This window comes from Martes martes (genome assembly GCF_963455335.1).
Source record: "Martes martes genome assembly, chromosome: 18".
Lineage (NCBI taxonomy): Eukaryota > Metazoa > Chordata > Mammalia > Carnivora > Mustelidae > Martes > Martes martes.
Genome location: NC_137906.1, coordinates 27,303,832 through 27,448,010, shown reverse-complemented (window position 1 = coordinate 27,448,010; position 144,179 = coordinate 27,303,832). Strand labels below are relative to the sequence as shown.

The following is a 144,179-nucleotide window of genomic DNA, read 5'->3' as shown; positions in this document are numbered from 1 at the left end:
TTTTGTTGTTATGACAGCCCATGATATACTAAACATTCCGGATACTAAACACTAATCAGATACATGACTTGCATTATCTTTCCCCATTCTGTAAGTTGTCCTTCACTTTCTTGATAGTGATAAAGATTTTCAACTGTGATATGTATCCATTGTATCTATTTTACTGTTGTTGTTGCCTGTGCTTTTGGGGTCATATCTAAGAATCCACTGCCAAACTCAAGGTCATGAAAACTTACCGTATTTTCTTCTAGTTTATTTAGTTTTAGCTCTTAGGTTTAGGACTTTGACTCATTCTCAATATTAATTTTTGTATGTGATGTTGAGTTCAAGGTCCAACTTTCTTTTGCACATGAATAACCACTTATCTTGGCACAACTTGTTGGAGACTATTCTTTCTCCATTAAATAGTCTTATCACCCTTGTCAAAAATTAATTGACCATAGATGTATGGTATTTGTGTTTCTAGACTCTCATTCTATTGATCTATGTTTGCCTTTACCCTGGGACTCCCATTTATGCATGTTATATTCTGGTTGGTGTACCACAGGTCTCAGGCTCTGACCATTCTTCTTCATTCTTGTCTCCTTCTGCAATGTGGGCTGAATAATCTCAACTGACATGTCTTTAAGTTCAAGGGTTCCTTCTCTTGCCTGCACAAAATCTACTACTAAGCCCCTCTAGCAAATAAATGTTTCATTTCAGTTATAATACTCTTCAGCTCCAAAATTTCTATTTGGTGTCTTTTCTAAATTCCTATCTCTTTACTGATACTCTCTACATGCTGACACATTGTTCTCCTGGTTTCCTTTAGCTCTTTGAGCATATTTAAAACCATGAGTTTAAGGTCCTTGTCTAGACCTTAGCTAGATACCTGGGCTGCCTCATGGACAGTTTCTTTATTTTTCTTTTTCCTCTGTGTAGAGCCGTAATTTCTTGTTTCTTCGAACAGCTTGTGATTTTTGTTGTTGTTGAATACTGGCTATTTTGAATACGTGGCACCTCTGGAAGTCAGATTTTCCTTCCTCTCCAGGTTTACTGCTGCCTGTTACAAGTTACTGGTGCTTGCCTGCGTGCTTACAGACTTCTCAACTATTTGTGTGAGGTCTGTGCTCTTTGCCACCGAAGTCTGTGTTCCTTCAGCTTATTGGATAGCTGGTATCTTGGCAGTTACCTTAAATATCTGGAGCCAAAAACAACAACAAAAAAAACATTTATTTTTTATTTTTTTTAAGGAAAGAAAAAATACTCTCCTATATCTTTGCAAAATGGAACTGTGTCACAGCTAACTCGTTGAACACTTAGCATGGCTGCTTAGAATTCTGCCTTAGCTTCACTTCCTTCTCACACAGAGCCCGAAGGCCAGCAAGAGTTGAAAGCTTAGGGTCTTCTCAGGCCTTTGCTGAGTTTATGTCTCACTCTCTTGTTTGCATGTGGCTCTTCTCAATTCCCAGGCATACATGGAAGCTTTGAAAAGCTGTATTCCCAAACATAGCTCTGTCCCAACCTCTTCTTTCCCAGGCTTCTTGTCTATTACTTGTCCCAAGTGTTGTCCCAGGCTGCTGAAGCCAATACCTGTGCCTTTAAATGTTTTCAGCAAATGCCCTCGCCAATGGGAATGCCCTGACTGAAGAAAGAGGAAGCCTTTCCACCTATCCTTGAAGGAGGAACCAGACAGGCAGACAGACACCCACAATCACATTCCTTGAAAGTTAAGTCCTATCTTGCTTCTTCCAGCACCAGCAAGCAGCACCAGACATTTGGGTGCCCACCCTCATGGCACTGAAAATGCCACAGCACTCTCTCACCATAAAGCTGCAGCGTCTCTCTTCACCACGTTTCCCATTTCAAGTTTTCCACTAGATTCCAGAGTTCTTCAAAAGCTGATTCTGACAATATTAGTCAGTTCATTAGTTGAACTGGGAGAGGGACAGATTTCTCTATTCTACCATTCTCGGTTGCCCAGCACTTTTGGAGCACTGTGTGTGTGGAGAAAATCCCTACACTGTGAGCCTAAAGATCCCCAGGGTGGAGGCCAGGGACTTGTTTTCCCCAGTCTCCCTCCAGCCAGTGATGCACTTAGATCCTATCAGGACTGGCCCTGCAACTCAGAATACATCAAAAAATAAATGTATTAAGGAACACAGGGTGCTCTTGTCACTCAGGATCATATGCTCAGCGCAGGCTCAGCATGACCTATAATCCTAAACATCTCATTTCATAACTAACACTGTTCGGGCCCCAAGGAATGTTCTCACCTCTTGCCCTAAAATCTCTCAACAAAAGGCAATTGTATCTGAAGGTCACAAAGGGGGTTGCAGCCTCTGCCAACGTTGTAGACAAACACTGTTTCAGAGTATAAGAAGGAAGTGTTGAAAACACTTAAGAGAAATGACAAATTAACTTAATTAACTTCAAGTGGCATGCATGCAACAGATTATAGCGCAACAGCAATGCTGAGCATCTAGTTTTCAGCTTCTCCTCATGTATTATAAGCTTATTGTAGCTGAGGAACATTCTACAATCTAAACAATTTATACCACTAATTTGTATGTAGGAGAACCAGACACAAGACGTGTGAAGTGACACCATTTCTTTATATTAACAACTAAACTGACAATGAATACTAGAAATGCAAAGTTATGTAATATAAATATTATATGATTAATAAAGTTTTCAAAATATTTAAAATTTTCAGCTTTAAGCAATTCTGATTTAAAACTTTTGATATTGTACTTTGTTTTGTCCTATAATTTTATTTTTTTTTTAAGATTTTATTTATTTATTTGACAGACAGAGATCACAAGTAGACAGAGAAGCAGGCAGAGAGGGGAGGAAGCAGGCTCCCCGCTGAGCAGAGAGCCTAATGCGGGGCTCGATCCCAGGACCCTGGGATCATGACCTGAGCCGAAGGCAGAGGCTTTAACCCACTGAGCCACCCAGGCGCCCCTGTCCTATAATTTTAATACTTTCGAATATTTTAGAAAACTTTAGTTTTCTAAACATTAAAATTTTTACATTAACTCTCACTTACATTTTCTATAAAAATATACTCAAAATTCTTTATATTCTGAAGTTGTAAATTCTGAAAACTACATTTTCTTTTATGTCCTTTAGGTTGTTACTGCCAACAGAACATAAATGACACAAAACTTTTATAACAACGTATGTAATGATTTTATGAAAGTGAAGGCAAGAGAAATAAATTTTAAGGAATAAATATATAATAGTTTATAACTCATGAATGTCTTCCTTTTATTTCTCTTGCAACCATTGCTGGCCCATCAACTTACTCAGATAAATGCAACCATTAAATTGTTTTCTTGATATTCTGCCAACTTCATCACATAAAAAGATTTTGTTTCGGGTTTTGTTCTTATGAAGCTGTCAAGGTAGGAGAATAGAACATATTTTACTAAAAAGCTTGTTAGCTTGAATTTTACCTTTTAAATATATTAATATATGGCACATAGGCCTATTTTTGAACTTGTGCCCTGGCACTGTCTGCCTGCAGTTGGGGTGTGAACTTCTGATCCACAGAACATGGCTTCTCAACCTGGGGTGACTGCTCCTGGCAGGGGTATGTTACCATGCCTGGAGACAGTTCTGGTTGTGGAGAGGCCATGAATGTTACTAAACATTCTACAAGGCACAATGATAGGTCCCCCTCCACTCCTACCCCAACGAAGAACTATCCAACCCAAAATGTCCATAGTACCAAGGTTATTCTAGTAAGGGTGACAGAGAAACCTCAGGCTTCTGGAAATGGTAGGGGCAAAGAACTCAGGAGCATGTGAGGCATATGGGATCACAGAGGGAGCAGTGGTGTCTAGACAAAGCTGCAGCAGTGCTGCCACCAACGGGCCAGAGGTGGGAAAGAAATGCCATGCTTAACCGCAAAGCCTCCAACCAATTCTCTGGCCCTTCCAGAGATTACATCCTTCAATAAACTAGCTTGAGGGGCTTCTGTTCCTTGCAACAGAGAACACTGACTGCTAAAGCAGGTAGGGCCACTATCCCAGCCCCCCACTTGAGAGTTGACAAGATTGAGCCCCGTAACATCCCAGAGCACAGTAGTCAAAGTTGGAACTACAGCTCTGTTTGTTTACAAATGAATGCCTAGAATTCAGCTCAAACCAGTAACTTTCAGCTCAACCAAGTACTTCTTTTTAAGTAAAAGAGGAGAATGTTATTTCTTGCTCACAAAATACAACATAGGAAGAGGTACAACACCATCTCAGGAAGAGCCCAGCCTCCAACACATGAAGACCTGATCTAGCTTATCTGTGCTGCTCTAGACAATACTCTTTGTTATCGCCCAAGTAACTTTTTCCAAATGGCAGAAATTATGACAACCAGGAGCACTAAATACTATCTTACAATTTCTACCATTCCAGAGAGAAAAACTTCACATCTTCCAAGTTCAAAATGTCCTAAGGCATCTGCGACCTGGTTTGAGGTAGGTACCCCATCAGGGACTGAGTATCTGTCAAAGGGCTGGGGGTTGGGGATATTTAAGACCCCTGTGGACACTTTGGAAAGTGGATAGAGGTGGTTAATGGGAATAAACCACATTCAGAACGAGTGCTACAGTCCCCTCATACCCAGCCAAAGAATCCCTTTAATTATTCTGTATCCCATCCCATTCCTTTTTGTAATTCAGCAAACCCTTACCAAACCTAAATCTCAGAGGTGGCTTGTTATCAGGAGGTGAGTAACAAACCCAAGTCATCGGGTCATTTTTTGCTCTTCCTACCTCCTACTGCTGGATGGCTGGATCTCTGCATTGCCACTCTGAGGCCTACAATAATGGAGCAGCTACTCCTTGGTACAGAAGAAACAGACACAGAAGTCTCCCACTAGCCACTAAAGGCTCCAGCTTGGAAGTAACAGACATCACTTCTGCTCACAGCAAATGCATTGGCCAGAACTGGCCACATGCAAACTGCACGTGCACAGCAGGGAAGAACCTGAGTGTTTTGCAAACAGCTCCAATTCACTCCAGCATTTTACATGCACTGTATGTCATCTTTACAACCATCACAGGAAGTATTACTATTATCCCCATATTAAAGATGAAGAAACACACACACACAGGAAGGCCAACCGGCCAACATCACATAGCTAGCGACTAAGGCCAGCATTTGATTTCCAAGTCCATTCTCCTAAGCATCCATTTTTTTTACTGCCTCCCCTGGCTTGTGTTCTGTGTGGCGTTTAGCAATTTCATTGCTCATTAGATAACGCAAACCTAAGAAGGGGGGACCTGGATGCCAGGACAATGACCTTGTAAAGGGCCACATCCCACTCTATTCCTGATTCTGTGCCAGGACAATGACCTTGTAAAGGGCCACATCCCACTCTATTCCTGATTCTGTGCACTCAGCATAGTACAGCACAGGCTCTAGAAAGGGCTCCACTTAAAAAACCACATGCTCAAAAAAAGGAAAAAAAAAAAAAAGGCATAGTCTCCACAGCTGTGAGGGTCAGAGAGGACTTTAAAACACGCCTACATCCCCCTTGACAGACTACATGCTGGCCATACAGAGATGGTCATGCACAGGTTCCCTCTGTGTAGAGGTCAGTCTATTATAGGTTAACAAGCTCCAGTGAGGGCAGAGACTAGATGTTTGTACACCCTTGTACCCCAAATGCCTAAGTACAGTAAACATCTCATAAATACTATGTTAAAGACCACAAGGCATGACAGAACTTAAGGGCCAGGAAACAGCCTGACTTTGCCACTTTGCAGCATCTTGAACCAATGGCTTCACAACTCTTGTGCTTCACTTTTCTCACTTAACTACAGCCAGTTAATAGTAACCATGATGTGGAATGTGGAATCATAAAGGTTAAGTGAGATGGTTTATGTAAAGCTTAGTTCCACACCTGGCATATAGTAAACATTCAATAAGCACTAAAAACTATTACCCTTAAGCCATTCATATTTTTAGGAGAAAAGATCAAGTTTAACAGCACATGTTCTTGTGGAGGAAGATTTATGGCGGAAGTGACTTTTTAAGTTGGCTTTTAGGAACATCTCCAGGGAACAGGCATTGGCCTGGGAACCTTAAACAAAGACTGAAGTGTGGCACATAGGGGTTCAATTTAGAATTAGGATTGGTGGGTGTTTGGAAAAACAGCGGATTAGACTGAAAGCCAAGTGAGAATCAGATTTGGGATCTCCCAAAGCTTGCTTTCTTTGGGGTCAGGAGTGGAAACCAAACTCCCTAGGCTTCAGTGAAAAGTTAATTTCTCAAATGTTGACCAGACCAAGAAAGACCCTCTCCCTTGCCCAGAGAACTCAGTGCTCTTCTATCTAGCATGTTAACCCACACTGCCCAGAGGTTAAGGGAAAACAACCTTTAAATAAGAACATAGGATTTAATGACCATGAACACAGATGTCCTAGGTCATCTTTGGTAGTGGTTCTTGAGACTTAATTTTTTAGTTTCTCATCAAAGGCTCTAGGTTCTATGGAATCCCTCCAGAAAAATGCATGGTTATCAGTTTTCATGTTTTCAGAAAGTTCATCTCTCTCTGACATCTGTCTATAGATTTTAGGTTAAGAACACAGGGTCTGGATAGGTTCTGAGGCCCCTTTTAACACCGCCTCAAAGTGCATCTGGTAGGCCCAGATGATCAAGATGCTATCACTCCTCACCACCCTAACCCCCCTAACCTCACCCTGCCTGGGGCAGTGGCAGGCTGGGAGGGAATGCTGGATTCACTCACACCACACCAGAGGCAAGTCTTCCTGCCAAGAGAAACCTTAACTGTCTCCAGACCCTCAAACCTTGGGGTCTAGCCCGGGCCAACCAGCCCATAGGTCATGTTTACTGTATCTATTTACTGGGTCTCAGAAATATCGGCTAAAGCTATCTGCTTCCCCATAAACACAAGGGACCTGTGCTGTTAAATCCATCAACTGGCCACCCAATTTTCCCTACCTCAGCACCTACTTTTTTCTACCCCTGACCACTTCAAAGGATACTGGATCCCCACTAAATAGTGGGGACCATTTTCTTGCCCATTTTAGCTCCTAATTATCAGTGCCCAGGAAGATGAGGATTCAATCAAAATGTACTTACTGAACCATCCACTGTGCCAAGCCAGTTACGGGAGAGATACAACAGTAAACAAAACGTGACCTGTCTTCCAAGAGCTCAGAATCTTAATTAAGAAAACTATCAATACTCAGCTCTTTGAAAATTCTTCTGGATTCACTTCACTTGTGTCATGATAAATTCAACTGCATATATGACTGTCAAGTGCTAATTAACTGTACTTTACATAATCTCATCTTTCCCCTAACTATTAAGTAGGTTTTCTATTATTCCCATTATGCAGACGAGGAAATCAAAGCTACTTAGCAGAAAAGCAAACTTAATTTCTGGTCTGCTAAACCCCTAAAGCCCACGTTAATTATGCATGGTCATCCAAATAATAGAGCGCCAAACCCAGACTCCTGTCTACTGGCTTTCTTCTAACATTTTACCAAGTGAGGCCTACTAATCAGGGCCATGTCTTACACCTCTAAGGCCAGTCTTGGCATTCCTAGCCTAGTCTGTGGCATTTCCATATCTTAGAGTAACCCGTTTCAGAAAGTTACATTACTGAATGCCTGCCATGCCCCAATCCTGGGCTATTTCAAATGTGCTCTCATTGAGCATCACCATGGAGTAATTTCTCTCTTTTTACCTAACACGGGGAGTCCCACAGAAGTTGTCTCATGCCAGAGAGGACCTTACAACCAGGGTAGTGCTACTTTAACATCCCTACTTAGACTGAGATACCAGAGTGTTAAAAACTGTCTGACCTACCAGAAAGTAAGTCTTCTAGATGAGTAATCAAAACAATCAAATCAGTGAAAAGTGTCCTTTTCTGAAAAGGGAAAAAAATACGTATCAAACCTATATATCCGACAGCTTTTAGTACCTCACATCCTGTTCGACGTTAGACTTCCTGGAATCAGGGCTACAATCTGGCAGTCTTTTTTTAACTTTGCCTCACTCGACTAAAAGACAGAGTAGTTGCTGTCTTTTTTATAAGGCTGTGAGCTGCCCCATTCATCCTACTCCCCTGCCTGGCAAATTTAGCTGACCAGGTGCACAATGACATATCTAGGCTCTCATCCAAGCTTCCCTTCTCCTTGGCCAGACTCAGACCTTCCAAGAATCAATTCTAACCTGTCCAACATGAACACCAGCTACATGCAGCTATGAAGTGGCTAGTCCCAATTAAAACGTGCTTTAAGTGTAAATAAATGTCTAGTATACATAGTTTCAGAGACTTATTACAAAGAGTAAAATTCCATTATCTTATTAGCAACTACATGTTGAAAGTCTATCATTTTGAACATTGTTATTAAAAAAAACCAATCCAACTGTTTAATAGTTTTATATAGCCACTCTAAGGTTAGAGCATACATGGGGCTCTTGTTCCATTACTGGACAGCAAGGCTTACAGAAGGGCAGTGGAGCCCACAGAAGCTCACCGAAACTGCCCTCCCCTCTTCAGTGGTTGAGTTCATTACAAGCATCCCTCAGGTGAAGTGGCCCAGCAAACTAATTCTTCTCAATTCCATGAATATATTTGTGACAGGTTTACAGTGAAAACTAGTTTTTAAAAGAGGTTTCATTTTTCTAACTGACATCTTACACATATTACTAAAATGTTACTAATACGCCATCCAAATTTACTGAGATGCATCTTAGTGATCTGTGGGCTCTAATTGTTTCCTGCCTGCTTCCTTATGAACACTTACACAGTTCTATAGCCAGGTCATATTTTTTGGGCAGTTAACAACAGTGCATGAAAAGTGTACTGTCAGGCTAAAAACAGGAAAGGCACCACTCCTTCCAGAGTTAATCTAAGACTCCAGAAGGGAAAGCATCACCACCTGGACCCCAAGCCAGATTCAGCCGTCCAGGGCTAGATACAATCTCCTCTGGCGAGCCATGAGCATGATGGTGTGAGTTAGCACAAGTCAATACTTCCTCCTCCTTCACTTCAGGGAAACAGCATTCCTCAATTAACACAAAGGCTGCATACTGCTCCAGACGCTCTTGCTAACTCTGCTGTAAAGTTCAAAACGACCGAGTGAAGCACCAGAGTCCATTGAGGCATTTTATTTGCACGTATGTATTACATCCCTAGAAAAAGAATCCCAGGATTTTCCCTCCTGTGTGTTTTCGTCTTGCTTCTTCATGGTCCATGATGCCAGCTGAAGTTGTCAGTACAATGAAACTATGGAGAGTTAAAAAAGAAAATGCTGGTGAGTTTTTCCTAAAAATAGTTCAACACAGAGCGGCTTTCTCGTACAGAAAAAGACCAACATTCCTAAGTGCTTAAGACGCTTTCCCATAATAGGACGCAGAGACTAATGCTGCCTACTCAGGCTGGCAGTGCAGGCATGGCTCCTGGAAGCCAAAGACCCAAATCCGAAGACCTCAGCTACACAACACACTCACAGCCCTGCCCTGGGCTAACACTGAGAAACAACAGTTAAGCTTAACAGAAAATAAAGACAACTCCTTTAACCTCAAAATGTCACTTTCTGTTTGCAGGTAAGGAGACAGAGTTTAAAGCAATAAAGTGTTGATATAAACTTGACTCAATTGTTTCTGCCACTTATATGATCACAGGCAAGCTACCTGTAAAGAGACAGTCAGATGGACAATGGAAATGACATTTGGCCTGGCTACCTCATAGGGATCAAGGTAAGACACCTAAGGTGGTATGCCAACTCTGAGGCATTAAAATCAGTATCGTAAGTACAATCAAAAATGACTCACTCATAACACTATACCTGTAACAACGTAACTATGAAGTGGGAGTAAATTCAACCACATCACCAACCATATGATTGGGGTGGGGGGGTTAACTTCTTAACCACAAACAGATAAACACTTACTGTGTTGTGTCAGATACTAACGTTCTTTACCAGAATTAAACCACATAATATAAGAATTATTACCATTTCTACAGATAAAAATGATATGTAAATATCAATATGTAAATGATATGAAGAAACCAAGGCCATGAGATACCCAAGGCCTCACAGCTTTAAGGTAGAAAACCAAGGATGTGAACTCCAACTCTTACCAAGAATGAAGAAATTGAGTTTCTCCAGAGGCCTAGGGTTCAGAAGTGATTCCAACCATACAACGGGATCACAATGAACATATAGCATCAACTATAAGCACTGAGCCAAAAGAGCAGACATTAAAGAGGACATAAATCTGCTGTCTCTCAGTTAGCCTGGACTCTCACAGGTCTCTCAGAACCTGAAGCCTAGTACATGAACACCTAAGAACTAATCCTTGAATTAAGATGGTTGGAGATGGAGACAATTACTACTGTAACAGTAAAAACCCAACAAACAAAAACTCAGCTCAAGTCAAACTACACAGATAGCAATCTTTAGCATTAATTTCTTTTAAATGAGGAAAACTGACTCACCCAAACTGGCGGGACGGGAGCAGGTTATTCTGCCATTTTTCTAGATCTTTCAGTTGTACATCAAATCTGGGGCTGATCACTCCACACTGTAAAAGCATAACAGAAAACACTGTTCACGTCTTAGCAGTAACAGAAAACCTTAGTACACAAACAGCATTTACATCTGAATAGTATACAAACCAGCCAAATCAACATTTCATGGGTAACTATTCTGTGCCACCTTGATATAAATGTCATTTGAAAAATATACTGAGGGGCGCCTGAGTGGCTCAGTGAGTTGGGCCTCTGCCTTCAGCTCAGGTCATAGTCTCATGGTCCTGAGATCAAGCCCCACATCGGGCTCTTCACTCAGTGGAGAGTCTGCGTCCCCTCCTCCCCCGCCTACCTCTCTGCCTACTTGTGACCTATCAAATAAATAAATAAAATCTTAAAAAAAAAAAGAAAAGAAAGAAAGAAAAATATACTGAAATAGGATTATGCCTGCCTAGGGAAAGGAAAGTACTTAGAAAGTCACACATGATGTGATGAGCACTGCGTGTTATATTGAACTACTGAATCACTGAACCAATGATGTACTCTACCTTGGCTACTTGAATTCAAATAATTTTTTTAAATATGCAAAAAGAAAAAAAAAAAGTCAACAGTAGGCGCGCCTGGGTTGGCTAAGCTGGCTAAGCGTCTGCCTTCGCCTCAGGTCCTGATCCCACGGTGATAGGATCAAGCCCCCTTGTCAGCTGAGAGCCAGATTCTCCCTCTCTGCCTGCTGATCCCCCTACTTGTGCTGTCAAATAAATAAAATCTTCAAATTTAAAAATATAAATAAATGAAAAGTCAAAAGAGGAGGGAGAACACAGGGCAATGCATGGAAAGGTCAGGTTCACAGTGTGTATCTCTATGAGCTAGGGAGCTGTCCCAAGACAAACGGCCAGATTTTAAGGAGGTAAGATACCAAGCCTTCGACAAAACTGTAGTCAAACTTTTTTTTACACAGTAAGCCTGAAATGAATGTGGAGTGTCTCAAATCCTTCACTCATAAGCCAAAAATGCAAAGTACTCAAAGTATTAGAATTTTTAAAAAGCAAATTCTACAGACACTAAACTAAAATCTAAGAATTGGCTGGTATTCCTCATCAGCAAACTACCACGATACAGTTACAACCCCAGGCCAAATTTTCCAAACTAATCTGGCAAAAATGGGTGAAAGGCAGAAGGAGCAGATTCTTAGTTATCCTACCTGTTTGCTACTGGGACAAAGCAACAAGTATCTTCCAATGTGAGAACTCTCCATAATAGCCGAAGTACTCACTCTAATCACTGAATTATACGAAAAGCCTAAAACACAATAAATGTTCAAACATCTACCAACAGGCTATCTGTACTTACTCTAGTCTCATTCAAAGTCTCTGACTAGATCAACTGGGTTTACAAAGTCAAAGCCAAGGGAATCAAAAGACTCCTTCATTAGAGATAAACATGACACCCCGCCACAGCCCTACACTCTACAAATCACTAATATACTTCAAAAGTATCAATGCATAAAGGTTCCTGCTACTTATATACCAGAAATGGACCTTGTGAAAACACTCAGGATTAGTACCACTGAAGTGTAAACTCCAGAGAAGAAAGCAGGTATGAGACACTTGTGTGCCCACATTCACATAAGTCCCAAAATGCCTAACAGGAGACTATGAAGTTAGAACTTACTCAAATCTTTAAAACAGTTAAGACGTCCACAGGCAGATCTGAACCCAAAGCAACTGAAAATGGCCCAAATCCCCTAAGTCAGGAGGCCCACTCAGGCTCTCCTTTTCATAACATGATCTTAACAGCTATGGTGTCACTTAATTGTCAAAGGCAATCCCACAATACAGATGTAGAAATAGGGAAATGCAGTCCTTTCTCCAAGCAAGCTAAATGGTACTTTCTGAGGCCTCCACTCCACCACACCCGGGCTTTTATTTATTCCAGCAAAATCCCTCACTCAGCTAATAGAATTAAACCTTTCCCAAACCAGAATTCTTATCTAACTTCTAACACTACCTTACTTCTCAGCACCACTAAATTTCCACAGTATGGGGTATATCCATCTCCTGCATGAAGGTAACTGAGGAAACAGTGTCCTACAAAGGAGGGAAACTCAACTTTAGAGAAACTGAAAACTGAAATTTGTTCTGGCCAACCAAAGTCAAACGGCTAGGGGTGCCTGGGTGGCTCAGTTCGCTGAGCATCTGCCTTTGACTCAGGTCACCTGAGATGGAGCCCAGAGTTGGGCTCTCTGCTCAGCAGAGAGCCTGCTTCTCCCTCTGCCCTCTGCCTCTACCCAACCCCCTCACTCTCTCTCCTCTCAAATAAATAAAATCTGCGTGTGGGGGGTGAGAGGGGGAGACAGCTAAGGAGCAGGGTCTGGATTTCAACTACCTCTTAGCCAGATTATTTCAAATTACTTTACCACAGAACAAGGATGCCCATAAAGGATTTCCACTTGAGAAATACTCTGCTCAACTTTTTCTCATGTTTTACATATAGTTGAATGGGTGCACATGACTTACCCAACTTAAGTTTTTTGGGTTTTGTGGGTGTTTTTTTTTTAAACATCAAGTCAAACTTCCACAGGACAGATTTAAGATGTTCTATCAACTACATACTGGAACCAGCTCCCCCACTGGTTACCAACTAGTTGGGAGACCTTGAGGATAACTCCTATCTCAGCATCTCAACTCCTAAAATTGGGAAAAAACACATCCTTTTCGGGGCACCTGGGTGGCTCAGTGGGTTAAAGCCTCTGCCTTCAGCTCAGGTCATGATCTCAGGGTCCTGGGATCGAGCCCCACATCGGGCTCTCTGCTCAGCGGGGAGCCTGCTTCCCCCTCTCTCTGCCTACTTGTGATCTCTGTCAAATAAATAAGTAAAATCTTAAAAAACAAAAAAAAACCCACATCCTTTTCTACTTCAAGAACACACTGTGAGGGTCAGAGTGACAAACAAGGGTGAATTCAAATTCTATTTTGGGGTTGGAGTCTAACAGGTAACAACTAGAACAAGACAAAACACAGTCTCATAATTTACCTGAAAACTCTTCTAATCCCTCAGAAAAACTTCACACCCAGTAGTTTTCATCTAACATTAGGTATCAATCCGCACATCAACAAAGTTCACTATACAGGGAAGCAACTTTGTAAAACAAATTGGTGGACCAGAGAATAACCTTACCAATCAATCTGGCCCCTGCCACTAACCACGACTCATTTCTGGGCCTGTTTTCCCCTCATGTGTGTTGGACCACAGGATGTCAGGCTCCATGTAAATCTGAAAGCTAGAAACCTGAACACAAAAAGCAGGGGAGCAATTCAGGGACCCTAACTTGTTAGAGACATCTAGCCCCAAAATACATGCAGTAAGTTTAGGCACGAAGTCAATAGATCAAACAGTTCCACTAGGTTATGCTGACAAGTCAAACTGAAAGGGAGTACAAAACTCCCATACAGACAGCAATACAGCCCACAACAGCAAAAATGTAAGTATTAATATTGTTAGAGAACCACATTCAGTTCAAAAAACACAACATAAAATCACCAAGAGAAGGAACGAAGTTATTTACAGATAGGATTAAAGGCCCCCCGCTGCCCTGCCACATCACAAGTTCAAGCCAGTGGGTGAGCAGCAGACCATCCAGTATTCAAACAAAATCCTTTCACCCCACCCTACAGCAACTCCCCTCAGATAGCCCATACTCCACAAACATTAGAATGTCAACTAACAATCTGGAGCAAATACAATCCTGGACAACAAATCAATTAAAATGTGATATAAAATTAGTGATTTTAATCAACTCCCTTTTTTTTTTTTACCCAGATAGAGCAAGCACACCACTAATTTGGTTTTGCAAGGGAAATTACAACATGTTTAACACCATGAACGATAATTCTTAAGAAGACTCTTCTATGTGGAAAATAAACAATTCTTACCTTGTTCAACCTGCCTGTGAGGTTCACAACAATCTTCCCCGCTCTGTGATCATCAATGATTTCAAATTCGCCAATGTAACCTACAGAACATAAATGGCTGTATTAAAGGGCAGATAGAAATTTCAGAGACCTAAGTATTTATGCTGTAGTATTCCCACTTTGCCTACTAGACGCTTTCACATCATCTCAGTGACTGTTTCTCTAATCGGTTTAGGCAAAAACAGTTGCTCCAAACCAAAATTTGTATAGCCTAGTATTTTAAACTTGGGGGCCAACACCCAAAAAGCACCCCCTCTGCAATTCTAACAGGGGGATTATTTTCCCCTTGCTACCCCCAAAAGCTGCTTTGTGCCCAAGACATAGAACAATTCTCCTTTCCATCCCAAAGCCCTTCGAAGAGATCAGGACATGTTCAATGGCATGTTGCAGCCACAGTATACACAAAAGGCGGCCAGGTTAGCTCTCAAACTACTAGCAGAGCAACAGTCACAAACTTCCTCCTCCCTTCAACAGTCCTAACTTCCCTGGTGCTTCCTGAATAGCTTCTGTCCAAGCTATCCCGCCTACAGCCAAATTCACCTGCCTTAGTACCCCAGTCTGACTGCCATCGCTGCCCCCCCCAATCTTCCCAGTCCTCTCCTGCATACTTCATTTCTACAAAACTGATTCCTTTAATATCCTCCCATGAAAACACAAGACACAGCAACACACTTACCATGCTTCATCATCACAGTGAGAAACCGGACGATGACTTTGGAGCACGGCCTAATAAGAACCTGGCGTTTGCCTCTCTTTTCAGCATTGTTGATGCTCTTGAGAGCATCTGCCAGGACATTCATGCGCACCATTGTGGCTGTTCAGGGAAAGAAGAAAGTGTTTTACCGGCATTCTCAACCTCAAAAGGCACCCAATCATCCCAGTGCGAACACCTCCTTTCCTTTCTGCCTCTATCATGAAGTTTTCCTATCTCTAAGCAGGCATGTCCCTGAGCGCAATGGCAGCTGCCAAAACAATATAAGCTACTACCGTCGGTCGGTTATTCAAAACGGGGGCCTGAGAATCACCGGGCACGTTTTCCCAACTTCTCAAATCCGGCAGCACCTGTACTATTAACGTTGTCCCTCTAAGTTAAGCAACGCAATGTCAGCCTTGTCCAAAGGACACCACTGTCACTAACACAACTAATAAAACGCCCGTTCTTGAGCCAACGACAATCGTGCCCCGACGGCAACTGTACCACAGTGGCAAGGAGAACTTTTTACGTGCACAGGACTCGACTCCACCCTAATGGACACCAAATCCAAGACACTCTAGTAACGCTGGGAGAAAAAGGATGGAGACCAAAGCATGCTTCAAGCTCCAACTCTAAGAATCCAACCTGCTTCCTCAAGCCCAATCAAGTATCAAAGGAAACCCTGGAGCCCACAAGACCCAGGTTAGTTCCCAGCAAGCTGCCATCCCAGGCAGAATGCAGTCTTCCCTGCTAAGTGGCCTCGGCATCCTAAGCAAGTTTACAGAACGGCGGCAGTAATGGGAAGCTGCACAGACCATCGGGGTCCCCACTCCCGAGGCAAGGTGCTGCCTCAACCACTGAGAGGAGGTCCTGCAGCCTCCAATTTGGGGCTACCGCCTCTCCGAACGGTCGACAGCGCTCTGGTTCCCGCCAGTGCTGCGGCCTGCGCTTCACAGGCCGGCCTCCCCAAAATGCAGAGCGTGGGGCGGACGGGCATGACTCTCCCCTACGTCTGCTCAAACCCCCGCAAGGGCAGAATCCTCGGCCCAAAAGGACCCTGGCAACATCAGAGAGCACCGCAATGGAGGCTCAGACCGCAGGATGGCCCAGATAGCCAACGGATAATGTTGAGCCCCTCAGAGACAGACACTCACCGGCAAAGAAAGATGGCGGAAAGAGGACGGGAGGGGCGAGCGCACGGAGTTATGGGAAGCGGGTGGCCTATCGCGAGACTTTCAAGGGCCAAAAAAATATTTCGCCTGGTGGAAGAAGGCGGATGAAGGGGCGGAGCCTCTTAAGGGGTGAGAGGTAGAGAGTCGATAGAATCAACCGCTCCAGGAGAGACCAAGGGAAAAAGAGAGGTTAACTTCCTTCTGGTACTAAATCTGTAAAAATGAAACTGAAAAGAGCCTAGATATTTGCTAATTTCGGTTGTAATAAGCGTTTACCATTTAGAATAAATTTTTATATTTGGGTTTTTATAGTTGCGGGTCTCAAAGGACCCGCACAAATCGATAACTGCCTTTGCAGGGGGCGTTTTAGGAACTGAGACTTGCTTTTCTCCCCCACACAATTTTGGTTTGTTTTTTCAAATCTGTGTATAGATTATTTCTTCAAAGTCAAAAATATATTTTTAATTCTGTACTTCCTTTATGACTCTCTCTCTTTTTTTTTTTTTTTTTTAAGATTATTTATTTGAGAGAGAGCGGGGGCAGGAGCGCCGGTGAGGGCGGAGGGAGAAGCACGTTCCCCACCAAGCAGGGAGCCCTGGGGCTGGATGCCAGGACTCAGGGATCATGACCTGAGTTGAAGGCAGACACCCAATCGACTGAGCCACCCAGCTGCCCAGACTCTCCGTAACTCTTATAACTGCGGTTCCAAAAGGATTCTTTCTCCTTCCGGGATACAGTTTGGAAGAAGCTGCAAATGTTTCAAAATAAACACTCAGGATTCTGAGCCAGTAGTTTTTAACTACAATAATGCACCCAGATAAGAACTAATTTTGGTAACTCTCTTATCTTCTCTGAACCTTCCCTACATGTAAATGGAGGGAGGGGGGTTAATAATAATAATGATAATACTTACTCTTAAAAGTTATTGGGGGGGGCGCCTGGGTGGCTCAGTTTGTTCAGCGTGGGACTCTTGATCTCAGTTTAGGTCATGAACTCAGCATGGTGAGTTCAAGGCCGGCATTGGGCTCCACACTGGGCATGGAACCTACTTTTTTAAAAAAGTGATTGCCAAGATCAGATGAGATAATGGGGCAAAGGGCTTGCACAGTGTCTGACATGTAGAAAACACTCAATGTATTTTGATACTGGAAACAACAAGGAGTTTTAGCTATTACTTGAAGCCAGGTTCTGATACCCTGGACGGGAGTAAATTCTAGCTCAGCCCTCTGTGGAGCTGAGTGACCTGAGGCTAGTTACCTAATATCCGAAATACTTGCAATAGTCTCCTTACCTTGCTGCTTTCACCCTTGACCACCCGTTTTTCCCACATGGTAGCCAGAATGACCTTTTGAAACCTAAGTCAGATCACACACTCTCCAAGGGCTCCCATTACCCTCATCCAAATCCAAATTCCATACGAAAGCTAAGGTCCTCCGCGATATGCACACCTGTCTCTTAGCACCGGCACACCAGACCATTCCCCACCATTCTCCCCTAGCTCGCTTTTCTTTGAACACTCTAAGAATACTCCACCTCAGGGCCTTTGCGCTTGCTTTTCCTTCTAACTTGAACATTTCTCCAGTTTGCCAGGAAACTTGCTTCCTGACTTCCCTCAGCTCTTTTACTCAGTTACACACTCACTCATAGAGCCTTCTCCCCATTCTCCCTAACTCCATTGTCCTGCTTAAGTTTTCTCCATAGCACTTACAACCTGAAATATTGGAAGTATATTTACCTGTCTCCATTAGGTTCCAAGCAAGGACAGATTTGGTCAGTATTGTTCATGGCTGTACTCACAGCTTCTAGAAAAATTATCTGGTATACAGTAGGCCCTTCATATGGATTTGATGAATAAATGAGTGAGCAAATCAGTCTCCCCATCTGTAAAATGAGAATGATGCTCACAATCACTTGAAGTTGCTGTGAGGATAGATGAAGTAATTCATATAAGAGGTTAACACATTATAATAATGTCATATGGTGACAGTAACTACACTTGCAGTGGTGAATACTGTGTAATGTACAGAATTGCTGATTCGCTATGTTGTATACCTCAAACTAATATAACATTGTAAAACTGTACTTCAATAAGAAAAAAAATTAATAAAGAAATTAACACAAAACCTGGCAGAGTGAGGGCTCAATCAACATTAGTTATTGGTGTAGTCTCTCACCCCACCACACCCCTACCACTTCTCAGATCCTAAGTGAACCTTGAGGGGTGCCTCGCTGGCTCAGCTGGTAGAACATGTGACTCTTGACCTGGGGGGTTGGGAGTTCAAGTCCCAAGCTGGGTGTAGAGATTGCCTAAATGAACTTTAGGAAAGTAAAACTCTCTGTACATCTCCAGGGTATAGAATTCTCTGGTTATAATTTACATTACAGGGGCGCCTGTGTGGCTCAGATGGTTAAGTGTCTGCCTTCAGCTTGAGTCATGATCTCCAGGTCCTGGGATCAAGCCCCATGTCAGGCTCCCAGCTCAGCACAGCGTGTGCTTCTCCCTCTGCCTCTGCCCCTGCTTGTGCTCTTTCTGTCTCTCTCTCTCTCTGTCAAATGAATAAATAAAATCTTTTTAAAAATTTACATTACAAAAGGACCGTTGGCTTATTTATATATTTATTTTTAAAGATTTTATTTATTTGACAGAGAGAGAGACAGTGAGAGACACAAGCAGTGAGAGTCGGGGAGGGAGAAGCAGGCTTCCCGCTGAGCAGGGAGCCCAACGCAAGGCTCCATCCCAGGACTCTGGGATCATGATCTGAGCTGAAGGCAGACGCCTAGAGCCACCTAGGCGCCCCCCCCTTTTTTTAAGAGAAGGGGAAGGAGGAGGGGCAGAGGGAAAGAATCTTTTTTATTTTTTATTTAAATACAATTAATTAACATACAGTATATTATTTGTTTCAGAGGTAGAGTTCAGTGATTCATCAGTTGCATGACACCCAGTGCTCATTACATCACATGCCCTCCTTAATCCCATCAGCCAGTTACATCAAGGAGAAGAGACAATCTTTTTTTTTTTTTTTAAGATTTTATTTATTTATTTGACAGAGACACAGCGAGAGAGGGAACACAAGCAGGGAGAGTGGGAGAGGGAGAAGCAGGCTTCCCGTGGAGCGGAGAGCCCAATGCGGGGCTCGATCCCAGGATCCTGGGATCATGACCTGAGCCGAAGGCAGACACTTAACGACTGAGCCACCCAGGCGCCCCTAGAAGAATCTTAAGCAGGCTCCATGCCCAGCCTGAAGCCTGACTTGGGGCTGGATCTCAAAACCATGAGATCATGACCTGAGCCAAAATCAAGAGTTGGATGCTTAAGCAACTGAGCCACCCAGGTGCCCTGTTTCTTTTTTCCTATTTGCTTTTTTTTTTTTTAAAGATTTTATTTATTTATTTGCCAGAGAGAGAGAAAGAGAGAGCACAAGCAGGGGGAGCAGCAGGCAGAGGGAGAAGCAGGCTCCCGGCTAAGCAAGGAACCTGATGTGGGGCTCAATCCCAGAACTCCGGGATCATGACCTGAGCAGAAGGCAGATGCTTCACTGACTGAGCCATGCAGGTGCCCCTCCTATTTACTTTTTAAATGAAAATTATTTTGATTAACTGATTTTCTGCATACTTGTCTTGTTTACTAAAAATATGAAGTTCACCTTAACTTAGGGCATTAGCAACAGTGGGGAGTTAACCCACTTTCCTTCAAGAGCCTTCCTGTACATAAATAGAAAAATAGCACCATCCCCTTTTTCAACATCTGAGTGTCTTCCATGTGCCCTGTGTTGCACTAGACCATGAGGGGACAAAGACATGTTTCTGACCTTAAGAGGTTCAAATCCCAACAGGGAAAACAGACCTCTAAGTAAGAATAAAATACCAGGCAAGCTTGCTATATGGGATGCCATTATGAAGTGCTGTGGGGATGCAGCATTGGCCTGGGAAGTTGCTAAAGATTTCACAGAAGTGCCATTTGATCTGTGTCCAGAATGGTACTAACACTACCAATTCATGCCTGCTATATGCTTCCACGAGATGTACTCATAGGATCCTCAAAACAAATGTATAATGCCCCTGTGAGATCTTTACTTTTACCCCCATTTCACAAATGAGAAAACTCAGTCTGAAACTAACTTAATACAATCTCAATTTAAAAAGTCAGGGGCAACTGGGTGGCTCAGTCAGTTGAGCGTCTGCCTTTGGCTCAGTCCATGATCCCGGGGTCCTGGGATCAAGCCCTGCATCAAGCTCTCTGCTTGGTAGGGAGCCTGCTTCTCCCTCTTCCTCTGCCTGCTGTTCTGCCTGCATGCGTTCTCACTCTCTGTCAAATGTATAAATAAAATCTTAAAAAAAAAAAAAAAGATCACCTGGGTGGCTCAGTCGGTCGGGCATCTGACTCTTGATTTCAGCTTGGACCACAGTCACAGTCAAAGTAAAGATCAAACCCCACATCAGGCTCTGTGCTCAGCAGGGAGTCTGCTGGAGAGTCTCTCTCTTCTTTTGCCCCTTCCCCCACTCTCGCTTTCACTCACTCTCTCAAATGAATAATCCTCAAAAAAAAAAAAAAAAAGAAAGAAAGAAAAAGAAGGGCAAAGCAAAAAAGTGGTTTCTTGTTTAAACTACTGGATAAATTACTTAATGGGGTTTGAATCTAGGACTGCCTGATCCCAAAATATTAAGAAGGGTGTGTAGGCAGTAGATATTCTAGGCTTATAACAGCTTCAAGAGCTAGGAGGGAATGGAATCATGTAAAGAGGAATCAAAATCTTAGCTGGGCTGAAGTTGGAGAACAAGGCGAAGGAATGGCAGTGGACCAGAGGGCAGTTGTAAATTGCCTCACAATTTTGTGATTTATGCTGCAAACTGGAACTTGCTTGCTCAGAGATCTTCATACAGGACTAATTGTGATCTGAGTGGTTAAAATGTTAAATGTGGAAGATAAACTGCTGGTAAAAACCAATTGCTAAAAACTAAAAAATCCCCCTTTTTCCCCCCTGTAGACAGGGCACTTGAGTGCTTTTTTTTTTTTTTTTTCCTAAGTAGGATCCATGCCTAACCCAACCTTGAGGTCAAGTCATGTGCTCTACCAACTGAGCCAGCCAGGCGACCCCAATTCTCTTCATCCAACTAACCCCAGGTGGCCTCCTCTCAGTATCCTGTGAACTCTTGGATGATGGGACCTCCACTGGTGGTGCCAAGGCAAATGTTAAAAAGGGACTTTTTTTTTTTTACTGTGGCCAGAGCTGGCACAGGAGTAGCCAAGCTGGCCTGGGAAGTCAGGCAAATGAGACTGGCCTGAGAATGAATCATAGCTGCATGGTAGAGGACCAGCACTTCAAATTTCAGGTGACCATGAGGAGAGCTACAGTGACTGGGTTAAAATGTCCCTTTCCTGGATATCACCAAAACCCCAGGAGGCTATAAGGAAGCCAGATTTGGGGGGAAGAGGCAAGGGTCAGAGGGCTTATAACCTGAATCTGTTCCCAAGACCCATGAAGTATAAACAATGAGGCCCATGGATAAAACATCCATTTTTAAAGTAAACTCTATGCCCAATGTGAGGGCTCCAACTCACAACCCAGGATCAAGAATGGCATGCTCTATCGACTACATCAGGTGGGTGCCCCCTAATTTAAAATTTTTTATAATTAAAGTCCAAAGTGCAGACAGAAGTGAACCACCAGTAAGCGAGCACTAAACTCTTGAGCTGGGCCTCGATGGAGAGATAATTTTTTTTTAAAAAAAGATTTTATTTATTTATTTGACAGACAGAGATCACAAGTAGATAGAGAGGCAGGCAGGGGTGTGTGTGTGGGGGGGAAGCAGGCTCCCTGCTGAGCAGAGAGCCTGATTGGGGGGGGGGGGGCTCAATCCCAGAACCCTGGGATCTGGACCTGAGCCGGAGGCAGAGGCTTTACCCCACTGAGCCACTCAGGTGCCCCTGGAGAGATAATCATGCCGAGCAGTCTCTAGCCTCCACTGCTCCCTGCCTGTTCTTCCTGTGTGACCCCCTCACACTCATCTTCAGCCATCACTTTTCATTGTATCTCCTTTTCCGTCTAGCATGGTGCCTGAATGTTTGCTGGAGGAATTAATTTTTACCTTTTCTTTCATTTTGTTCTTAAAGAGAATCGTGTAGGCATGTAATGATCACCCAGCGTAGATCATTAACCAGATGCACAAATCCAATCATGTAAACAATGTAAACACCTTAATGGCTAAGATATAAAAAAGTAAGACACACAAGGAGGGATTCCAGCTTTTTTTATTTTTCCCCTTTTACACAAAACAAAGTAGAAGAAATAATACAAGATTAAAACTGCAAAAGTAGTTAATTGGTAGATCACATATACACAAAAAAATCCAGAGAGCAAGATAGGCTTATCTACAGTGAGGAAACACATGTAAAAATTAAGGTAGTTTGTAGTTTTCATATGAAACATTAAAAAAAAAACAAATCAAACATATGCTACAATGGGTGCTACCGTTTACAGTCAGATTGAAGGGGAGGAAACACTTATTTAGGGACAGATACACCACAAGGTCCAGCATCAGTGCAATAAATTCACAAAACTATATTACAGCTAGTTAATCAGAGTTTAAGAACTGTTCCCAAATGTCACATTTTCGGCCCTCAGAGGTTCATTCCTACAGATTTCAGCTATTCTAAATCTCTAGCTACCAAGAGGGAGAATGATTCCAAGACACATTCCAAGCAGTTACAAACTCTCTGTAGACCAGAGGCCACCTATCGTCGCCAAAAGTCCGCTTTCCCCAGCAGCCCTTGCGTACTTCAGAGAGAGAGAGAGATCAAGGAAGAGAGAGAGATACCAGTGCACCACCTCCTATGCCAAATCTCTGGGGACCAAAGCAGCCAGCAATTACCTTCAAATGAGAATCTTGAGGCTTACCTTTAAAGGCTTAGTCTGGTCTCGAAAAATTAGTAGCCTAAGATTATTTTCTACTGAAATAAGTCTTGACTAAGTACAGGAAGACTTCTGTCCTTTATTGGCTGGTGTTGGAGTGAAGGTCACAGACCTGAGTCTTAACCTATTACATACTTTAGTTTCAGTCAGCTGAAAATCTGAAATTAAAAATATGCTAAAAATCCTAAACACAAGTTTCTGGAAGCCTGCTGTTAAAAAGCTTCTAAGGATCTACTAACTTGAAGTCTAAGAGCAAGGAGACTCGAGCTCGAAGCCTGTCCTGTTCCCCATTTGGGAGGAAAGATCAATGTTTCTTACAAATTACTAAGTTTTGCACAAGGCAGAAACCAACATATACTAGAGCATGGAACTGGTTTCATTTTATTCCAGAGGATTCTTCTTCTACAGTTTAGAAACAGCATGAGGAATGAATCTTAACTGGTCTCTTAATTGGAAGTGGTAAACTTGGTCTCTGTATTCATGAAGCCAGACAGTGGAAGCAGACTGTGCAAGCAGACAGTAGAACCAGCTTCCTGTAGCCACACACCACTAGCTTGTATCTAGCTAAAGCAAAGATCAACTGGAACAATTATGCATAGTCACAGTTAACTGTACTAAAAGGTGAAGTTCACCACTATATTATTTTAAAGGAAGTTGCCTAAAGGTAAGAATTCAATTAACCTGGGTGAGAAAAATCAAAACAAGTACTCACGAATGAGTTGTCCATATAAGGCCAACTGATGAGAAAGCATCTGCTACACTTCACATGAAGACATAAAGCCTTACTTGGCAAGTCTGAACTTCTACGAAGTAAGGGCAGAACGAGGGAGAGCAAAGAGCTACTTCTGTAACATTTTAGTATCCAGACAGCGTAATAGAAACTGTTCCCAAGGACAATGTATATGCCATTCATTACACTGAATAAAGCAGATGCATTATTCATTTTTCTTTTCTTTTTGTTTGAGAAGCTTATTTATCTCCCTTTTGGCCATTCCAATGTACTTCAAAATGATTCCATGCTGATTTAATCCAGGAAGCAACAGTAAGAAAGTCACTTAAAAATAAACAGAATGAGGGAGATAGCAATTAATTTCCTATAGATTATTAAATTTTATAGAAGGTAGTTTCTCAGACTATTAGGCACTCTAATGGGAGGAACCAATATAAAATCCATTACTTTCACTGTATTTATCCCCGGGAACTTCTGCTATCACACCCCCAACCTCAGATAACACACACTGCTTGCTTTTACCTCTGGCATGTCACTTTCTACCTTGGTTATTATGTTCTGTCTTAACTTACTGTATGACCACAAACTCCCAGAAAACAAGGACATGGGTTTTAGTCATCTCTCTATCCTCCCAATTCCTCCAACTGTGCCTTACTCTTGATAAACACATATTTGTTGACTAAGTTCCAATCAGACTTCAGTGGCCAGAATATGCCTACAGTTCTTCCTCGAAGACTTACCTATCAGATAGGTGAGCAGCAGGTTGTGGACTTGCTGTCCCACCCAAGCAACCGCAGCAAGAGAAATGATCATGGTCATGAAGTACTAATAATGAAAACAACAAAAATGTATCAAATCCTAGAAAAAGACTAGGAAGCTTAACTGTAAGATGTTGTTTCAAAGGTTGGAAAATAATCCAGTATTATTACCATTTTTCTTTAGACTTGTTATTTATATATTATATAAAATCCACAGAAAACTCCATTAGATCTACTTTATAGAATTTACATACATTCCCTCCTAGAATTACTCTAATTCTCTGTATAAATTAATTTACAATAAATTATATTACTTTTACAATTAATACTTCACACTGTAACCTTATGTGAAACTAAGAGGTAAGAGAACAAATTCTTTTTAAGTATTTGTCCTTTATTTCAATAAGTAAAAAGAAACAAAAATGTTGCTCTACTAGAGTACAAAATTAAATGCAAAACTTCCAATAATTCAGTCTAATTCATAAAACATTTACGAATGTACTGAAAGGAGTTAAACCAATGGATAATGATATACATCAAACTACTGAATATAAATATCAAACCATTAAAAAGCCCATCATTAGACTATAATGAAGTAAAAGTAGACCCAATATTAAAATTTTGCTTTACTGAAATCATCAAACCAAAAGAAGTACCATTTTAGGCTTTTCTTCCTTCAGTGTAAAGAGACGTTTCCACCAGCCCACAGTTCTACGTCGAGTCTTTACCAGATTGCTACAAATTTCATGGAATCTTTGCTGTTGCTCAGTGGTCCTACAAAAAAATTTTCCCCTTCACTATAAGCAAGTCTTTATAGTCAACAGAAATATATCATCCTCTCAAATTTAAAAAGCTATCTCCTAAAGTAAGTGTAAACAAAAAAAACCAATTCACATTATCTTATAATCGTGAAAAAGTTTCCGTATCATTAAGACAGCTTGGCAAGCTCAGGAATAAGTTTTTACATAAAGACGTGTATGTACAAAGCAATGATAATCCGTACTTCTAAAACCACATTTGATCAATTATAGTAACAAAAGACTCAAGGCTACTATGGGCCATGCAGAAATCGGTATTAATTTCTCTATGCCTATATTATTTTTCAAATCCAAATGAATTCTGGGTTGTAGCCCATCAGGGTCTCACTATTTTGAGGAAGACGTGAAGATTCTAACACACAGCTGTATTTGAGTGCTCTCCGCTAAGATAATAAGTCCTGCATTCCAAACATGATACCCTCAGCTGGGCTTCATACACTTGATGCCAAGGCAGCAACAAACAGCTCAAATCCAAATTCTTTGTAAATTTAGTCCCAGTGAGGGAAAATACAAACAAAACAGCAGTAGAAATATAAAAAGATCCTCCAGGAAAGCCCTTTTTCTTATTTTCTGGATTCTGATTTAAAAAAAAAAAAATCACCCTTATACTGTCTTTGCTATACAGATACGTTGGATGCTGTCAGGAAGTACAACTTACACTGTGTGTGTGTGTGGGGGGGGGATTAGTTTCCTTTTGCTCTTCTAGCTCTCATCCCTGTAAAACTGCAGTGATAGATATAGCAGAAGGGTTCCTGATGAGCCCTGGAACTTCTTGTAAACAACCAGGCCTTACAAGCTGGCCATGGTCAAGGCTGAATTGTGGCTATGCAACAGTGTTCTTCCTCATTAAGATCAAAAAATAAAACTGCTCTCTGAGCTACACACTGATTACCATGAAACTACCACTGTTTGTTTCTGAAAACTTCTCTCTAGCAGTTATGAATTAGCAGATCAGAATGTCATCTGACTAATAAAGTCAAGGTCAGGGGTTGATTTCCTTTAAGTTGCTACATTACATGGTTACAAAATTGCCCGAAAAACAGCAATGCAACTCACTACTACATGTGAAAAACAAATCAAAGAGCATTTCCTAACTAATCCATTCTGCTAGAGGGAAAACATTTTTTAAAAAACATGCTTAATCATCCCATAACCTAAGAAAATTTGCCTAAAATGTCCAAATTTGTTCTTAAAAATCTGTAAGGCATGTATTTAACAGAATTATTTTATAATTTGCTATTATCAGGGGAACAAACAAAAAAAGCCCAAGGGTACATGTAGACTACTCATCAAATTAAAATAAACAACCAAGGGAGAAAAGCAACTAGGACAAAAAAAAAAAAAAAATCTACTCCAATATCTAGTTTTATTCATTATTTTGATCAAAAGTGAGAAATGCAACATTCCAGAGGAAAGTTAAAAAAATACTTTTATGCATCTGTTCTGAAGCACTTGCTATGCATTTAGCTAGCTACAACTACAATGCATCAACATCAACCTTAACCACAAGATCCATCTTTTTTTTTTATTTTTTTTTAAGATTTTATTTATTTATTCATGAGAGACACAGAGAGAGAGAGAGAGAGGCAGAGAGGGAGAAGCAGGCTCCCCACTGAGCAGGAAGCCCAATACGGGCCTCAATCCCAGGACCCCAGGATCATGACCCGAGCTGAAGGCAGATGCTTAACCATCTGAGCCACCCAGGCACCCAACACAAGATCCATCTTAAGAGTCAAAATATTTCACAGCACTCAGCACAGTCCCTAACACAAAAGTAGACCATCAATAAATAGTTGCTAAATAAACGGACAAAAATTTACATTACTGCTTTCATATTCATTCAAAAACAGCCTGCAAAATATACTATCTTAAATATCAAAGAAAATAAATGTAAAATGTAAACACGCTGTTTCTCTGGAAAGCTCATTATGAGTTCTGCAATATTTGATAAAACATTACCTCAAAAAACCTCACTTCAATAGAAATGTCTAGAAAGGAGGAAAAGGTGAAATGAATGTAGGGTGCATGGGTGCCTCAGTTAGGTACACGTCTGCCTTAAAGCTCAGGTCATGATCCCAGGATCCTACTCAGCAGGGAGTCTGCTTCTCCCTCTGCCCTCCCCCCACCCCACACTCCTGCTTGCACTCGCAAAAATAAATAAGATCTTCAGAATAAATAAATGCTGAACTATAAAAGAACTGTGAAGATATAAGTACTGGAAATTCATGATTTATAACTGAAACAGCAAAAAAATTCTTCATATAAAAGCAACAATCCTAACCCTAGGTATCCAATTGTTAGACAATTCTCTGCTTAATTGCAGCATACCAATCACAGCCACCAGGCTCAGTAACTTTACAGAAAGTAGCCAAATTATTATATGACCTACCATTTATTGGAGCCAAAAATTCTAGGAGCTAGAATGGGAACAAGGTAGTCAGCCAAGCACAAAAACATAACAAAACAGGAAACACCGGACAGAACAGATGGATCTAGATAGTAGATAGTCCTGTTAAAAAAAAAAAAAAAAAAATTAATGAAGTTGAGAAAAACGCAGTCATTTTTATCCTAGCTGAAGATGTTTATTCACTTAGTCTTTTGAGTCTCAAAGATGTTATCTGCCCTTTTTATTCTCAGTTTCTCACAAGTGGTTTTCTGGGAAGCTTCAGAATGTGATGACATCATAGCTGCAATGGTTAGTGTAAACATCAAGAGACAAAAGCTCCTTGGGGTCCTCAATACTTTTTAGGGGTGTAAAGGGTTCTAAGACCAAAAAGTATGAGCGCCACTGATTTTTTTCAACTGCTCCAGGTTTACCTAAGTACTACAGATTCTGAAAACTAGGAGAACTGCTCTAAGAAAAGGCATTCTTTACAGATTACACATTACAAAAGATTTAAGGCACTTTCAAAAGTGGAGGCTGTGTATTACCTGAGCCCTTATTAATACCAAGCACAATCCACGGTAATTTAACAGCTCACTTACAGAAACACCAAAGAAACCACACCCATGATGGCAGGTGGAAACCAGGCTCTTTCCCATCTGAGGACTTTATCAGCCATCAGCATCACTTCTCCCCATCCCTGCAGCTGCTCTTCCAGACTTGCAGTCTCTGCAGCCTATATAAGACCAACATGTAAAGCGATCATTTTACTACTCCCAACATTTCTGTGCTTCCCAGAGTTAAATTTTTTTAAGACACCAAGGATGTAAAACAGCTCTCAACCCAGTCACTATCTTAGTTTCTAAATATTGTGCAATTTTGGTACCAAAGACAGAAATCAATTAAGGGAGAGTGGGGGGGGGACACCCTAGCATTTAACAGTCACCTTCCAAGTCCAAGCACCGGGCTACTCTTCATACATAATGTAACAATCTTTATAGAGCCCCTCAAAGTGGGAATAATGAAATCTATTTAACAAAGAAAGTGACCTCAGAATGGGTAATTAGCTTCCTCAAAGTCATCACTACTAAGTAGCAGCACCCAAAATATAAAATTAGATCACTTTAAGTTTGCTCATTTTTCAGGTGGTTAGAATTGATCTGTTGTTCTGTCATTTCATTGATTCATACCCCTACTTCTGCATCCATTAGAAAAGCCTCTCCCCGAACAGCATTCAATTTTTAAAATAGCTTTGTGTAATGGAATCATTTAGATGCTGGCATCGTTTGCACAATTAAGTAAAACTACTTTCTCCAAATTACATGAGGCATCTTAAGCTCAATGTATCCCCTCAATACAATGAATGCTTCTTACACTTATCAAGACATTGGTTAGACTTCAGATTTCTCTGCAAATCTGACAATCTGCTGAAAGGAGACTTCTGGAATGAGCCAATGTGGCAAAAAGCCCCTGAACTGACTTTGGTACCAGGAAAAGAACTGAAAGAAACCCACCTGCCCTTATAAATGTTATCACTGGGAAATATACAAAAGACAGAGGACAGTGCAGCCTCATCTCAATAAAGATGCTATTTATCTGTGCCGCACTGATCACTTGGGTGACTTCAACATTTCTGACTTTATATATTGTGCTTGATATAGTTAAACATGAGATTACTATGGGCCAGAAACTCTAAGTATTTTATATGCTTATCCTTTAATTAATCTTCCCAATAAGCTAAAAGGATTGTATTGTTAATGAACTAACAGAGAGATGTTAACAGATCTGAACCCAGGAAATCCAAAGCCAAAGGCCTCGTTCTCCTTAAAGTTACACTGCTCTCCTGGAAAGAGCAGTTGAACTCCAGGCCAGGATCTGTCATTTCAAAAAACTGTGTGAATTTGGGCAATTTCTTTGTGCTTCAATCAATCCTCTTAACTGGAACCTGTCTGGGGCTAACCATGCTAACCACAGAGAAGTCTGTGTGTGTGTGTGTTTAAAGGAACAGGTCACGCATTTTGAAAAACTCGCACAATCAAAACTGCCCTGCAAAGTCACTTAAGTCGCTAGCATCTGGACTCTTGGAATATCAAGCGTCAAAGATTAAATTCTTTGATTCCTCTATTTACTGTGCCAACGGACAAAAGGATTTCTCTCGATTTTGCCTGGATCCTGTAGTGAGGTTAAATCTGTCCGCCTGTGATACGTCACTGCAGTTCCTTAAGACCCCTGCTTATTCTAAAGTCATCCTGTGACACACACACACACACACCCCCTCCCTTACAAACGCCAGACAAACACAAGGTCCCCCCACTGGCCCTCCTGCAAGACCCTAGTCCCAGTTTCTGCGGCGAGCTCAGAGCCTCCCTGCGGTGTAAGCCGTGCCAGCTCTAACAAATTCTCGGCAGCAGCCCTTTGACCCTCCACGCTGCCCAAGCACTGGGGAAAAAGAACGAAGGGACAGCCTGGTTGAAATCAAAGAGGGGAAACCCGGATACGACCGGGGGCCTGGGGCTCGAAAGCGCTCGATAGGCCGGCCCCTCGCGGCCCTCTGCCCCAGGCTTCACCCCAGGCTTATCGCAGGCCCCCTCCTCCACTTCCTCTTCATCCCCTCTTCGCGGTGCCAGATCACGCGCCCTCCTCACCCCGTCTTGTAACTTCCCCAGGGGATGTTAGGGGTCGACACGTCTCGCGACCGCCGCGCCGCACCTACCCAAGAGGCCCAAGGGGCAGGCGTCGCCGCCTGCGACTGGGAACCGGGAGAGAGGGCCGGGCCCACCACGGGTGAGGGGAACGAGGCCGCAAGCGCCGCCAGGCCAAGCCCACCCAAGCCCGGAGGCCCTGCTTGGTTCCCTCACGACTCACCAGCAGATTGGTGCTGCGATTATCTCCCTCCGCCATCGTCCCTGAGGTGTTTCCTTAGTGGGCGCAAGCCGCCCCCCAAAACAAACCTCCCACCGGCACCCACACAGCCACCCCGGCGCGAGGGTACGCCCCGCAGGCCGCTAATATAGGCCAGCCGCCTTTCCCGACAGTCTCCGCGAAGCCCGCTCCTCATTGGGTGGATTGAACTCAAGTTTCGACCAACCGCTGCCCAGCGCATGACTTGAAATCCAGGTCAAAGGAGACCGAGGCCGCGCAGGGCGAGGAGGCGGGGACAAGGGACGACCAACCAGAGCCCAAAAGCTATGTGACGCCCCGCCCAGGTCTTTCGGAAGCGGTTGAACGGCCCCTGCCGTGCCTGTCTGTCCCTCAGCGCGGCTTGGTCCGTCCGCGGTGTCATCAGGGGAGGCCACCATGGTAGCTCTCAGACCCTCTTCTGCTGGAGTTCAAAGTAACTAAGGTGACTGGAAGAAACAGGACACGCATTATCAGGCGGAGAGCAGAGATGGGCGCGTGACGCTGACCTCCCTGCGATCAAAGGGCCCGGTGCCCGTCGCTCTCGCTGCGCCCCCCTGCGGCCGTTTCGCCTGATCCCTGCTCTGGCCGCCGTGGCCCGGCTCCTGGGCAGTTAAGCCCAAGTTTGAGACGCTGGACACTCGTGCCCACCCCATGAGGTTTTGAGGACGAGTTGAAAGAGCTGTTTCTGTAAATTGTCGGCAGTTTGCCCCAACTAACCATTGAGAGTAAGGCCTTAGCTAGATTGGGGGCGGGGGGACGGGAGAATCTGGGCATAGTTCTCCAGCTTGGGGAAAGTTTGCTTATTTATGTGGGTCTTCAGGGAAATCCTTTTCTGGGACAGGGCGTTTCTGTTACTTATGAAACGACGAGCTCCTCCATAAAGGGTCTGGTTTTGACAAACACTGGAAGTCTTGCTAAGGAAAGATGTAAACCCACTCTTAAGCAGTGGAATTCGTCAGCAATTTGGAACTAGAAGAACTACTAGATAATATTAAGATGAATTACACGTCTTTTCTCTGCAAAATTTCAAAATGCGTTAAGTGCTTTGATTTTCATTAACACGAACAAAACCATGCCAAATGTTGACCTGGTCAGAGATGTTTCAGGAAAACGTACCATGGCTTTTACCTTTCAGCCTTTTTTCTTTTTTATAATCACCTGCATTGTGCCACAAATTTACATTTATTTTAAAAGAATTCCTTAAATAACTACCCAGATTAACAGTTCAGGGTAAGGCATAAGAAATGTGAGAGGACACAGCTGCCCCTAAGAAAGCCACTGGGGATAGGAGCAGTGTGAATTTCATGGAAGGGTGTGAAATTCACCATGGATCTTTGGGGGGCAGGCGTCTGGATGGGGGTAGAAACACGTTAAGAGGGGAAAGAAAGCCTTTGCAAAGGAAGGGGACTCTTCAATAATGTGCCATTTTGGGGGAAAATAAGTTTCTGTAGGTAAGATGCAGCCAGTTGATAGATCCCATTTGGGGAGATTTTAAAGCTATTAAGTTTGAGGAGCAGGCCCTCTTGTCCCTCTTCAAAAGAAAATTCAAAGTTCCCAGTCAGCAGCCACATAGTGAATATATTAAGCACTGGGTACAAAAATCTTGGTATAGACCCAGGAGTATCTCCTTCCAAAGAAGCCAAAGAATTTTTACGATTTAAAAATGACATCTCTACTTTGGGAAAACAGTCTCTGCTACAAAATGCTTCTGGTTCACCCAAGTTCCCTATATACTAAGACCTCAACACCAGCTTGTGAAATTGAGGTAGGTGAAAAAAATTGAAAAAACTCAAGCAGCAGTCTCCCCACTCCCCAATATTTTTGTTACTCAAGGAAGGTGCTCCCAGATCTATTTGCAATTTCACAGTCCAGGAGCACCTGTACAAGGTCTTTCTGTCAACTTCCAATTGGTTTAATTATTTAAAAAACACCTACCCTTAGTGCTTTCTTTTGAGCTTTTTCAACTACAAAAACAGGATGTGATCTTTTGAAAGGTGCCCCATGACGACACAGTAACACAAATCCTCTTATAATCTAGCAACAACAAAGTGCAATCTGATTTCCAGATATTTAAAACAAGCCTGACATTTTAATTCTATTTTCCTTCAGAGCTTTCACACCCAAGGGGAATACACACGCCAGTAATGTCCTGTGGTTTGTTTTTAAATACTAATGAAGTTATTAAGCTTAACAAATTACACACAATACTAGAACTTACCCACAGAAGTAAAATTTTCACTGCTGCTCAAAAATACTATAGTACTACGAAGATTTACAAAAAAGAAAAAAAATTACTTTGAGGGGTGCCTGGCTGGCTCAAGTTGGCCAAGCATTTGATTCTTGATCTCAGGGTTGTGGTTTAAGTCCCATATTGGGTGTAAAGATAAAAATAAATTCTTAAAAAAGAAAAATGAGTTGAGAACTAAGCTTTACAAAAATTTTTGGAAGTATTAATACTTTAAAAACAAACAAACAAAAAAAAAACTCTACCCATATTCCAAAAGCAAGTTTTCTGGAACCAATACTACTTTGACCAATAAATTCAGAGCTTAAATGCTATGTCTTTTAAGACTTTATTTTCTGAAAAATGTATTTCATACAATCTTTGCTGTGTTAATGCAAATATGCACAAAGTAGGCATGTATTTTTGTTTTCCAAAAGATGCATTATGAACATTTTCAGGAAGCTGGTGTGATTTATTCAACTTTTAATCTTAAATACAATCACAAAATTATATCCATCGGGAGGCATTACAACCTTTTGTACAGAGATGCCACTTTATTTATACAATGTTACTAGGACAAGGAAGATTCAGTTCAACTCAATTTGCTCTTATAATGGTAAATTAACAAGTGAAGTATGATACTGCCACTGACATTACAGGTGGAAATATAAGAGAAATTTAAACCAGAAAAAAAACTGACACAAAAACTTTAGATAGGAGCTGAAACTTGGACTGCCAGGAAAAGAACAAAATCAGCCTGTTTTGAAAGAAAAACATTCTACAAGCCTGCATTTCGGAACATGCAATTCCTTGAGTTTGCCATCTTCAAAAAAATCAAACTAATTGTATGACAGTTTTACATTAGCACAACAAACAAGCTTTTCCCTAGTAAGCCCAAATTCCCATAGAAAACAAGGGACTTCAAGGGGTTCCCGTTGTACAACTAACCCCTGAACCTTTAAAGTTTCTCAGAGTCCACTGCCCTTTTGTAAAAAAGGGATGGTGACAGTGTTACCCAGGCCTAAAAAGCAGGAAAAGTGCAACAAATCCTTAGAGGTTCATAATACAGTAGATTTCCCCTTCTGCAATGTTTGGAAAAATTTGTAATGCTAGTTTCCTCCACTGAAGGAATGTTCCTAATATAACCCATATATTGAAAACAAAATCTACCTTCTTTAAGTGACCCTTACATTACTAGAAGTCTGCCTCCTTGATTTAAGGAGGCAGACTTCTAGCTCTAAATTACTGACATTTTACAAGCCCAAGACAGAGAATGGAAAGTCACTGGTTTTCACATCTAATTTTGTCTAAAACAAAGGTACGTGTGCTAAGAGTAAAGCAGTCACTGATTTTTGATGTGTATGAATAGGACTAACAGGCTAATTGTAGGTGCTTCCTTTAATATGAAAAGAATTGAGAGAAAAGAAGAACCAGCTCCTTTGATTTTAGTACTGCCAAAACAGGTAAGCCCCCAGAGTAATTACAAATATGTGGAGAATAATAGGCCAGGAAGACTTCTCAATTTAAAGTACTGCCTATAATACCCCAGATTTAAAAGGACCTAAGATTGCACATCAACTCTAATATTTGGCTGTACTTGCATTGCCCTGCTCGGCATTTTTTAATGGCTCTTTCCTTAAATTTCACACATCAGAACAACCACAAACAAAAACAATGCAGATAATACCAAATATAGACAATATTAAGAAAACTACATACTAAGCTTAGGTAATAGTGGCAAGTGTTAAGGGCAGAAGTGATGGAAGTTTTTCTTTGTGACACAAACCCTCACCCTGAACGTGGGGTTTGGGCTCTAAAAAAACAATGTAGGGAAGTAGATCAAGAGCTTGATTATCAATTCACACACAGAAATCTCACATAGCTCAAAACTCACAAGTGCCAGACACAAAAGAATGTTCATAATCATCTAGCAAACTATGTTAACAACTCATGACCAGAAAGAATGAGATCCTGCAAGACACACCAAAGAAAAACTAAGAAATACACACAGCTCCATACACCAACTAAGCCTCCACAGCTTTGTAGAGATACCAAATAAAATTCAAGCAATTTTAGAAAATCAAAGACAACAAAACACTTAAACTTCAATTTCCAAGGGTACTCTGAATTGAAGAGGTTGTAGGTTATTCTATACCCGCTGAATCTTAGAGAGAGAGAGAGAGAGAGAGAGAGACACAAAAAGAGAAGAGCAGATCCCTGGTTTTCCACAGGTGTTTCATATCATCAAAAATGTATGACTAACGAAAGCACTCCAAACTTTATTTTACAAGATAATACCCCAAATACAGCCCTGTCTTCTCAATCTGCTCTATCATGAGGGCTGAATTTCACCAGTGATTACATCTGTGGAGTTTGCTTTTAACTGTTCAAAAAGCCAAGGCTGCTCAGCAGAATGATTTCCCAGAGGAAGCCAGACCGCACGGACTGGGGTCTTACTGTCTAGAGTGCAGTAAAGAGCAAGCTTTCAAGTCCTCAGTTACATCTGCCCCACAACCAATGTACATGCCACACTGTTCTCTGAGGGACCATTTTGAAATAAAAGTGATGGATCATTTACCAGAGGCACAGGTTTTTGATATAAAGCTGTTTTTTTTTTTTTTTTTTGCTCGGATAAGGTGCCAGATACCTCTGAGGCCTGAAATTCACAGGCAATAAAATTCACCTATTTCATTTCTCTTCTTTACCAAAGAAAAAGCAATTTCTGAATACTACCTGTAGGGACAAACTAGTGTGAACTTGTTTTATCGCTGTGATAAAAGTTTCTTCCTCCGACAATAAAGAATGTTGCTGAAAAAGACTTTACTTTTGAGAGAGCAGAGGTAATCAAGTGGTAAGTGCAGTAGCTCCCACACAGCCTCTAGGAAATAAAGCAGCGTGCATAACACAATATGGCATTATTATTCCAGATAGGTTGTTTTGATTGTGAAAATAAGGTTCAAATGAATGAAGAAAATAAAATTTGATGCACTAGGTTCCTTAACCTTGCTATTAGACACCCGGGTATTTGAAAATACCACCTTTCTTGCAATACTTGCCTAAGTATTAGAGAAGCACTGAGCTGCATTCTCTCATGGGTATGTTAAGATTATAGATTAATGTGGCAATCAGAATACAGAAAAGGCCAGAGCTATGTGGAATCTTTCCTTAATACCCTTCAAGTTTGTCTGTGAGGATTGGCAACCAGAAATGATCACAGTCCTAACCTCTAAAATGCAGGAAAAAGGTACTCAAACAATCAAGATTTTGTGTTCTATTTCATGTTGATACGTGATTTTACAAATCCTATTCTAGTCTGGATTTTTATTTTGGATCGACAATTCAGCTTACAGTACTGAAGTGCAATACTAAATTTAAGGAAACCTTGATCATGAATTCACAGCAACTATTAAAATTGTGCAAAAAGTAAAGTACTTCACAGACTAAAAACTGAACTCAAGAAAAGATGGTGGTGGTTCTCATTTTTGCTGATGTTTCATGTACATGTCCTAAAATGCCAGGTAAACCAAAGCACTTTTAATTTACAAAGTGTAAATTAAAAGTATCAAATGAGAAAACAATTAAAAAACATCTCACTCTACCTCCACCAGAACATCACTTTATTGTTAATCTCTCATCAACAATGTAAAACTCTAATAGTACTCTATCCTGGTTTTTAAAAAGGTAAAAGATTACACTGGATTAGCTACTTTCTATGAAAGAAACTACAGCAATCGCAGAAGAGGGAAAATTTGAATGACCTCCCAAAAATGCACACTATAAGCAAAGGGGAGACATTAAATCAAATGTCTGTTAGATTCATTACTTTTGAATGCACAGTGACAATTCTGGAAACTGTACATGATAGAATCACAGAAATGACTTAAATAACCAGAATTATATTTTGTATGTGATCATCACACCTTTAAACAATCCTTGAATTTTCCATGTTATCAGTTGTTCTGGAGAAATTTCTGTTTGTCACTCCAAATATAAGTTGTTAAGTTAACAACATCGAGATGGAGGCATATGAAATATAAGGATTGAAATAAAAGTAAATTAGAAAGATGACTAATCTACTAGATCAGGTAAAAGGGGAATGGGTAGATGGTGTGGGATTGGGGAGGAGGACGATGGGTAGTTTTTTTTTCCCTTCATTTCAGAAGTAAGTTCTTCCAATGTAGTGTGTTCTGTTACATAGCTCTCCATTTCCAGTCCATTTCTGAAATTCTTATCGCATAGCCTTTTTGTACCTACTGGTCAACCCAACCAGTACTGTTGCCAAGCAACAAGTGTTACACGAGAATCTGAATGCATCAAATCTTCCTTGGCTCTGATTTCTTCGCGGCCCCAGTTTTCTGTTTCTGAGCGGGGTTTGTTTTTTTCCTGGATTGTACACACAGGGTCAGGTGGAATGGAGTTCCAAATCACTCTGTGCTCCGCAGCATCCCGATTTCTTTCTGCAGCTAACCTCCTGACACGTTTGCAGCTGTTCTGTGGCAGAAAGACAATCTCCATGTTCAGGCGGTGAGCTTTCTTTCTTTCACCCTTGACCCTGGGGTTGCAGGCCATGGTGTTGGGCGTATCCCTGAGTGCAGCTGTCCTGCAGGATTCACTTCCTAGCGCACCGAGATTTCCTAGGGTTCCTCAGAGTAAGCCCCCAGTTGCATCACCACCGACTGTGGTGTGGCTTTGGATGCCTGAGGCTGAGTTGATTCTGGTGGATGTCTGACCTCGCTTAACCAGACTCATCTACTGTCTCACCGTTCATACCCAGGCTGTCCAACCTTCATACAGCTGAGCCAAGTTATCTAGATTAGTTGCTTCCTTAATGACATAGTCAACCTGTAAAAGTAGGCAGGAGAATATATTAAACCACTCAGACCTTTAAAGAACATATTATGAGTTCTAGGAGTTGTTTAAGATTAAGTTTCTAATCACCCAGATTAATTACCCAAAGGATGTGTAGTAGTTATGTTGAAAATGTTAGATAACCTAAACTTCCCTCATAATCCCACAGAATTATGTACAAGATGTGTGTCTTGGAAAAGTTACAACCCCTTTGAGCCTTATAAATCCTTAGATGAAGACAGGGCCCCCACTGACCCCAAAGGTGCTCTTGGGGTTAAACACATGAAGTCACTAAGCAAATGCTTAAGCAGTGTAAAAAGAAGTGCATGGCAGATTCTGAAATACAGTTAGGTGCTCGACAAATGTCTATTGATTCTGACTCAGCTAAATTTTCTTTTATAGTAAGAGATACAATCATCTCTACATCCAAAGAATCCAGAGGGCCCAAATGTATGCTAAATGCTCCATATACAGCTGCTGAATGATGACATATACCAAAGTTGTGCACCAAGATCTCTATACTTACCCCACTCCTGCTCTCCTTCATATAAAATTTAATGACTGAAACAATAATAAGCACCATAGCCAAGCATCCTTCAAACAAATAAGACAGCTAAAGACAGTCATGGAGTGCCTGCCTGATGGCTCAGTTGATTAAGAATCTGCCTTTGGCTCAGGTCATGATCCCATCATCCTGGGATGGAGCCCTGTGTCCTGCTCAGCGGGGAGTCTGCTTCTCCCTCTCCATGTACCCCTGCCCCTGTTCATGTAAGCTCTCTCTTTCAAATAAATAAAATCTTAAAAAAAAAAAAGAATAGGGGTGCCTGGGTGGCTCAGTGGGTTAGGGCCTCTGCCTTCGACTCGGGTCGTGGTCTCGGAATCCTGGGATTGAGCCCTGCATCAGGCTCTCTACTCGGCGGGGAGCCTGCTTCCCCCTCTCTCTCTGCCTGGCTCTCTGCCTACTTGTGATCTCTCTCTGTCAAATAAACGAATGCAGACTTTAAAAAAAAAAAATAGATGGACCATCCTGAAAGTACACAAGCCATTAACCTACCTGAAAACAAAGATACCCCTGAGTCATTATTACCCGTGTGTTTTGTTTTGTGTGCTTTTTTTCCCCCCAAACCCGACAATTTCTAAGGAAATTAATTTTTGACCAGGAAGAGTTTAATTTCAGGTCATACAGAGCAATATAACAACCATTTAAAATATAAAAAGGACCTTTTCTTGCTGATGTTAAAACTGAATTGTAGATGTCAAAACATGAAAAAATAAGATATTCAGTCTCAAATTTTTACCCCATAGAAGAAAAGGTGCATCAGTAAAGGAGAATTCAGGGAAATACTACCCTTGACCAAAGGACCTAACTTAATAACACCAACATGGCACACACAAAGACACATCAACTGACATAGTATCCCTGCCAAAGATGTTGATTCTGAATCTAATTATGAGGAAAATATCAGACAAATACACAGTCAGCCACATTCTACACAATGACTGGTCTGAAAACATCAAAAAGGTCCATGTCATAAAAAGAAAAAAAGAGAAAATGCTCAGGAACTGTTCAGACATTAAAGACAAGTAATAGTAGAACAAGTATGTATGAAATGCAAGATGAGCCTTGACTAGATCTTGTTGTGGAGGCGGGGCAGCAGGGGGTTAGAAAGAGAAGGGCTAAGCAATAAAGGCCAGTTTGGGATAACTGGAGAAATCCAAATATGGACTGTATGTGAGGTAACAGTGAATGTTAACATCAATGGTGAGTTTCCTGAGTTGATGATGATGTTTTGTTTAGGAGACATATATTGAAGTATTTAAGCATGAAGTGTTGTGTCTGCAAAACTCAAATGGCTCTAAAAAACGGTGTATGCGTACGCAATACACAGAAAGATGAAGCAGAAGTAGAAAAACAACTGGTTCACTACATCTAGGTAAAGAGTACATGAGCATTCTGACATTTCCGTAGGTTTAAAAATTTCAAAATAAACAGCCAGGGCAGGGGGTGGATATTCATTCCCAAATTTATATGTACAATTTTAATAACATTAATGAGAAAATTTCAGAGTAACGACTTCAGACAAACTGACACCCCCGAACACTTTATAGATACTATTCCTGCACCCAAAACCTCACCCTGGTTTAGCTGCAAACCTTCAGATAGTCCTCTTTAAAATGCACATTAACTGCTCTCTGGTGGAACAGAGAGAGTGGGTGAAGTCACACCTTAAATTTCTGTTAGAAGAGGGGTGGGGAGAAAGGAAATGTGCTAAAAAGATAGAGTCAGAATAATAAAACAGTGACTATGAGACAACTCCAGAGCCACCATTACTCAAAATCTTCTGAATTCTGAAAATAAACGTCAGTTCCTTATTTCTTGATGAACACCAAGGATATGGGTGAGAGTATCTTTAAGCCTGTACTGTTCGGCAGCATTAAAATGGATAGAGCAAGTTTAAAAAATGGTCACCTGTTCAGCAACTGACATCCTTCTATTCGGATCAACATCGCGGCCCTCTAGCTTGGCTTTCACCCTCTTCCACACGCTCACTGCATAGGAATTTCTCTCTTGTACAGCTACAAAGCAAAGGAAAGTTTATATGTAAGTCAAACCACCATTCTGTATAAATATTTCATGCATCCTTATTCTATCTTATTACCTTTCCCTGTTTTAGGGTCTCTGGCGGCCTTTTTAGGACTACAAGCAACACTCTTGCCAGTTCCTGGGATGGCGCTTGGTGGAGTATCTGCTGATGTGGCAAGATTTTTCTGAATCAGCTTTCTAGCATTCTGTGACATGACATCGGGCTGAGTCTTCTGGCCAGTGTTGCTCCGGACTGCTACAGAGAAAGAGTGGGTAGCTCAATTCACACGTAAACAGAAGATGGAGGGAGACAAAGAGGAGAGGGCAGGGCAGTGCTCTCTCAAACACCAACTACAAATGTAGAGCCATGAAAATAAGTATGATTTTACAACCTTCAAGTCCTTATTCCTTGAAATAAACACTGTCCTAAAAACACAACCTAAAGATTAGACATTCGAAAACAAATTTGTACAATGATGCTCACTGCTTGTTGTGACATCAAAAAACTATAAATATATTAATTGTCCAAGAATGTAGAATTAATATGGTAAAGACAGAGAATGACATATTAAACTGGGGCATTAAGTCATCTTTTTTAAAACTGTTTGATGACAAGGAAACTCCCAATTTAATATTAAGTGGGAAAAGGCAACAAGAATTGCATTCACTGAATGATCCCAATTTGTGCATGTGTGTGTGCACACATACACACGAGCCCAACAAATATGTAATGGTTTTACCTCCAACTGGAATGAAGCCACAAGTTTTCCCATTTTTTTTTTATATTATTTATTTTGACAGACAGAGATCACAAGGAGGCAGAGAGGCAGGCAGAGAGAGGGAGTGGAGGAAGCAGGCTCCCTGCTGAACAGAGAGCCCGATGTGGGGCTCGATCCCAGGACCCTGGGATCATGACCCGAGCTGAAGGCAGAGGCTTTAACCCACTGAGCCACCCAGGTGCCCCAAGTTTTCCCATTTTTTAAAAATTTTACCCAACAAGCATTTATTTTATATTCATAAATTATTTAAAGAGGATTTAAACACTAGATATTTCTACTTTCTCACCCAAGTACTTTTAAAATTAAACCAAAATGTGTTCCATTTAAGTTGTGACAGAGTTTAAGAAAACTCTTTAAAAAGGTGCTGACTACAAACATATTAGACACTTAAAGTATAATTAAACATCTTAGCGTCAATGTGTAGATTATTAACAGATCAAGATTTGGGATTTTTTTTTTTTTTTGAAGTATAAAAGTCATACCTGCAGCAAAGGATGGCTGATAAGTAGCAGATGACGTTGGACTCGAACACTCATTTGTTGCATCGGTGACTAAGGGTGATGCAAAACCCACTAAATTATTATAGATACTGAAATACAAAATAAAATAGCTTATTTGTGAAATGTTTCACCAGGTAACTGCTTATAAATATGAACAAAACTGAAAAAAATTAGATGAATCAAACAAAACTTACTATACCACATGTTTTATGTTTTGACTACATTTCAAATTTAGGTCAGAAGGCATTCTTACCTCTGACTTTGTGTTTTCAGTTCTTTCAAGGTGGGAGTTATTTCCTGGAGCATTTCAACGTGTTCTTGACTTCGAACCTGACCCATAGCCTGGACTAATGTAAAGAGCACCGTCTGAATGTTGTCTTGCCATGATTTATATTCACCTAAGAATTGCCTAACACTATTCTCATAGGGAACATCTTCACCATCTGCCAGAGCAGCTTCTTCATCCTAGAATCAATATTGCAGTGAGTAAGAGAAACGGTATTCGTTTCGACTGTAACTCGTAAGTCAAATTCTGAGTAACAGGTAATAAATGTTCAAATATGTGCTTAATCTGTAAATTACATTTTAACTTTTTCTACAGGAATCTTATTTCCAGTACAAAATAAAAACTCCAAGTAAACCCCCCCCCAGTTAAATGATCTGCTGTTATTTAGCCTTTTCTGGGGGCTCAGTCTCCTTACTATGCAGATTACGTAGGACACTGGAGAGAAGAGAGAATATTTCATTCATTTTGGAGGCAAACTCATATGAGCTTAGGAATAAGGGTTGGGAGGAGGAAAAGATGTGGGGGGAGATCAGAACACTCCGAGGCTACAACATTCAAGTTTCAGTTCTATTGTTAAGTTATAGGACTTTGGATGAATCAATCTCTTTAGCCCACAGTTTCTCTGGGTACAATATCACAATACTACAACCTGATTTAAAAAAAGGAAAAAAAAAAAGTTGATAGAAACACAAATTAACTCAATTACAAACTGGAAGATGTGATCTGAGAGATGTTGTTTTTGTTTATACCATTATTATCCCAAATACAACTATACATATTTTTATGTACTGTAATTTTATGAAAGGAGGGAGTTAACTGTGTGACAGTGGAATTAGTCTTACCTTAGCCATTGCTTTCAGGAGATGTTTGACATCTCCAAGTTGCCGGTTATGACCAGTGAGCACAGTCTTTATATTATCAACCAGATTCTGAATTGTTTCACAGACTGTTTCTATCTGCTGCTCCTTTTCTGTCTGAATTGCCCTCTGAGTAGACATATCCTGGGTCAATTGTTTGTGTGCTGACAAAAGCCATTCAGAGCTGCCAATAGGATGTTCAAGACTGGTGTCCTAAACAGAACAAGCATTGTTTGATTGAAGTATCAGATGGAGTAACGTAAGATTCTTTCCTTTATCATCACCATCAAAAGGTATTAGTAACTCAAACTGACACAAAGAGCCTCATTTGCTAAATCATGAACTAATTATGTAAATAACAGTACTTAATTTAATAATCTATGAAATACAGATTAAGATTTTTAACTTTTCTGCATTATCACACAGGAAATAAATGCTTAAAACTTAAAACATAAAAAATATACTTAGAATAACAAAGATGACCTGTATCTAGGACTCTAAACCCAGTGTAAATCACTCTTTAAAAAGACACCAGAGGGGGGCGCCTGGGTGGCTCAGTGGGTTAAGCCTCTGCCTTCGGCTCAGGTCATGATCTCAGGGTCCTGGAATGGAGGCTCCCATCAGGCTCTCTCTCAGCAGCAAGCCTGCTTCCCACCCCCCACTTCTGCCTGCATCTCTGCCTCCTTGTGATCTCTCTCTCTGTGTCAAATAAATAAATAAAAATTAAAAAAAAAGACACCAGAGGAGGGCCTGGGTGGCTTAGCTGTTAAGCATCTGCCTTCAGCTCGGGTCATGATCCCAGGGTCCCGGGATCGAGCCCCGCATCGGGCTCCTGCTTACCAGGAAGTCTGCTTCACCCTCTCCCACTCCCCCTGCTTCTGTTCTCCCACTCTCATTCTGTCTGTCAAATAAATAGGTAAAATCTTAAAAAAACAAACAAACAAAAACACCAGAGCTTCCTAATTAATACACAGCCTAAAACCTTCCCATAAAATATAAACACCAAATTTATCAACGTGCTATTTCTGGACTCAACTCTGTCCAGCATTCAACTTCAACTAGCCCTCTGTCTGCTACCCTATTTCAGTGCATGTAAGTCATTTCCTATACACTGAATTTCTCCTCCCCTCTGAACCTCCACAGTATTTCCAACTGTAGCTCTGAGAATTCTTTTAACTTTTTAATTCATTGTATTATTTATTAATAGGTTCCTTAGAGACTAAGAGCAAGATTTAATCATTTTTTACAAACTTTTTTTTTTTTAAACATTTTATTTTTAAGCAATCTCTACATCCAGTGTGGGGCTCAAACTCACAACCCAAAGATCAAGAGTCACATGCTCCACCCAACAAGCCACCCCAGGTGCCCCAATTGGTTAAGCGTCTGCCTTTGGCTTAGGTCACGATCCCAGAGTCCTGGGATCGAGCCCTATGTCGGGCTCCCTGCTTGATAGGAAGCCTGCTTCTCCCTCTGTTTCTCCTTGGTTGTGCTCTATGTCACTATCTCTGTCTGTCTCTCTCCCAAATAAATAATAAAATCTTAAAAATAAAATAAAATAAAATAGTTTCCTTATAACAATATTTTATATACAGTACACACACTGCGCAAGTGTAAACTGAGTGAATATATTTACTTTGAGGGCATAACCCTGGCCTTATGATTTTCATCAACAAGTCTCTTTACTGCCACACCAAGATTCAAGACTCACCACTCTCTGCAACAGACGAAGCTCTAACTCAGAGACCGAACTGTTAAACTGTGATGCAAATGAACACATTTGCTGACATCGTTTGATTAGTTCAAATAATGCCGCATCCAGGTTTAAGGCTTCTGCAGTTCTAGTTCGTAAACTTTCAAAATGAATGATATTGCTGCAGAGGAAAGTGACCTATGAAGAAGCAAAGAGGAATGGGACCATCACAATAAGGGAGGAAAAGCAATTTTAATTTGACATGAAAAAATATACCTATTCATTTCCAGAATTTAAGACCACGACTGGTCCTAGAATATGTATGAATGACTCTTTTGGGAAATAGGTGTAATCCTGAACAAGCCTATGAATAAATGCACCTTGTTTTGGCTGATGTCCTTAGGTGTGAGATGGTTAAAAGCACCTAAGTACAATTATGTAAAAGTATCTTCTACATGTTTGCTTTCACACAGAAATTTACTTCATAATAAAACCGTTACCATATTCAGCTGCAGTTTATTTGTGCTACGTACAAATTTCAATTTGGAATGTTGCCCTTCTGCTTCTACTCTTGCCTAACTTTACAATAAAGATCAGAAAATACTAACTGGACATTTGACAATATAATGCACATCTTTCAAGGTATGACAATACTACTGTGATTATCTAAATAGTTCTCACCTTCATACACACTGAAATATTTACAGATAAAAAAAAATATTTGGGGTTTCATTAAAAAAATGGGATGGGCAGGAGGGATAGGAAGTATAGAGGAAATAAAGTGGGACTTAAGTTGATAATCACTAAATTTTAATTGGCTATGAAGATATGGGAATCACGGTATTAGTCTAATTTTATACCTGACTGAAAATTACCTAAAAAAAAAAAAAAAAAAAAAAAAAAATTTTTTTTTTTTTTTTTTTTAAACTTCTGTCCCCTTCCCCCAATCATAAAGATGTGAATCCACAATCTCTGGCAGAAAACAAGGTCATAAATGCATTTTATTGCCACAGAATCACCACAGTTGCATAAAGAGAACCGCAGGCAAATATGGAATTAAACTCCTTATTTTCCAATAGAGGCTAAATCCATTTTGTATTTTGCTAGGAGGAAGTAAAGGTCTAAGGAAATAATCGGCAGTGGGCTCAGTCTAAGGGATGCCCTTCCCACCAAGGCCTATCAGTCCCTCTTCCCAGTATTGTGAACTAGAGGGTAGACTCTCGAGCTACCCCTAGTTATCTCACATGTAACCTCCAATCGGTTATAGAATCCTGTAACTCTCCTAACAAGGATGGCGCACATGCGTTGCAATACCTGGCTTGCTCTTTGGCTCTCTTTAAGGACAAGATTTCTTCTTTCGGCTATTGTTGCTTCAAAATCCTGCAGTACAGGTGCCAGTGCAGGGTTGGCACCACCTGCCCACTTGAGTCGCTGTTCAATACTTGCTTCAAGGGCTGCTAGTTTCTCCTGTAAAAGCCAGCAGAATCTCAGTGAATATTTGACTTTCTCCAATTCCTGGTGAGCATTTTATACAAATACAAGAGAAATTCAAAAGAAGCACGATGGGATATACATAATTTATTTTTTCTTGAGACTTTATTTATTTGACAGAGAGAGAGGGGGAACACAAGCAGGAGGAGTGGGAGAGAGAGAAGCAGGCCTTCCAACTGAGCAGAGAGCCCAATGAGGGGCTCCATCCCAGGACCCCAGGATCATGACCTGAGCTGAAGACAGATGCTTAAGGACTGAGCGATCCAGGCGCCCCAGAACATGCATAATTCAGAAATCATTTTTAACATACATCTACTGGAATTAACCTTTATTTCACTTAGAATATTGAAGGCTAAATATGTCTGGGGAGGTATGAACTGGCTTCCAAGATTTAAAACTTTTTAAAGGATCCATGTATTTACTTCTGAGAAAGAGTGAGGGAGTGGAAGGAAGGGCTGAAGAAAGATCTTTCAAGCAGACTCCCCACTGAGCACAGACCCTGATATAGGGCCCAACCCCATGACCCACGAGATCATGACCTGAGCCCAAACCAAGAGCTGGACACTCAACCAAATGGGCCATCTGAGTGCCCCAAGAATTTTTCTTAAATACAGCAGTCTTTAAAATGAAACGCCTGCTACAAATTCCTAATGCCCTTATGTGCTATCTATAAGAAAACCCATTTACCATTTGCAACAACATGGATGGAGCTAGAGAATATAATACTAATTGAAATAAGTCACTCAGAGAAAGACAAGTTTATGATTTCACTCATATATGGAATTTGAGAAACAAAACAAATGAATCAAGGGGGAAAAAGAGAGAGACAGACAAACCAAGAAACAGACTCTTAACTATGAACTGCTGGTTACCAGAGGGGAGGTGGGTAGGGGAAGGGTGAAAGAGACACGGGGATTAACGTGCACACTTACCACAAAGTGCACCGAGGCATACACAGCACTACTGAATCACTATGCTGTACACTGGAAACTAACATAACCCTGTATGTTAACGCACCAGGATTAAATAAAAAACCTGGGGCACCTGGCTGGCTCAGTCATTAAGCATCTGCCTTTGGCTCAGGTCATGATCCCAGGGTCCCAGGATCGAGCCCCAAGTCCAGCTCACTTCTTCCTCTCCCCCACCCCTTGTGTTTCCCTTCTAGCTGTCTGTCAAACAAATAAAATCTTTAATAAATAAGTAAACAAATAATTCTTTTAAAGAAAATAACTTACTTTAAAAAAATCCATTTATATTTTTAATTATGAAAGATGAAAATCCAATTCTCCCAAATTCAAAAGTTTGTAAGTAACAGTAAAAATCTATCCATCCATATTACCATTGATAAGGAAGGTTTTATATAACAAAGTTATTTCATTATTTATTCAACACTTCAGGTGAAAGAATTCACATCCTCTCTTTCCTGTGCTGCTTCTCTCCCTCCTTCTCTCACAGAAACATACCTCTAAAATCAGAAAGGACAGGTATTCATTCTCCAAAATTGAAAACTAGGCCTAATATACATAGGAAAAAGGTATTTCACAATCTTCAAAGAAGCAAGCTCCAGAAAAGCTTCATTAAAAATGTAAAAAAACTGGGGTGCCTGGGTGGCTCAGTTGTTAAGCATCTGCCTTCAGCTCACGTCATGATTCCACGGTCCTGAGATAGAGCCCCACATCAAGACTCGATTTTTTAGTTTTATGAGCTAAAAAAAAAACTGCTTGGTGAGCCTGCTGCTCCCCCTGCTATGCTCTCTCTCTCTCTCTGCCAAATAAATAAACAAAATCCTTAAAAAAAAAAAAAAAAAGTAAAAAAACTACAGAAATGATTTTACTTGATTTTATAAAAATTAATTTGTAAAATGAACAGAAAAATGTCAGTTACTATTGAGTACATGAGATGTAAGGAGACACAATATAGATATATATAACCATTATCAAGACCTGTTTCTTATTTTAAAAAGGGAGGTGAGATTAAATATTAGGCAGAAATGGTAACTCAATAATAGTAGTTAGGAAAACATTCTATTGCCTCTGAGATCATAAAATATCATTAACTACACATAATAAATGCCTAAGCTGGGTGCCTGGGTGGCTCAGTCAGTTCGGCGTCCAATTCTTGATTTCGGCTCGGGTCATGATCTCAAGGTTGTGAGATTGAGCCTGCGTCAGGGTCCATGCTGAGAGTAAAGCCTGCGTAAGATTCTCTCCTACTCATGGGGACACGCTTGCACACACTCATCTCAAAATGAAGAAAAAAAAAAAAAAACGCCTAAGCTTTTTAGATATGAATAGTAAGCCAGATATAACTGCTATATGCCTTCAGAAAACAAATTAAATATTCAAGTTTTTTTTTTTTTAAAGATTTTATTTATTTAACAGACAGAGATCACAAACAGGCAGAGGCAGGCAGAGAGAGAGGAGGAAGCAGGCTCCCTGCCGAGGGACCTGAGATCATGACCTGAGCCGAAGGCAGAGGCTTTAACCCGCTGAGCCACCCAGGCGCCCCTCAATATTCAAGTTTTTCTAATTACCAAGGTTCCCAGAACATATAAAGGCAGAAGAGCGATCATCAAATCCATTAAAAACCTGAAATATTTAGTATGTCTCTATTCCTGGTTCAAAATACACTGCTACCATAAGATTTGGTTACTTTGGAGAGTAAGAAAGAAAGATACAAATTACAAATAAAAGTGCAAAAAGAAAATGCCCCTGTGGCTTAGCATCCAAGGACAGACATGTAGATAGTGAACACCTCACCACAGCATAGGTTATTTCTGAAAGTAAATCTGCTGCAAATAAGGTCTGGCAAAACACACCTGAACTGTTGCAATTGAAGTTTCAATTTGGCTCAGAGTATGGAGTTTCTTTTTCATGCTGGTTAGGATGGCAGACCGAGGGGGAGGTGTGACTGACATGGCTTGTGGTCTATTGATAAGGAGGTCTTCATGCTGCCACTGTTCAAAGAAAAGGCAATGTAGTAGAATCAGCAGGGGTAAAAAACAAACAAACAAAAACAAAAAAACAACACCTTAGATAAAGGGAGGGGAGGTGCAAATTAGGACTGGGGGAAAAGAAAAAAAAAGCCCAGCTGCTGCAAAGTGAGGTAGGCAAACAAGTGTAATTGGAGAAACATTTCAAAGGAATCACAACCAGGTGAAAAATTTCCTAATGTAGAGAATGGCTGATAAATGTCTTGAATCAGTGAAATGCAACATCTAAGTAGTAATTCTGAAGATGTTTCCAAGTCTATGTCTCCAAGTCTATATAAAAGTCTAGTATACAACCCCCCCCAAGAGATATCTCTAGTTAAGAGGCTGGAAAAGGCATGAGGGGATAGTGGGTGGAGAGGTGAAAACTGTCCAGCATGTGGCTAAACAAATGATTAAAAGAAATGATGGCCGCAGTCACAGAACAAAGAAATCTCCAAAGAACCTTGAAGTTGCAGAAAGGAGCAGGCAACTGCTCACAGAGGATGGAGCCATCTTGTATCTTTTAAAGGAGGCCCCAGAAGGCCCAAGAGAACTTTGGGCTATAATTTAAAAGTAATACATTGTATTTAGGGCTTAAAATGATGAATATTTGTTCAGATGAACAAAATTGTAAGGATTTTTACAATATTTTCTATACAGTTGTCAATTTTTTAAGGAAATAAACGCTAGAATGTATTAAGTAAAATGTTCAACATTACATTTTTTAGAAGAAAAAATACAAAAAGATTCCAATGTACTAGAAAGACTTAATATATAATAAATACAATTTCAAAATGTGAATAAACTACTCTTCTTAATTTATGAGCTAAAAAAACCAGCTCATGATAAAACTGCAAAGAGAAGGAAATATGCTGATTCCATGCACCAAGCTGAAGCCACCAACTCCACCTTTAGGAACCAGCTTCAACATAAATAATACAAAGTAACCATTGTTGTTCCAAACAGATCCTAGGAAAACACAGTCCCCAAATATTACTCCATGAGTTACACAACCTGTCTGAAGCTACAAACAATACTGAAGGCTATAATGGAAGAAAGAAGAGAAAGAATAAAAAGAGCCATAATTTATACTGTGCTTAGTGTCTTATATAAAATTATTTTTAACCCTCATAATCCTCTACCTTGGTGAGAGACATGGTCCCCACCTCAGGGAGGAGTAAACTCAAGTTCATATAACTGAATCCAAATCCATCTCACCCTCAAAGCCTATGTTGTCACACTGCCTCCCCCCATATAATCAAGGACAAAAACAGGCCTCTAAAAACAAATTCCAAATGATGACAGACTCATGCACAAAGCTGTTATCACATCATTAGGGCATTGTGGAAACAGAAGTCATCTTAGAAACAATCTTAATTATATGTTAAGTAATACAGGAGGTATATTGACATAACGAATAAATTCAAACATGAGAAATTATATTTACAAGTAATACTTAATGATACAGATAATACCCACCATACCACACTGATAGAAACAAAGTTAGAGGTTGCAGAGTGTAAATACAAAATAATCTCAAAAAATACACACACATATATATGTATTTTTTGAGAATATTTTATTCTCGTATTTATTTATTCTCAATTATATTTATCCTCAAATATTTCTCAAATGAATATATATATATATATATATATATATATATATATATATACTCAACTGCACAGAACAGAAACAAGGAAAAACTGTAAAGAAATACCAAAATGCCAAAAAGCTGGCTTTGCTGCAGGCTGGCACAATTCAGGATGTTTAAGTATTTTTTCTTTATATTGTTTAATATTAATTTTCAAATTCCTGTAGTGGAGAAAAACACATTAGAAAAATACTTACTTGAAACATGGCAATATGCAGCTGAACACGCTGCAGGCTTGTCTTACAAGAAGAAATACTGGTTTCCAGCCTGCGCACCAAGTCATGCTTCTTCCAGGCAGTATCATAGGAACTTGCTAACACAGTTGCCCTGTTCATGACCAACTGAGAAAACTTCCCAATCTGAATGTTGTGCTCCACCGCTTTCTTACAAAGATCATCAACAGAAACTTTGCTCTCAGCTCCAAAATCCTTTGCGTCCACTTGAGCAATAATGTCTACCCCCAGAGCACTGATAAAACTGCAGAGGGTGAGTCCCAGGGCTTGGTTCGGTAGTCCAATCAAGAGCTGCCTCACGAAGTCAGCTGTAAACGCCTTTATAGGTTTGGCCATCTGGTCTTCACTGAAACAAGAATTTCTAAAAAGGGTTTTCACATTGACTATCTGTACAGGTCCATTTACAGTATTCTGATCTTCAAGTGAACTCGATCCTAAAAAAGGAAAATTTTCTTGAAGTATTTCATGCAAAGTAAAATAAGGTAATAATGATGCTTATTTAAAAACAAGACCTTATGAACACACAATTAAATTAAGCCCACTGCATCCTGCCCCTTCCAAAGTTCCACCCAAGTAAATCCAGCATGTTTAAATGTGAAAGATTACCTGATAAAGTTTTGGAAAAGGTACCACAGAGCCTGAAGAACTCCTTAATTGTCTGTAGTCTTTTTAGAAAGAAAATCTCCTCTAGCACCTGCCGGTGATTATCGTCATCAAAAAAATTGACTTGGGTACTCCTGGCTTCCCTTATAATGTCAATCTTTCGCCACGCTATGGGAATTTCCATCTTGTTTAACTATGTTTAAAAAAAAAAAAAAAGTTCATTTCTCCCCACTTCACACAGTGAATAACTACTTTACCACACATGCATTATTTACTCATAAAATCAGTATTTACCTTTTCAACTAATAAGCCAAAAGCAGTTTCGACCTGGGCAAACATGCCATCAAATGCTACCAAAAGCATCTGGCCAGCTGACATTTTTGGTGTTTCATCAACTGAACCATTTCTTGGTTGGATTAGTTCACCATATTGAGCATGAAGTATTCTAGAGAAAAAGAAGAGCGAATTAAAATCCTAACTGAAGAGTAATAAATTTGGGGGAGAACACAAAAGGTCAACAAGAATCACAGCTAGCATGCAATCCAGAAAATAAATCTTTTTTTAATTTTTATTTTTTTAATATTTTATTTATTTATTTTTAATTTTTAATTTTTATTTATTTATTTGACAGATAGAGATCACAAGTAGGCAGAGAGGCAGGCAGAGAGAAAGAGAGAGGAGGAAAACAGGCTCCCCGCCGAGTAGAGAGCCCGATTCGGGGCTCGATCCCAGGACCTTGGAATCATGACCTGAGCCAAAGGCAGAGGCTTTAACCCACTGAGCCACCCAGGCACCCCAATAAATCTTTTTTTTAAAGGTTTATTTTATTTATTTGAGAGAGAGAGAGAAAAAACACAAGAGTGGGATGAGGAACAGAGGGAGAGGGAGAGAATTCTCAAGAGAGCTCCCCGCTGAGTGCAGGGCCCCACATGGGGCTCAATCCCAGGACCCCTAGATCACTACCTGAACCGAAATCAATAACCAGACACTTAACTGACTGATCCATCCAAACACCCCTAGAAATCTTTTTGCATGCAGAAAATGATGTTAGGATAAAATGACATGTAGTACCATCACAATGTGAAGTTAATGGTTCCAGTTCAGTATTAGTAACTGCTCATGTGATTAAACTTGAATTATGACAATTTTTTAAAAAACTATTTAAGATATTATAGTCTCACTTTACATAAAATACAAACCCCCCAAAAATGTCAAGAATCACACAACTCTAAAGCTGGAGGACTTAGCAAAAATTGTCAAGTATGTTCACACTGTCATATACATACATGACAGAGCCAACTACGGACCGTCAGCTCAAATGCCTGCCATTTGTAGCACACCTGATTTTGAATAATGCACAGTTTGAGTTAAGTCTTCAGAAGTTCACCCTGTACATCATCATTAACTTAAAGCTTAGACAGTGGCTTATGTATCTGGACACTATTTTAAATGTATTATATAAAAAAATCAAAAATAGCATTCCTACAACTAGTATCAGTTCATGTTACTAATGTTAACTAGATTTTCAACTTTATCACACATACAGAAATAACTATAAAACTAATAAGAGAATTTAAAAAGGCTAACCAGAGCAATTTCTAATGGAAAAAAGAGCTACAAGATGGTATGCAATTTTTTCTTAAGATAATCAAGTTTCTCCAAAGTGAGGTACAAACAAAATGTAACAGAACCAGGCATGAAGTTTGTCACCCAAATCATCCATGAAAAGTAAGTAATCGTCCATCTGAGGGTAACAGGAATCTGAATTAGATACTGAAGGGAGTAAATGAGGGCAGAAATTTAGTGAGAAAGAAAGGTGTATAGATTTCTATACTATCTAAAACGTATCGGGGCGCCTGGGTGGCTCAGTGGGTTAAGCCTCTGCCTTCGGCTCAGGTCATGGTCTCAGGGTCCTGGGATCGAGCCCCACATCGGGCTCTCTGCTCAGCAGGAAGCCTGCTTCCCCTCCTCTCTCTGCCTGCCTCTCTGCCTACTTGTGATCTCTGTCTGTCAAATAAATAAATAAAATCTTTAAAAAAAAAAAAAAAAAAAAAAAAAAAAAAAACGTATCTAACGTTTTATTTTTATTTTATTTTTTTTAGTATCTAACGTTTTAAATAATGCTAGAAATTTAAATGATAATGCCGTTGTGCAAATAATCTAAATCACCATCTAGCTAACATTCAGTTTATGCTATAATAATTATACTTTTTTTTTTTTTTTACTGTATGGAGGAACAACTACAAAGAAACATAAATAGGAAAATTTTAAATGCAGGTAACAGAAAACATTAAAGAATTATTGTTAACTTTTGGGGTGAAGTAACAGCACCATGACTAAGAAAACTAAGTTTATACTTTAGACATATCTACTTCCTGTAATATTTAAAAATGAAAAGATACCTGCTTCAAAATAACCAGTACAATTTAAACAAGATAAATAATTTAAACAATTCAAGCAGGTGCAGATAATTACCAAAGGTGGGAAAATGAAGGTCCATTATACTATTCTACTTTCTTTTCTTTGAAGTTTCTCACGGGAGGAAGCATGGTAGGTCAACCCATTTCTACTCTCCCAACTACACTTTCTGGACTAAACCTGATACCAGAATGCCAAAGAAGGAAGTCTTAAGTCACCAGAGATAAATGGGCTTACAGCTTAGCCAGGGACATAGTGCATGGCTGGAGGAAACACCCAACAGGTTCCAGAATCAAACTGTTTTTCTGGATTTCAGAGATGAAAAACACCATGTTCAGTATCTAGAACACACTTAGAAGCATTCACCTGAAGTATGGCATACACTCCATGAACTAACTAAACTGGCTCAGATGCTTCCATGGAGTCCCAAGGGCTGGCTTAAAAACTACCACACTCCACTTTCTGTGTGTGCAGCACACATATGGTGAAAGAGCAACACTAAAGTATGGTGTGCATGGGATAGAAGTGCACGGAGCTCCACACCCAGCGCATGCTGGGTGCATCTGCGGAAACCTCAATAAGCTCTGTTGGCCACACCGACATCAACTTTGTGGTGGTGCCAAAGTACTGTACGTGTGCAAGACACGAGCACCACAGGAAAGACGCAGCCTGCACAAGACATCCCTGCACACGTGTACTGTGCAGCTTCCTGTGAATCTCTAATTATTTCCAAATAAATACACCATGTTATTTATTTGAGAGAGATTGAGAGTGAGTGAGAGAACAAGTGGTGGGAAGGGACACAGGGAGAGAGAGAAGCAGACTCCATGCTGATCAGGGAGCTGGATGCGGGGCTCGATCCCAGGACCCAGAGATCATGACCTGAGCCGAAGGCAGAGTCACTCAGGTGCCCCCCAAATAAATAAACTTCTAAAAAAGATCGGTGTAGAAGCATTTGTAAGGAATTCTATCTGCTGTAAAATTAAAACTAAGCTTGTAGCACGTAGCCCAGAACCTGTCATCTGGTTTCCCTGGCTCCGTCACAGCTACCATTCACTTGCCTGGCAACATCGATGTAATGAGCATGCGTTTCCTCCTCCAGTCCCATAGCCGCATTTCTTAAATAGGCCTGAAGAGATTCCACTAGAGTCTGCAGGGGAACGCCATCAGTTGTCTGCTCAATAAGACTGTCCAGCTCATGAAGCATACTTTCTAATGTGTATTCTCCTTTCATTAAACATCTCAGTGCTTCTGGAAATATGATTTGCCGGAAATTTGAATTTAATTCCTATAAATATGTGAGAAATACATTTTAATGTTCTCTGAGTTTAGATAAGTTATACACCTAGAGGTTTAATGCCATGTACTAAGAACAAACGTATGCAACTGTAACCAACCTCTGGCTACAAACCTCACACTGATCTTTACGTGAGTGGTGAAGCAACATTAAAAGGAGAAAAGTAAAAACTGCTTTTCTGAACCAGCGGTAAGAAGTACAATGTTCAGTATCTAAAACAAACTTACCAATTTTAAGCTAATTTAAAAGCACTCACCTGAAGTGAGGTGTATACTCCATTAGCTAAGTGGACTGCCTCAGAAGCTTCCATGGGGTTCGGAATATCTAAGTCCTGTGGCACCAGGTGGCACTGCTTCAGTAACTGCACCAGGCAAGTGACGTTCCCGCTCATACTGCAGAGCTCTTCCAAGAACCAGGCTCCATCCCGAGAGGTCAGATCCACCAGCTGCTCCCCAGCACTTGAAGCGGCACCTTCCATCATCAGGTTACGCCTAAATGCAACAAGGTTTGTACAGTGAAACCTCCTCAGCTACTCTCACACAGAAAAGCAGATTTCAAACTCGGAAAGACATTAGTCGAGCAAGACTAATAAAAGTAAGAGAATGCCTCAAGTCTGGTATTAACAAAAGTAAGAGAATGCCTTAAGTCTGGTATTAAACAAGAGGCACAGGCTATCTCAGTAAGTCTGAGTGTTTTCAAGACAACGAAATGGTCTCAGTACGAAGTTGGCTAACTCACCTTGTAAGAGTACAAAGAGCAGAGATAATAACACTTGCTAGACTCAAAGATCCTTCTTCTCCATTCTCGTGAAGGAAAACTTTAATGCAACGTTCAATTTCTTTCAACTGATCTTCACAGACAGGCACAGTGACGGCTTCCTGTTTCAAGCGTTCCACCTGTCTGATAAGCCTGCTGTTGATGTCAGCTGCGTACCGCTGCAGAGTCATTTCTGTGGCAGTGATGAACTGGCACACCGTCGGGGGAGGCTGGGGAGCATACTGCATTTCGTATCTGCGCAGAGAGAGAGGTGCTTGTTTACAATGTAACCACTTCGTGCTTATAAAGAAAGTTCCCATTTTACACTGGAGAATATTGCCTTTGATCCTCAAACCCTAAACAGTAGAAACCATGATTTCCATTCTTACAGATAAGAAAAAGTTTCAAGAGCTCAAGTAACTTTCCAAGACGACTTGTTAGTGAGCGGCAGCTCAACCGAGGTTAGCCCTCTTTACCCCGATCCCATCACTCTGACACTGGGATACATTTTAATTAATTAGGAAAACCACACCATCTTATAAGGGAAAACATGACCTCAAATCCTCTTAAAACCAAGAAAAAACCTGACCCCATTCAGCTTCCATCCATCAACCACTTCTTTCAGAAAAATGAAATATTAAACACATGATAATAATAATGTGAACACAACTTTGCATCTAATCCCATAAGAAGTCAAGAAAATTAAGTGTGATCAACATACTTCCTGTAGAGTTCTTGACAGCGCTCTACTGTGGTGTTACAGATGAGTTCTTCCATCCAGGTCTTCCACTGCTCAATTCGATGTTTCTGAAATATGGCCTTGGGATACTGCAGAGCTACAGTTGCATAGTGATGCAGCTGTTCCAGACAGCCTCGGAGCACCGAGCGCCTCTGCTGGAGAAGAGCGCCCACTTCCCCCTCGAGCTGCTCACACTGGCTAATCAAGTGCGCCTGGCCAGCATTCTGTAGAAAGGCTGTCGCTGGCACATAGCTTGGAGGACCTTTTGGTAAAAGACGATTATTAATCACGGTGAAACTATTCCAAACCAGCAGTCACTGAAAGAAGCACAAACCAGAACCCCACACATAAACACACAAATACAAAACTCACACGCTCAATATGTGTATCTAAGATAAATCAACCCATACCAAGGTCCATTTGTGAGCTGATCTCCTGAAGCAAACTTGCAAGCTGTGTTGCTTCTAAATTATTGAACGCAGCCTGATAATGTGTTATCCACTGTTCAAATTCATTCAGCTTCACCTGGATTGCTTCCTGAACAGCCCTTTGCTGAGTCTGTAGTTGAGTGTGTTCAGAATACCTAATAAGAGGGAAAAATCTTTTTAATTGCTTCTACCTTCTATATAGTTTCATAACCTTGATTTTGTTCATACTTGGGACTGCCTGGTAAGCTCCTTTTCAATCTTGAGGGTACTGCTCAAATGTCCCTTACTTCTCTGGTTTTTCCCATAATCCTCTCAATTATACTCACATTTTATTTTTTTTTTTTTTTTTTTTTTTAAAGATTTTATTTATTTGACAGACAGAGATCGCAAGTAGGCAGAGAGGCAGGCAGAGAGAGAGGAGGAAGCAGGCTCCCCGCTGAGCAGAGAGCCCGACGCGGGGCTCGATCCCAGGACCCTGGGATCATGACCCGAGCTGAAGGCAGAGGCTTTAACCCACTGAGCCACCCAGGCGCCCCTATACTCACATTTTAAATAAAACATTTTCAAAACCCACCACACATGCCAGGTGTTGTTATCTTTAGTGTAAACGATGGATACTTCACAGATCTGTTAATCTCAGAGACTCATGCAGTGTGTGGTATTTGCATATTTATCCTTTACCAAGCACCTGCACTGTACAAGGTTCATTCACTTAGATCATTGAGTTTAATGCTTAATTCAGCAAAGTGGGTAAAATAACTGCCGCTTTACTAATGAGTAAGGATCCAGACACAAACTGTAGAGAGAAACCCAAACCTCAGGTTTTCTGAAACCAAGTTCATACTCTAACCCACTATATCCACTTATCTCCCATAATTACTCAAACATATCAATCAAATATAATAAAGCAGAAAATTTAAGTGAATTTCTGTGTATTAATAATTTGGAACTGCAGTCCTTGGGAGAAGTTTTATTATTTATATAAATTGCTGTAATAATGCTAATTCAAGTTGACAATGTTTACACAAATACGAAAATTCTCCTTAATGGCATATATTTAGAAACAAGTGTTCAACACTTTTAAACCTGTGCTGGAGAGTGTGAGAAGGATGGTCCACTCCTTCAGCTCCTTCAAGAAACTCTATTTCTTCTAGAAGTTTGCCTTGCAGTTTTTCCACGTCTGTCAGTTGCTCTTGCAAGCTTAGGTATTCATCTAAGCTGCTGTCCAGCTTGGGAAGCACAACCAGCATCTCATCCCTATTCTTAAACCAGTTCACCTATGAAAAAATAATTATGATTAGGGAAATTCTTACAGGGTGAACTGTGAGACATGATGACATCTGCCAAAAGGATCATGTTAGATGGACATCTTATATATATTTTTCTTTTTTTTTTTTAAGATTTTATTTATTTGACAGAGTTCACAAGTAGGCAGAGAGAGAGAGAAGGGGAAGCAGACTCCCTGCTGAGCTGAGGGCCCGATGCGGGGCTCAATCCCAGGACCCCGGGATCATGACCCAAGCCGAAGTCAGTGGCCTTAACCCACTGAGCCACCCAGGCACCCCTATATACATTTTTCTATTTAAATCTCTTATTTAAACACTGAGGGTGATGGTGTCACATATATTTTACAAATAACGATAAACACTGCAAGTTCACATAGCCATACACTGAGACTCAAATCTCACAACACCGTGTGGTTACCACCATGCCACACAACATTAAGTGTTAGCATCACTGGCTAACATGATATTAAAATTAAGACTGAGGGGAGGCTATCCAAGTAAGGAACACCTATAATACTCATTGGTAAACACGCTTCAATGTATTAAAAAAGGTATAATTTTTTTTTTAAATCATTAATCCACCTTCAACAAGTAAGAGTATGATTATCTGTCTTTGTATGGGAGCATTTCCTACTAAAAAGACATCAAATTGTCCTATTTCACTGACCTTTCGGTATATTCATGATAGTCTTCCAAAAATATTTTTTAAAAGATAGCTTTACCCAGCTTTTTGATGGACATGTTAACACTAGTAAAAAGATGGTGACCACTTATCATTGCCTTCACCTTAATTTCAGCTACTCTGGAAGAAAAGAGGCTGCGGGTGATCTCTCGCTCCATCTCTCTCTTGCTCTGCTTGCTCTCAGCTTGCTGGCCCCCTCCACCGTAGACAGCGCCGGCAAACCCCGCCTCGCCCCCAGCCGTCCAGTCCACCAGGGGGTCATACACAAAGGCCTCCAGCAATGTCAGCAGAGTCTCTCTGCCACGTCTCATGATGTGTAGAACCTGTTTTCAGAGGTGTTTTAATCAGGTTTTGCCACAAGTTTCCTTGCTCAAACGTCATTTTTCATTCCACGGGATTTGTTAATTTAACAGGTACATTAAAAGGTATAAGAGAAACAGCATACCTGCTCGCATGAAAGCCTAAAAACACCTTCTACTCCAGTTACACCCAGTGCTGTTTCAATATTCTGTGTCATTCGAAAAGGTACTTTCTCAGGAACTCTAAGGCTTTTACCTTGAAAAGAGAAACTGTTATATTTTTGTCCTTTCATCAAAAATATTTGACCCTCACATAAATGTAAAAGTCCAATTTAATTTTACCTTTTTCAAAGCAAACATTGTAATCTATGTGAACCACCTCTCCAGTCGTCATATCAATGAGAACATTATCCAGATGTCTATCTCCAAGGCCAATTATGTATCCGACCATAGACATGACTGCAGTAGATCTGGCATAAGACTAAACAAGGGGGGAGAGCAAGTTGTAACACCATCAGCAAATTTCCTTCCAACTTGGACTTGATGCTCTAAAATTTACAAAATTCCATAATCCCACTTGTTTCTAAATAGCACTTCTCAGGGATGCTGCAAGTGGTCCCAGAGGCTTTGCATTGAGCAGCAACAACACTGTGGTACCTATTGGGCTACTTAGTATTTGAATACTGGATTTAATAAAAAACAAAACAACTATTTTCAGCCTCCCTAGTTTTTCCTTTCTCAAGCTTTTACTTTTCATTTCTTTTTTTTTTTAAATATTTTATTTATTATTTATTTGACAGACAGCGATCACAAGTAGGCAGAGAGGCAGGCAGAGAGAGAGAGGAAGGGAAGCAGGCTCCCCACTGAGCAGAGAGCCTGATGCGGGGCTCGATCCTGGGATCCTAGGATCCTGGGATCATGACCCGAGCCGAAGGCAGAGGCTTCAACCCACTGAGCCACCCAGGTGCCCCTTACTCCTCATTTCATCCATAATTCCCTCTGTTCTATCCTCACACAGTCATGGCCACGCCTTAGAAAATAGACGAAATTTAAGACTTGAAGTAAGAACTACCAAGTCCACAGTGAGACGAAGGGAAAGAGGAGGAAGGTGAACAACACAGACTAGAAAGGAAGCAGACAAAAGGAACAGGAATACTCATCACAGCCCAAAACAAAACACATACCTGTGTGACTCTCCACCATTCATCAGGTGTGGTGCAAGATGACCAAAGTTCTTTAGCAAGGAGATTTGGGGGAGTGGCCTCCATTAACTCTTCTAACACCGCCTTCATTACATGAAGAGGCCAATCCCGTCGGGACACATCCAGACTAAGTCCAACTGCTTTTAAAGCGGGGCCAATTTTACTATAATAAAGTTCACTAGGACGAGGTACAATTCCAGGATTCTGAGGAGTCTGGTAAGAATCTTGGGCCTTAAAAAAATTTTTTAAAGAAAAACATCAACTTTATTTAAATATAAATATAAAAAGGTTACTTTGACTATAGAGTAATATTTTAAAAACTGTGTGTGTGTGTGTGTTTTTAAGATTTTATTTATTTATTTTTGAGAGACAGAGAGAGAGAGCATGAGTTGGGGGGTGAGGGGGAGGCAGAGGGAGAAATAGACTCCCCACCAGGCAGGGAGTCCAATGCAGCACTGGATCCCAGGATCCTGGGACTCATGACCTAAGCCGAAGGCAGACATTAATGACTGGACAGCGGAGGCACCCTTAAAAACTGGTTTTTGAATGACATTCTCCACCTCCGCAGCCAAACTGCACAGACCAAATAGATAATTCTTCTGGACTACACATCTTTCTTACAACCTTTCTCTTAATTAAGTACTACCACTTTATTGAAAACATGGTCTACTGTTCTATTTTCTTGAGCTTCACTTCAAACTCAACATTTACATTCTTCTTTATAACACATAATTCTACTAAAAATGTATCATTTATGCACAAATTTCATTCTTCACTGGTATGACTCAATCATCAACATAAAATTAACAGTATTCAGAGAAAAATTTAGATAGTCCCTCTCTAATTCCCATCTCTCATTTAATGCTCAATAATTGTTCTGCAGTCTCCTATGCTTATTTTTTAAATTTGACTCATTTCAAACTCTTGTTCCTTCCCATACCTACCCTAATTAATTATTTTGGCTAGAGATGGACTTCTGAGGTTGAGACTGTATTAAAACTTATCTTTATTTCCGTAGCACTTAGTACTATTCCTGGCATATGTACTAAGCACCCAGATGCTTAGCTAGAATGAATTCTAAATTAAATCCCTAGTCTAAATCAAAATCATAAATTTCACAGGCACGAAATATGACATCATAGCAATTAAATATAATATAAAGTTGTCTCTTTTTTACAAACTTAAAAGAAACTGGTTGTCAAAGTTCTCTTATCTGTAAATTTAATTTAGAAGACCCTGGGGCATTGGGTGGCTCAATTAAGCGTCTGCCTTCTTCTTGGTTCATGATCCCGAGATCCTGTGGTGCTGTGGTTCTGTGATGGAGCCCCACATGGCCTCCCTGCTCAGCAGGGAGTATGCCTCTCCTCCATCTATGTCTCCCCCCTCCTCATTCTCTCCCATTTGTTCTCTCTCAAATTAATACAATCTTTAAAAAATAAAAATAAAAGACCCCTAGTAAGCCCAATAAAAAAATCATTAAGATGCAAAATATCAGCTTACTGATTAACAACCACAATACCACCCTACCTGCTCCCCCTGTATTTGTCTAGAATAAGATTAACCAAATGTCACAATTTCCGCCTCTTAAAGCTTTATTTAAATATGCCTCGGAAACACTTTCTTAGATATTTCAAAAGTCTGTTCTAGAACATTTATAAATTTACCAAAACGCTCAAGTACAGAAAAACATGAGTATTTCACATAGAACAAGAAAGAAACTAATATATGTTTTTATGGAAATTCAAATAAAAGTACATGTATATCTGAATTTATCAACCTTCTGTGCTTGTAGGGCAGCTTCCCGTTGTTGCCATCGTTTGTAAAGACCAAATAAGGGTGTGGCTCCATCCACCCACTGGATTAGTCCTGATCGTGTTCCTAGTGGCGTTACAGAATAGTGTCGGGCGTGGAAACGGGGTGTTTCCTGGCGATTGATTGTAGCAAACATGGTATTCACAATAGAAAGGAATTGCATTATTCTCTCATCCAGATGTAAATCTTCTAATCCTATGGAAACAAAATTTAAAGTAGCTAGAGTGTTGACCAAATAGTGTGGGGATGGGGTTACAAATATATCACCCTTGTGTTTCCTCTCAATAACAGCAGCAGTCAAGAACTGAGAGCCAAGGAAGCATAACGGGAGCATGAGAGAACATTCCATTTAGTCACAAGGTATTAGACACTAGCATTATTAGCTGTACCTCAGTTCTGCTTATATAGGTTCTTCAGCAAAGAGAAGATAAGGAATTGAAAATCTTACTACATAGCCTCTAACCACTTCCATTCAAAAATCACGAAAGATACAAGACAATCCAGGCTATTCACCTGGAACAAACCTCTCCCAGCACATTCATACACAAAGCATTCATAATCAAATCAAGGCTCTTCTTTTAAATCCCACCTTTGAAAAGATAAGGATAGCTCTTGCCATCTGACCCTAGAAAGAGAAGTTTCTTTGGCTTGGTTTTGGTAGGTAAGATGGTGATGGTTCCGCCCACACTGTGGATTGTGACAGTGTCTCTGGCTGACACTTCTCCAGGAAGAGCAATTTCAGTGTTTGTCATGGCAGCCAGCCATGGGCTGATTTCTTCCAGACGCAAGATATAACTTGCACGTTTCTGTGCTCTCTGTTGCAAACTCAGCATTATCTATATTTATAAGATGGGGAAAAACAGGTTTACATTATCACCACAACACTTACTTTCTTCCACATTCAATTTGGCATAAAAATAAACTTAAAATACCAATACAGATACCGCATATTGTAGTTCCTACATTTAATTTCAAGCTACATACTTGGGCCATCCTGAGAGAGGAAATTCTGGTGTGCTAATATGATCTAGGTGATTCCTACTTTGTTCAGACTTAGCTCTTCTTCTCTGTCCAAACAACCGATGCAATCATAACAGATGGAAGGAAAGCACTGCTGTGATCACAAAATTCAGGGCTGGTAGCAAGCTAATTCCCCACGTTAAGCTACGTTTTATCAATGCCAAAACAAATCAGTTAAGTTCTTACAACAGAGCAAAAGATAAAACTGACAGCGGCTGGGTGTCAAGCAGACACACCCTTAGTAGCCACTTGAAAGGCTGGTAACAATTTAGAGCTCTGACCATTTGAAGTATGCAGAATTAACACCACAACCCCTTCTAATTACTCATAGGGAGTGGATCACATATATAGTTTGTATCCCCACTTGTAGCTAACTTAATAATGTGCACCAGAATTAATTCTGAGCTCCGCTTTCATGTGAAAAATGTTTTATCAATCCTCAGTGAGCTTTGTTCCATAAAAGGAAAAAGACAACTGGACACACCCCAAGTATTCAGGGACAGGACACAATGGATAAACTGTAGCATCTTTCCATGTTCAGCTGTATACAAAATATGGATGAATCATAAAAACCAAATGCTGACCCACCAATTATGTAATAAACACAGATATATATATATACACACACACATATATATATACACATAGGTCTTATGTGTGTATATATATATGATCTCATTTACATGAAGTTTAAAAACAGGCAGAAACTAAACAATACATCCCTTAGAAACACATCAATAAGTAACTTTTTTTTTTAAAGTATTCCTCTTATCTCTTCCTCTGGTTTTCTTAGTTTATTGAAAAGGAGACAAAGAAGCAAGAAATTGCTCTTGGAATGCAAGCAAACAAGTTTTGGCTAAGGCTCATATAATAAACTTCATCCTTCACATTAGGGATCTAGTCTTGTGCTTCTAGCTATTTACTATGAATTTAGTATTCTAGTTTCCTCTAGATTGCATTTACTAGTTAAAGTCAGATGTCCTCTTTGTTTCTACACTGTACCTTTTAATAGTTTTCTCACTGCTAAAGTAAGGAATCAAGAGCAATAAAGTTAAGGGATAGAGAAAGAAAGGATAAATTAAGAAAAAGCTACAAGGTAATAAATAGGCTCCCTAAATAATGGTGCTGTTGCTACACCAGATAAAAACCAAAGTAAATACAGACTAAGAGCACCAAAACATAAAAGGTAAGGATTCTCAGGTGCCTGAGTGGCTCAGTTGGTTAAGTGTCAGCCTTCGGCTCAGGTCACAATCCCAGGATCCTAGGATCGAGTCCCACACATTGTGCTCTCTGCTCCATCAGGAGCCTGCTTCTCCTTCTCCCTCTGCCCCCTACTCCTAACTTGCTCACTCTTTCTAGTGCTGTCTCTCTCTCTCTAATAAATAAAATCTCAAGGAAAAAAAAAGACAAGGATTCTCAAATATTTAAATATGCTAATCATCCCAACAGCCTATGGAGAACTGATTTTCCAGTTACTTATAAATATTGATGTTGTTATATGTGACTATTTGGTCTGTCAGAATCCCTAAGAAAGGCTACACAGGTACAAGATCAAATTTTATAATTTTATAAAGATAAAAAAGCAAGTCATCAATATTTAGGTCAAGGCCAGACCCCTTCATTAACGACTTTCTTACAGTATATCCTTCCCTAGTGTGAACCCTCTATACATAAAAGTTTGCTGCCCTAGGCCCATTCGCTCCCAAATTCTCAAAATGAAGAAAATACCTCTCCCCACATTCCTTAGAAATTGGTCATAAGCTACCTTCCATGGACCTACAAAATCTCTCACATTCCAAGTAAGGAGAGTCCCCATATTTGAATTTTGTATCTCATATGGAATTTCCCATTTTAGTAGCATTCTTGAAATTTTTCTGTACCTCTTTAAATGGAATCCAGCTGCTTCCAGGCTTCGCAGGATTTGATGGTGTCTTCAGCTTTTCAAGAGCATTTTCAATTGCTTCACCATAGTTATCCTGAAACCACTTTTCATGAGGAGTTTCTGCAGGGGCTGCAGTGATGCTCCTTACATGCTCCAAAGCAAACACAATGGGCTTCATCAAAGCTGTGTGCTTTTCCCGCATGATTGCAATTTTCTCTTCCCTGACCAGGAAGACATAGAGTTTTACAAAAATGGAACAGTTTAAATGCATCTACTGTTAAGTAAACAGTATAAAAGAATAAACTAAAATAAATAAAATATTAGCACAGTAACTTATAAACACAGCATTGTAGGGGCGCCTGAGTGGCTCAGTGGGTTGAGCCTCCGCCTTCGGCTCACGTCATGGTCTCAGGGTCCTGGGATCAAGCCCCACATCAGGCTCTCTGCTCAGGGGGGTGCCTGCTTCCTCCTCTCTCTCTGTCTGCCTCTCTGCCTACTTGTGATCTCTCTCTCTGTCAAATAAATAAAAATCTAAAAAAAAATAAAATAAAATAAACACAGCATTGTAAAATGTCCAGCCCACAAAAAGGCAGCTTTTAAACATCTGGCACTGGGAAAACTGGATATCCACTCACAAAAGAATGAAGTCAGACCCTTAACTTCTTTACACTAATATGTAAAAAAATAACCCAAAATGGATCAAAGACCTTAAGACCTAAGACTCTCAGAAAAAATGTATGGAAAATGCTTCTGGACACTGGATTTGGCAATGACTTTTTGGATACGGCACAAAGCATGGGCAATAAAAGAAAAAGTACAGAAAAATGGGGTTAATATATCAAACTCAACTTCCATGCAACAGAAGACACTATTAGGGGCGCCTGGGTGGCTCAGTGGGTTAAGCCTCTGCCTCAGTTAAGGTCATGATCCCAGGGTCCTGGGATCAAGCCCAATGTCGGGCTCTCTGTTCAGCGGGGAGCCTGCTTCCTCCCCTCTCTCTGCCTGCCTCTCTGCCTACTTGTGATCTCTCTGTCAAATAAGTAAATAAAATCTTAAAAAAAAAAAAAGACATTATTAAGAGAGTTAAAAGAATGCACGAAATGGGAAAAAATATTTGCAAATCATTTATCTGAAAAAGGGGTTAATATCCAGAATACAGAGCAAACTCCTAAATCAACAACAATGAAACCTCCAAACAACCCAATTCAAATGTGGGGAAAAGACTTGAATAGACATTTCATGTAAGAAAATATTCCAATGATCAAAAGGCACAGAAAAAAAAGCTCAACATCATTAGTCATTAGAGAAATGCAAGTCAAAACCACAATGAGATACCACTTCACATCCATTAGGATGGCTACTATATTAAAAAATAAATAACAAATACTGGCAAGGATATGGAGAAACTGGAACACTCACGCACTTTTGGTGGGAACCTAAACTGGTGCAGGAAAACCGTCTGGTTGTTCCTCCAAGTTAGCAACAGAGTAACAATATGACCCAGGCAAATCCACTGGATCATATACAAAATAATTGAAAACAGGCGGTCAAACAGACCCTTGTACAGTAATGTTCACAGAAACACCGTTCTCAATAGCCAAAAGGTAAGAGCAACCCAATGTCCATCAACAGACAACTGCTAAACAGAAGGTGGTATACGCATACAGTGGAGTATCACTCAGTGCTAAAAGGAAGGAAATTCTCATATGTGTTACAACATGCATGAACCTTCAAAACATGCTAAGTGAAACAGGCCAGACACAAAGGGACAAATACCTTTGACGCCACTTACATGGGGTACTCAGAGTAGTCAAATTCAGAGACAAAAAGTAGAATAGCAATAAAGAGGCGCTAGGGTTAAGGGGCAATGGACAGTTAATGTTTAGTGGGTATAGAGCTTATGTTTGGGATGAATACATTCCTGAAATAAACAGAAGTGATGGTTGCACAACATTGTACATATATTTAATGTGACCAAACTATATACTTAAAATTGGTTAAAATAACAAATTTTATGTTTTGTGTATTTTACATTAAAAGGGGGCTTGGGGGCAGCTTCATCTTCAGAATAGAAGTATATGAAAACCTACTTGCGTAAGGTGTTGTTATTCTGGACTCTTTTCACCTCATCTTCCAGCTGCTGGATCCGTCTCAGGACATACATGTGTTGCTGTAACAGAACTCCCAGCCAGAGCTCATCCCAGAGGACAGTGACCCTGCGCAGCTCCGCCACAAGCATCTGAACCTGCACACACAGCACATCCAGATATGGTCATCTGCAAGTTCATATCCAGCAGTCTTGCCAAAAACTAGAAATTACAAGTTCCGTGTGCGCATCTTTTGTTCATTATACGATCAGAGAACCTTGACTAGTGATTCTATAAATACAGATTTATAAAACCAATCCTGAATTGTAAAGCCAATTTCAATTATTCTAAAAGTCTTTTTGTTCTTCAGGTATCATTTCCATGTTTTGTTTAGGTTGTTTTTTAGGGGAGGGAGAAATGTAATAAAAATTGTTTAAAAACATACAAATCGTGCTTTATACCTGTAACACCATAGTGGGGTTTGCAGAGGACAGCTTATCCACAATTTTGCTGTAGCAATCCTGCATCATGGCTTGGTCTTCATTCAATCCACTTTTAGGTTCATCCTTATTGCTATCCTGAGAAGCAGGAGGGCTCCCTCCCTCACATTCAGAAACCAGCAACTCTTCTCCTTGAATATTGCCAAGCAAAGTTGGAATTGCAGAGGAAAACTTATTTCCTATAAGAAAATGGAAGAATTAGGTAGGCTGCGTATGTTGAGTTAAGGAAAACATTGGTAATCTATTCAACTCCAGAGCACTCACTTAACTAATTTGCTTTTCATGCCTTAAATTAACCAAAGATCATGGACATTCTCCCTTGCCACAGGTAAGCTTTTATGTTTCTATTATAAGCAAATGGAAGATAATGAAAAATAAAATAAAGAACAATTCTCAACAAATTAAGAGTCTTCTTGCAGTCAGAACCTAAAGCTTGGTTTCATCCTTATCTACCATTTACTCAGCTCATCAGTGAACCTGAGAGCACTGGCGCAGTTTCTCTAAGCCTAAATGGGTTACTGTGAGAATGAAGAGCATGTGTAAAGGACATGCCCTAGTCCTGGACACAGCAGTAACTACCTCAATAACCGACAATTATTATTATTACTGAAAAAAGCACAAACTCCATCAACTCTATAACAGAAAGCTGAAAAAAATTTACCCAACAGACATTATCTGCAGAATAGTTTATACTTAACGTAGCAGTATTTTAATATTCCATACCTGAAGCCTGCGACTCAGTACTAAGTGATATGGTACCCACTATTGCAGGGTACAATATGAGATGTGGGGAATCTTGAGCCACTCGGCAGAGAAGGTTACAAATACTCTGGCGCACATATACTTCGGGATGGTTTAAGCGTGAGAAAAGCTGTGGGATAATTCCTTCAGGATAAGAGGAAAGAAGGATAAAGTTATTAAAAACTGTCAACACAGTAGATGCAAAGCATAAAACCTGATTTGTGTCAGAATCAATTCTAAGGGCCTCAAATTTCTCCCTGTGATAACAAAGAACCCTAACAAGAGTTCTTGAGTTGCAAGTCTGGTTAACGGGTACAGAGCTATAACCAAAATGCAGAGCGATTCAACAACCTTCTGGCAACCTGTATTTTCTATGAATGCCTGTAAAGACAGAGATAATTTTTAACAAAGGGCATACAACAATTTTTCAAACTTATTTTCACCACTGTCTCCAAAATTCATTTTGTATCCATTAACGCTCCTGTCAACCTTCTAGTTCTCTGAAAGGCAGGAGAGGAGAATATGTAAAATGCAGTTCCTGGTGTCCTATCAACTAATATAGGTACACATTAAAATAATAAACAAAAAGAAATTGCTATTTTTTTATTGTCTTATGTATCCTACCCAGAAATAATTGTTCCTGAAACCTTTTATTCTGACCATTACCTCTCCACGGAGCAGTAGGTGTTGTTTCCAAGCCATGTTCCAGATACTGCCTAAGCTCGCCGGCATGCTTAACGAGCAACCTGAGCAAGCGCAGTGTGGCCATCACGATCACATCATCAGTGCTCTGCTCTGCTCTGTGACTCAAATGTAGCCTGGGGTCATCTTCATCTAAAGGAATCTAAGGGGGAAAGGTGAAAGGCAGAAATAAGAATACTGTTTTAGTCTGCTAGGAAGGAAATGTCAAATACATTCTCTTAGACCCCAACGTTGTGCTACCTACCTGACCAGCATTAAGTTTAAGGAAAGTAAAATAGGCGCTGCACGACAGCTTGTACAGGCTGAAGATTCTATCTACGACCTTTCTCCATACTTTGATAACTCCTTCTGTTGCACTTTCATCAAGTTCTGAAAGCCACGGGCAGCTTGAAATTAACTGACGCCAGATAACATCAACCATGTCATCTTCCTCATTATCTTCACCTTCTGTTATCTGAAGCGTTATATCTTCATCCTGAAGAAAATTTGGACATAAAATGCTACCTTTTTTAAAGCAAACAGAAAGGGGCGCCTGGGTGGCTCAGTGGGTTAAAGCCGCTGCCTTCGGCTCAGGTCATGATCCCAGCGTCCTGGGATCGAGCCCCGCATCGGGCTCTCTGCTCAGCAGGGAGCCTGCTTCCTCCCTTCTCCTCTGCCTGCCTCTCTGCCTACTTGTGATCTGTCTGTCAAATAAATAAATAAAATCTTTAAAAAAAAAAAAAAAAAAAAAAAAAAAATAAAGCAAACAGAAAGGGGGGGAGGGGATACATGACTTTCCTATCCTATGAAAGCATTTTTCTTGCTTATGAAAAATTATTTCATTTAGTTTCACACATGCTAAATTAATGTCATTATGCTCCTCTGTAGGATGTATTTACTAATGTAGCTAATGAAGGATTTCAGACTTTGTTTTTTGGTACTTTAAATGCTTCTAAGTAACAATACAGTATTCTGCCCGCAGAACATTAAATGTAATCTGTTCAAAAGCTTGAGGCTTGAATGTATACCAAATTCACTCACAACAGCCTTTACTCTCTTTACAGTAATGGGCACATACACAATGCCAGCTCTGGAGGACACTGATACATGCTGGTCTAGAGCAAGATGAGTCAGTACAGTTTAGCCTACGAAATAAAATCTAAACTTTTAAAGTCTATTTAAAAACTCAATAGCTCTAACATTCTAGAATTAACAGAACTCTGACCTAAGAGAGAATAAATCCTACAGCTCATTTAGTCTACTAGTTTTCAACTCTGGCTATGAATTAGAATCACCTAGTAAGCTTAAATACATACACCCACGTCCCACTCAGAGTACTTGGGGTGGTATTCAGGCACTAATGTGCTTTAAAAGGTCCCAAGCTAGTGTTAAGAACCTAATTTCTGATCAAAACAATAATTAAAAGAGAAATTTAATTCACACAAAACAAATTTCACTATTGTAACAGGACCTTAAGGAAATGATTTCTCAAGGTATTACATTTTCCTTAGAAAAGTATCATAACTCACTTTCATCTTAAAACTCAAAGTTTTGATTTGTAACAGTAGCTGCCTAAACTCTACTCAACCTGTAATCAAGTATATATGATCAACCTCTTCAAAATCAATAATTTTTTTTTTAAAGAGTTGATTTATTTGTCAGAGAGAGAGAGAGAATAAGGAGGGGGAGTGGCAGGCATAGGGAGAAGCAGGCTCCCTGCTGAACAAGGAGCCAAGGATCATGACCTGAGCGTAAGGCAGATGCCCAACTGACTGAGCCACCCAGGTGTCCCCAAAATCAATGAATTAAAAAAGTGATCTTGACACCATTTCTCCCAAACACTATATGATGTTTTCCTTGCCTGAATCCCCGCTGGCCGACACACAGCCTGTCCAAGAATACCAAATATTCTCTCTTTTTCTTCTTCAGTTATAGTGTCTGGAAGCAGATTCTGAACTTCAGATTTTTCTCTAGGCAGCAGACGAACACCTTCTCCCTGACTATAAAAATAAACAAGTCACTGGTTCCAGCTACCAACACTTGTCATGTGAAGCTACCAAAACATGTCAGCAGACATTTCAAATCTCTATCTTGCAATGTATTAAATAAATTACAGATTTTAACATACATACCTAGCATTATCAACCACCTTTCTGCCCCACCTATAAGCCCAACTAGCCAATGCTGCCCAGGATTTGGCTACTTCAGGTGCCTGTACTGAAGATAGGTGATACAACTGTCCCAAAATGAAGTCAGGTTCTCCAACTCCAATATGCACTGCCATAATGGGGAAAAGAAAGAAAAAAGAAAGGACTCAGCAACGTTACATTCATAAATTTCAAATGGCATTCCTACCAACATTTTAGAATTTTATTATCTGTAAGCTATCTCTAAGTCCCAGAATATTACAGTAGAAAATCCAATCCAAGAACACATCTTTATTATGCTTTTCTAAAAGGCTAATATATTGAAATTATCACTCAGCTTCGCAAGGCAGCTTAAATTATCACCACATAAACTACATAAATATCTTTCATGACACTGAACCTCATATAAAACAGTTCAGGCATCACATGTGCTGTACAACGTCTTGAATTCTAGTTATTACTGGCTCTTTCCTCATGATTAGGTTAAGCCTCAACATTCTGGCAAAAATAATATATAGGTGATCAGTATACAATCTCACTCGGTCAGAAATTCATGAGATAATTATCTTTATTCACAGTTTAGAAGTGAAGAAACCACCTGCTATAATGCCATTTGCCAATATAAGATTTATAATAATCACAGGACATATCCCCTATGAATATCAAGATTGTAAATTACATAGATTATTTTATAAGACCAACCTAAGTAATTAAAATCCCAGGCTTCATATAAACCAAAATCAAAGTACATTCTCATCAGCAAAGAGCTTACCTATCTCCCACTCTGTAAAATCTGAACAGAACAGACACTCCAACACTGAATGAACTACTCTATTTGTCAAGTACTTTTCTATTACTACCACCAGTGTCAGAATGTGAAACTTTCATCTTTGCTAGAGTTTCTGTGCTCTACCAGCCAAGGAGACCACAGGCAACTACTGTGTACCTTTCTGGCTCTTTCCAGTGTGAGGAGGAACTCAGGTATCTGCAGTCAGACTTTCTTGCTGGAAAAAACATCTAAGTCCATAAAAGCACTGTGGCTTGGGAAAAGCCTGTGGAGCAGTTAGGTGACTTCCACAGTGGCATTAGACACTAAACAAATGTGTTTTAGTTGCTTCCAGACAGTATAATATATTAAATTTCCACACAAACAATTTTTGTGGCAAATTACGGCCAGCATAACATTATAAATTTTAAAATAGTGGAGAGGTAACTTCTAAAGCTGGTATTTTAAAGCTAATAAAATAAAGAACTCCTACCTGTAGATTCGCTCTCAATCCGAGGATACTCTTCTTCCATGGTATTAACAGATGGCAGTTCTATTAAGGCAAGTATGTTTTTAGAAAGAGTAGAAAGACCTGTGAAGTTCTGCTGTTGCTGAGCTCTATAAACCTGTTTCAGCTGTCCTGAAATTTCTTTCCATTCTGCCTGGATCCATTTAGCCAGTGTCAGGATTGACTTGGCAACTGCATATTCAGCTTTGGCAGACTTGCAGAAAGATATGGCACAAGAACTCAACATTTCCATTGCATGTGTTGACTGGCCTACAGAAAACCAAAAACCAGCCCTTAGAAGCCTTATCTGCAAATTATTAACAGTATTTCAGGGTAAAGTAACACTGTGTTAAATTCAATGGTAATCAATGATCTCTAGGAACATTACTTTGATACACTATAACAAAATCACCTTTTCTAAAGCACCAAATTACAAAGGTTATAAATTGATTACAAGTAATTTACTATTCAAGATCCAAATATTCTGCCACAGCTGAAAAAAAATAATCTTTTCTTTTATTGTCTTACATCATACATATTTCATACACAGGATTTTCATTTTAGTCATACATTAAGCACAGTTCATTTTACTAACCTGCAGTATATAGCAATTTGGTTTTTTCGATATCAAGTTCAGGCCCCCATTTTTCATCCACTTGACCTTGAGTTGATAGTTTTTTAAAATGCTGGACTAAATCCTGTGCAGTAGTAGTCTTTCCCAGTTGAACCTCACTACACTGTGCCAGCAGTCTTGTTGCAAGTGACACATTCCCACGTTTTCTAGCAAATTTTGCTGCTGTTAGACCTAATTCCATGAGATGGCTTCTAATTGGAATGGTTTGTTCTGGAGAGGGGGGGAAAAAAGCTGCATTAGTCCTTGACTGCTCTAACCCAGACTGCATGGAAATGTGGCCAAAAGTTCTTCCCCAGCCATTTTCCCTTCCCTACCAACTCCCTAAATAAAGATAACCCATTTTTCGTTATCTTTAAATCCCTAGCAGCTAGCACACAGCTTGGCATACCATAAACAGTACTTTTGTTGAAATAAATGTAAGCAAATGATGAAGCAGACAAAGTAAAAATCATTCACTGTAAGAAATTTGTTTTTCAGTTACTAGATCTTCTAACTAAAGAGCCTAAGCCAAAGTGTGGGGAAAGAGCTAGACCATCCCCCTCATGTTGTGGAAGTACCCTCTGCCCTCCTCTCATGCCATTCTCTTAGGAGAATTTCTGAAGAATCCTTCATCTCCTTTTCATCCACTACCCATCCATTAAAACTCGTGGTCCTCAGGGTCAGTCCTAGGCTCTCTGTTCTTCCCACTCTGCATATTCTCCCTGGACAGTACCATCTGTTTCTGTGGCTTCAATTACCATATAAATGCTGATGACTCTTGAATCTTAACCTCTAGCCAGACCTGACATCTGAGTCCCATCTGCCTACCAGTCACCTACACTCAGGTATTTCAAGACACTTTTTACCTGTGTCAAGTGGAATCCATTTTCTACCACCCTCCAAACCTTCTACTTCCTTCTGTTATTCCTTTCTCAAGGAAAGGCACATGATCCACCTGGCTACCTAAGCAGGTGCCTGCCAGTCATCTTAAGACTCTACCTGCAGGGACGCCTGGGTGGCTCAGTTGGTTAAGCGGCTGCCTTCGGCTCAGGTCATGATCCCAGCGTCCTGGGATCGAGTCCCACATCGGGCTCCTTGCTCAGCAGGGAGCCTGCTTCTCCCTCTGCCTCTGCCTGCCTCTCTGTCTGCCTGTGCTCACTCTCTCTGACAAATAAATAAATAAAATCTTAAAAAAAAAAAAAAAAAAAAAAAAAAAAAAAAAAAAAGACTCTACCTGCAGCCTTCATATCATATCATATCTATTTTTTTCCTATCTTTACTGCCACTACCTTGGGTACCTTTAGCAGGAATTTCAGCCTAACTGGTCCCTCTGACCCTTAAGTGTTATCCTCTTCTAGTTCATTATCCAACTTTCAACTAAAATCATCTTACACAAAGCTAAATCTTTAACACTTAACTTCCCTTTGATGGCTTCCCACTGCCCCTCTGACAAAACCCCAACTCTGGAATTTGCCTTGAAAGGCACTGATGCCTTGCATTTCATTCCAATCTCAATCTCCTTCTACTTCCTCTCTTCCCACTCTCCTTTAGGCAAACTGTCACTTAAGAATCTTTCATTATTGCCTGCTGGCCTTTACATGTAGTTTTCCAACCAGTCTACTGCCTTCCATCTCATCCTTACCTCCCTCAAGAACCAGCTTAAATGTTACTTCCTCCTCAAATCCTGTTCTGACTGATCCCTAGGACTAAATTCGTACCCTCGTTGTACGTTCACCATGTACATGCACTTCCACTCAGCACACCATACTGCTGTCCCTTGTTTGAATTCAGTTTTCCCTGCTAGACTCTAGAATCACTGTGGTCCCTGGAATGCAGAAAACAGGCTTGTCTTGTTCACCGTTACATCACAACTTCGAGCACATACTTCATAAGCACTTGCTGAAGAAGGGGGGAAAAAAGCGAGGAGTGAAGTTGTGACTCCAAATAAAACCACTGGGTTACTGACTTGGTATTCCCAATTTTAAAACTTGTTCAATAAGGGAAGGATGAGAAAAAAGATGCTATCTGTAGTCCTGTTATACGCCATCCTCTGTGCTGGGGCTTTTATATGCCTTGCCTCATTTCCTATAATCCTTAAAAGAATCTCCTGAGCAAGGCAATATCCTCAACTGAAGAGGAAAGAGCCTCTGAAATTTAATGACTTGCCCTAGGGTCCCTCCATTTGCAAATACTGGGCTAACAATCCAACCCAAGGGTATATGGCAAGTCACAGTTCCCAGCAATCACTGGGCAATCCCAAGTCCAAACTCCAACAAAACCTTACTTGAAATTTAATACACAAATGTATTAAGCTTAGCTACATTTTCAACTAACATTCTATAGAATTCTGTCAATTTTTCCATTTTCGAGCAATAAAGTAAATTGCTAGCATCCCTTTAACATGACAGACATTTCTTTCTTAAAAATGAGACCCGCAAAATCAATCAATAAATCAATCCTACTTACAAAAGAGAGAGACCTACTAATACTTATACAAGTACTACTTCTCTGAGTTTTCATTTGGAATGTTTAAAAACTTAACATTCACAGTACATTGCATCTGACAAAGAATTTGTATCCACAACAAACAAACAAGTCTATGACTTGATTTAAAATGAGCAAGATGGAAACACTTATTAACAAAGTAAGATATACAATGGTCATCATGCAAAAAATGCTTAATCTCATTAATCACCAGGGAAATGCAAATAAAACCCCAATGAGGTATTATTATACACTGGTGCCAGTGACTAAAATTAAAGACCAGCACTACCAAGGATATAGATGCCAGAAGAAATGTCCAAACACTTTCTAAGAAAATGCCAAACTATTTTTAACATTAAACTATATGACCCAACAATTCTACTCAGAGGCATTTACTCAAGAGAGACACAAATATACGTCCACTCAGAGACCTGTACATGAACTTCATAGCAGCTTTATATAGTCCAAATTTTAAAATAAACAACTCCAATATCCACCAAAAGACCCAGAGATAAATTATGGTATATCCACAAAATGCACAGTACTCAACGATGACAGGAAGGATCACAGTACTGCTACACAAAACATAGGGGAACCTTAAAAATAAAATGCTGAACCAGAGAAGCCAGACACAAGAGAGTTGCATGATTCCATTTATATAAAACTTTAGTAAAGACACATCTAATCTACAGCGATAGAGAACAAATTAGCGGCTGTCCAGGAACAGGAGAGATGGGAGAGGTGACTGGGAAGAGGCATTAGGAAACCTTTTGGGGTAAGACCAATGTTCTCTATCTTGATTGTATTGGCGGTTACACTGATGAAGATGTGTCAAAACTGGAACTGTACATTTAAAATGTGTAAACTATATCTCAATCAAAGCTAGTAAAAAAATCAACCTAATTACCTTTTATCTTCTCCAACAACTGACTCTGGTACGTGGTATATCTTAATGCCTGCATCCATGGTCTCACATCATGCTGTTTACATGAACGCAGCGCTTCACTGAAGAGTGGAATAAGACAATCCTGCCAGAGAAAAACCAAAACTACTTAATGTAAATAGCCTCTTTATATGTTTGTAGGTTGAGGTAAGCTGTGTCCCCTATAAGCCAGCTGCTCCAGGCTCATCTAGTATCTCCTAATCACAAGAGGAAAGACACTCTAAGATACTCTAAGAGCAAAATCTTTGCTTTGGGGGAAAAAAAAAAGTCCACTTTATCAATATACTTATCAATAAAGCACATTTTTAAAAAATTAAACACAGCATATTTAATATAAAGCAGAAGTTGAATTACAGAGAAATATTAAACTATTGCTTTGTAAGCAGATTCTCAAAGACTATAATTCCCTTGGGAAGGGCCCATCTTTGGTTAAACTTTACCCTATCTGAGAAGAGGATGAAGTGTCTTCATTATTATTTAGTTCTTTTTTTTAAAGTAAGCTCTTAGCCCAACATGGGGCTTGAACTCACAACTCTGAGATCACGAGCTGCATGCTCTACCAACTGAGCCAGCCAAGTGCCACTGAGTCTTTGTTTTAATCAAATCTAAAATTTAGGGGCACCTGGGTGGCTCAGTGGGTTAAAGTCTCTGCCTTTGGCTCAGGTCATGATCCCAGGGTCCTGGGATCAAGCCCCTCATCGGGCTCTCTGCTCAGCAGGGAGCCTGCTTCCTCCTCTCTCTCTCTCTCTGCCTGCCTCTGTGCCTACTTGTGATCTTTGTCTGTCAAATAAATAGATAAATAAATCTTTAAAAAAAAATCTAAAATTTATAACACATTTCAATGGAAAATATGTTTACATACACCAACCCGTCTTTCAAAAAAACAAAAAAAAAAGAAAGAAAGAAAAGAAAAAATAATTAACCAATTAGCCATCCTTGAAATGATGTATCTTGGGTTCCTCCATCTGCCTCACACTGTCCTGAAATGAAAATGTGCCTGAAAATGACATTTTAGATTTCTTGATTTACTAGCTTGTCCAACAAATGCTACAAATGCTACTTTAAAAATTAAAAAAAAAAAAAAAAAAATCTTGGGGTGCCTGGGTGGCTCAGTCATTTGGGTGTCCAATTCTTGGTTTTAGCTCAGGTCATTATCTCATAGGTCACAGGATTGAGCCCTACGCCAGGTTCCATGCTCAACAGGGAGTCTGCTTGAGATCATCTCTTCCCTCTGCCCCTTTTCCATGCTTTTTCTCTCAAATAAATCTTTTTTAAAAAAAATTCTACACGAATGCCTATGAATGTTCAGAATATCCTGATAAGGATACACATATACACACCTCTGTGGAAAGTCTGTTCGAAACTGTGTTCTCCAAAGCAGAAGAGCAATACAGCTGTAAGGTACTTAGAACTGGCAGAGACTGTGAAACTGTTAAAGTAGAAAGTCTCAGTGGTCCAATAGCTATGCGTGACGTCTGCTTCAAGTACTTTACCACATTCCTGAAACAAAATACTCACTGTCAATCAATAAATGAGATTTTCCAACCTGCATAATCACTGAAAGGATAAGACAGTTTGATAAGATGGTACTACAGTGGCATCCAAAGAGGAGGAAGGAAGAGGAGCTGCCTTCCCTCTAGTAAAATGACATAAGTAAGTCAAGACATGCTTCTGGGGATTTCTACAGTTTATTTAGTTTCAACCTCTACATATGTTGCCAAGTGGCCATTCATGTATCGTATGACTTCTACAACTAAAATGAAGCTATCAGGACTAACACCTAAGTGATCACGTAAGTGACTCCACCCCCAAAGTATATATGTTTACCATATAGCAAGACATAGTGCACATTAACCCCCTTAGGATTGAACTTACTCAGTTATGGACTGCCACTTCTGATCTTGTTCTATATGGTTTAAAGCAGTTGCCAAACAAACAGAACTTCTCAACAACTGAACTTCAATAGATTTCTGAAGTTCCCTTGGATCTGGACTTAACATGTTAGGAAGCAGTTTTTTCATATCTACAGAAGTTAAATAAAATCCATTAAGTTAATTTGCTTTTAATATGTGATATTTTGACAGTATTAAAAAGTTATCACCAATGAATACATTCTTTCATATTTAAATTCAGGCAGCTGTATATTACGATTAAGCATTTCCGATAGCTACATAAAAATTATAGTCCACATTCAAATTATATCTCAGACCTGCCTCAAAACGGCTGATTTCCATAGTTCAAAAATCAGTAAATCAACCGCTACATTTAAAGGGATAAATCTAGCCTTACTTTGCAAACCTTACTGCATCTAGCAACTCAATGCTAACACACAAACTCCTCACAATACTAACTTTAGGGTAATATTTTACAGAATGTTCCAGTTGTGGTAAGGAAGTTAATGAACCACAATAAGAGGTCAAGAAAAATATTTAGCTTAAAGACTACTTAAACTTTTTCAAATGTGGCTAGATAAATCTCCAAGTCTTATAATAGCCTTTTTTTAGTTTAATTTTATTTGAACTGTTTTCATTTGCCAAATCAAATATAAGTAAAACAGACCTAAAGATGTTCCTTTACATAGAATTTGGCCCCAAAATAAATGTACAAAAACATCCAGATTTTCCAGGAAATACTAAGTCAAATATCTTGAGCAACTTGTCTATAAAATACTTAATTCTAAGATTATTATTTCAAATACCTATTTTCTCTTTTGATCCTCCAGCAAGTAGATTGATATTTTCTCCTGGTAACAATTCTAATTGCTCAGTACATTCAACAAATTCTCCAGATTCAAAACTGCTTAGTGACCTGTAATTAAAATACCAGTTAGCTTGTATTACACCTATCCAGCCCGTGGGACCATTCAGAAAAAGTAGAACAAATTCTAGAAAAACACAGCACAGTTACATAGGATTCTCTTGACGAGGTTCCTTCTACCTAGGCCTTCATTTTTTATTTCTATTTTGAAGATGCGACGTAATTAGCACTAAAACTGGAGCGGTGAACCAGAAAGCCACAGCTATAGTCATACACAGTCTAGCATAACCACCCCTCCATGTTTCCTTCCTCTTTTTGAGCCTGTTATTCTCAGGGGCCCATCCAACAAACTGACAGATCAGATCTCTGAAGGACAATGCCAACATCTGATTCTCCCCAAAGTCTCTCTAAATTCGCTACATGGCCCCATCCCCCACCTAAAGCCCAGGCCCCTGGAGGGTTCCTGTTCTATTATCTCATCCTTCCACCCTATCCCACCTTTCACTGCTGGCCTCCCTCCCTCTCTCCCTTCTCCAGTGTGTTTCATGGAAGCTGTTTCTCTTCTTTCAAAGAATTCTTCCTTTCCATCTCCTTATGTCATCTGAAAATGGTGGTGCCTCTGAAACTCCTTTAGTCCGGTGGCAACAATGCTAGGACGAGAGGCCTTCTAGCTCCCCACCTACTGCTGCTTTCAGAGCACTCACTCTGTTCCCATTCTTACTACAGCTGCTTTCCAACCAAGATGACTCAGTTTCTTCATCTCTCTCTCTCTTTCCTATTCATCACTCATCTTCTCCTGTCCCTCTAACTATATCCCCTTCTTACAATGCAGCCTGAATTCAGCACTAGCAATGTAACATCAAGGACTGTACCTGCCTCCCCCTTATAAGCTTAAAGCCAAAACCAAGGCAACCAAGTGCTTCTCATGTGAGCCGCAAATGATGAACTGTCAAGGTTTGGTGACAACACCCTTATCATTCCTGTCGCTAGAGGGTCTGAGTCCTTTCCAGTGGCAGGTTCCCTGCATTCCCACTAGACTCTACAATGCCCCATTCTCTCTGCTAATGACTATGACTGACTCCTCAAAACACATACACACACACACACACACACACAGAGCCACACAGGCTTTCATCTCCTCTACTCTTACCCTTAATTCACCATCTACCTGCTCCCAAAACTGTTCACATGCAACTACTTTCCTTGGGTTCACAAAAAGGCAGGGCCCAGTTAATCCTTAAATCAATGTTCTTTATCCCATTTCTTCCACCTCTGCTTTCCAGTCACTCCCTCCCCTAAGCTTAAAAGAACACTTAATCTCTCTAATACTTCAAGTAAATACACAAAATTCTCCTCTAGCCACAGCTTCCTCTCTTTGATTTCATGAAAAACTCACTACCCAAGTAACCTTTAGAGCTTTTGATTTCCAAGTTTCTTCACCACTCGACAGTATTCAGCCTGGCTGCTTCTCCTTCTCTCTCTCTGCAAAGCTCTTCCTGCATGCCATCTCTGGAACTCCTGGCAAGGCGGACTACCCCAGTCTGGTTCTCCTACATCTCAGACTCTTCTTTCTCAGTGTCTTTGTTTTTATCAATGGCTTCCTCTCCCCTCCTGTAAAAAAGGATTCTGACCCTGGCCCTCTTTACTTTTCACTCACCCATCCCCAGAGCTTTATCTGTTACTTGGTAGCTTACAAAAGGAGCAGAGCCAGGGACAAGAGGGTCTTCTACTGTCACCTACACACTAATGATCCCCGAATCATTCTCTAGCATAGATACCTCTCCTGTGCTCCAAATCCAATTCTTCACTGCTTATTAAACAGTCTCCTCGGCATGTTTCATAAGCACCTTAAACACACCTCATTGTTCTGTGTGCTCCTCCTTCAATTAATAGTGTCTGCTCTCCCTCTACCATTGTCCCATAGATTAGTGGCATACATGCTGCCACCCTTGCCAGCCACCTCCAGTCTCTTGACAACACAGCAGAGTGAACTTCGAAGTCAGGTCAGAACATGCCTCTCCTGTTCAAATCTCACCTAAGATTTTCTCTCTTATTAAGAATCAAAGTCCTCAGAGTTCCCACCTACTCTCTACCCTTATTCCTTATTATTCACCTGCCTCAACAAGAATGGCCTCCAGGGCATTTCCAGAACACTAAAAACACATCACTCTTCCATCAGATGTTTCCTCCAGTCTTTGCTCAAATTGTCATGCTGATGGCATCCCCAACCTTGTCTGTCTTTCTCCTCTAGAAGGAGCTCAAAGGTTTGAATTCATGTTTCATGAAATGTTAAACCCCACGGACTGGCACATAGTACAAGCTCAGTGGAGAAATTACCCATTAACACGTTTACGCTCTAGAAGCTGAGCTTCTCAATGGGAAGGACACCTAATGACCCCTATGCCCCAGCCACTTATGGGTATACAAATTCTGAATTAAGGGATTAATTCAATACATACTTTCTGTGTTTTTTAAAAATTTAATATTTATATATTTAAGTAATCTCTACCCTCAATGTGGCACTTGAACGCATGACCCCAAGATCAAGAGTCGCATGCTCTACTGACTGAGACAGCCAGGCGCCCCCGGGACATATATTATGAATTAAGGGATTAATAAATGCACAGAGGAACAAGAAAAAAAAAAAAAAGACAGGAAAGGAAATTTACAAATGTTCACTAACTGCCCTCTTCAGATTATTTTCAATTAATCCAAACCTAATTTAGAAAGTCATCAAGTGTGACCCTTTCTAAAGCAGTAACAAATTTCTCTTTATATTCATTTTGTAAGCTCTAAGAATCAATACCAAAAGACTATTAACAGTAACAAGACTGTCTTCCCACTGCATGAACACCTTCCTCACCTCTAATGTTGGTTTCTCAGTGTAGTAATTTTCAAACAGCAGTATTATCAAAATTTCAAATATCTTACAATAGTAGATGTTACCAATTTTAATATTTTTTCTGCCATAGAGGAAGACTTGAAAGCTAATGAAAATTTATTTAAATGAAAAAAAGTCCTTACTTTATGTAGTTGAAATCAGCTTTCAGGTTGAGAGAAGTACTGCTGGTACTCTTCTTCAAGTCGTGGATAGCATTCTGCCACTCCTGTACGGCAGCCCAATCAGCAATGGAAATGTAGCACTCACACGCTTTATTTCCCAAGTAATTTATCACCTCAGGGGAAGAGTCAGTTGGCTTAGACAGCACAGTTTTTCTGGATTCACCTGAGTGAACATATTTTATAAAACAGAGAGATCCAGAACAATTATAAAAATGTTAAAGAGCAAAGAAATCTAAAAATACACTGTAACATCGTTAGTACCAAGTATATGACTACAATTTTTTAATTTAAATTCCAGATGCTCACCGTTCAAAGAATGTTTGGGGCTGGCACTGTTACGCCCAGTGTTGGCCAACGTGAGAACAGATTTGTCGAAGCTGGAGATGCAGCAATCAACACCCGTCATGGCGCACAAGTGCTCCTGATACTCCACAGAGGCCTTTTCAAACCTTTAGTGCAAATTCAAACAGTCTTTATTTTTAATTATCCACAGACATCACTTCCAAAGAAACAAAAAAAAATAACCACTTAAAATATTGAGCGGGGAAATAAACTGAGTGGAGACAATGAGTTAATTATTTTGTGTGGGGTTAGGGTACCTAAAATTAGATTTTTTTCCCTCACACAAATGAAAAATAAATTAAAATAAAGGTAGGGGTGCCTGGGTAACACAGTTGGTTGGGCATCTGACTCCTGGGTTCGGCTCAGGTCATGATCTGAAAGTTCTGACATTGAGCCCAGGCGCTGCACTCAGTGCAGAGTCTCTTGAGACTTTCACTCTCTCCCTCTGTCCCTCCCTACTATATGCATATCTCTCTCTCAAGTAAATAAATAAAATCTTAAAAAAAAAAAAGGCAGTGTAAAATATCAGAAGGGGTGCGTGGGTGGTTCAGTTGGTTAAGCATCTGCCTTTGGCTCAGGTCACCATCTCAGGGTCCTGAGATCAAGCCCTGCGTTGGGCTTCCTGCTCGGCAGGGAGTCTGCTTCTCTCTCTCTCTCCCTCTGCCCCTTCCTACTGCCTGATCTCTCTCTCTCTCTCTCTTTCAAATTAATAAAATCTTAAAAAACCACACACACAAAGGTATCCTTCACTTTAAAAAATAAGTAACAGAAAATATTGTTAAGTATCTGATCTCAGGGGCGTCTGGGTGGCTCAGTGGGTTAAGCCGCTGCTTTCGGCTCAGGTCATGATCTCAGGGTCCTGGGATCGAGTCCCGCATCGGGCTCTCTGCTCAGCAGGGAGCCTGCTTCCCTCTCTCTCTCTCTGCCTGCCTCTCTGCCTACTTGTGATCTCTCTCTGTCAAATAAATAAATAAAATCTTTATAAAAAAAAAAAAGTCTCTGATCTCAATGTACACAAAGGCTAAGTAGAACATATTTTTAAAAAGAATTCATAAAGTAACAGATACTAATGATATAACTTAAAATTTCTAAGTACCAAAAACACCATAAATATTAAAAACAAATTACAAATTAAGAAACTGCACAGCAAAGGCATGGCTGGGTGGCTCAGTAGTTAAGCGTCTGCCTTCAACTCAGGTCATGATCCCAGGGTCCTGGGATCAAGCCTGGCATCAGGCTCCCTGCTTGGCGGAAGTCCGCTTCTCCCTCTCCCACTCCCTCTGCTTGTGTTCCCTCTCTGTGTCTCTCTCTGTCAAATAAGTAAATAAAATCTTAAGAAAGAAAGAAACCACATCATCAACAATCTTGCTGTATAATAAAATCTCATAGATTGATACAGGAAAAAATGAGAGGCCATTAAGACATCATCTGTGTTAAAATCACAAATGTTCAACAGAACATATGGGTAAAGTCTTAGTGTTAATCATTAATAAACAAATGTAAATTAAAACTATCTTCACTGATGATGGTGGCAGAGCTGTTACTTTTTAGTGACCCTCAGTATTCACAAAGTTGAAGGGAAGGGTTTATTATTCTATTGTTACAGATTAAACCGGAAACAGTTTTCCGTACAGTACTTAGCAAAAGAACATACCATAAGCCTTACGGTCTACAGCCTTTCTTCTAGTAAATCAACTTGTAGGAGAATTCAAAGAAAACAAAAACAACTATAAACTATAGTTTAAAGAATTAAGTGCCACAGTGCATTAAGATTAGTAAAAAAGAGGGGCGCCTGGGTGGCTCAGTTGGTTAAGCAACTGCCTTCAGCTCAGGTCATGATCCCGGAGTCCCAGGATAGAGTCCCGCATCAGGCTCCCTGCTGGGCGGGGAGTCTGCTTCTCCCTCTGACCTCTCTCATGCCCTCTCTCTCACTCAAGTAAATAAATAAAATCTTAAAAAAAAAAAAGAAAAAAGATTAGTAAAAAACATCAAAAATAACCTTACTGTCCAAAAATAAGGAATGTTAAAAAGTATGGTGCACTCACAAAAAATACAACTGTGTCATTAAAAATAACACTGTAGATTATTTAACATGGCAAAATATTTTTTAAAATATTGCTGAGTGGCAAAAGGAAAATGAGGTAACCAGCAAAAACATAGCTATTTCTGGAAAAAGTGGAGAAAAGACTGAATATGAAAGAAATAAGAACTAAAAAGGCATGTGCACCAAAACTAACAGTTATCACTGGCAGATGGAATTATGAGTTCTTTATTTGCTAATTTTCCAGATTTCGTAAAACTAACATAAATATATACAGATTATGATTCATGTTCCTTTACCTAGCGAAATCAATAAGTTGAAATGCTGAATGCACAAGGCTAATGAGCAAGTACTCTGGTTTGTACCAAACTCTGACATGAAAGGTTATCAATTAAGAATCAAGTTCAAAAATATTTATAAAACAAGTATGGGGTGCCTGCATGGCTCAGTTGATTAAGCGTCTGACTCTTGATTTAGGTTCAAATCACGATCTTCGGGTTGTGAGATCAAGCCCCACATCATGCTCTGTGCTGGGCATGGAGCTTGCTTGGGATTCTTTCTCTCCCTCTGTCCTTCCCTGCTCCGTCTCAAGAGAGGGGGGAAAAAAAAAAAAGGAAAGAAAAAGCAAGGAAGGCAGGCAGGTTGGTTTAGAAGACAAGTAATTGGCAGATCATAATTTGAGGATGATTTCTTACTAATCCATAAATAAGAAAGGCATCTAAGTTTTGCTGCTACTTAAAGAACAGACTAAAGACAGCTCCTTAGTAAAGTGACTTACACCAAGTTCAAATTGCTAAAACAAAGCTGTTTTAACATTTAACTACAAAGTTAGCCAGGAATACAGAGGATTTAAATGTAAAGATTTCCTATCACCTATTTCCTTCCTACCAGCTTACCTCCCTTCAGCCTGTTGGGCCACTGAATTAATCCAGAGAAGATTCTTTCCAACGATGGAAGATGACCAGACAGCAATTCCCTGTATAGCTTCAGGACAATGAAGCTCACACAGTGCTTCTACCACCATCATGATGGTTACTTCCAACTCATTCCCCTGAAAGTTCATTCAGAAAAATAAATCACAGACCTCAGTACCATTAAAATTCAAGTATCTACTAAATTTACAACTACTGATCATAATCTAAGCCCATTTAAAGGCAAATGTATTTAACAATTATTTTTACAACAATGGCATTATATTCCTAGAATATAATTCTTGAAAATTTACATATAATGTTTCTTTTACAAAAGGTAACTAGCACAACCTTAACACATGGGTGTCCATCTTTACAAACTAAAAAATTACCCAAATATTTAAACTGCAGTATCTGTAGGAATAACATATGAATTAAATATAGAGCAAAAATCAACTATAAATAACCACGAATTAAAAAATGATAATTTGGGGGCGCCTGGGTGGCTCAGTGGGTTAGAGCCTCTGCCTTCGGATCAGGTCATGATCCCAGGGTCCTGGGATCGAGCCCCACATTGGGCTCTCTGCTCAGCAGGGAGCCTGCTTCCTCCTCTCTCTCTGCCTGCCTCTCTGCCTACTTGTGATCTCTGTCTGTCAAATAAATAAATAAATAAATAAATAAATATTTTTTTTTAAAAGATAATTTTGTCCGAATACTACTTATTGATATTATGTCTAATTAATAAGCATTAGCTATTCTTGGATTCCACTTACTGAACCCATTTATAAACCAGTACTTTCCCCTTATAACATTATATATACCTATGCATACATTATAAATTATATGTACTTTCCTACACGTTATATAATTCTTTAAAATTATGATGAGAATTATTTCTTCCACAAATTTCTAAGAATTACCTTTAAAGTTCCAACCCCTTAAACATAAGTAATACATATTTTGACAGGTTCTAAGTACAAAATATGAGTAGGTGACTTTGGAAGTTACTGCTTTTACAAAAACTGAATCAAAACCTTTGAAACAGAAGTTTGAATGAACAGAAATTTTAACATTTCATTCATAGATTAAATCACAGTAAAGGAATTAAACTCAAATTTTCCTAATTAACAGATTTAAAATTAACTTCAAGTACACTTTACCTGAGAGAGATTTGTCTTCATTTCTGTAAGCAAGTCAAAGCCATGTCTCACTGTCACAGCGGGCTGGCCTGCCAACAACCCAACCCTCATAATGGAGAGTCGGATCCGCGTCAGCCAGTCTTGGCAAGTTTGGCGATTGGTATAAAAGAAAGTCCTAATGACCTTTAGAATAAAGAAAAAGAAGAGCTCAGGATTGGTTAAGATTCTAGTATAGATGTATCAAATACACAAGAGTATTGTGATTTCAGCTCTACAAGCACAGCCAGGCTTGCCCAAGAAATCGCTACAAACCAACCCTTAGCCCACTGAAACCAACCTTGGGAGGTGATGTTAATGCATTAGCACACCCCTCATATGCATTATACATTAACTTCTCCAGATTTTCCAGATACTGCAGAAGAAGAACAAGTCTAAGCTGGTTGCTACTGTGGCCTTCATCATTGTCTGCAGTTGTCCACTGACTAACATCTTGATCAGGGTTTAACGTGTGAGCTGCAAGACTTCTAATGATACCTTAAAGCAGAGACAACATTCCAAATTTAAAAGAAATCTTTAAAGATTCCAGAAGTTGGAGATAATTTCACAAAATCACATTTATCAAGTATCTCCTGTACAGCCATCATTTAAAAACAAAACTCCCAACATGAAAGATTTCTTATTTTTAGGGGAAAAAAATGTTTTCTCTATACAAATCCCCTAGTTTTTGAACAGAAGTAGACAACCATGTTGTTGTCAACACAATTATTCAATGGAAGTTTATTCTCACAAACAGTACCTGAAAGACTGACAGAGTATTAAAGAAAAACAAAGCATACACTCTCAAATTTTTCTTTTAACAAAGATTAAGAAATCCATTGCTTCTTAATATAAAAAGGGTTTCAAAGTATTTATATCACGAAGTTTGAAAAAGCACAAAGAGCTGATTACCTTCAATGGTCTGGAAGGTATCCTGAGCTCTGCCCAATGGGGTTCTCAATTTAGAAAGGACAGTGAACTGTGCTGCTTCCCAAATAGCCCACTGCCAAAGGACAGCATCTGTCTTTAGAAGATTTCGGGGAATTGTTGATTGGTCACGCTTATCCAGTCTCTGGCAGCTATAGAACAATCTTTCTAACCAATTGTCCTTCCTGGGAAAAGCAGTTTCATATTTAACAGACAATGACAACTTCATTTAAAAATTTTTTAAAAATTGCCAGGGGAATGGGAGTAGGGGACTACAATTTTCCTACCTCAAAAAGGCAAAACCTTAAACAGTAAGAAGCATTATATCCCTTCATTGTGAGGTCTTTTATAGTTAAAACAGAATAGGGTACGGTGTGGATGGGTTATTAGGGTAAATGGCTTATGACACTGGCTATCGGGGTAAAACATTCACTGCAACTAAGCATCTGCGGAATGTCTATGTCCCTAGGCCTCTCCCCAAAGCATCCATGACTAGGCAGAGCAGTTAACTGTCAAACACATTTCATCACTCAATCTCAAAGTCCATTTTTGTTTCTTCGGATACTATCATCAAAGCAATTCTTACTGCTGGAAACAAAAATGATCCACTGGAGAAGATACCACTTCCTACTCTGCCACTCCGGACATATTTTCTCTGCAAAATGGGCATGGAGTCAAGATATTCAAGAATATTTAAGTTACTTTCGCACATGAAGGAGTCAAAGAAAATCTTACCCCGTTCTGTGAGAATTCCCATACAAAATAAAACTAATAACATCAGAGAAATCTTGTGGGTGGAATGTGTTACTTGGTGCTTTGCTCATGTGACTTCTTAATGCTAAAGAAATTTCTTGAATTTCTGTGTGATTGTTATTGCTGTAGAAAGAAAATAAAGTCACTGTTGTACAAAATGTTTCAGTTAAAAGGTTACTTTATACTGTAAATGAGCTATTTTCTTGTTAACTAAATGTAAAAATAAAAAATTAAAACTGAGCCTTCAAAACAGAAATGTTGTTACAACTTGAAAATTAACTTAATCAGGGGTGCCTGGGTGGCTCAGTGAGTTAAGCCTCTGCCTTCGGCTCAGGTCATGATCTCAGGGTCCTGTGATGGAGCCCTGCATCGGGATCTCTGCTCAGCGGGGAGCCTGCTTCCCCCTCTCTCTATGCCTGCCTCTCTGCCTACTTGTGATCTCTCTCGCTGTCAAATAAATAAATAAAATCTTTAAAAAAAAAAAAAAGAAAGAAAGAAAGAAAATTAACTTAATCAAAACAATAAAGATTACACAAGTTTTTCAAATAACTGAACTACTAAGAAAAACATTTTGGCACTGTGTTATATAAATTATTCAGTACTTATTATCATGAGCTTCTAAGTTTATAAAAAATATAAAACCTTGTTACTTTCTTCTAGACCTGCACAACTTGACCCTCTGACATCTCTTCAGTCACTGAGAGGTGCCATACGAGACTCACTAATAGGCAATTTGTGTCTTCCTAAAGGACTATCAGGCAGTCACAACCATGGGATGTTTTTGTTCTAATGCAACCATTATACCTCAAAACAACATCTAAAGGAATTGACTTCAACAGCTTTCCAAATGCTTGTCGAATACGAGTTCCACTATGGACAAGTTGAACACGGCAAACATCAACACACCTACAAAAAAATGAAACAGGTAATACGAGTGTGGCAACAGCCTCAAGTTATTAGGACTAGGGTCAAAGATAGGATCTTTAGTGCATACCTCTGTAAAAGATCGTCTGGCAAAGAAGACGACAAAGCATGTAGACTGCTGCACGCTTGCAGACAGATATTCACATCTTCAACGAGAGCTATTAAAAATTAAAAAGACACTTTCAGTTTGCCAAAAGAAATCATATGCCAGCATGTCCTAACTTCCCAATCCCATTCACTCATTCAACAAACAGTAAATGCCTACCATGGATGGACTAGGCCCTGCTCCTGCCTAGAACCCTTGCTGGTAGTAACATTTAGGAAAATGACACATTCAACAAAAGCCACTTAAGGGGGCGCCTGGGTGGCTCAGTGGGTTAAAGCCTCTGCCTTCGGCTCGGGTCATGATCCCAGGGTCCTGGGATCGAGCCCCGCATCGGGCTCTCTGCTCAGCGGGGAGCCTGCTTCCTCCCCTCTCTCTCTCTGCCTGCCTCTCTGCCTACTTGTGATCTATGTCTCTCAAATAAAGAAATAAAATCTTTATTTAAAAAAAAAAAAAAGCCACTTAAGGTCACGAGTTTCACCTCAACCATTTTCTGAAGGGAATTTTAAAAGTATACAGAATGCATAAACATTCACATAAGCTTAAACAATCACTTAAAAACAACTTACATATTAAGAACAAGAAAAAATTAAGACAGATTATGCATCTGCCATTGAGATGGAAATTACACATTTCATTATGAAAATGTTCAAGTGACTATCTTTCATTACCAAAGATCCCTTTTAAGTGCAGAATAACAAAATTTTTAAAAATCACAGAGTCTTACTGTTGGCTAAAAGGCCTTTGCAAAATTTATGGAAAGATGGAAGAGAGAATAAAGGTGCATATGTCTCAGACTTCTTCATTAACACAGCCACTTCCAAAGCCCAGGTCATTAACAGTTTCCTGAAACACAAAATAACCAGTTGATTTCTTAAGAAGGAAAGAAAGAAAGGAAAAGATCTATTCTTCTTACATTACTTTGTTTTTGGTTTCTTTAAATATCTCAAGCAACAGGAAACAAAAACTCAAACTATAGAAATTCCTTTGTCAAAAAGTTACATGCCTTTTAAGAAAACGTCCCCAAACTAGCACAAGTTGTAGCAAAGATTATAAAGACCTCTACAGATAACGTTCTCCAACTAAACATTGCAGGTTTCATTTAATGAATTTAATGCATTAAATGAGGTTTCATTTAATTCTTTTGGGAAGGAACAAGAAATCCTAAACTAAATAATAAAGCTGTATTTTGAAGTGTTTATGAAGCTGCTCCACCTTACTACCTCGATAATCTGGATTTCCTACCCTCAAATTACATAACTAAATTAATAAAAGTTCAGAAGAACACTTAAAATTAGGAAATATTATTTAGTTACCTTGTATCCTGGTTAAGATTATCTTTCTTAAGCAATATTCCCAGAAGATTCAGTATAATTGAGAAATGTTTTTTCGTAGCTGTAGTTACAGTACTAATCACAGCTCCATCAAACAAAGATGGGGATGAAGAACTAAGACTACTAGATATAAAGTGATCATGCCTGGAAGACAAAGGAAAAAATCACCTTTTCATCTCTAATTGAAAAAAAGAAAGTAATTCCAAAGTCAACACGTATTTTTAAAAATCTATTCTTATAAGAGCCCACAAAAGTTCAAAAGAAAAAACAAACCCTTGCTTACAAGAAGTATCTGTACAGTATAGTACCTGGTACAATGAGAATACAACGTGTAGAGCACGGCGTACTGAATGGCGGGGAAGTGAACAGCCAAGTCACCATGCACAATCATCAGATTCTTACTCAGCAGGGCAAAGACAGTTGGAGACAGCGCCCACATCTGATGATATACAAAAGAAAACAAATGTTTGGCTCCTCCAAGACACATATAAGCTTATTCCTCAAAATATATGTACACATTTTTAAGAAGTTAAAATGATAGGGGCACCCAGGTGGCTCAAATCACGATCTCAGCCGAAATCAAGAGTTGGACACTTCACCAACTGAGTCACCCAGGTGCCCCTGAACTGTACACTTGAAGTGAGATTTATATGATATTTGAACTACATATCAATAAAGATACTTTTTTAAAAAGAGGAAAAAACAGGAGTGACTGGGTGGCCCAGTCGGTTAAGTGTCTGCCTTCAGCTGAGGTCATCATCTCAGGGCCCTGAGATTGAGCATGCCAGGTTCCTTGATCAGCGGGGAGCTTCACCCTTTACCTCTGCCCCTCCCCCTGCTTGTGCTCTCCTGCACTCACTCTCCCACATAAAGAAAGTATTTTTTTAAAAGAGACAGAAAAAGGTATTGAGCTATATTTGGCCCATAGGCTGTAGTCCATGGATTCCTGATCTAAACAAAGTACTCTGTACCTCGCAATGTAGCAAACAGCATCTCCTCAATCTTCCATATACTAAACAGTAAGGTGCCTTGTCCGATGAGGAAAACAGCACATCTTACCACTTTCTTAAGCCGTTCCCATCATTCCCTTTTCCTTCTGCTGCTAATGTACTCCATTCCCTCTGCCTCCCCCTTCCTGACCCACTCTGTTTCCAGATTACAAGACAAAAAAACCTCCTCAAATCTATATACAATGTGAATTCCTCAACAACGAAATTTTAGGGTCTGAGTAGAGTTTACTGTACACCATTAGCCATGACTAGCAGTGGGGGAAGGAACTGCTACTCATGGAGTGATACAAGGCAATCTGCTCAGGAGAGCACGCAAATCTAAACATCAAAATTTGACTTTTCTCTCCCTTCTCTTTTAGAAAACCTAATCCTTTAATTATATCCTGTTATATATTTTTTTATGAGAAGTAATGTCTTCCAATCATGAAAGGTCTAACAGAAGGGAAAAAATAAACAAATCAAAGCAATAACTATCAGTCAAAAGGAAGGTCACATCAAATTTCTTAAAGGGAAGAAATCTTCATTCTTTTTCCAAAAGAAAGAATATATGAATATTCCTAGAGAAAAGTAGGAACTCAAAAAGGAAGACCATATGTAAGCACTAACATTAGTGAAGAGGAGAAAAGCAGGGAAGAAGAACCTGCATATTAAAAGAACCACACAAATCTGAACTGTGGAAAACATTGACAAATTTTTTATAAGCATGCTAGAATACATATAAATTCATAAAAGACAGTTTTTTAAGAATAAGACAAATATAAGAAAATCTTGTAAGTGCTGTCAAGGAAAGGAAGGGATAAGGGAAATACAACAGCAAGAAAACAGTCATGTCAATTTTAATGATCCATGCATGCCCTACACACGTATGGCAGTGTGGTCTACAGTGACTCTGGAGATACTGACATGATAATGGCAGTAAATAACATAGGTAAACATGCAATCAAGAGAGGCTTAAGTAAGAATAAAACAAAGCACTGCAAGTAAAGACTCACCCCAATTAGTGAGTTTTTGGCATTTCCAATTGTAGTCAGGGCACTGAGGTCAAATATAACTACAAATTTTGCATTGTCTACATTGAATACGTGATTTTTAAAAGACTCATGTTTTATTTCAGAGCAGGCATCAGGAAGTTGTAGACTATGTAGCAGGTTGTTTAGGGCACAAGTCATTTCCCCCAAAATTAATTTATAGGCGGTCTCCAAAACAGGAATATTCTTCAGGCTGAGCACTGCTTGATAAACAGCATGGGCTACAGCAACAACCTTTAAAGAGAGAATTCAAGAAAATGATAATTAAATTGAAAATAATATTACTAACTGCATAATGTGATCGTACAAATCAATTTTAAGAAAAATAAATTCACGGGGCGCCTGGGTGGCTCAGTGGGTTAAAGCCTCTGCCTTTGGCTCAGGTCATGATCCCAGGGTCCTGGGATCGAGCCCCACATCAGGCTCTCCGCCAAGCAGAGAGCCTGCTTCCTCCTCTCTCTCTGCCTGCTCTCTGCCTACTTGTGTACTTGTGATCTCTGTCTGTCAAATAAATAAATAATCTTTAAATTGGAAACCCCCCCAAAAAAAGAAAAATAAATTCACTGTCCAAAACACCAAAGACCTAAATTTTTTTAAAAAACCACCTTAGGGAACCTACATGTATAAATAAATTTATAAAAATCTTCAAAACTTTATTACAGAGTCCTCTAAATTAGAAGTTCTTAAAAGGTCATTTTTTTAAAAAAGATTTTTTAAATTTATTTTGACACAGAGAGAGATCACAAGTAGGCAGAGAGAGGGGGGAAGCAGGCTCCCTTCTGAGCAAAGAGCCCCAATGTGGGGCTTGATCCCAGGACCCTGAGATCATGACCTAAGCCGAAGGCAGAGGCTTAACCCACTGCGCCACCCAGGCGCCCCAGAAGGCCATTCTTAAAAAATGACCAGTATTAAAACACACATAAAAAGAGCAATTTATGGAACACCTAAGGGGCACAGTTGTCAAGCGTCTGCCTTCGGCTCAGGTCATGATCCTAGGGTCCCAGAATCGAGTCCCAGGATCGAGCCCCACATCGGGCTCCCTGCTCAGCAGGGAGCCTGCTTCTCCCTCTTCTTTTGCCCCTGCTCGTGTTCCCTCTCTCACTCTGTGTGTCAAATAAATCAATAAAATCTTGAAGAAAAAGAAAAGAGAGAATATTACAATTCGTTTTCTTCTGTCCACTTGGAAAGCCTATAGTGGTTCTGACTGGGAGTCAATGAGAAGCTAATAATTAAATTTATGATATATTATACTTCTGAATTTATAACTATAAATAACTTGTTTTATGAAATATTAATAAAACAAATTACAGAAATCTGAAAAGAGTATCTGGCACACCGGTATGACAATCAACAAATACTAATAAATCATTTAATCACTGTATTTTAAAACAGTTCTTTATCATTTCATTCCCACTTCATTTATGTAGCCTAGTAAGCAACTTGAGCAAACTCTTCAATGACTGAAGTTACCGAAAGTCCTTCTCAATGCAACACTTACCTCCTTTTCTTTATGATAACGCAAAAATAGTAGTTTAGATGATGGTATGAACAGTTTTTCTACAAATGATGATGGCAGTTTTGTATTTATCTGTTCAACGATCTAAAAGAATAAAATAAAAAGAAGTGAGCTATCAAGACACAACAGGGCATGGGGGAACTTTAAATGAAGAAGCCCATCTGACATGGCTACATACTATGATTCCACCAATATGACATTCTGGAAAAGGCAAAACTATGGAGACAGTAAAAATATCTATAGTTACCAAGGATTAAGGAGGGATGAACAAGTGGAGCACAAGGGATTTTTAGGGCAGCAAAAGTACTCTGTATGATACCACAATAATGAATATGTGGCATTATTCATTTGTCAAAACCCACAGAACGTACAATCCAGAGAATGAACCCTAAGGTGAACTATGGACCTCAGTTAATAACATGTCAATATGGCTCATCAATTGAAATAAATGTACTACACTGAAGCAAGATGTTAATGAGGGAAACTGGGACACGTGAGTGGCTGAGTCAGTTAAATGTCTGCCTTCAGCTCAGCTCATGATCCCAGGATCCTGGGATCGAGTCCCCACATCGAGGTTCCTGCTCAGTGGGGAGCCTGCTTCTGTTTCTCCCTCTGCCTGCTGCTCCCCTGCTTGTGCTCATGCTCTCTCTTTCTCTCTGACAGATAAATAAATAAAATCTTTAAAAAAAAAAAAAAATAATGAGGGACACTATTGTGGGACAGGGTATGGGAACTCCGTACTTAAAGCTCAATATTTGTGTAAACCTAAAAACTGCTCTGAAAAATATCTATTAATTAAAAAAGTAATATATCTAACTGCATCTTAAGGCCTTAACATGATGACATTAAAATGTCTAGATTCCTAAATAGGATACATGTATCTATACTTAAACATGTGCATTTTTTTTTAATATTAGCCAAGAAAGGTATAACTTCAGCAGAAATGTTGAACAGAACATCACACAGAATTTGCTTTAAAACAATCCAATTGGGGATGGAAGCAGAGCAAGGAAGAGCCAGAGCGTCAGAGAGGTCTAGGTGAAACCAGACGGACCATGTGTTTCTAATTAGAGAAACAGTATTAAGTATACAGAGATTTATTATACTACTGTTTTTTTAAATATACTTCAAAATGTTCATAATAAATGGTGGAAAGGAAGAATACTTATGGTTAAGAATAAAAACTATAAAACAAGTTTCATATGGAAAATAAAACACAAGGTCTTTCAAAATAGTTACCAAGTATCTGTATAATATTTATCAGGAATACTAAGTAGTCTTATATGAAAGACAATGTTTCATCAAAAAAAAAAAGGGAATAAAAGCTACACTGAGATCAAACACTAAAAATAAACAGATAACAGGGCAAAAGCAAACTAGATTATATAAATAAGACCAATGAACTCTTAAAAAAAAAAAAAACAACCAAGGCCTTCATTTCTTCCACACTAATTTAAATTTAAGGGTTTAAAAAAAGAACATATTAATAAGCCGTAAGAAAGAATTCACATACCAATGTGAGTAAATTCAAGACTGAGATGATATAATCTGTACCGCAAGTCTGGCAGTTCTCCAGCTGATCTAATCCATATGTAATGACCATGTCACAATGTATAGTCATGCTAGGATCCAAGCTGCCGAGCAAAACACCAACACACTCATTAGCAGCTGTCAACACAGCCTCAGAAAAAAACACTTGGTTTGCAGCCGTCACACATCTCATTACTCTGTATAGAACCTGCAAATGGGGAGAACAAGCAGCTTTTTAAAAAAATTCACAAGTTTCCAAAGAGCAAGAAAATAGTTTTTATTTAATGTAGTTTCAACTGAAAATTAACTGCCAGCCTTGTCAGTAGTCTCTTATTATTCTACCTCTCAGTGGCTGAATAATCAGGGTATCTTTAGTAAACTATGCACAAATGATCTTGCTTAAAAAATTCTAAAGTACTATTGTGACAGAAAATGGAATATGCCATCCTTTATATCCCTTAAACCCAATTCCTATCACCCTTCCTCCCCCAGCCAAAGTAACCAAATGGCTAAAGCTCAGAATTTTTATATTCATGAAATATATAAGTACCTGGAACAGTAACATTAAACACAGGAATAACCTGCCATCAGAATAATCTTCCTGCACTTGGGCTTATGGTAATCAATCTTTTAAAACTAAATATCCAAGTCACCTTAGCTTATGAAAGTTCATGTACTGATGGTCTCTTTGGAAAAGTTAAGTCTCATTCATAACATGTACCTATTAGAGGATTATGAAAATCATGTAATTTCCAACCAAAAACCCTACTAAACTATAGTAGTCAATATTAATGCACTAAATTTCCAGTCAAAGTTAAGAAAACACAAAGTGATATAGTATATTTTTCTGTAATATTCAATAATCACTATATATAGACATTAAACTTATAGGTTAAAAAGGCCTAAAAGACCTTCATACAAGAATACATTAAATATATAGCTATCCTGGGAAATGATTATTTTCTTTCCTTTTGTTTTACATCTGAGTTTACTGCCTTTATTTCAACACTGACAGTCACCAAACCACCAACTTTTAGAAAGGAATAAGTAAAATGAAGATATTATATCCTCTCCTTCAGGTTTAAAATATCAAACTGCTGGCTTTAATTATCCTCAAGACCTGACATTTCTGTTCAAATACACAATTAACCTACCAAAAATTACATATAAAATTAATATCCTATTTTATTTGGCAACATTTTCAACAGAAATAAATAAAAGCTACACTCGTATCCTAACAGTAAAATTTTAATCATTTAATATTTTATGTCTGTATCACACATGTCTCTCCCTTCTTATTCAAGTACAGTACAGGGACAGGTTCGTTTCTCATGTCTATTACACTGAACCACTCACTGTTTTAACAGAGTACAGCTAATGTTTGCAGCTGCTGAAGTGTGGTAATCATGCTGCCTCTTGTGGCTGATGTCAGACTACTATATATTTAAGTTCTTGTATCTTTATAATCTTGGATGTCACACTATCAAGTTGTTTCATCCTGTCATGCTCAGAAAAAATTACTCTTCCAGGCTTTCTCTACAGTGTGTTATTTTCAGTATGCTGAAAAACTAACCTCAGTAATTAAAAACAAATATTATAATATCTTTAAAGAAAGATTTTAAAAAGAATATAAATAAAGAATAATGAATCTATAAAGGATCTCATGAGAAAAAAGTTTATGCATATTTTAAAATGGAGTGTAGCCTTTTTCTCACATACGGGAGGGGACAGAAAAGGGACAGGCTGTAATAGGATTCCCTACTTTTCTGGCAATTTAAGAAAGTAACCACATATGTACGTACATACTGAACAAACGAAGGGTTAGTCACATAGTTCACTCGGTAAAGAAAAGAAGCATTTACAATAGACAACAACTTTATTTTTGAATGATACTTAAAACTCCTTAAGACACTTACATCTGTTACATATGCCTCAGTAATTGGAGGACCCCGAATTGGGCTGAAGCGTTCCCCAATGCTCCTCACTACAGTACTGAACACCCGGAGAAGCGCAGCCAGCTTTGGTAGCGACACTGATGGGGGAGGAACGTCTTCATCCACTGACTCCCCAGAGGCCACATGGCTGAGGTCCTAGATGTGCAATCACAGCACTCTTATTTAAGGAGGACAATGTTCAAAACAAACAAAAAAACTCCCAATTTTTAAGTGAATTAACTTTATTTTTACAAATAAAGGCATTTTAGCCTGTAAGAAAAAGAAACATGAGGGGTGCCTGGGTGGCTCGACTGTTTAAGCATCCAACTCTCAGTTTTGGCTCAAGTTATATCAGGTTGTGAGACTGAGTCCCGCATTGAGCTCCGTGCTGGGCATGGAGCCTACCTAAGATTCTTTCTCTCCCTCTCCCTCTGCCCCCATCACCACAAAATAAAAGAAAAAAAATAATGTTAAAGAAAGAAACATGAATCTACATGTAAAAGTAAATTATACTTCACTAATTAACAAATCTGTATTTAAATAAACCAAAAGCAATCTCAGTAGATTAAGAAAATAACTTCTCAGGGGATGCCTGGGTGGCTCAGTCCTTAAGCGTCTGCCTTTGGTTCAGGTCACTATCCAGGGTCCTGAGATTGGGTCCCACATCAGGCTCCTTGCTCAGCGGGGAACCTGCCCCTCCTCTGCCTGCCACTCCCCCTGCTTGTGCATTCTCTCTCTCTCTCTCTCTCTCTCTCTGACAAATAAATACATAAAATCTTTAAAGAAAATAACTTCTCATACCAATTCAGAAAGGTAATGGGGGGGGGGATAAATTCTAGTACATATGCTCTGTTACAGAGAGATATAAATGGAGCCAGAAACTTTTGCCATTCCTAAACTGGTTTCTGCTAAAATCTTATTCCAGGTATTCTTCAAGCCACTCAATTCAACACTCCTCCCACACCAACCTTATGCACACAAAGGGCAAATGGTGGAGGCAAGATATACTCAAAACACTAGCAAAAAACGGGATACTAGAACCAACATATACCTATATATAAGAAGAAATTCTCCTCTATTATTTTGGTGCTTAGTTATATGTAGGTATACGTTGGTTCTAGTATCCCGTTTTTTGCTAGTGTTTTGAGTATATCTTATTTCCTTAACTAGATTTGTAAACCAGATTTTCTAATTTTTTAACACTTGCCTTCCCCAGAAAAGTACTGAAAAATAAGGTGAATCGATATTGTATAAAAGCCTCTAAAGACTTTTCTCTTACATATATTGGGGATCTTGGATCATGCTTTGGAGGAAAAGACTTGGCTCTAGCAAATTCTTGTGGCTGTACAAGTACAGTATGGTGACTTCGTGGGTGCTGCTGAAGTCTCTGGTATCAGGTCTTAGCTTTCTTATCCCACTGGTCATGACTTAATCGGCTACGTCCTGTGAGAACCTCTTTGTGGTTCTTCTCTATTCAGACCTACCATGATTCTTGGCTGGTGTTTGAGGCTCCTATAACAATTTAACTTCATCTATGCTATTTCAAGCCTTTCAGAGAAAAGTGGGAGGAAGATTTTGTCTTCCACGTGTTTCTTTGCCTCCACACCTAGAATATCTTTTTTCACAGCCCATCTTTATAACTGATCTACCTTGCTGAAGCTGCCCATTCTGGTCTGTAAAGACTCCCCGCCTTGGGGAGCTTCAGCAAGGTAGATCAGCTATAAAGATGGGGTAGCATGGTCCAAGATCCCCAATATATGTAACAGAAAAGTCTTTAGAGACTTTTATACAATATCAATTCACCTTACTTTTAACACTCTTCTGGTTTCAAAAAATAAAAACGAACTATAGAAAATGTCTTCAGAAGACTACTGGCGGGTGCCTGGATGGCTCAGTTGGTTGGGCGACTGCCTTCGTTGGGGTCGTGATCCTGGAGTCCCAGGATTGAGTCCCACATCTGGCTCCCAGCTCCACAGGGAGTCTGCTTCTCCCTCTGACCTTCTCCCCTCTCATATGGATAAATAAAATCTTAAAAAAAAAAAGAAGACGACAACGACGACTACTGGCTACCAGGAATATTTCAAGCTTTGCAAAATGAGGCCTACTACTTTTCTTTCAGTCTTTCTGGTAATTCAGCTGGTACCTTAAAAACAGTATCTAAAAAAAATTTTTTTTAATACTGCAATGGTTTTGTAATTTCTACTTAAATGTCAAGCAGTCTGAATTATTTTAAAATAAATCCAGCACTGATAGGGGCGCCTGGGTGGCTCATTCGGTTAAGTGTCTGCCTTTAGCTCAGGTCTTGATCTCAGGGTCTTGGGATCTAGCCCTACATCTGGCTCCTACTCAGCGAGGAGGCTGTTTCTCCCTCTTCCTTTGTTCCTCCCCACCCTTGTGTGCACACTCTCTCAAATAAAATCTTTAAAAAAATAAAATAATAAAAAATACATCTACCACTGCTTTAACATTGTTTTGTTTTCAACTATATTTTAGGAAAATAACTTAGCTTTCTACATACTCACCTCAGCATATGCCTCCATGTCCTCTAGAAACTGACCAAGAAGAGTGGTAGAAAATGCCAGATCAGCTACCCAAAATGGCTCTAAACTCTGCAACCACCCTAGGAATCATAAAAAATTCGAGAGTAGAAAAAACAAAAAAATCTAAATTAAAAATATATCTAAAAGCCTTGTTTTCAAAGTCTTCTGGTTTTCAAGTTGTGTACCCTTAAACAATGCCATATTTCATAAAATTAGTACCGTTAACTAGTAAACATGCTGATCATGATTAACCAATGTCTCTTTTAATACCGTAAAAATGAACAGTCTCCAGAAATTAAAATATGATTCTTAGTCCTTATTTTTCATTAGATTTAATATCCATATTGTCAATACACACAAGGCTTAGACTAAAATGACACAATCCGCCACTAGCCTGGCTTTCTACTCCAGAACCCCAACTATCCACCAAAGGCGTCCACTAATCTCCCCAATGGAAATGGGTCAGAACTCTCTCAGTGGAATATCCTATTTTCAGAAGTCCATTGCACCAATTAAGCTAAGAGAAACTATAGCACCTGAAACAAGCTGAAATGTCCAAATGAGTCAGGGTAGTCATTCACTTAAATAAAGCAAATATTTTTAAATTTATCAATTACACAGTTTCCCAAATTGATCCATTTGTTTTTTTAATAACCAGAAAAACAAGTCACAAATATCCAGGATCTTTCAATCTATAGTTGAGTATTGCCAATGAATGTAGTGTCTCCTGACACCAGTACACACTACAAATGACTCGTGGATAAGTCCTTTTAATTTCTCGCAGGTGCAACGTTACAATCTGTACTTACTCTCTCCTACCTACTTCAAAGTACAAAGTCTTCCTCTGAAAGGATAAATTCTGCTAACAAATAATGTTCATTTATAATAACCAAATTACTGTGGTGCCTAAGTGGCTCAGTCAATTAAGCGTCTAACATCAGCTCAGGTCAGGATACCGGGATCCTGGGATCAAGTCCCACACTGGGCTCCTTGCTAGGCAGGAAGCCTGCTTCTCCCTCTACCTACTGCTCCCCCTGCTGTGCTCACTCTCTCTCTCTCTGACAAAATAAATAAAATCTTTAAAAAAAGAAAAAATACATAATAACCAAATTATTTCTGCAAAGAAATTTATTTTTCTTGCATTATGAAAGAAATGGTATTAACAGCTGGACTTTGAAGAACCAGAGCTCCTTCCCACCACATTTAAATGACTGGTATATGCTGAATAACTTACCAGACACCTGCTGTGTGAGCGACGGTTTCTGAGTATGATCTATATGCCATCCAACTAATATATCAACTGTATCCTGGTTGGAGACAAAGAGAATTGTTTTAATGTCTAACTGCTACTTCTCCTTTGACCGCTTCAGATTAAGAAATCCTAGAAAAAGCATCTGTGTTCTACCTACGTGACATTATACAAACTTAGATAGGGAAAGGGCAGGGCAAGAGAATGGAACTTTATGACCTTGAGAAAATGTTTTTTCTTTAAATATTTTAAGGTATTAATGTCAGAGAGTACAGATGGTATTTACAAAACATATTAATGCACCATTCTATCTTGGACCCTCAAGCATCACTGATTATACTCCAAGAAGCAGAAACTTTGTTTTCTTTCCGATTTAAAAAGGTCCTTAGACACAAATCCAATCCTTCACCCCATCATCTGAACAGAGGGAGTCAGAGAACTCACCCTAAAATTAGTGCTGAAAATATGAGGATAACATCGAGCCACCAAAAGAATGCACTTAACACATTTGCAAAGTAATTCTGGTGTATCCACATTTTCAAGAATAGACTGTAGGCTGGTCATTACAAGCTAAAAAATAAAAAAGTTATAAACCATGAATATTCAACAAAACAGGAGGAAAACAAGCATGCTGGGTTCGTATCAAAAAGTGACATTATCTTCAGCTTAGGTAATGACCCCAACTCCGAGTTGGGCTCCTGGCTCTGCAGGGAGTCTGCTTCACCCTCTGTCCCTCACCCCTTTCATGCAGAGCATGTGCTCTCTCAAATAATAGGATCTTTTTTAGAAAAGTGACTTTATCTAAAATTGATTATGATACCAAAGAAAGAAAGTCTACAGTTTTAGCTCAAAAATAAGTTGAAAACATTTCATTCCACCATAAACAGGCTGAAAATAAACACTGTGTCTGTCCTCTTATTTAATGTCTCTTAATATTATTCCTAAGTAATGTCTGTTGACATTATTCCTAAGTGTTCTCTTTAATACCACAGACTTGATTAAATTTCAAGAACAGAAATTAAGATGTGCTTGGAAAACTTTTCTTTAAAGTGTGACAATTACTTCCCAATTCAAAATTTACACCAAATTTTATACAATTTATGCTTAAGGATATTAGTACTTGTTTCAAATTTGAATGACTTAAGAGAAGATAGGCATGCCCCGACCACATGAGTAACAGACATGCAGGCTCATGTTACCACTATATATAGATCTATTTTTTAAACAAATACATGGCATGCCACTGATAGAATATTTTGCAGCTGTTAGAAACCATATTTTCCTAAAAAGTAAAGCTCTTCTTTACAAAAGAATGAGGTTATAACTACAGAAAAAGTGCCAGAACTGGAAAAGCAACTAATATTTTGTACAGCCAATGTGATAAATCTATACAGGTACAGAGTATGAATGGGAGCCAAAACCACTGAGTGAAATATAACTAAAAAACAGGATATTCAGAAGGTCTCAAGGTATCATGCCCAGATCACTAACTACAAAAGGAGAAAAACAAGCCTCCACAATGGAAAGATTCTAGTGGTCATCACCTCAATCAGGTGATCAAACTCTTCATCCCTGACAGGAAGACAAACTGAAGTTATGTGCCTGCTGGTGTGATGCAACAAAAGAAAGAACCCAGAAAGTATTTGTGACCAAAAGGTTTAAAATCAGGAAAGAGCAATCAGACAAACTCATAAAATAGAAAATTCCACAAACAGGAGGGACAAAAAAGATGTGAACTGTTCTAATTAACGGAGATTAAAGAGGTACAGCACCAAACAACACACAAGTCTTGATGGAACCCTGGGTCAGGTAAGACAAAAGCTGTAAAAGATATCTTAAGGGCAGGAGTTTGAATATAGATTGCATTATGTAATAAAATTAATTTTCTTAGGTATGATAATTGTACTGTTATATAAGAGCCTTATTTTTAGGGGATACGTGTTCAGGCATTATAGGGTGAACTATCATGACATGTGTAATTTATTTTCAAATGGTTCAACAAAAAAGTATACATGCCTATGTGTGCAGAAATAAAACAAGTGTAGAAAATGTTAATAAGTGACAGGGGTGCCTGGTGGCTCAGTCGGTTAAGCCTCTGCCTTCGGCTCAGGTCATGGTCCCAGGGTCCTGGGGTTGAACCCTGCATCTGGCTCCCTGCTCAGTCGGAGTCTGTTTCTCCCTCTGACCTTCCTCCCTCTTGTGCTCTCTCACTCATTACCTCTCTCAAATAAATACATTAAAAAAAAAAAAAAAAACTTAAGAACAAAATGTTAATAGGTGATAAGTCTAGATAAAAGATAATATGGGTATTTATTACACTGGTCTACCTATTTTCCTGTGGATTTGAAAATTTTCAAAATAAATATTTGAAGAAATGTTCAAAATATAAAAACTATGTGCAGAATAAGCCCAATATGGTTTTATGATATTTAGTTATAATTTTCTGAATCTTTCCCAAAATTTCTCATATAACCCCTATAATCAAAGAAAAATGGATTTTTAAAAAACTGACTGTAAAAAAAAAAACCACAACAAACTGGCTATAACTGTTATTTAAAGTGACTTAAGCAAAATAAAGCATATGATGAGTTGTAAAGAGCATATATAAATAAAAGACATCTGGGGCGCCTGAGTGGCTCAGTCGGTTAGGCATCTGACTTTAGCTCAGATCTTGACCCCAGAGTCCTGGGATCGAGTCTGGCATTGGGCTCCCTGCTCAGCAGGGAGGCTGCATCTAGCTCTGCCTCTCATCCTGCTCTCTGTTCTCTCACACACTCTCTCTCTCAAATAAATAAATAAAAACTTAAAAAAAAAAGATATTTGATATTCTAAAAAACATATCAAACCCTAATTTTTTTAATTTATTTTTTTAAACCCTAATTTTTAAGAACATTATTACTTAACAAAAATTTAACTGCTTATAACTTTGCTCAAAATTAAATTGAGGAGCACCTGGGTGGTTCAGTCATTAAGCATCTGCCTTTGGCTCAGGTCATGATCCCAGCATCCTGGGATCGAGCCCCGCATCGGGCTCCCTGCTCGGCAGGAAGCCTGCTTTCCCTCTCCTAAGTCCCCCTGCTTGGGTTCCCTCTCTCGCTATGTCTCTTTCTGTAAAATAAATAAATAAAATCTTTTTTAAAAAATTGAGAATGATCTTTTAATATAATTACACACAAAACTGAAATAAAGCTAAGGAGGGCTGGTTTTCATTTATACAAAATTATTTTATATCACCTAGAATAAGAATTTCTGACATTATTAAACCTTAAAAGGCCTAGAATGAGTGGTGGTGTTCAGTTTTTGTCTCCCTCAGAAAAGTCAAGTCCCCTCTTATCCAGCTGTCCTCACCAACTCCCTACTTTCAAATGTGCAAATGATTCTAGTACTAAGCAAATTCAAAGGACAGCTCCAAAAAAGCCAAAAGACAAGAAAAAAATCTAACTTATTTTAAACCTACCTTTAATTTGTATCCTTTAACTCAAACTCAGAAAGAGAAATGTTATTTATATCATATTTACTATCAGTAGATAAGCCCCATACTACGTTTTGTTTCTCCAAGTTCCTCTTCAAAAACATTGCTAGAAAATTGTTAGGGACAATTTTCTTCCAAAATGCATCAATTTTCCCCCTCATTCTTACCTGCATTACAGATGAAAAGGCTTTCTTCTCTCCTACAGTCTCCAATGCTTTGTAGGTGGCACATAAGTAGAGAAGTTTAACTTCATCTTTTGCAGATGAGCTAAATTTGCTAAAAATCCATTTGAAGATCTTCTCAGCCTCATAGCTCAAAGAAGCACAAAGAAGGCCAAGACAGCAAGCACCCTCCTGTCTCAACTCCTGAAGCAATTTGCTACTGTGTTTATTTCAAACACAAAACAAAACATACAAAAGATTTAAGCTTTCAAAGATGACAAGAATGACACATTTTACAAAAGAATGTCTTCAACGATTTTAAGTTTTCTATTCGAACTACATAAAAGATTGAAATTTTATCTTTAAATATGCTATTTACTTTCTCTATCCCACAGTGCACAAAAATACCTTTGTTAGACATTAGATTTTCTTTTACGGAATCAATTATTCACAAACAGTAAGGAAAGGCCCAGAAATACTAAAAATCAGGCTTCACATTCCATCTCAAGCTACAGTAAATAATCCACAGAAAAAGGCAGCAACAAGGATCAGATAAAACACACTACGAATACTACATACGATGTAACGTTCAGTAGGTAAGGACTATAAAACAAGAAATGGTACTAGTTAAAGCACAACAAACTTAACAGGATAACAGTACTGTTTTAAGTATATTAATAACTAACTATATAAAATGAGACCATCAAAAAGCAGTAAGTTTCGTGACCTGCTGAGATGAGTTTTTGGTGCTTTCCAACACTGCAATTCTTTGGGAATCCCCATACGAAGAACAGACTGCACACCTTTGTGGAGAACCCCAGTAGCCTCGTAGAGCAGGTGGTGTGAATCCACTGCTGCCCAAAGAAGGAAGCTCCCTTTCACCTCTATTCTCTAAGCAGTTTCAAAGTTCTCTAGTTTACAAAAGTTAATTGCATTCATTCATGCCTGCATTAAGAGTTTATGGCATTCCACAGGTCAATGCTTAAGTACTCAGTCATGTTGACAAATCAGAAAAAAAAAAAAAAGAAAAAAAAAGAAAGAAAGGAAAAAAAAGGCATTTCCTTTCCAGTGGAATCCATTTGTATTCAATGGTAATTGACATATAAATACTTTAACATAGATAAAGATGGCACAGAACCCAGCGAAATATTAAGTAGATATTCATAAGTGAAGCCACTGATGGGTTTATCTTCTTGTGTATTTTTAAATAATTTCTAAAAATATATTTTAAAGTTTTAAAATTGCCCATTGGTTACTTACCTTTCATTAAGCACATCATGTACAGCAGCCAAGATATTATCCAATTGTTTAACTAGTACCTTAAAAAAAAGTATAAAAAACTTCAAATTCCTATACTTTCAATAATACTGCACACTTTCTTACTCGTGTTCCCCTCCAAATTCTAATCAAACAGCACACCTTCCTTTTCTTATTATTCCCAGTCCACAATTAGCATGTATCAGTGTTAGAGAAGTTTCCTTTCAGATTCTAAAAGAAGTTTCTCCATCCTATGCACTGCCATGATCATCAATGAAAAAAAAATAAACTCAAAAAGCTGGTTTTATTTATTACTCTGAAATGCACTGCATGATAGACTGATAGATGAAGAGGTGAAGTGATACGTAACAAAGCAACATGATAAAATGTTAATGACAGAATTTAGATGGCAGACATATATTCAATATCAATACAGATTCAAAATTTTTTCAAAAGTTTCATTTGCTATATATTTGAACTTTTTCATAATAAAATAGGGGGGAGACAGAAAAGCTGCCTTGAACCAAATATTGTTTGAGTCATCATACAATTCTCTTTAATTTTTTCCTGCTCTATATCAAGTTCTTAATTTCACGTTAGAATTACTCAGAGTGGAGAGAAATTTGTAACTGCTCCTGAACTTTTTTCTTTAAAGGATTTTTCTATTTATTTAGCCCTGGCCACCAGACCATACCTACCCATGAACAAAATACATACACTGCAACCCCAATTTCACATATGAAAAACAAAGACACAGTTTGTCCCGGCATACAGAAAATAAAATTCTGAGAACAACAGAATAAATGTATTAAAGGTTAAAAGCACTTAATTGTAGAAGACACCAGTGTGGATCCACCAATGGCGGGTAAACTACACTCAGGGTCATCAAGTTCTCAATCATTATAACGTAGGCCAAATTAACCTAGAATAAGGAATTCCTGTCATATTTCCTGAGAAGCAAATTTCCCTTCTTAAACCTCTCCGGACAGCATTATCTACTTTATTATGGAAACAACAAAAGTAATCCACATTTCCATACTGTACTTACCAGCTTGTTTTCTGGTTGCTGAATAAATTCTTTCAACTGCTTCACAGTAGCCAGTCTTCGGTCTCTGTCGTCTTCCCGGGTGATCCTCCGAAGAAGATTCGACAGTCGAGACTCATCAGAATAAGACATCGATCGCTCTTTGAAAATAAACATGTATAAACACAGAAGCTTTACAGCCCAAATATTTAAAAGTACATCAAAAATCACAGACCACTGAACAGTAAAACTTCAACAGAATGCAGGTCCCGCCACACTTTTTTGTCACTATAAACCAAATTCCAGCAGACTGCTACACACAAAGCAGACCCTGAAAAAGATAAACCTAAGCAAACACTCATTCCAGGGGACCAGGTGAGAGGAAAAAGAAAGGCTTAGAAATTACTTTCTTCACATTTGTTCCAAAATCTTTTCAACATTCAGGTAAAGACCTGAAGTACTGGTAAGAGAAGTCTACAGGTTAGGGATAAAGTCTCAACCAGGCAGAAAGAGGCTATATGTTTCTATTTCTCACTTGGTATCCAGTGGAGGGAAGCCTCTTGTTCACATGAGCATTATTTTCCTAAGACAAAGTTTCTGTGAACTGCAAATCACACATTCAGTTCAACAAATGTCTAATTACCACCCGCCATGTGCAACGCATGATGCCACTAGAGAAGTGGCAAACCAGACTGTTCTGCCCTTTATTTTTTAATGACAAGAACAAGCAACAATGCTGAAACAATTACCAATAAAAATACATTTAAGTACGAAATTTTTCTTTTTATATTTTCAGCTGTGCCATGTAATGATTAACCAATGTACAGTAAAAACCACATTAAAGAGTCTGATAGTTTCATGTCTCCCTAAGCTATGGAAAAACTTAATAATAAAAGGAATTACAACATCTGAGAGAAGGAAAATGATTATTTTTTTAATCCCTAGCCCACTGAGTATTTCGGTAAAGATGGATACTGAAAATGTCATTAGGTTACAAGCCAGGAAATCTATGCTATATTTACAATTCTTCTACTAGCAAACTACTTAATTCTGAGCCTCAGAGGAGAAAGAACAGGACATTATCTTTGGACTCACTTTCTAGCTTCTATCGTACCAAAATCAAAGGTTTCAAACACTCCTAAGAAACAGCACAGCGGGGCGCCTGGGTGGCTCAGTCGTTAAACGTCTGCCTTCAGCTCAGGGCATGATCCCTGGGTCCTGGGATCGACCCCATGTGTTGGGCTCCCAGCAACACAGGAGGCCTGCTTCTCCCTCTCTCACTCCCCTTGCTCATCTCCCCTTTCTTGCTGCGTCTCTCTGTCTATATATATATTAAATAAATAAATAAAATCCTTTAAAAAAAAAAAAAACCAGCCTTTGACTAGTTGATCCACTTCTGAGAATTTATAGAAAAAAAAATCATTTTTAAAAGCCGTATGCAAAAAAAAAGCACCTATATGCACAAAAATATTCACCAAGATACACACAACACACACTTATACATACACACCCCCATGAAAGCAAATGGTCATAAAGTAAACATATCCGAAGAGTGACTACATCCCACAAAGTATATAAATCAGAAATCCTGATTTCATGCTTAGCTTTACCAACGAAATAAATTTCTCTTTTAGAAAACTAATGATCACTACTTCTAATCCCCTGACATTCAAGGTACTTTACCCTATACAGTTAGGCTGTGTGATAAGGCAGAAGTTGGTATCAACCTCTTTAACTTTAGAAAAGCATCCACATCATTTATACGGAAATCCCCAACAGACCCTGGAGTCCAAGGACTTTGCTGCAGGAAGAGCCCACCACACACTAGATATTCATTACCCACTATGAGCAGGAAAACTGTTTCTTTCAACTTATCTAGTCTTCAAATCTTACTTTAAGAGAATTCTCTAGAAAGTGTACTCTAAAAAAGTATTAAGACCTTTCCTGTGAGAATTTAGTCTAAGAAACAGTTTACAGGAGAAAGAATATGAACAATTATCATCTGTACATGTTTTTCAACTCAAAGTAAACAAACCAACTCATGTGTGCAAAAGCATTAGTAAGAAATACGGCATCCAGGAAAAAGGGGATACAGGTGTTTGTAGAGCAATACAAATGTGGAGGCATTTGTGACTGGCCCCCAGTTTGCCCAATCTTACCCTGTGATTTCCTCATGTCTTTGATGGCTAACGCACGACTGCCATGCTGAATACTGGTGAACTCAGGGCTGGTCACATTGTTAACCCTCAGCTCTTGCCCCAACGACTTCCGACCATAAGTATTTTCCCCAGATCCTCCATTGACACTGTAGCCACCTAAAAACAGCAATATTTACCTTACTTTAATAGGGCTCTTTGCTTTACTCCATCAATCTCTGACAGTTCAGGACCATACTACCCACATACAGCCTTTCTTCTCCTACACTTCCCTTGTGCTACCTGCTTTGAAATCATCTTATTTTCATTTTGTTCATCCGAAGAAGATAAGAGAAATGTAACTGCACTGTAAAAACTTTTAGAAGTCTAGAGGAGAAATAGTAGTCAGGAGACTTCAGCCTTTGTGATATTGTGGGTGACAAGGAAACTGCCTATGTATATTATAATGTACGAAAATTTTTAAATTTTTTTAATGAAGGGAGTAAACCTAAGAAGTTTCAAAAACAGCACTGTACTTAAATATTTATATTTTAAGCATATTAAAAGGGAGAAATAGGGGAGAAAAAGAGAGGGAAAGAGGAAGCAAGGGAAAGGCTGGTACGTCAAAATACATGCCTCTAACAATAAAGGAAGCATATATACCCTTTTCGTCATTCTGTATGTCAGTGTGGACTCTGGTATCATCGTGCCTTTGCCGAGACACCACAGCTGAATTTGAAGGTTGCAGTCCATAAGAAGAAGACCCACCCCGATCTCTGGATGAAGAATATTTTAAAGTATCTGGGTCGGCTGATGCACTATCAGTTCTGCAAAGAAAGAAGAATATGAGATTAAACTTTAAACAAATATTTTCATAGCCCAAATCATAAATCTTTTATTCAAGCCTCTCCTTCCACTCTAATTTTTAAATCATTACTATTAATAAATAAGCACTCCAATTACTAATAAGTCTTTCAAGAGGGAAGGGATTGTCAATGAATGCAGAAATGCCAGCTTTTTAGCCCTTTCTATTCTACAGACCCATTAAGATACATGGCTAACTACCAGGATTAGAGTGACCAACTCATCCTTCTGTGTTCAAGAGTTAGTAATTTTAGCAATGGAAATTCCATGTCCATGAACCTCCCCGCCCCCCACCACCAACTTTCAGTCCAAGGCAAACCAAGACATTTGATCACCCTGGTCCGGGATTCTCTTCAAATGATTTGATAAAAGGAATCATTCTTCCTCAGCTCTCCTCCCAGGAGAGGTTGGTCAGTGGAAAAATTACAGTATTCCCAGTCATAAAAATAAAAAGCACTGGCAACATACAAGGGAGGGGCAATGTGGCATATTCTCTCTCTCTCACCTGAATTCCTAACTTTTGGGGGATGATCTGGTGGGAAAGGAAATTATAGAATGATTTGAAAGCAAACTTGATAGGATATAAAAACAAAATAGTTGGAAAGTAAGATTATTTTAATGTACTGGAGAATTCACCGAAGATTCCTTAACTACAGAGACTACCAAATTATAAAAAGTGAGAAAAATAAAAATAAGATATCAGGAATCCAATAAAGCTGAATTTGAAGGTTGTAGTCCATCATCTATTTAAAAGTCAAGTACTGTGAAGAATAACCCCTGATACGCAGCCATTAACAAATAAGTGGTACAGCCCCAGGGTAAAACTAGTCCTTACCCTTATCTAAGGATCAGTTCTAAGCCTCATTAGGACAACCAGGAGCTGAGTTTCATAATTTTTCATGAGCCTTATTCTTCCCACCATCAAACATTAAGCATCAAGAAATAAGACAACACTATATGAAAAATACCATATGAAAAATACCAAGAGAAAAGTTTCTCTCCTGTTGATACTACTACTGAGAGGAACAACTTTCTGGAAAAAATCACTTTTATGGTATGTACTAAAAAGAAGGTTCAAAAGGTTCTGAACCCACAATTATTTGGGAAACTTGAGGACACTGGCAAAAGCAGAAACTAGCGTATTCCTTAATCCTTGTGATTCCTTCCTCTTATAAAAAATGACTTCAGTGTTTGTTTATATATTTCAATTTATCATTTTTTCTTTGCCTCCACTCACAAAAATTCTGAACATGAAAATTAGCATAAACTCGGTCAGAAAACCTGGTCTATACTTACTGAAACCACTATTAATAGAGAAAGCAAACAACAGGTCCAATTAAACTTGGATAAGTGGCACAAATCTAAACTATTCCTCAAGGCTCTCAATTGCAAACGTGGTAAAATTCCATGATCCTAGCATATGAAAATAACTAAGGCTTCATAATGGAGCCTCTTCTTCAAACATCTAGGGTTCACTTGTCAAGAAAGCTCAGTATTTCCAACAGGTGAAAAAATATAACTTTTGGAATTTCCAAAAAAAAAAAAAAGGTATGAGAACTTTTTTCTAAGCATACTGAATCTATAGCCATTTAAGTACCATTAACACTAAATGGAGCATGACAGCTTTTTAAAAAATTAATTTAATGGCACGTCCCATGTTTCTAAAAATAGCACATTAAATGTGCACCTACAATAAACCATAACATACCATAAATTTCTGGACAGGAAATGAAAAATAAAAAAGGGCTTAAGCGCTTCTCTAACAGATTCCAAACTTGTCTATATGTATGACACCTAACTGAACCTGGTTAAGTAAGCTGCTAGCAAATGAATGCATACAAGATAACGAAAATCTACCAGTATTTAAATGTCTGAATTTCCTGCTTAAATTATGTTTATTTATCACATATACTATCCTTACTACTAAGAGTTAAGTATAAGAATCATTTTTTTGGTGACATAGTTGTAAACATAAGGCAGCAGAAAATATGGGTTAAAAAAAGATTTGGCTCAAATCCCAGCTCCAACACAGAAAAGTTAAGTGGGACTTTGTACAAGGTAATCTCCAAGCCTCAGTTGTTTCTTGTGTAAAATGGGGAGAATACCTATCTCACGTGTAAAGTTGTTGTGAGGCTTAAATCAGATACTAAATTCTTAAGAAATACTTAGTTTACAGGGTATGCTCAAAGTTACGAAGACCCTGGGGCACACCTGGGTGGTGCAGTTGATTAAGTGGCTGATTTGGTTTCAGCTCAGGTCATGTTTTCAGAGTTTTGAGATCAAGCCCTACATCGGGCTCTACACTGAGCAGACAGTATTCTTAAGATTCCCTCTCCCTCTGCCCCTCCTCCCGTGTTCTCTCTCAAATAAATAAACAAATCTTAAAAAAAAAAAAAAGTTATTAATACCATAATACTAAACTGAAGATTTCCAGTCTAACGGACAAATAATATATAAGCAGCTCAAGAGCATAGGAATACAACCAAAACAAGTTTTCATACCCAATATGGTTTTAAGTTCTTCAGTGAAGAAATTAAGCAATCTCCTACCAACAAATCCATTTCTATCTACAAAAGCATTTGATTTCAAACTAAACTGGAAAAAAAGAAAAAAAAGAATGGGAACAACTCTCCAATTTATTAGAAATACAGGTTTTTAAATCCCATGAGTTATGAACACCAAGTGTTTCCCCCCACACAGAGTTTGGGTTTTCAGAAATATAACAACAACAAAATCACTAGGGTTAGAACTAGTCTCAGAACTGTCTAAAACTCACCAGTTGCCACATTCTTTTAAAACAAACTAATCAAAATATTTCCAACCAGAATTCAAGTTATAGGTAGTCTGAACCCAAAAGCACAAAATGGTTCCGCATTTATATGAAATCTTGATTTTTTTAAATATCAAGACTGCTAAGATCTCAAAAAGTCACTACCAGGCTGTTAGCACCACCACCACCACCCAGTCCAAGAAATAGAAAACTGTTAATGAACGGAAATGAGCACTTAAAATGAGGCAATCAAAGGCACAAAAAACAGATTTGAATTCAAAGAGGCAGGTATAAATGTTAAGCCAGTTATAAGGGCTGAAAAAGCTATCATCTGCCAGAATTAGTGTCTGTTTAGTGATAGGAAAAAAATGTATCTGTTAAAACTAAGAATCATACTAGCAAGGATCAAAAATACCTCCACAGCCCCTTTAATATTCTAAAAATATTATGGAGAGAGAGAGAAAAAAAAAGAAATGCATAAATTTCCCCCAAATGATTAAAGTGAAGTTAAAGCCTGATGTACATGCCACATGAGAGGTAAGTTTCTAAAGCTCATACCTCAAAAATCGCATACTGTATAATATGGAGCCTTTGTGATGTTTTGCATCAAGTCAATCTGTAAGACAGTAGTTACAATATTAGTGAAGACAGTGGGTTAAAACATTTGTTGTTCAAACATGAAGCAAATATCATTCATGGGTTAGGTGCTTTTAGTCGTACTATGGCCCTCTAGGGTTCGTATGTTGAAGCAAAAATTGAGATGGAAAGCCACTCTGTGCCTCTGAAGATAGAGAGGCTTAAGGTGGCAACCAAAAAACTTTTTAGTACATAAGAGAATTTAAATGTTAACTGTAACATACAAATCACATGCAAATATAGTCACCACTCATTTAGTTACCTATTCTCATTGTACTGAAAATGTAATAAATCTGAGAGGCCATTTATTTTGAATGACCCAAATCCTCAGACCTCATATGGACAATCCACCATGTGCTAGGGGATGCAGTATCTCCTGGCTACATGTGGTCTCATCCAGTTCATGTAAAAAGCACTAAAAGGCAACCCACCCTCCAAAAAAAAGCACCACTCTGGAAGTATTAAGTTAGGGAATTCCCTATGAGGAAGCATTTCCATAAAGCACCCCAAAATGACTTGATGCAAACAGCACACCTAGTGGTGCCACTGGAATAAGCATCATATTGCTTCAAGTTGCTTTTAACTAGGCTTATTAAGGGATTTTTGCTCTGGCGGTGAGATCTAGTTGGTAATGGATATCAACCAGGAAATGAGATTTACACTTAAGCCAATGAGGTGGGAATGCATTTATTCTCTAAAGCAATGGTGCACAAAAATATGTCTCTGTCATAAAGTAGCTGTAGAATATGCTGTGAGTTTTTCATTACTAACAGTTAATACCATTTGAAAAGGATTTATCTTGTAGAAAAAAACTCAAGGTCATCCCTATGATGCCTGTTACTCACCTGGATTCAGATATGCTTTCATGAGGAATAGAAGAAAAGGTGAAACTATGCTCTAAAATATGAATCTACGGCTAAAAAATTCATTCAGGAGGCTCGTGGATTTCATTATTCAAAACTCTTTCCACAAGAGAAAATTTGAATTCAAATTTATTAAAACAGAACTGAACCACCATGCCAAAATTATGAGTTTATACCAGTTTTGCAATACTGAAATATTAAGTTAACATAATTTCTTGATGAAACTTCCTTAGTTACTTAAGTGTATATAATACCAAATCTTAACGATTTATGGGTTCTTTGTTACCAATTTTCAATCACTAATCAAACTCAACTAAACAACAATGTAGACTCAAAATATTAAAATACATTTAACTATGTTTGTAAAACTGTAAATAATTTCACCAACACCAAAGGAGGTCTGTCTGGCCTTTACCCTCGACTTCTGGAAGGTAATCTCTGAATTCCTAGAATGTGACACCTAATAAAAGTGTCCTTATTCATCTGGGGGTTTTGGGCCACACCAGAACATGTAACAATGTGATTTATGAGGGTGAAGGGGCTCTGAGTCCCAAGGACCAATTCAACCTCCAAAAGGGCTGGAAACTAAGTTCAAGCATGTAGGCAGTCAGTCATGTAGTCCCAATAAAAACCCTAAACACCAATGCTGGGGCGAACTTTCATGCTTGATAATTCTCCATATGTACTGTGTATCACACATCAACACCAGAAGAGTAATACTGTGTTCATGACTTCACAAGGAAAGGACAATTGGAAGCTCCACATTTGAAACTTTCCTGGACTCTTGCTATACATGGGCTTTTAGCAGTAGCTGATTTCACTCTGACTTTTAGCTGTAATAAACTGTAACCATGAGTAGAACAGCTTTCAATGAGTTCAGCAAGTCATTCTGGTGACTTATCCAACCTAAGAGTATCCCTGGGGACCCCTAAACTTGGCACTATCAGAAGTAAGGCTGGTCTTATGGACTATGTTCCCACTAACTCTGCATCTATATTTAAAATCACTGAATATGCTTTAACCCAAAATTTTAAAGATTGTACATTTTTTCTAATAACATCTTAAGCAAACATAGTAAAGATTTGATTTCAGTATAATTTCCCTTCCAAGGAATCTCAAACACACCCTCTATTAATTGACCTCTAACCATATTAACCAGAAGGGACAAACAAAGCAACTCTAGGAGAGTACTGTATTAGATTTTAAGCTTTGCTTCATGTGCACAATTGTCCTCAGTGTAAAGGTTGGTCAACGTGCCACCCCCAGGTAGTTCTCAGACTACAACTGGGTCTTTAGTACTTGCTTAGACCGTATGTACTTGCTTAGACCATGCTTCCCTAGCCAGTGTTCTCTCCTTTCCGAAACAGTTTTCAAACTTTTTGCACCCTCCTCCTTTCCCCAGCTCTTCCACATTCATGGTACATGACCTTCCACATTCCTGCTTCCTAAGAAATGCAAGCCATTCTTCTACAGCACTCTCAATAATAAGGGCTAGCAGTTTTGAGCTCCTACCATATCTGACGAGCAAATGAGCCAAGCAGTTTACATATATTTAGTACTTCATTTCATCTTTAACATCATCCTCTTATGATCATTAAAGACCATAAATTACCATCTTACACACGACATAAGATTCCATAACTGACCAAAAACTGCACATCTAGTAAAAAAAACAGAGCAAGAGAACTCAGATTCATTTCTGTTTAACTTTCAAGTTCTTGAGCACTCCACCAGAGCCTGCCAACTTCCTTCCAGTAAACCCAGAAATTTACTCACATGTTCACACACAGACCTTCTTCCCATCACCTTCACATCATGGAACAAGTAAATGTCCTATCTAAAGCAACGCTCTGAATCCATATGGTGTCCCTATTTTCTGAGGTATCCTGTGGATCTCCCACTTTGCTACTGCTCATCGCCTGGCCACACATGAGCACCCTCGAGTCTTTCAACAACAAAAAGTCAAAATCAGAATGCCTGGGTGCTCAGTGGGTTAAGCCTCTGCCTTCAGCTCAGGTCATGATCTCAGGGTTCTGGGATGGAGCCCCCTCATCGGGTTCTCTGTTCAGCAGGGAGCCTTATTCCCCCTCTCTCTGCCTACTTTTGATTTCTCTGTCAAATAAATAAATAAAATCTTCAAAAAAAAAATGAAACTCTAGATCTTGGGGTCATGAGTTCAAGCCCCACAATTGGGGCATGGAGACTACTTTTAAAAAGGTGGGGGGAGGCAAAATTTTAATACCCTTTTTCCTTCTAATTCTCATTGTCTAGACTCTTCACAGCCACAACTCTTGGGGAAAATTTACCTTCCTTATCTTTGCTCACTTTTGAACTCACTGTAACCTGGGTTCCACCATTAGCACTCCCAATGAATCTGTTCCTGCCACAGTAGGAGCTTCCATTTGTGGCCTACTTGTCTCTAAAATTCCATAACCCTTTTTAGTTCATCTTGCTCAATGTCCCCCAATGACTTACTTTTGACAACTGTCTACTCACACTCTCTCTCAATACCACTTTGCTTTTGGTTGGTTCGTTTGTTTTTTCAGTAACTTTAATTCCAGTGACTCTCTCTTTTTTCCCAGTCCAAGTACTTTCTTCCTTCTTCACTTCCTTCTTTCAGCTTACAGTTCATGGTCTATCAGTCTAGTAACACTCTTGCCAATCCCCTTAACCTCCCTTAATATTTTTCTTCACACCAATCTGTTAAAACTCCAACCCTGGATAAACCCTAATATCAATTATCCATCATCCCTAAGTAAGCACCACATCCCCAGGTCCTCCAACAGTCATCTCCCATTCACTACATGCATTATCCAGACCTGCCCCTTTGGGGGGGGGGGCTTAATAACATATCTTTATTTCTCAAACTCAAAGCTTTAATTTCATCAATTTCTAATACAGTTTGCATTGACAAGTGACCTTCATCACATGAGAAGGTCAGTGACCATCACACCAAAGAGGAAACCATCATATCTTAGGCATCACTAAGAAGTTAGTATTTTGAAGGCAAATCCAGAATAACAAAAAGCTTCCAATTCAGTCTAATGAGTACCTTACTCTCCATCTATATTAATTTGGAAATTACTAGATAAAGACTTAATTTTCCTAAAGCAGCTATTTTATTTCTCCTTGGGGCAGGGAAGGGGAGGGTGCGGGGGGTGGGGGATGGAGACCAGATTGCCTTAGTTTTAAAACGGCCACATATCCGTATTATTTAATGACTTAATCTCCTAACCCCACTAAACACACACACACACACACACACACACACACACACACAAAAATTCTTTCACGTTCTCTCTAAATCACTAAGGAAAAAAAAAAAAAGACACCATCACATATTTGGACCCAATTATAGGCCTTGAATGGGATTCCATCTACTTCCACCTTCTCTTAATTTTGCCAATACCTTTTTCTCCTTTCTCATTGAACTGATTCTTCTCTTTACACACGTAAAATTTTCTGATGTCTCCCATTTAAAAATACAAAAACATATTTTAAAAACTATTAGAGGGGCGTCTGGGTGGCTCAGTGGGTTAAAGCCTCTGCCTTCAGCTCAGGTCATGATTCCAGGGTCCTGGGATCGAGCCCCACATCGGGCTCTCTGCTCAGCAGGGAGCCTGCTTTCCCCTCTCTCTCTGCCTGCATATCTGCCTACTTGTGATCTCAGTCTGTCAAATAAATAAATAAAATCTTAAAAAAAAAAAAAACTATTAGAAAACAAACAGAAAAATTCCATCAATCCCACAAGACCCTCCACCAAACAATCTGCCATCACTCTGCAAACTAAGAGTTGTCCCTACTCCCCACCCTGTTTTTTCACCTTTACTGGATCCTCAATCCACTGATCCAACTTCTGCCCCACTACTTTAGCAAAACCAACTATGAGCCCAGGTTGCTAAACTCATACCTCAGGCTTTATCTTACTCATCCTCTCAGCAGCTTTCACAGGGCTGCTAAGTAGAGTTAAGCAGGTTGTGGCCTGCACAAAGGTGCCTTGCAGAGGAATGAGGCGGCCTGAATGAAAACCTCTTTTTAAAATTCTTACAATAACCCTCTGTGCTGACATCGTGAGAATTCAAAGTAATCAAAGATTGTTCCCTCCCTTTGGTTTATGGGAGGAAGTACTCTGCATTTCTTCCTGCCTGGTTCTACTTTCTCGGAAACTTCTGAGGGCTTGCTCAGCCTCCTCTACCAAACCCCAAAATCTTGAGATGTCTTGAAGCCTGACCCTAGGCTCTCTATTCTATCTCACTCAATCCATGCCGATGGCAATATTTACCACCTGTATGACATTGAATCCTAGATCTAGGCCTCCATCATTGATGTCCACTCAGAGGCCCAGATCTATGTACCCAACTGTTTAAAAAACATCTCAGGGGGCGCCTGGGTGGCTCAGTTGGTTCAGCGACTGCCTTCGGCTTGGGTCATGATCCCAGGGTTCTGGGACCAAGTTCTGCATCGGGCTCCCTGCTCAGTGGGGAGCCTGCTTCTCTCTCTCCCTCTGCTGCTCTGCCTGCTTGGGCTCTCTCACTCTGTCAAATAAATAAATAAAATCTTGGGGTGCCTGAGTGGCTCAGTGGGTTAATCCTCTGCCTTCAGCTTGGGTCATGATCTCAGGGTCCTGGGATCAAGCCCCGCATCGGGCTCTCTGCTCAGCAGGGAGCCTGCTTCCCCCTCTCCCTCTGCCTGCCTCTCTGCCTACTTGTGATTTCCCTCTCTCTCTGTCAAATAAATAAAAAAATAAAATGAAATCTTTAAATAAATAAATAAATAAAATCTTTAAAAAAAAAATCTTAGGGCACCTGGGTGGCTCAGTTGGTTAAATGTCTGCCTTCAGCTGAGGTCATGACATGATCCCAGGGTCCTGCATTAGGCTCCGTGCTCAGCAGGGAGCCTGCTTCTCCCTCCCCTATTCCCCCAGCCTGTGTTCCCTCTCACTGTCTCTCTCTGTGAAATAAATAAAATCCTTAAAATAAATAAATAAATAAATAAATAAATAAAAGTTCTAATGCCTCAAATATAACTTGCTCCTTTCTACCTGGAATCCCCATTTTAATAAATGGTGCCATCATCTAACCACTACTTTCTAATAAATGGCACGATTTGATCAGACAGTATGTTTCCCACTTCCAATTCTCCTGTCTGTCCCACTTCTCCACATTCCAAGATTAGCTTCATAAAACACAAATCTGATATCCTCTCACTACCCTTATCATAGGTATGTACCTCACTTCCCTTTTTAGCTAAATCTCTACCAACCACCCCTTTTACACCCTATGCACCATCCACCCTAATCTTTCATTGCCACATAAAGAATCACCTTGCTCAGCCAGTCAGTTTGGAATGGCTTTGTCCTCACTCTTTGCTGACCCTAGCTTATTCCTCTTTATCCTCCATGCTTCAGCTTTCCTTTGAAAAGTTTCTGATTACCCTGAGTAGGGGTAGTAGTAGTCCTGATATAGATGTGCTACCAGAGAACCCTAAGAGTTCCATTAGCTCTCAGATGATATGAAAAGCTTATTTAAAGATTTTTTTTTATTATTTGACAGAGAGACAGTGACAGAGGAAAAACAAGCAGGGGGAGAGGGAGAGGGAGAAGCAGACTTCCTGCTGGGCAGAGCCTGACACAGGGGTCGATCCCAGGACCCTAGAATCATGACCAGAGCTGAAGGCAGAAGCTTAGTGACTGAGCCACCCAGGGACCCCATTGAGAAGCTTATTTAAACGTGTTCTGCCAGGAGACTGTAAATACCAGGCACCCCCAAGTGCCTAGATGACACAAATTACTTGTTGACTAAATGATCGCCCTTTACCATAACTGAGGCCTTTCTCTAAACTGTGGAATACAGTTCCCTAACCTAAATGAACACTTACTTTTCTTCAACCCACACTTCCTCTCCAAAGCAGCCTATCAAAATCAGTATTTTCTTGATCATTTGCTACAAGAGCATCAACTAAGAACTAATACTCCAAAAGGTGAACTAAGATGGTTCCAACCCTGTAAGAATTCATAATCTAGAAAGAAAAGAACTGTAAAGTCAGTTGAAGTCCCAATTAGGAGTATAAAACACTCTGGAATTTCAAAAAAAAAAAAAAAATCCCATTATCCAGCTCCTTCCTCAAACTCTCAAAGTATGTACCACACTCTGCACTTAGTAGTTATATACTAGCTTCAATTTGCTCACTTATTTGACTGTTAGCAGAGAGTACTATCTTACACCATATGCTTTCATAGGGAAAAGAAAAAAGCATAGTGGTTGCAGCATAGACAAGGGAGGGGTACAGACAGACTAGATGATGATCTTGGTTCAATTAATTACAATTATTTAAATTAAATAAATTACAATTACTTAAATTACAATTATTTAAGTAAAACTTAGTCTGCTACATTAAACTTCCCTACTAAAATGTGATCTGTGCAAATGGTCTTTTTTTTTTTAAAGATTTTATTTACTTTTTTGAGAGAGAGAGAATGAGAAAGAAAGGGAGAGCATGAAAGGGGGGGAGGGCAGAGGGAGAAACAGACTCCCTGCCAAGCAAGGAGCCTGATTCGAGACTCACGCCAGGACTTCAGTATCATGACCTTAACTGAAGGCAGCCGCTTAACCCACTGAGCCACCCAGGCACTCCTGTGCATATGATCTTAAGAGTAACTTTTATGGGGGCGCCTGGGTGGCTCAGTGGGTTTAAGCCTCTGCCTTCAGCTCAGGTCATGATCCCAGGATGCTGAGATCAAGTCCCACATCGAGCTCTCTGCTCAGCAGGGAGCCTGCTTCTCCCTCTCTCTGCCTGCTGCTCTGCCTGCTTGTGATCTCTGTCAAATAAATAAATAAAATCTTTTTTTAAAAAAGAGAGTAACTTGGGCGCCTGGGTGGCTCAGTGGGTTAAAGCCTCTGCCTTCGGCTCAGGTCATGATCCCAGGGTCCTGGGATCGAGGCCCGCATCGGGCTCTCTGCTCGGCAGGGAGCCTGCTTCCCTTCCTCCCTCTCTCCCTGCCTCTGCCTACTTGTGATCTCTGTCTGTCAAATAAATAGATAAAATCTTTAAAGATTTTTTTTTTTTTTATTTATTTGACAGACAGATTACAAGTAGGCAAGAGAGGCAGGCAGGGAGAGAGAGGAGGAAGCAGGCTCTCCACGGAGCAGAGAGCCCGATGCGGGGCTCGATCCCAGGACCCTGGGATCATGACCTGAGCCGAAGGCTGAGGCTTTAACCCACTGAGCCACCCAGGCGCCCCTAGATAAAATCTTTAAAAAAAAAAAAAAAAAAAAAAGAGAGTAACTTTCATGGGGGTGCCTGTGTGGCTCAGTCGGTTAAGCATCTGCCTTTGGCTCAAGTCATGATCCTGTGGTCCTGGGACGGAGCCTGGCATCGGCTCCCTACTCAGCAGGGAGTCTGCTCCTCCCTCTTTCTCTCCCCCCATTTGTGGGAACATGCACACACGTGGTCTCTTTTTGTATCTCTCTCAAATTAAATAAATAAAATCTTAAAAAAAAAAAAAAAAGAGTAACTTGTACAGACACAGAAAAGCCATCAAAATTAGAAAGGGCTATGGGGCGCCTGGGTGGCTCAGTGGGTTAAAGCCTCTGCCTTCGGCTCGGGTCATGGTCCCAGAGTCCTGGGATTGAGCCCTGTATCGGGCTCTCTGCTTAGATGGGAGCCTGCTTCCCTTCCCCTCTCTCTGCCTGCCTCTCTAACTACTTGTGATCTCTGTCTGTCAGATAAATAAGTAAAATCTTAAAAAAAAAAAAAAAAGAATTAGAAAAGGCTGGTCTCAGCAATATATTTAAATGAATTCTGAATTTTTATTTTATAAAAATAATTTTTATAAAAATAAGCACTTTAAAAGCCTTATTTTTATCGCATCAAAGGGCACTCTCAACAGAGTGAAAAGACAACTCACAAAATCAGCAAATGTTTGCAAATCATATATCTTCTAAGAGTCTAATATCCAAAATATATAAAGAACTCTTATAACTCAACAAAAAGACAATCCAATTTTTTAAATGGGCTAAAGATTTGGACAGCTGTATTTCTCCAAAAATAGACAGCCAATAAGCACATGAAAAATGCTCAACATCATTAGTGATTAGCAAAATGTAAATCAAAAACCATACTGAGAAATCACACCCACTAGGACAGTTATAAATAAAAAAAAAGGCAAGAAAAAATTTACCAATGTTGCAAATATACTGAGAAAATGGTATCTTCATATATAACTGATGGGAATGTAAAATGGTACAACCACTTTAGAAAAACTTGGGAATTCTTCAAGTTAAGCAAAAAATTACCATTTGACCCTGCAAATCCACTCTTAGGCATATGCCCAAAAGAGCTGACAACAGGTCTTCTCACAGAAATTTGTATGTGAATGTTCACCACAACACTATTTACAATAAACTAAAGGTAGAAACCCAAATGTCTATCAAAAATGTGGTATATCCATACAATGGATTCCATATGATTCCATAAAAAGGAATGAAGTATTGATACCTGCCACAAGGTTGTGGCAGGTATGAACCTGGAAAACATTAAGCCAAGTGAAAGAGGCCAGAAACAAAAGACGACATTGCATATGATTCCATTTACATAAAATATCCAGAATAGGTAAATCCATACAGAAAGTAGATTTATGATAGCCAGGGGCTGAGAGAAGGGGAGAATAGGAAGTGACGACCTAAAGGGTACTGAGTTTCTGTCTGGGGTGATGAAAAGTTCTGGGAACTAGACAGTGGTGACAGCTGCACAATATCACGAATGTACAGCTGACCCTTGAACAACACGGATTTGAACTGGACCAGTCACTTACATGCAGATTTTTTTTTACAATACATACAGCACAGTACTGTAAATGTACTTTCTCTTCCTTATGATTTTAACATTTTCTTTTCTCTATTTTATTGTAAGAATACAGTAAATAATACATACAACGTACAAGGTATTTGTTAAGTGACTACTTGTATTATTTGTAAGGCTTCCAATCAACAGCTGGCTATTAATGGTTAAGTTTCAGGGAAGTCAAAAGTTATACGAAGTCTTTGAAAGGGGGCAGGGGGAGGTGTCAGCACCCCGCCCCCACACTGTTTAAGGATCAACTGTACTTGGTACACTGAATTGTAAAAATGGTAACTTTTATGTGCATTTTACCACAATTTTTTAAAAATTTAGAACATTTTTTTAAAGGTTTTATTTATTTATTTGACAGACAGAGATCACAAGTAGGCAGAGAGGCAGACAGAGAGAGAGAGGAGAAAGCAGGCTCCCTGCTAGGCAGAGAACCCGATGCGGGGCTCGATCCCAGGACCCTGGGATCATGACCTGTGCCGAAGGCAGAGGCTTTAACCCACTGAGCCACCCAGGTGCCCCCAAAATTTAGAACATTCTTGAAGCACCTGGGTGCCTCAGTTGGTGGAGCATGCAACTCTTGATTTTGGGGTCATGAGTTCAAACCACACAGCAGGTATAGAAATTTCTCAAGAATTTTTTAAAAAAATCTTTTTTCCTTTTTAAAGATTTTATGTATTTGAGAGACAGAGAGCACAAGCAGGGAAAAGGCAGGCAGAGGGAGAAGCAGGCTCTCCAATGAGCAGGGAGTGGATCCCAGGACCCTGGGATCATGACCTGAGCCAAAGGCAGACACTTAACTGATCAAGCCACCCAGGCCTCCCGCACCTCCCCTCCACCGCCAAAAAAAAAAAAAAAAAAATCCTTTAAAAAAAATTTATGGCAGGGGCGCCTGGGTGGCTCAGTGGGTTAAAGTCTCTGCCTTCAGCTCAGGTCATGATCCCAGGGTCCTGGGATCGAGCCCCACATCGGGCTCTCTGCTCGGCAGGGAGCCTGCTTCCCTTCTTGTGATCTTTTTCTGTCATATAAATAAATAAAATATTTTAAAAAATGTATGGCATTCTTGAAAAGATCAAATTATAAGGGGTGGGGAGCAGAAGTTATCAAGGGCTGAGAGTCGAAGCTGACTACAAAGGGACACCAGGAAATGTTCTGGGATGGAACTATTCTACAGCTTCACTGCAGTGGTCACGTTTATATTACATGCATCTGTCAAAACTCAAAAGAACTATACAAAAAAAAAGAAAAGAAAAGAACTATACAGTATAAATTATACCTCAATAAATCTGACTTTTAAAAAACTTTTTAGGGGCGCCTGGGTGGCTCAGTGGGTTAAGCCTCTGCCTTCGGCTCAGGTTATGATCTCAGGGTCCTTGGATTGAGCGCCACATAGGGCTCTCTGCTCAGCAGGGAGCCTGCTTCCCCCTCTCCCTCTGCCTGCCTCTCTGCCTACTTGTGATCTCTCTGTCAAATAAATAAATAAGAATCTTTAAAAAAATAAAAAACTTTTTAAAAAGATTGTATTTATTTATTTATTTAGAGTGCGCGCACAAGTGAGAGGGAGGGGCAGAGGGAGAGGGAGAAGCAGGCTCCCCATGGAGCAGGGAGCCCCATGCGAGTCTGGATCCCAGGACCTTGGAATCATGACCTGAGCTGAAGGCAGACGCTTCACGGACTGAGCCGCCCAGGCACCCCAATAAATCTTGACTTTAAAGGAAACAGATCTTTACAGTAAAGGTATAAAAGATAAGGCAAAGGCAGTTTATTTACTTTTAATATTCAGTATTTCAGGTCTTATATTGCCTATAATATTTAACCATTCTAAATGGAAAAGCAAAACGTGGCACCAACTTTAAGTCACTGTGCTTTCCAATGAAACCAAAGACTGTTAGCGTCTCAATTAATTAATCAGGCCTAAGGACTGTAACTTAAAGCTCAGAAAGGATTAACCTAGCCAAGGTACAGAAAGAAACAAAACAGCCCTTATATCAGTAAAAGAGAACTGTTACCAACATTAGTAGTAAAAAATTCCAAATTCCTCGCAAAACAGCAATTTCACTCTATCCATGCCTGAGAAATACATAAGATAGTCCCTATAGCACTTTATTTTTTTAAGAAAGAAATGCACAAAAAGAAAATGCACTATAAATTCTTAATATTTTATTGCCTACCCATTTTGATAGCTTTCAAAATTGTTCTTATTAATTCTTATTAACTGACCACCAAGACAGCACAAGAACATTGTTGTAGAAAAAGTCAAACCACTGAAGTGGGTAAAATCAGAAAATCACTGGCTGAGACAGAGACATGAGAAATCTACTGCTAATTTAAGTATACCAAGGTTCTGTACTTCAACTAGCATAAATTCCTACCTTACCAGGTAGTAAGAATATTTGCAGTTATAAAAACTGGTATGCTTTCAATCTCCAATACAAATGTGAATTCAGGATTCAGTATTTAACAGAAATAATGTTGTTTATGTTAAATAATAGTTCACCTAAAGGCTCATGAATCTAAGGCACCATGTTAATTTGACTCACTTTCTCCTGGCCTTTATTTTTAACCTAAGCTAGCTGAGTGCCTTAAAAAGAAACCCTGCTTGAGCTCCCATTTGTATTGCTTATCTTCCTCTTTTGTCAGCAAGTCCTGGAAGTACTTTAGAAACATCCCATTCAGCCTGGAAAATTGCCAAGATTGAAAGGAAATCTCTTACTCCATGACCTCCCTAGCAGAGAAAGGACAAAAAGACAGAAAGTCTACAAAGAAACCTGTCCACCTCTTCACCCACACCCCCTGAGGTTCTCCAGTTAAATGCCAAACATAGTCCCCCTTAGGACAGAGAAGGTTAGAGAAGAATGATCACTAACAGTTTACTATGGAAATCCCAAAAGGAAGAGTCTTGAAACCAAACTGGGACTCTGTAAGCAAGGAAAGGCAGAGTGTTTTAGCAGTCTAAAAACGTGTGCAACCATCTTTTAAAAAGTCCTGAAAATAGGCAAATACTGACTGTAGAGTTATTCAGTCCTCTAATAGACTCAAACATATCCCCAAGGGACTGACATGCTTGTGAGAGTCTCCAAAAATTACATTAAATCTTCCCTTTAAAAATAATCCTAAAAGGCACTGTAGTTTCTTTCAAATACAAAGGTACTATGTAACAGGTAAACATCATTACAATTTTTTGAGGTGACACTGTCAAGAAAAATGACATGGTTGCCAAGAATCACTTGTAATACGTTAAGAAAAAACAAATATTACGCAATTTAGACATACATACTTTTAAAGAAAAGTATTACCAAGTTAGGCACAACTGCCACAATGGTAGAATATACCCTACAAATCTTGGGCATAGTCAAGCTTTTAGGGTCTCAAAAGAGCAATATTCTACCATGCAGCCCTTGACATGCAACGTATCTTAAATATGATAACAATTATGGAAAAGACACTTACTGAATTTCATATTCCACACCAGTAAATTCCATTTTTTTTTTTTTTAAGATTTTACTTACTCATTTGACCAAGAGAGCACACATGGGCACGAGCAAGGGGAGCCACAGGCAGAAGGAGAGGGAGAAGCAGGGACCCCACTGAGCAAAGACCTTACACAGGGCATGATCCTAGGACCCCGGGATCATGACCTGAACAGAAGGCAGACACAACCTACTGAGCCACCCTGGCACCCCTCCACACTAGTAATTCTTAAGATGAGGAAGAAACTAACAGAAGTATCTTCAGGACATTCTCAAATTATACACATGACCTCTGCCCCAATCCTCTTAAAAAATAAATCTATCTTAAAGAAGACTCTAAAAAAAGAAAAAAAAAACCTTTGTTTTATTTCTAACTTTACCAACATTGTACTGAGACAACGGGTGGACTTTAAAATGGACTCTGATTGCTTTCAACATCCCCTGTAACACCTGTAAGACCTAGCTCCTTAGGTCTCCTGGTGTACAATGGTAAAGAAACATACTACCTGTAATCAGAGGTAAATACATATGGTAAACTCTCCTCCTTAAGCACTGGGACCTTTGTTTTAGGATCTTGAAATAACCACTTCCTACTATTTAAATATAAATAAACAGAAAGATCTCGTAAGTAAATCTCAAAAGATATGGCCTCCTAAATCAATCAGCTGGGAAAGGAAGATTACTTTTCAAATTAATCACACTCTTCTTTTAACTGTAGGAAAATTCATTAAAGGAAGACAGATTTGGTTACCGAAACATACTAGCAAGCAGCAATCAAGTGCTGGGAAACAGTGTTCCCACTGTGCTCAGCAGTAACAAGAAATATACTGAGGTATTTAAAAGTATTTAGCCTTGGGGCACCTAACTGGTTCAGTTGGTGGAGCCTGCAACTCTTGATCTCAGGGTTGTGGGTTCCAGTCCCACACTGGGTATAGAGATTACTTTAAAAAAAAAAAAAAAATTAAGGGGCGCCTAGGTGGCTCAGTTGGTTGGACGACGACTGCCTTCGGCTCAGGTCATGATCCTGGAGTCCTGGGATGGAGTCCCAGGATGGAGTCCCAGGATCAAGTCCCGCATCCGGCTCCCAGCTCAGTGGGGCGTCTGTTTCTCCCTCTGACTCTCCCCACTCTCCTGTACTCTCTCATTCTCTCTCAAATAAATAGATAAAATCTTCAAAAAAAAATTTAAGACCAAAATAAAAATAACTATTTAATCATAAGTTTAAGAAAGCTATGAAGCAGTACAAAATCATCACTTAAGCCACTTTAAACCCACAAGGTCTTTACAAACTTTTATTGTCAGATTTTATACTAAACACACCTGAATCAGATTGATTTAAGTGGTTTAAAAATAGAAATTTTCATAATTCTCTCTTACAAGAAAAGAGAAAAATCAATGTTTCTAGATACGAAGTTTCTTAGGAGACAGCATTTACTCATTTTGAGTAAATTTTTAGTGCCATAATTTAAACTTGTACCAAAATCTCACGATAGCTTAATACTGTATGCATTCTCATAATGGCATAAAATTTCATTAACTCCTATCTTTGTTCAGAAGATACATGTGGTTTTCTTTTTTATTTTTTTTAAAGATTTTTTTATTTTATTTATTTGACAGATCACAAGTAGGCAGAGAGGCAGGCAGAGAGAGAGGAGGAAGCAGGCTCCCCGCTGAGCAGAAAGCCCGATGCGGAGCCGATCCCAGGACCCTGGAATCATGACCTGAGCTGAAGGCAGAGGCTTTAACCCACTGTGCCACCCAGGCACCCCTGGTTTTCTTTTTTAAGTACTTCAAACTATTATACTAGCAGAGTATATACTTTCTATGATCCCATGATCCATCCTCTCTACTCCCTTTTTTTTAAAAAGAATTGATTCTTTTTTTTTTTTTAAGATTTTATTTCTTTATTTGAGAGAGAGAGAACATGAGGGAGTGAAGGGGAGAGGGAGAAGCAGACTCCCCGCTGAACAGGGATCCCGATGTGGGGCTTGATCCCAGAACCTCAAGATCATGGCCTGAGGCGAAGACAGGTGCTTAATCGACTAAGCCACCCTGGCGCTTCCCATCCACTCCCTTTAAAACATTAATACCAGACAATGGAAGAAGCAATAGAGCATTCAACTGGAATTCTTAAAGAATTAGTTCTTTAAATTCCAACTGTACAACAAAAGCCAACCAAGGTACAAACTACCTTTTAATCCACACCTTCTCTATTTAATTCCATTGGCACCTGCTCTCCAATATATACAAGTGGTCACAAAGATTAGATTTTTTTTCCTCACAAATTCAAGAGGCATCAAGTTCTCTAAGGGTGAATAGTAAGACAAAGAGAAAAAATATAGAATGATGAAGATTTACAACCAAATTCCTCATCAGCCAATTTGAAGCAGACTTACATAATGGAAGCACACTAAAAAATGTAGAAAGAGAACCGTTATTATACTGGAGAGCAATTAATTGCATATCCACACATTTTTTAAATAAATAGTATTATTTATCACAATATTTCATATAAACAGTATAAAAAAATGACATATGCCACACCTAATAGAAATTTAACAATTACATGTGCTCCCATTCGTGTATCCTGAGACATACTCTCGATGAAATTTTTACACACGTGCAGACACACACAAGTACTAGAAGAAAAAAAATGAACCAATGAATCACTGAACTCTACCTTTTAAACTAATAATACACTATATATTAATTGAATGTAAATAAAATTTAAAATTTTTTTTTCTTTTAAGATTTTATTTATTTACCTGTCAGAGAGAGAGAGTACAAGCAAAGAGAATAAGAAGCAGAGGGAAAAGCAGGCTCCCAGACAAGCAAAGAGCCAGATACAGGGCTCAATCTCAGAACCCTGGGATCATGACCTGAGCCAAAGGCAGACACTTAACTGAGCCCCCTAGGCATCCCAATAAAATAAAATAAAACCTTAATTTAAAAAAAATGTGATTAGGGTGTGTGTGTGCATATGTGTAATAAATTCTAAAAGAAGAGACAAAAGAGGGAGTATCTTTAAAAGTCCGAATTTGATTCAGATATAGCAACATAAAAAGCATCTGTGTAGCATTTAAATAATTTTGAAAGTAATTTTCCAAACTTGAACCCTCATAACACTACAACTTAGGGAAGGCAAGAATTACCTCCTCAGAGGAACAGCTGGGTAGTGCCAATACAAAGGACTTTTGTCTTCCCACTTTTAGTCCACTGTTATTTTCATGACACCAGCCTCCCCTAAGATAAATATTTGTGAAGGATCAATACGAAAAATGCACATATTCTTAAAAATAAATACACCTAAGAGAGGAACATAAAACACACCAGCGTTCCATTTTTAACTTCTCCAATGCAATTATACTAGGACAGCAAGTAGATTTTTAAATGAACTAAGTGTGGGGAGAACAGCACTACTGGTGTTAATTTTTATATCCCAATAAGAGTAAAAACATAGGTAATATTAGCCTTCCCGTAACTACACAAGATAGGCCACTTACATAAAAGCTTCTTTTACAAAACTTTTATAGTCAGTCATTTGGTTATTCCCCACACATACAACCTTTATTAACTTCAATTTTAATTTCAGTATTTTTTTTTAAGATTTTGAGAGACAGAGAAAAAAACATGTGCAGGGGGAGGGGCAGAGGGAGACAGAACTGCAAGCCAACTCTGTGCTAAGCACAGAGCATGACTGGGGGCTTGATCTCACAACCCTGAGATCATGACCTTAGCCGAATAAGAGATGGACGCTTAACCGACTGAGCCACCCAGGCACTCCTTCATTTCAGTATTTTCCAAAAAAGGAGTAAGGTACCACACATTGAAATGCTATTGGGGCACCTGGGTGGCTCAGTCATTAGGCATCTGCTTTCTGCTCAGGTCACAATCCCAGGGTCCTGAGGCTGAGCCCGCCATCAGGCTCCCTGCTCGGTAGGGAGTCTGCTTCTCCCTCACCCTCTGCTTGTGTTCCATCTCTTGCTGTCTGTCAAATAAATAAGTAAAATCTTAATAAATAAATAAATAAGCAAGTAAGTAAAATGGTATCAATATTTCAAATTATGACAGAATTAATCACTTATAATGGTCAGAATTCTAATTCAAGTCCTTCAGAAACAATAGTGTCTTAAGGTAGATTCCTTTTTTTTTTTTTAAACTCTATTCTCCATTTTAAAAATTTTTTAAAGGTTTTATTTATTTATTTGACAGACAGAGATCACAAGTAGGCAGAGCAGCAGGCAGAGAGAGAGAGAGGAGAAAGCAGGCTCCCCAGTGAGCAGAGAGCCCGATGCGGGGCTCGATTCCAGGACCCTGAGCTGAAGGCAGAGGCTTGACCCACTGAGCCACCCAGGCAGTCCCCTCCTTTTTTAAAGGAAACTCTATTCTCAACATGTGGCTTAAACTCAACGCTGAGATGAAGAGTCACATGCTCTACAACTGAGCTAGCCAGGTGATCCAAGGTAGATTTCTTTAAACCCGACTGAAGAATAAACACTGACTCTCGTTTCAGTCCTGCTATTGGGAAACCTGCTACACTTCCATTTTTCTTCACATTTACCCAAGGAATATAAGGACAGGAAAGAAAAACAGTCTCTTTTGGAAAGAAAATCCATGATGTATTTTCTTTTCAATTAACTATATATTAAATTAACTGCCCCACACAATGTGATACTGGTGACCATCTTTGGGATTTTTTAAAATCCGAATCTAACATAATCAGAATCCCATTCTATAGAGGACAAAAATGTGACCCTTTCCTTCAATTAACAGGTTTTTGTCTGAATTCTGGCAAATCTCAGGACGCCAACATAGAATCTGGCATTAGGACAATGAATCTGAATGTCCAGAGTTAGAATCAAAACAAAGAGTCTGTGGGGCACCTGGGTGGCTCAGTGGGTTAAAGCCTCTGCCTTCGACTCAGGTCATGATCCCAGGGTCCTGGGATTGAGCCCCGCATCGGGCTCTCTGCTCAGCAGGGAGCCTGCTTCCTCCTCTGTCTCTCTGCCTACCTCTCTGCCTACTTGTGATCTCTGTCTGTCAAATAAAGAAACAAAATCTTTAAAAAAAAAAACAAAAAAACAAAGGGTCTGGAAATAAAGTGTTGCAGTTCAGACAAAGAATTCCAGGATTCATATTAACAAGAATATAAAATAAGGAGACCCTCAAGAAGCTGAACATCAAGAACTGCTGATGGGTTGCTTCAAAGTACTAAATATTCCGAGATGAAAGTTAAAATTTTAAACACACACACAAACACATCTGTCTTTTAAAATCAGACTTGGGGGGGCACCTGAATTGGTCAGTGGGTTAAGCCTCTGCCTTCAGCTCAAGTCATGATCTCACGGTCCTGGGATCAAGCCCTACATCAGGCTCTCTGCTCAGCGTGGACCCCGCTTCCCCCTCTCTCTGCCTGCCCCTCTGCCTACTGTGATCTCTCTCTCTTTCTGTCAAAAAAATTTAAAAAAAAATAAATAAATAAATCCTGGGTGGGGGGAAAGAAAGAAAATAAATAAAATCAGATGGGGGGACATCACCTGGGTGGCTCATTTGTCTGGGGTATCTGCCTTTGGCTCAGGTTATAATCTCTGGGTCCTGGGATCCAGTCCAGCTTTGGGCTCCCTGCTCAGTTGGGGAGGCTGCTTCTCCCTCTCCCTCTCCCCCATTCATGCTCTCTTCTCAAATAAATACAAATAATCTTTTATAAATAAATAAATAGAATCAGATTGGGGCACCTCGCTGGCTCAGTCAGTACAGCATGCAACTCTTGATCTCAGGGGCATGAATTCAAGCCCCATGTTGGGCATGGGACCTACTTAATTTAAAAAATAGTAACAAAAATAAAATCAGAAGATTAAAATGCTAAAGAGGAAATAGAAAAACAAATTTTCAATGAAAAGTTTAAATAAAAGGGAAAAAATTAAATTCAAAGAGCTTTAGTAAAAAAGACAATGTTGCCAATGCTGTCATATATGGAGGAAGAATGAGTATTTTGTCAGTATTTGGTCCAAGACATACTTATTAGTGGAGGTTTCTTCCCACTCAACAGAAAAGTTATTAAGTATTTTCGATGACACCAAAAATAAAGATCTAATAAACACTAAGTTAAACAACATTTTCTAAAAACCTGCAAGCACACAAATACACAATTACCTTAGGCCATTGCAGAGCCGTAATTTTTTTGTGAACTATAAGAGCACTGTTGAGGTTCTTTAAGATGCTAAAACCAGGAGCACCTGGGTGGCTCAGTCGTTAAGTGTTTTGGCTCAGGTCATGATCCCAGGGTCCTGGAATCAAGCCCTGAATCCTGCTCCCTGCTCAGCAGGTATCCTGCTTCTCCCTCTTCCACTCCCCCTTCCTGTATTCTGTCTCTTGCTGTCTCTCTCTGTCAAATAAATAAATAAAATCTTAAAAAACAAAAACAAAGGACAGATGCTAAAAATGGGGAACCTGGGTGGCTCAGCTGGTTAAGCATTGGACTCTTGATTTCAGCTCAGGTCATAATCTCCTGGTCATGAGATTGAGCCCCACACTGGGCTGTGCATTCAGTGCTGAGTCCACTTGAGAGTCCCTCTCTCCCTTTGCCCCCCTCCTGCCTGCATGTACTTTCTAAAGGAATAAATAAAATCTTTTTTAAGAAATGATGCTAAAAAGAAAGAAAAGGAAAAATTAGTGCCTCTTCTTATAAACAAAAAAATAACTTACGAAGTTCCATGCCAAAAAAAAAAAAAAAACCCAAAACAAAACAAATTTATTCTGATACCAGAAACCTCTCTAAAAGTAAGAGTTTTCAAATAAATGCAAGAAAACTTTAGAGGATGGGGCGCCTGGGTGGCTCAGTGGGATAAAGCCTCTGCCTTCGGCTTGGGTCATTATCCCACGGTCCTGGGATCAAGCTCCGCATTGGGCTTTCTGCTCAGCAGGGAGCCTGCTTCCTCCCCCCACTCCCACCTGCCTCTCTGCCTACTTGTGATCTCTGTCTGTCAAATGAATAAATAAAATCTTAAAAAAAAAAAAAAAAAAAAGAAGACTTTAGAGGCACCTGGGTGGCTCAGTCAGTTGAGCTTTTGGGTCAGGTCATGATCTCAGGGTCCTAGGATCCGGTCTGCATTGGGCTCCATGCTCAGAGGAGAGTCTGGCATCAGGATTCTCTCTCCCTCTGCTCCTCCCCCTGCTCACTCTCTAATAAATCAATCTTAAAATAGATAAACAAACAAACACAGGAAGCCTTTAAAAGATTTTTAAATAGGGGCACTTGGGTGGCTCAGTTAGGTTAAGCATCTGACTCGATTTCAGCTCAGGTCATGATCTCAGGGTTGTGAGACTGAGCCCCACGTTGCGCTCTGCACTGGGTGTGGAGCCTACTTAAGATTCTCTCTCTCTCTCCCTCTCCCTCTGCCCCTCCCCTGACTGTCTGTCTGTCTCTCTCTCTCTCAAAAATAAATAAAGTTTTTAAAATAATAAACATGAGATCCTAGACATACCACGTTAATATGAATACCAAGATTAAGCTCCAAAAAAATAATCTCCACCAAGAATACAATTCCCTTTTTTGAAAAAGTATGAAGATTAATATGAAAGAATAATTCACCATGTTGAGAAATCTGTTGATTCTGGAAAAATTTTTTTTTTTTTTAACTTTTTTTTTGGTAACTCTTCCCAACGTGGAAGTTCAACTCAGGATCCCGAGATCAAGAGTCGCATGCTCTCTACTGACTGAGCCAGCCAGGTTTTGATTTCAGTCATTCCCCAATCAGCAGGCATACAACAAGGACTTAGGCATTCTAGTGGAATGCCAAAAGGCACAATCCAGTGCTTAACTTTTCAGTGATTAGATTGTTTAAATAAGGTACAAATAAGTCTAACAGATATGGTAAGGTGTCAATGTGTAAAAGAACTTTAAATATGTGAGCAAGGCATTTTTTCTAAGACGGATAAAATCTATGAATCTTAAATGAACATATTTTTTCTTCTGTAAAAGATCTGGCCACACTAGAACAATGTCTTTTTAAACCTGTTCAATCAGCTTATTTAAATTGCTGCCTCAGGCTAACCAGGCTGCTATACAAGGAACAGCTTCCCTCAAAATGCCTCCCACGGTAACAGTGTTATAAACTAGAGTTAACTCTAAAAACAGAAACAAACTTGCAGAATTCCATTTTCATGTATTTACTTCAGGAAGGACACTCAAATATCGAGTGCCTACTATTTTTTAAATAAGCTCTATGCTCAACTTGGGGCTTGAACTCATGACCCACATGCTCTATCAACTGAGCCAGCCAGGCATCCATAGTAACTGATGCACTAGCAGGTATGAAGGGAAACGGAGGTAAAACCATTAAGATGCACGCACATGTGAAGGTCCTGTTTTACTGGGGAAGACACACATAAAAATTTCATAGTGTTAAGTGCAATGAAAAAAACCCAGTGCAATGAAAAAAAAAATGGTAGAGAAGGATGCTTCTTCTCAGGGAAGGGTGACATTTAGACATTTAGGCTAAGATGACATGAGGGCATCCAGGTCACCGCACTCTGAGAAGCGCAATCCAGACAGTAGCTACACAGGGAAAACAGTGGATGCAAAGGCCTTAAGGCAGAAATGAACTTTGGGAGTGCTTTAGGGCAAGTAAGACACAGAAGCAAAGAAAAGGACAGACTCAGCCTGCAGGGACTTAAGAGCTCAATCACTAAAGTGATAAGCACAAGTTGGCTTTCACTGTAGAACTATTGCAAGAGAAGAGGGATCACAGAAGGCAGAAGTAGCAGGGTAGGGATTTTAAGGGAAGTACAAGGTTTAGACCAGGGAGAGCACGGAAAACAACTAAGCAACAGTAGGTATCCAGAGGGTAAAGAAAGGTCCATGAATTTGTAGTGACAGGAATAAAACTTAGCCAAGAAGAGAAGATCTTGTGTATCCCAGTACCAAAATGCCTAAAGAAGTTAACAAGGGAGCCTCCATCTGAAATTGTTTTCACAGGATCTTCACATATCCCAAGAAGATATGTTTACAGCAAAAAGAAAAATACGTTGAAGATGACAAGATTATCAATCCACAGAAACAATAAGTTGGTAATAAATCATAAGAATACTCTAAGATTTCCCTTCTAGAGTAAATTTTAAGGCAAGATCTACCTGTACACAGTTGGGGAGGGCAGGGGTGGAAAGAAGTGTAATCCAACTGCAAATCAATGTGTATCTGTATCTTGAGTGGGGTCATGATTACACAGTTGTATACACTTGTCAAAATTCACTTAAGATCTATACATATGTCAACGTCATCTAAAACAGAAAAGTAACAGTGGAGTACAAAAAAGAATTCAAGAGAGGAAATATAGACTCAATCAACTAATACAAATGGAGAAAAACTAACACTATATAGACAAATGTCACAATAGGAAATTAATACGTTACACTCCACATTTTTAAAAAATAAAAATGAAATAAATAAATATTAAAAATTTAAGAACTCGTGTATTTCATATAGAAATTAAACCACAAAATGCCTGCAATCTTTACCGCTAGGCCTCATACAAAAGGACTACATTTTATTTTGTAGTCCCCAAAATAAAATGGGTTTTAAGAAAACTTTACCATAGCCAAAGAAAGGTAACCAAAATAGTAACAATATGAAGAGACATGAAACAAATGACTGCTTGTGTGAATCCATAAAGGGAGGTCCACCAAAAAGAACTCCAGGGTTTATTTTAGGGGATTAGAATAGGAAAGAAAGGCAAGCAATTAAGTGCCTACTATATGCCAGGCAGTGAAGGCAGGAAATCTTAAATTTAGAAGTAGTGAGAATTCAAATAAACCAACAAACAAAAAGCAAAAACAGACCCATAAATACAGAGAACAAACTGATGGTTGCCAGAGGGGAGCAGGGTAGGGGAATGGGAAAAATGGATGAAGTGGAGTGAGAGATACAGGATTCCAGTTCTGGAATATGTCAGAGAAATAAAAGGTACAGCATAAGGAATATAGGCGAGGGGAGAAAAAGAAAGGTTGTGAGAACTCAGTGTCCACAAAAGACCATGGACCACACTATATTTTTTGTGTATGATCATTCCATTAAGAGTTCTAACTTTAACTGTAAAAATTATTATGGTAGCAACCATCATCAATCAACACCAGATAACTCATGAGGGGCTTCTGCTTAGGGAATTCACACATAATAGGCTGAATACTTTTGTCTGAATTTAAATCATGAATTATGAACAAAATATTCAGGTCTTTAGCAGTCTCTTTAAGGTATGATTCAAGGCCTACGTTACAGATCCACCATAGCTCTGGACCTCTATGTCTTTCTTATCTGTATCACTCCTCAAAACTACCACATCCTTCTGACCAAACTAAAAATATTTTGCCAAGGATAACTTGCACTTGCCACCTCCTTACTCACTCTGGGGGCGGTTTGAGACCCCCAAATTTACTGTCAAAATAGTACAGATCAATTTCATGGTCCTGCTGCTCCCTTCTCAACTGTACAGCTTTCCATCCACTGACTCTCCAGGTTTTAAACTCTATTAATTACATATAAAAATAATAAAATCAAAACTTGTATCACAATTAATATGCATGTAATACTTCACCTTTTCCAAGTTTATCCTCCCTTATCAATCTATAACCTCCTTAAAGACAGTGGCTCTATTAGTCCTAAAAATCCCTCAAGGATATTTTCTAAAGTCAAATATTTTCATTGCATTAGAACGTTACAGAATCTCCTGTTATTAAAATACCTTCCAGTTACAGTCCCAATTTAAGAGGAACCAAAACAAAAGGAGAAAAAAGGTTCAATTTAAAGATACAACTGCCAAATGTTTCATGAAGTGTATGTTTTGTTTTATAACGGAAAAAACAAACTTTCCCCACAAATTAAATACCCATACACAGTTATTTAATAAACCGCCACAATGTACTTGAAAATCTGTGGTACAGAACTGGTAATCATTCAATTCTACTAAAGCTCTATTCATAGTTATAAAATATGTAACTCCACTTCATTTTTTCTTTTATGTATTTCACTGTATTACGTACCTACAGACATCAAATAGTATACAGACTCTTAAAAGGGCTAAACAGGCAGCTCTGGTTCCAAAAATCCAGCTTCTCGCAATGACAGACATACTAGTTTCTGACTTTTCTATCTTCACAACACTTCCTGTTTTTTGGTCTGTGACAAGAGAATAAAGGTACTTGCACTGTTGAGAACTTTAATCTGTCTACATTCTACCAAAAATGGAAGCTATTTTTAATATACAATTTCATCATCTTAAGTTTGGGCACTGTAAAACACCCAATATAAGTCAGTTAAAATTCTAAGATTCCAAAGCATAGAAATAAAATCTTGTTTCCTGTTGACCTCAATGCTTCCAAACTAATCTATATTTCACTCCAATATCAAATCAGTCATGTCATTTTGGAATATTAAAATGTATAATAATTATATATTTCACTTTAAAACAAGTCATTCTGATCTCTATCTTGATTGGTAGAACTAGATTATATTCCAAAACAAAGTCAAGAAAAGGGCACACTTTGGCTAGTGGCAATGATAAAACCACTCATTTGCCTAATCATTCTTAAATCTTAATTGAGAGTATTGGCAATGAAAAGGAAGACTATCAACCAGTGCCATACAAATAAATGCTTTCTGCTAAAGGTAGGCTTCTAGCAAAGATGGGCTTGTTCTGTTGCCATTTGACACTAGTCTATTCAGCCACCTGGAACACTTCCTGTCAATGTGTGTGAAGTATCACGTGTGGCCATGACTGACTCAACTGTTGGTTTCCAAACTAACTGACAAACTAACACTAAAAGAAACCAACAAGAACTGCTTTTTTATACTCCAATTATTCAAAAGTGTAAAACTAAGAAAATAAAAATAAATAAAATCAGAGAAGTAGTGGTATAGAAAGGCAAATAATTTTTCTAAAAGCAAAATTATTCACATGCACCATGAGCAATCTGCTTTGTTTCGGAAAATAAATAAATCTCCATTTAAACCAAGAGGAAGATGAGGCTTTATTCTGTCAGTCAACTCACATGTTACATGTTTCTGCCACAATTCTGAATGAAGAGCGGACAGAATAACAACCTCGAATTTAACTTACGAAAATTATGACTTGGCAAACAAGGTTCTTCACTGGCTGTTTAACAAAACAACTATGGCAACCCCACAAAAAATCAAGTTCTGCTATGGGATACCGTCCTTCCCCAACGAAACTTCTCCATTCCCTCTTCTACAAAAAAGTCAAGTATTTCCCATATCCTAACCAACTGTTACGTTACTCCACCTATCGAACTACATCTCAAAGTATCTGTCTACCTAGGCAGTGAGTTCTGAGACTTTGTTACAAAGAATAGCTTCAAAGAAAGCTTACATCCTCTCCTCAACAAACACAACACACAAAGCCAAGAAATAGAACACATGAAAGAAGAAAACATGGATAATATTAACAATCCATGTATATATTCCATAAGCCATTCTGCTTCATTATCTGTCAAATGAAGTTAAGTGACCCCAGCAGGTGGCTGCAACTTTGCTACTCCGTTTATTTAGAATTACAAGCTACAATTTGTTTTCCAAAAGCTCTACAATTACTTGTGAGGAGCAATTTAGTCTTCTAAACGGATACGAAATTATTTCATATTCACTAAGCACAACACTAAGAAATAATAGAAAATCCACCGTCAAAGAGCTGTTAAATTCAAGCTCATTTATCACCTAATTTTATTAGATGCAAGAAAAAAGAAAAAGCTATTTCACACATTTCAATGAAAGTATAAAACAACTAAGAATATCAATGACAGATAACAATTACTTAAACTAATCAACTGATTGTATTTGAAGTATTCACAAACCCTAAGAGGTAAAGGACAAGTAAAGCTATGCTTTTCAAACAATTCCTTTTTAACTACTTAACATCCCAATTCTAGAGTCAGGCATTAAGTTTTAAAGTCTGCTAGTTATATAAAAATGTTCTCAACATAGGATCTGGGAAGGCATAAACAGAGTAAGATGTGTTACCACCATCTACCCTAATGATTTTTCTACCAAGTCTTAAACTGTTACAATCTAACATCTTAACAAATTATTGCCAGCACTGCTGAAGTTACATGTAGTCATCAGGAAGCCAAAGACATCCCAACAACCTGTCTTAACACTTACGGGGCCAGTTACAGGACAATCATAATTCAAGTGTGCTTCAAAGTATGAAAAACTCAACGAATCAACTAACTCTAAAATACTGTAGACATTTAGGAAGTTTTTCTAGGCACTCAGTCCTAAATTAGGAACAACTGCCCCATGATTAACCAGAAAAAAACAAAAATTGTACATAAAAAAAGTTGATCCTGCAAATACATCCAATTCCAAAGAGGTCTGAGACCAAATCCCCTTCATGCAAGTGTAAATTCTCTACTCCCTTAGTGCCTGCTCAAAAAACCAAGTATGAATTGCTCTCCACCAGGTTAACTGCCCCTGCACTTGGGGAAAACTTCACTTCCCAGGAGGAGAGTGGTCGGCCTCATCAACACAGTCACAATCTCATTTCAAGCCCCACAACTGCCCTGCCTAAAGTCAGAGTAAAGCCCTGGAGTGTTGGGGGTTTGATTTTTGAAATATTAACACGTGGGGCGGGTGGGGGGGGCGCTCATAGAAGGGATCGTAGTTAAGGAGCTCTTTTACGTGGGGGTTGAGAGGGTGAGGGACCAAGAAGTGAATGGGTAACAGAGAGGTCCTGGACTCCCAGGATCCCCCAACTCAAATTCCAACTTGGTGGGTGGTAACCAGAAAATCCCCCACCACCACCAGGCCCTTTTCTTCACCCTCCTTGACCCAACTCCTAGGCCAGTGCCTTCGCCAGGCGCCCCGGGTCTCAGCTCCAGCCCCGGGACTGAAATGCACAGAGGGGAGACATTTAGGCCTCGCCTCCCACGGCCTTCCTCCCCCAGCCGGGGCGGGAGGGAACCCAGGAAGCCGCGCTCGGTTCCCGGGGGGGTGGAGGGCCTAGGCCGCGCCTCCCGGCCGGATGGCCCTAGGCCTCAGCCGGCCCGAGGCGGGGCCCGGGGGTCGGGGCGGCGGACTGGGCGCCGGCTCACCCACCTGGGTTGCCAGTCATTCCAGCTCCGCGGGTACTTGGTGCCGCCGCCGCCGCCGCTGCTCAGCCGAGACCCCGGGGCTCTGCGGCTCATTACCTTCCCCGACACGACATGGCCAAGCGCCGCCGCCCAAAGAAGCGCGAGTCGCCGCCCGAACCGACCGCCGCGGACACTCCGCTCCCGCCCGGGGCTGAGGAGGAAGCCGAAGAGAAGGAGGAGGAGGAGGAGGAGGCGGAGGGCGGGGGAGGCGGACGGCCGTTCCGGGTTCCGCCTGAGCCCGCAGCGCAGGACGAGGAGGCGGGAGTGGCGCCGCGAGGGGGAGGCGGAGGAAGGGGAGGCGACGTCTCTTCCAGGGCCGAGGGCGGCCCGCGACGCGGGGACCCAGGAGGAAGAGGACGGCGAGGAGGAGGCGGTGGCGGCGGCTCCTCACGCTTACAGAGCCACGGCTTCCCCGCCTCCCGGCTCCGCCCGCCGCGCCGCCGCTGCCGCACGGCATGCTGGGAGCGAGAGGCGGTGCCGGCGCCCGCCGGGCCAGGAGAGAGGGGCGGGGCCGACTACGGGGGCGGGGCCGGCTACCGGGGGCGGGGCCGGGCGAGCGCAGCAGGCCGATCGCCCTACTGCGCCCTGGGCTCGCCTCCACTCCCCGGGGACCGCGCCAAGGTCCCCACCCCGCCGTGGGGAATCATGGGAGAGGGGATCTCCGCCACCACCCCCACAAGCACACCCTCCCAAACAATCTCCAGAAAGCACCAGACCCCGGAGGGTTGGGCAGTCAGGTGTAAACAGGCATCCAATCAAGGACTTGGGGGTGCCCTTTGCGCGCGCGCACACACACACGCGCGTGCACAGACACACGCGCGTGCACACGCCGGCGTCCCCTTAGGGCTCACGTGTGCCTATTTTCCCCACCCTATACGGGAAAAAGTAAAAATAAAAGAGAGAGGGTGGATATCCACCTACCCAGGCTCCACCTAAAATGCGCCCATGGAGTCCTTACACCTTGGCCATCTCTTCACATTGTAAAAAACTAAACTAAATAGAGGGGGGAAAGGCAGTCCCCTGTGCCCCGCAATCCCTGTCTCCAGTAATGTGAAATGTGCTAAGAAATCCTCCCGCCTTAACCCTTGCCCAACTTCCCCACTGGAAAGAATCTGGCTGATAGGGGCAGGGTTGCACACCTGAGCACTTCTCCCCACCCTCAGAGTGCCCCGGGAAGATTTTACTAAAAGCATCTGATACATAACGTGGACGCAGATGCATAGAGGACAGCTGAGCCAGATGCTTCTCAACCAGCGGAGCGACGTTTGGGGAGGACAGTCAAAAGAATCTTCACACCAACCCAGAGGGTGTTAACCTATTTTACGTTGAAAGAAGACCGTCTATTTATCACTTGTGTAATTAAAAACTGCTACCTAAAGTATTTGAAGACCGTAAGAGTTTGATATTTCCACACGCAAATCAACCTTCAACCTTGGGCTCCTTGCTTATGCCCACGAATCCCTCACTCAGGTATGATCCTGCCAGTTCGAAAAGATGGAAAAGTTAAGATTTTCAAAAGAACTTTTCTCCCCTCTCTCCCCTCACTTCGCTTCCTTCCAGTCGGGGAAAAAGAAACCTCTGAACTGGGGCGGATATTTGACTCAATACAGAAATCCCCACTAAGTCAGACCCAAGCATAGCCACCTACCTGTGTTAAAATAACAATAGTAGTAGTAATAATAATACTACATTAAGGGGCACCTGTGTGGCTTAGTCAGTTAAGCGTCTGCCTTCCGATCGGGTCATGGTATCAGGGTCCTGGGATTCAGCCCTGCGTCTGCTGCCCGCTCGCGGCTCAGCAGGGAGCTGACTCTCCCTCTACCTCTGCCCCCTCCCCCACTCCTGCTCTCGCACTCTCTCTCTGTCTCTCAAATAAATAAAATCTTTTTTAAAAAGTATGACTCTTGATTTTGGCTCAGGTCATGATCTCAGGGTGGTTAAGATCAAGCTCAACCTGGGGCTCCAGGCTCAGTGTGGAATCTCCTTGAAATTCTTTCTCCCCTTCTCCCTTTGCCCCTCCCCCCATTCTCAGGCATACATGCTTTCTGGCACTCTCTCTCAAATAAATAAATAAACTCTTTTTTTTAAAGAGTTTATTTATTTAATCCACAGACAGGGATCACAAGTAGGCAGAGAGGCAGGCAGGCAGAGGGGGATCGGGGGAAGCAGGCTCCCTGCTGAGCAGAGAGCCTGATTTGGGGGGGGTGTGATCCCAGGACCCTGAGATCATGACTGAGCCGAAGGCAAAGGCTTTAACCCACTGAGCCACCCAAGCGCCCCTAAATAAATAAAATCTTAAAAAAAAAAAAAAAGGACCTACAGTAAGAGGGATATACCTCACATACACAATCCATCCTAAAATTTGCCCTAGGTACCCCCACACTTGCCTACCCCTCTTGCTGAGGAGAGGATATGAGGAAGGGTCCTACCAGTTTGTAATAAAAGGCCCAAGGACAGGTGTCCTTTCTTCCCTGTTTATTATTTCCTCTTTCCTATTTTCCTATGAAGAGAAAATGTCCATCTTAGATAGAATCCCAAGATTAGGATCCCCTCACCCGGTC

The 144,179-nt window shown here is 39.6% G+C and overlaps 3 protein-coding genes across 4 annotated transcripts; all 3 read right to left on the bottom strand.

Annotated features, from left to right (window-relative positions):
* Positions 1 to 9,112: 9,112 nt before the first annotated feature.
* Positions 9,113 to 16,403, bottom strand: RPS15A (ribosomal protein S15a). The gene is made up of 5 exons (XM_080830257.1): positions 16,314 to 16,403; positions 15,142 to 15,279; positions 14,427 to 14,506; positions 10,462 to 10,547; positions 9,113 to 9,246 (listed from the first exon to the last, which is right to left on the bottom strand). Exons 2-5 carry the CDS (start codon positions 15,272 to 15,274, stop codon positions 9,153 to 9,155), a joined length of 393 nt encoding a protein of 130 aa, XP_080686383.1. The 5' UTR covers positions 15,275 to 15,279; positions 16,314 to 16,403; the 3' UTR covers positions 9,113 to 9,152.
* A 6,162-nt stretch (positions 16,404 to 22,565) lies between these two features.
* Positions 22,566 to 31,380, bottom strand: ARL6IP1 (ARL6 interacting reticulophagy regulator 1). The gene is made up of 6 exons (XM_080830256.1): positions 30,797 to 31,380; positions 28,534 to 28,667; positions 27,938 to 28,057; positions 25,387 to 25,504; positions 24,713 to 24,797; positions 22,566 to 24,296 (listed from the first exon to the last, which is right to left on the bottom strand). Exons 1-6 carry the CDS (start codon positions 30,830 to 30,832, stop codon positions 24,178 to 24,180), a joined length of 612 nt encoding a protein of 203 aa, XP_080686382.1. The 5' UTR covers positions 30,833 to 31,380; the 3' UTR covers positions 22,566 to 24,177.
* A 4,301-nt stretch (positions 31,381 to 35,681) lies between these two features.
* SMG1 (SMG1 nonsense mediated mRNA decay associated PI3K related kinase) lies at positions 35,682 to 141,672 on the bottom strand (the record flags this gene model as incomplete). 2 transcript variants are annotated; one of them, XM_080829999.1, is made up of 63 exons in its annotated part: positions 35,682 to 37,898; positions 40,375 to 40,481; positions 40,565 to 40,744; positions 41,750 to 41,856; positions 42,021 to 42,232; positions 42,896 to 43,123; positions 44,619 to 44,798; positions 45,915 to 46,067; positions 48,910 to 49,047; positions 50,914 to 51,383; positions 51,556 to 51,745; positions 51,847 to 51,997; positions 55,032 to 55,258; positions 55,524 to 55,758; positions 56,006 to 56,278; positions 56,745 to 57,024; positions 57,173 to 57,345; positions 58,277 to 58,467; positions 59,263 to 59,481; positions 59,604 to 59,713; positions 59,800 to 59,938; positions 60,642 to 60,890; positions 62,437 to 62,666; positions 63,061 to 63,307; positions 65,372 to 65,594; positions 67,464 to 67,618; positions 67,922 to 68,139; positions 68,684 to 68,845; positions 69,368 to 69,545; positions 69,648 to 69,878; positions 71,244 to 71,382; positions 71,515 to 71,659; positions 72,789 to 73,073; positions 73,399 to 73,647; positions 76,808 to 76,928; positions 78,184 to 78,343; positions 78,719 to 78,866; positions 79,542 to 79,651; positions 82,625 to 82,826; positions 82,970 to 83,112; positions 85,943 to 86,097; positions 87,118 to 87,279; positions 87,434 to 87,630; positions 88,045 to 88,244; positions 88,795 to 88,935; positions 89,617 to 89,718; positions 89,807 to 89,894; positions 90,567 to 90,685; positions 91,156 to 91,317; positions 91,482 to 91,612; positions 93,176 to 93,445; positions 94,710 to 94,811; positions 96,241 to 96,465; positions 98,174 to 98,347; positions 100,714 to 100,811; positions 101,966 to 102,038; positions 102,425 to 102,550; positions 105,620 to 105,833; positions 106,874 to 106,932; positions 107,919 to 108,055; positions 110,054 to 110,209; positions 110,693 to 110,856; positions 141,584 to 141,672. In XM_080829999.1, the coding sequence occupies 63 exons, from the start codon at positions 141,670 to 141,672 to the stop codon at positions 37,821 to 37,823; spliced, it is 10,980 nt and encodes a 3,659-aa protein (XP_080686125.1). In that variant the 3' UTR covers positions 35,682 to 37,820. The 2 variants fall into 2 exon arrangements, with proteins under 2 accessions (XP_080686125.1, XP_080686124.1); XM_080829998.1 differs by lacking the exons at positions 106,874 to 106,932; positions 107,919 to 108,055; positions 110,054 to 110,209; positions 110,693 to 110,856; positions 141,584 to 141,672 and having other exon boundaries at positions 105,620 to 105,800.
* Between the last annotated feature and the right edge of the window lie 2,507 nt (positions 141,673 to 144,179).

Bases quoted from the DNA above. Each gene is read 5' to 3' on its own strand.
- ARL6IP1 (XM_080830256.1), bottom strand. From the start codon at position 30,832: ATGGCGGAGGGAGATAATCGCAGCACCAATCTGCTG. The intron at 24,798-25,386 runs GTACTTCTTTTG...TTTCATTATTAG, and splicing joins AGGAAGAAAAGCCTAAAATG to TACTTCATGACCATGATCAT. The intron at 24,297-24,712 runs GTAAGTCTTCGA...TTTATTTTTAAG, and splicing joins GCTGCTCACCTATCTGATAG to TGACTTTCTTACTGTTGCTT.
- RPS15A (XM_080830257.1), bottom strand. From the start codon at position 15,274: ATGGTGCGCATGAATGTCCTGGCAGATGCTCTCAAGAGCATCAACAAT. The intron at 14,507-15,141 runs GTAAGTGTGTTG...TATGTTCTGTAG, and splicing joins CACTGTGATGATGAAGCATG to GTTACATTGGCGAATTTGAA. The intron at 9,247-10,461 runs GTGAGTCAGTTT...AACTCTCCATAG, and splicing joins CTCCCGTCCCGCCAGTTTGG to TTTCATTGTACTGACAACTT.